General features: G+C 42.6%; 1 protein-coding gene and 1 long non-coding RNA gene across 4 annotated transcripts; one reads left to right on the forward strand and one right to left on the reverse strand.

Moving 5' to 3' along the window:
• Nucleotides 1–3,775: 3,775 nt before the first annotated feature.
• Nucleotides 3,776–91,964, reverse strand: CTDSPL (CTD small phosphatase like). Of its 3 annotated transcripts, XM_068404634.1 has the most exons (9): nucleotides 91,431–91,964; nucleotides 40,453–40,607; nucleotides 33,268–33,300; nucleotides 29,867–29,920; nucleotides 26,276–26,377; nucleotides 20,952–21,008; nucleotides 13,608–13,700; nucleotides 11,791–11,976; nucleotides 3,776–10,194 (listed from the first exon to the last, which is right to left on the reverse strand). In XM_068404634.1, the coding sequence occupies exons 1-9, from the start codon at nucleotides 91,504–91,506 to the stop codon at nucleotides 10,069–10,071; spliced, it is 882 nt and encodes a 293-aa protein (XP_068260735.1). In that variant the 5' UTR covers nucleotides 91,507–91,964; the 3' UTR covers nucleotides 3,776–10,068. The 3 variants fall into 3 exon arrangements, with proteins under 3 accessions (XP_068260735.1, XP_068260736.1, XP_068260737.1); XM_068404635.1 differs by lacking the exon at nucleotides 29,867–29,920; XM_068404636.1 differs by lacking the exons at nucleotides 29,867–29,920; nucleotides 33,268–33,300.
• A 510-nt stretch (nucleotides 91,965–92,474) lies between these two features.
• LOC137666014 (uncharacterized) lies at nucleotides 92,475–103,634 on the forward strand. Its single transcript, XR_011048581.1, has 4 exons — nucleotides 92,475–92,558; nucleotides 93,010–93,115; nucleotides 93,653–93,769; nucleotides 103,561–103,634. It is a non-coding gene; the product is annotated as an uncharacterized lncRNA (long non-coding RNA).
• Nucleotides 103,635–144,179: the final 40,545 nt, after the last annotated feature.

A 144,179-nucleotide genomic window follows, 5' to 3' on the forward strand; every position in this document is an offset into this window, starting at 1 on the left:
GTAATTGGAATCAAATGAGATGTGGCAGCAGCCTTTATGGAAGATATAGGAAAACATATTATTTTTTTGATTTTTTTTTTTACCCCTCAGATGATGGGAATTCAGATAATTTCCTTCCTTTCCATCAGAGTGAAGGTGAGAAGCACCCGTGCCCCAACAGCATCCGAGCAACTGAAACGAGTCAAGGAGAAACAGGATCTTGGAGAGATCAGAGCCACATTTAACATCGAGTCATTAACTGGAGCCTGACCTTTTCCCTGGCGTACAGTATTCACTGTAAAGGTTGGGAGATGCCTCTCAAGGAATTTTCCTCCTTTTCATTTAAATTCTCCGTATGGGCTGGGTTGTGTTAATCGAGTTGGACCTTCATGCTGCATCTCATGGGGAATATGTATTTGCAGATAATCTGATTTTTGGAGAGCAGAGAACATCTTTGTTTCGCTAACAGACAAGCAAGCATTACTTGCAGTGATGTCCCTGTACCTCCAGCACCCCCAGGGCCCCATGCTGCTGGAGACTACCCATGATGGGCAAAGCTGTCACCTCAAAAAGCCAGGAATTTGGCCCATGCATGGATCCCATCCTGGGATTTAACTTTTCAAGGCAGCCTACCCAGTTGGATGAATCCTCACGGGCTGCTGGAGCTGCAGAGCCCTCGTCCTTCACTGGGACAGGTGGCCACCCCATTCCCAGGGTGGCCACCCCATTCCCAGGGACAGCCAGCCAGGAGGTGGAAGAAGACATGTGGGAATCATAGAACAGCCTAGGCTGAAAGGGACCTTGAAAGAACATCTGTTCCAACCTTTCTTGAGAAGAGGAGCCTAGATGAGGTTATCCAGCACCCTGTCCAGTCGCATCTTGAAAACCTCCTGCGATGGGGACTCCACCATGTCCCTGGGGAGGTTGTTCCCATGACTGACTGTTCTCACTGTAAAAGATTTCTCTTATGCCAAGATAAAACCTCTCCTGGTGCAACTTGTACCTGTTGCCCCTTGTGTTCTCCATGAGTCCTTGTGAAGAGAGAGCCTCCATACTCTTTGTAGCCACCCTTTAAGTACTGGAATGAGGACCACCCTGAACCTTCTCTTCTCCAGGCAGAAGTCTCCTGACTCCTTCAGTCTTTCCTCCTAGGGCAGTTTCTTCCAGGTGGGAAGGAGCACGCAACTGAAAATGCAATGAGAGCAGAAAGCCAGGAAGATGGGCTGCAAGGCTTACGGGCTGCAGAACCACCTTCCTGCAGCAAACAAGAGTGTTGGGCACGTGAAATCAGGCGATGCACTAATGGTGAGATGCAGCCCTGCAAGCGTGGTCCATTCTCTAGCAGTTGCTGCATTTCTGGCCCGGCTTCAAACCCTCCCCTGGCCCGGCTGTTGTTCCCCCTCGCCCTGGCTCAGGTCCCTGCCGCGCTGTGGGCATCGTGCAGGGCTCAGCACACTCGCGCAAGCGGGGAAGCAGAAGAGGCACAGGGAGCGATGCCTTGTTACACACCTGCCAGCTTGGCACCAGGTTTCTTTCCTTTTTTTTTTCCCCTCCCCTCCTGGAGGCTTAACATTTGTCCACAGTTCTCGTGATGTACTTCAGCCAAATTCCAAATAATTTAAAATGATGTTGCTTAAAAAAAAAAAAGAAAAAGTTTAGCAGCAAAAAGGAGGAAAAAAGGTTTACCACACTAGGGAAGGTATAAGGACATCATTTTGAACTCAACTACTTGAGAAATAACTGATTTCTCTTTTCATTTTTCATGTGTTGATCATAGGTCTCTGCACTTTCATGAAAGAAAAAAATAATCAGTAAGTAAAATTATCATGAATACTTACCTGCCCTGTCTTCACTTGTGGAGACACCAGTTCCTTCTGCAAAAGAAACTCAGCATTCATTGGGCAAATGAAGAAATTGCCTCTGAAATACTAAGAGAGATTTGTAACTGAAGGAAGACATGATCCGTGGACCTGTGGAGTTCAACCCTGGCAGGAGGTTCAGACACCAAAGCTGTCGTGATGCTTTTAATTGAGATAATGTCTTTTAAATTTCCTTTACGGCGCCTTTAAAAGCCAACGCTGCACAGCTGCACCATCTCGTGGTGCGACCAAGCCCTGCATGGCCCAAGCCTTTGAAACCCTCTTCATTTTCCTAAGGCTTTGACCTCGGATGTATAAAAGCCAAGCGCACCCACTGCCAGACCGCCGCACTTCAGAGCCACAAAGTCACCCTGGAGCTCCCCCAGCTCCCGTCCCGTCTGCCTGCTCATCCTCCTCTCCGGATGCAACAGGCCAACCATTTCCCAACCGCAACCATCATCAGCCCAAACATTCGTTCAGATCCATCCAGTTACGATTTCAAGATCTATTCAGCAGATTAAAGATCAGGCCAGTGAACTATTATTCATCTGAACCTGTCTTAACTGAATTACTAAGATGTGTAACAGAGGATTCAGATGAGATCAAAGCTCCACTCACTACAGAAAATATCAAAGGGAAGATAAGGGGTAACAGAGCTTCATAGTCCCATGATGCAGAGCCAAGGACAGGACCTGTACGTCCTCAGTCTTGGCCCTACTCTTACACAGCACGTGGCCGCACTGAGCAAGAAATGGGCTCAAGGTCCTGACAAAAACCTTCCTCTGTTCTTCTCATAAATGCATTTGCTCATGAAGGAACAAAATGGCCCCCGACACCAGAAATTATGCCTGAAAATTTCAGGTGCATAAAAACGCACATAAATTTTACGTGTATCTATGGTTCGCAACCTCTCACGGTATGGCATGTAGTAACCAGGTCATTAGGTAGAGATTAGAAAAAAATGCTAAAAACATTCATAAAATGATTGTCCTGTTAAAAACACACATGAAAATACGGCAGACTTTCATATTTCTGTAGGTTAATCTGCTAGCATGTGCTTAATTTACACCACACTTCTTCAGCATGATACTTACCTGCTACTGTCTGAAGACCCGACTGAGATGTGTGCCAGATAAAAAGCAGCTTCACATGGTCACCTTGAACCAGTTCAACTCAAGGAAAAGGCAGCTCCCCCAGTTCCCTCCAGTTTGCTTAGGGTATAAATGCTGTTTGATCATAGACTGGTCATCATGGTTAACCCAAGATAAGTGTCAGGTCATCTGCTCAAAATCACCACTAATGGACACATTCACAACAGGCATTGCCAAGTGCTACAGGGACAGATGCCACCGTAGCCTGAGAGAAAATGCAGTGACGTGCCTCTTGATCCAGTCTAGGCCCCCGTTTATCTGTGTGAACCCAGGGCACCCAGGTGAGGAACCCACTGGCTGCTTCCTGGGGTGCCCCAGAACACAACATGAGGGATGCTGGACACAGGAACCAAAAGAGTTGTATGGGAAACCCCACCCGTCTGCATCACCTGTGTTCTCCCAGCACCTCATCCCCCTCCCAGAATCCAGGATCTTGCTTCTCTCTCATCTCCAGCTTATGCGCAGGCTTCGGCAGCTTAGGAAGCAGCAAGATTGCTTTACTCAAATTGCAGCAGGTTAACAAAAAAGAATAGGAACTGAACCTACCTGCCAAATATGCTGCTAGAGGAAGAAGCCCTTGATGCTTCGTAGTCAAGGCTTTGATCTTTAATAAAGCCCAGCAAGTCCAAAGAGTTGGGACAGGAATGGAATGAGGAGAACTTTCCAGCCTGATTCTATGAAGTCTTTGCTTTCCCCCCCAGTATTTGCCCCACAGAGAATGGCACGTAGAGGGTGAGGGGGATTTCTGGGGACGGACCTCAACTACATTCACTATCAGACATGAAGAGGATGGAAAAAATAACACAGTTTATTGTCAAATTGAATCAAAGCATGAAAAAAAAAATCACAAAGTTACACTGTAAAGAAATTTTGTTTTTATCACAAAAGCTCATTAAAATCTAACAAAACAACCCATTGTCAAGCCAGGAACTCCTCCAACAACCCTCAGACTCTTCGAATGCAACATTTACTGAAGTGCTGGGAATTCATAGGTGGTGTATGAACAAAGTGATCAACCCTCGCAGAGGGGGCGACACGTTTCTGCGTTAGTGGTGACTCCTCTCTTTGCCTTCAAGTAGCAACAGCCTTGTCCTAGCTGGAGTCCAGCCCCAGGCGGTGGCTACGCCTGATGGGAGCCAGTTGAGTTTCGTTTCTTTGTCCAGTGTTTTCCTGCAATTTACATCCTGATCAAAGGTGTCTGCATCACGAAATTAAAAGGCAAAATTAAACGATGCCAGTCGCACAGAGAAGAGCAGTGGGAGGTACGATCGCAGCACAGGGTCCACCGAGGTCTGGTGGGTACAGCTAAGCTGACACAGCCATCACCTCAAAAACTCAGTGTGCCGCCGATTTAAGCGATGACCACATCTAACCTTTTCAAACTGCTGTTTGGGAAGGTGTGTAACTGCAGATGCAGACCTACTTTACTGAGTCAAACCAAGCTCTTTTAAGTCCAAGATGTTAGTGCATGTCCTGCGCTTCAGAAATGGTGATTAACATGGCAGCAGGCAATTAGGGGACAACCTGCTCCTGTGCTCCTCAGCACAGCTCCCTCCCAAACACCACTCGAGAAGGCTTTAAACAAAACACGCCTGGAAGCTTTTCAAGTTTGAGTTTGCCAACCTGTCAAAACCAATATATTACCCAAAAGATCATTTATTTTTCCAGGAGCTCCAGCAGAACCAACAGAGGAGTCCAGGAGAACTTTGCCTGGTCTCCTGCCAGCATAGCTGGGTTGGTAGGAAGTCTCGATGGCCAAGGTCGTTTGCCAGGAAAACTGCTGGAGACTGCAGGATCCCCGGGAGCTGCAGCCCACCTGGAAGAGCCCTGCCCCATCTTGCAGGGAATTTCAGAGCGGTTGGCTTTCCTTCTGAGTCAGAACACAATAAAAAGGGGAAAAAAAAAAGAAAAATATTGCAAGGCAGATGCATAGAGGTACGTTTGTAGACTACGGTGTATTCGATTTTGCAAACACTTACTTTCATTCAGCTAGGATAGAGCAACAGTGTCTTTCTCACCACCATAAATGAGCTGTTTTATGAATTTTGAAATGCTTGTTTTACTGAGTGAAAGGCAGGCATCTTCAGCTTAAGTAGCAGCTAAGGAGACTGGTAAAACTGAAAAAAAAAAAACCTAAAAAAAAAAAAAATCAAAAAACCCAACCCACCAGTACAAAGTAAAGGCAGTCTAGGTCATCCCAACCAATCACAGGAATAACTAAAACATATTTCCAATCATAGGAATAACTAAAACATATTTTTAATTGCAACTAATGTGTTATCTTGAGCCAGCTGCTTATCCTAACAGGCCTGAGGTTTTCTGCTCATAAAGTATTAATGATATGTGCCTTTTCCTAGAAAGGAAGGCTCTGCCTAAGTCCTACCGTGTCAGATAAAAAGTCCCAAAATAGACTTTCCAATGAAATAAAGTGTTTTATTCAGATATGCATTTGGATACGGCAGTGATGTTAAGAACAGCTATTCAAGTAGCTGAAGTAAGCCCTTCAAAAGAACTCACGCAGCTTTGAGACTTGAACAAATTATTGTATGATCTCATCCAAGAGATCTAAATAGCTGGAACATCTGCCAGAGCCACCACCAATTTATTTAGCAGAGTTCATCAGTAGTTCATCAGCTCTTGTTTGCACAAGCAGGTGCCAGGGCAGTCAATAAGGAGTCCTACACATGACTTAAACACAGGAGAGGGGGAGGAGAGGGGAAGAGAGAGGGGTGATTTTACTATCTAACACGGATGTGCATGAGCAGGAATAAAGTCTCTGTCAAATTAGGGCTATCACTGAAGGAGAAGTGCAGAAATGCTTTTTCCCAGAGAAGTATTACATGCACAAGTAACTATATTGTTAAAATTTTTTATTTGTGACAGTAAAGAAACCATTCAATACCTGATTGACAACACTTCTCTCTCCTGAAAACACTCATATGGTTATCTGTAGTGTTTCTCAAGTATCGCTGGATTGTTCATTGCATTAAAGTGTAAACAGCTCCATTATCAGAAAAAAAAAAAAAGAAAAAAGAAAGAAACATTTCCATTGCTTACTCCTCTGTTAAGAAGTTCCCAATAGATCTTTAACAAGAAAGAAAAAAAAAAAGTCAGCTGGATTTTTACAATATAATGTGAAACAGAAGACTGACAGCTGGTTTTGCATAGTTAGCCCAGAGATTTTTAAGCAATTGCCCCACGCGAGTCTCACCTGCCCTCCTCGCCCCACAAAGGCATAACATCACAGCACCTTGGAAATCAGAGGCACAAACTTGTTTTTGTTTTACAAATAGGGCTGTGCGGTACTGTGTTTTATTAGTTTAAAAAGAATCTGTAAAACATAGGATTATGTGTTTGGAAATTATAGAGCTACACATTTTTTTGTTTGTTTTTTTTTGTTTTTTTTTACACTGAAATTTCAAAAGCTGCAACATCAGTACACACCAGTGTCATTTAGATACTTTATTGTCCCCAACCAGTCTAATCAAAATCATGCTGTGATAAAGTGATTGCGTACACCGACAACCAAATCTCTTCAGGTGTCGAGTTTCTTCCATGTATAACTTTGCTGTTTAAAAAAAGATTAAAGGGCAAAACAAATAGACAAGTTATTCTTTCCGAAGCTACCTAAATGAACACAGCAATATTGTACATTTGCTACGACCTTCCACTCAAGCCCTGCCACGCTTCCTGGTGGTTAACAAAGATTCTGCGCACAGCCCTAGTTTACAAATGGCAATTTAATCGTAACACTTCAGTTGAATTTCAAGAATCTAAGGCATTCTGCCTTACAGCTTTATTTAAAAATACCTATACAGGCAAAAAACCTTTTTTAACCCGACATAAAAAGGACAACGGAACTTCAGGCCAGTCAGCATCTCTTTAGCTGAACAGAATGACCAACTGGAAAAGACTTTGTAATACTTCTATAATACCCAGAAATAGAATTGAAAACCAGGGTTTATAACAGCCCTGGTGACCTGCACTTCAAAATATGCAAGTGATTTAGGAAACAAATATTTTTTCCTATTTTAATTTTTAAAATCTTGTATTTAAAATACAATCAAATACCCGTATTGCAATTTTTACAAACATTCCACTCATTATCTGACTTTACGGACAGAACTGTATTGCTTCGTTAAAACCTAGAAACTCTAAAGATATCGTGTATGTATATTCACGCAAACTTAACACTTGAAATTTCAAGTATGATGATAGTGTCAAAACAAACAACTACGACAGTTTGATCCCTTTGGCCAAATCTGAATACCCAGGGAAGTCCAAACCTGACTGCAGAGCACTCCAAGTTTTATTTCAATGGGAATGAGTTAAAATATTTCATCAGAAGTTATAGAAAACTCTTAAGATCCCAGCAGAGATCAGAAGTGTTGTTAAGTTTTTGGCCTTCGTGCCATTTTAATGCTGTACTAAGTTAAAAGAAGTTGATTTTTCTTGAAATTTGCGGATTTCAAGAGCCAAAATAAACAATAGAGAACAAGTATGGTCGTACAGAACATCATCAGAACCGTTCTTCCAGAGGCTGGTGCAGAAGTTCCGTCGTCCATTATATGTGGATTTTAAAACAATACAAGACACTTTAATTATCAACATTCATTCACAGACTTAAGGCAACTGGTTCATGAAATCGCTGCTTTCATAAATGCAAACTGATGACATGGTTCCTCTCACGTACAACAGGTCACAACCATTAAATGGTCTCGGTGGGTTATTTATTGTCTAATTGGAAGATTGTTTGGTCTAACTCTAGCGAGAAAAGTCTTTGAATTTTTTCAGCCATTCCTATCATACCTGCACAACTAACTACAACCTGAATACTTCCCTGCAAACTGTATCTGAAGCCTCAAAGCTACAAACACAGTTGAAAATACTGCTCAGAGAACAACTTTTTGGCAGCTTACAGTTTCATTACTCTGAAGTCAAATACAAAATTAAACAATCTTAAACTGAAAATAAACGTTAATGGACTAACCAGAATCCATACGTCTTTTTTTTTTTCTCCATTTGTTTTAAACAACATAGGCATGTTTTTTTTTTTTTTCTTAATTTGACAGTTTTCTCTTTTGTTGTGGCACAGCATTATACAGTACTAAGGTAATGCCAACTGGTAAGAAAACAAAACGGTGATGCCTTACAGACTCATGAGCGTCACGGGGTTGCCTCCACCATCCCTCGCTGCCAGCCGCAGGGAGCAGCTGGTAAGTCAGCTTTCAGTTTTATACTGCACCGACGACGATCTACTCACTGCCTGTGTCGGCTGGCCTGCCATTCTACGAATGAAATTTGTTAAGCTGCTTCACCAATGGTTTAGACGAGGATGACAATCCAAGTCCATCGCAAAAATTATTTTCCAAGTCGTCAACACTTTGAGAAAAATAGAAAAGGTGAAGGGGATCTGCTCTCCAGAATTCAGCACAAAGCTAATTAGAAGCACCAACTACTCCATTTAGTTTTCTCTGATGACAGCCACACACAGCTGTAATTTTTACGTTTGTAGATTTCTGGTGTGGAAAATAATTAAAAGGTGACAACGGAAAGGAAAAAAACGTGTGCCTTGTTCTTAAAATATATTAAATTTATTCTTGTAAAAGGGTACCAATGACACTACAGAAGATGCTAAGCAGGTTCTCAAGATTCAGAGTTGAGACTTACTCAACCCCAAAGCCAGAGGACCACTTTTAGTCTAGGCTAGTAACTTCTGCCCTTCTAGCACGACTTGATAAAGCTCCCAGTCTGCACCTTACACCTTGGGGAAGAAGAAATACAAATCAGAGATTTGTGGGAAAAATACTTTTTGCATTTTTATATACCAAAGAAAGGAGAGGGCTTCATCCCAATTGAATAAAAAAAAAAAAAATGTTTTGCAGGTCACCTTTAACTGAGTTCTCAGGATTAATACCTAGGGGTGGGTTATGACGCCTGCATTTTATTTATTGCCCAAGTCTGCAGCTTACAGAAAATGTTTCGTCGCACAGGCACAGTGGCAAAAACAGTATAACAGCCGATGGTCAACTCCATTTGGTGAGTATACAGTAGCAGCAATTAAAAGAAAAAAGTACTCCAAACAGCTCAATACAGATCCAGCTTACCCAGATGGGTTTTTTTAAGAAAAGAATCTTAAACTAATAAATAGATCTCCTCCCCATTCTCCCCAGATAATGGTTTTCCAAAAAAAAAGAGAGGCATGGCAGTTGTGCGTAAGCAGAGACAATAGAACTTCATCTGTCTAGAATAAAAGGTGCTTTAGATCTATTAGCCACCTTATTTTCTCAATTCCACCACTCCCTAATACTCAAACAACTGCAGATATGTTCAAAACTGTGCCCAAAATCATATCGTATCAGTGAAACAACCATGTAATTAACCCAAATCACCCCTCCCACAAACGCTTAAACCTTCTGTGCATGACAAAATGTAATAGAACTTAATGTCATTGTGGAGACAGGAACCCAGCATCTTTGTTTCAACTTTTTCCTTTGTTATATATTACAGTGCTCTATAAAATTTTTCCTTTTTCCTTTTAAAGCATTTAGACAATACAAGACTAAAAGATGTCTGGAAATACGTCTTATACAAAAATGAATTTTTATCTTAAAATAACATTCAAAAAGGCACTTCATTCTGTAAGAAAAAATTCAGAGTCAGGTCAACTGCTCTAAGCAGGGGGGTAAAATTGTCTGCATAGTGGGAGGGGAAGAAAGGGAGAGAAATTCAACTGCTGAAATACAAGCTTCTTTTTTGGCATGTTTTAAGAAAAGCTGATCCAGTAAAAGATGTCCACTTATGAAATTCATTAAAAGAGTCCCATTTAAAATAGCTTCTTTTTTTTTTTTTTTTTTTTTCCTTTAAAAAAGTAGTCTGAACACATGACCTTAGGAGTCAGGCTTCTGAAGGCTTAATAGCATCACTCATGATTGTCCTTCGTGTCCAATGTAACAGGAAGATCAAGAGTAGCACTTCTGACACGGGTGACCTCCCAAAGCTTACTTTTGAAAGAGCTGATAAAGATGGAGACAGCCTCTAGCAACTGCACTCTAGTAGAAGTCAGTCAAAGTTAAGGGCTACCTGTTGCAGAGTTTATGAAGCATACTGTAAACTTCTTCCTCTTTGCTTAGTCCTTCAAAGAAAGGAATAAGATCTAGCAGCTCTGTGTCCGTCATGTCATCAAACCAGGACTGCACAGGCACCTGAAACAGAGCAAACAAATATTAAGATGACTGTATGATGTGAAGAACATGTGAGTTTTGCCTATGTAGAAGTCCTGTAATACTCACTGCCATCACAGTAAGGCAAACTGCTAGTCATCAGCATTCAAGCAGAGTACCACGTTCAACTCCACATTTTCTAGTATGCAACATCAACCCCAAATCCAACTATAGAACAGCTGACATGCAGCTGACCTTCTCCTACATGTCCAGGTAACCTACAAGACCCAACACTGGGCAGCTCAATTTGTTCTGCCTCCTTGATATTCAGAACAGACTGGAAGGAAGACACAGGTTATGAAGCTGTACTGACACTTTATTTACAGGCAATGCTTTCCCCCCCCCCCTAAGTATTATCAGTGTGAGTCACTAAACATAGGCATGCAGCAACAGCCCCTTCTGGCATGAGGTTGCAGAAGAAATATGTAAACAGTGAGCACAGAACAGTTCTCTGATTAAAATATAAGACCTTGAGAGCAGGTTCAGAAAATAACACGTATAACAACACTTCTTAAATATGTGGGCTGAATTTAGGGAAGGAGTTCTGTGTATCTTCACTATGGAAGTATACTGAGATCTTTTAAAGACTATCTTGGCTCTTGTTACAAGCTCTGGTTTCTGCAGAGACTCGAATATCAGTTAGCTAGCAGCACTTTTCTATACATGATTAAACCACTCTGACAAAGTCCTTAATTTCATCTCCCAAATTTCTACAGCTCATTATTTTCTTGGCACTGAATTCCGAGATACCAAATGATGATCTGGATCAGGTTTTTAATTTTAACCATGAACATAAATTAGAGCTACAGCTTCTGGTTATTATAAATAGCAACTTTAAACCATGTGTGGCACCAGTGAGAAAACTGTTTTCACCCAATCATTTACGGCATCCCAGTGTTATGATCTGAATTTAAAAGTTGACTGCTGCAAGATAAATAGCTCACGTAAAAAAAAAAAATGCTATTCCAGAGAGGCAGGTCCACGCAAAACAGTGTCTCTGATAAAAGTTTCCTATGTTAATTTTAACAGTTGACAAAAAAGGCAGGCTAAAAACATCAGAGAAAGCTTTGCACAGCCTGGTTGTTTAAAAGCAGTAGATCTAAGGGGAGTTCCAGCTTCCTATCCTGGTAGCTACAAAACAGATGTGAGCATTAATTATCTTGTCTAATAGAATATTTTCATTCACACAGTGAAAAAAGACAGAGTACCAAAAGTAGTTCAAGTAAACCATCCTTTCTGCAATCACCACTCCAAACAAAAAACATGCTGGAGTGCAGCTTCACTTTTTAGAGCTAGGTTAGTTATTCAGGTTCTGCACCACTTGGTGATTCTCAAAACTGATGGACTTCACCAAAAAGCTAAAACTGAAAGCAGACGAACAGTCATGAGTATGACACACTGTCAAGATCAGTTTGCCCTAGTCCTTCACCATTTGGCAGTAAATACCAGAACTTACCTGCAGTCTCAGAAAATACAGAAACTAACACAAGTTAGTGTTCTGAAAGGCTATTTTCTGACTCAGAAAGTCTCAGAAAGATAAAGTTATGCTTGAGTACTTCCAATACTAAGAATACTTACTGCATTTTCAGGATGGAAGATGTAAGATGCAGGAGAATTATCTACTATAATAACTTTACTCAGCTCACGCCCCAGTCGACTCAGATCCTTCACATAATTTCCTCGGTGGAAAACACAGGATTCTCTAAAGAGCCTTGCCCTGAACACACCCCAGCGATCCAGTAAGTCGGCTACTGGGTCTGCATACTTAAAAACAGAAGTCAGAAACATGAAGTTAGGAATGTGCAGATAAGGTTAATTCACAGAACTAGACAAAGAAGGGACACAATTCCAGATAAAATGCCTTTTCTTCATTTGCTTCCCTGCTCCTTGTTAATTAACTTACATTCCTGCAAACCTGAAGTGATTAATAGAGAGAGAATGCAAAAGTAGGACGGTTGTCTTTCTACGGAAAGCTAACCTGCACTCTAATGTTTTCTGTGATTTATCAACTAGGTTTTACTCTTAGGGCCAACTTATAGTTACCCTAGAAGTTACCTAAAAGTCTATGGATCCAGAGATCTCACCTAACACTACCACAAAAGCAACCAACACTAACAGAAAACCTATATGAAGCCATTTCCACAGCTGATTCCTTTCCATGTGCCTCTGAAGATAAACTGCAATGAAGGCATCTGAGCTCGATGTAGCTTTTTCTAATGATGCCCATGGAGCCACTGGGTCAGTAAGAATCTTAACATCACCAAATTGCACAATTGGGCCACAAAAGATCAGATAAAGATGTTATTAGGAAAAATATCCAAGCATAATACTGGTAAATTCTCATATAAGATGATAGTTTATGTGAGGCACAGCTTAGAATCCAACAATTGATATAAACTGTCCAAGGAAAAGTATCCAAATAGACCAGAACATGAAATAACCATGTACTTGAAAATGGCAGTTCTAACTTGTTTTTTAAGGACAGGAGTTACCATTTTCCTATATTTCAAACTGAGAAACAAAACTGATGTTGAAATCAATCATCTCTTGACTATGAAAACTGCTAGACATCTAACTGCAGTATGAAATTGTTCCATTATTTAGGATGGTCACAATGTGACTGAACAGAGCATGATAAATAGAGTGCAGGGCAGAACCCTCTAGTAAGGCAGAGCCCTCTAGTAAGGCAAATGGGGTCCTGTCCCCTTCCACCATCTCTACACTAGGCTGGAGTAAAAGCTTACTATGCTAGAGTGTTATTTAGAAATAATCAACATAATTTTACAAACAAGACACCACAAATACAACACACTGAAAGAAGTGAAGAATTTAAGATGTCTTACTACTGTAACGTCTACGACAAAATTACCTACGAGGTACTACTGCTACTGGAGACCAGAGGGCACAAAATATTCCTGTTGATGTTTCAAGCTTTACACAGTGCGTGACTTTCTAACTCCAGATTGCAATTGCACCTTGACAGAACAAAAACGTGTTCCCAATTTTCATATGCAATTTCTGAATCACTGGTTGATCATGTAGATAGCGTTAAATACAGTGTATTTTATTTCATGCCCAGCTTTAATATACTGTTTCACTCGCACGCTACTTGTTCTAATTTCTCATAACCATGGTAACTTGTAAGCCTTTCATATTGGCATTATGAGCAATGCATGGAGGCTACATTATGAGACAAGCCCATATGTGATGGGGTTACCATGGAAACACTTACCCACACACTAGCAGACAAAGTACACACTGTCAGACAAAGAAGCAGAAAAGAAGGGGAAAAATTAAGATAGTACCAACTGTGGAAATAATTATCCATAGAAAACCCAACCAAAAGTCCACTGACCAGCATCGTAAGGGCTAATGAGATGAAGAGAGGAACAAACCTTGGCTAGACTGGCTGTGAAGAGCACACATTCAAAGAGCTCTCCCATCCTCTGAAGAAACTCATCCACATGTGGTCGCTTCAATACATAAACCTGGAATGACAATGACTACTTAGGTCAAATGGTGTTAAAGGCAAAAGGAAAAACAAAACAAAAGAAAACACTCCTGTAATCCTCACACTTGAAGGAACAAAAGTTAGCATGGAAGCAGATCAAATGAAATGCTGAAAGAAAAAAAAAGTATATAAGATAGAAGTAGACATCCAATAATGAGAAATCTGAATGCACGGGCTGCCAAGACCCATGCTGATTATGCAATTGCAAGTACTGTGCATCATCTGGAGTGATGCTTCTTGAAAAATCTCATTAAAGGCAAAGAGAGACAGTAGGGCTTCTCAAGAAGCGAGGATTCAGCTCTCTCAACCGAAACGATTTTGGTGCTGGTGTCTTCAGTCCTGAAGGGCTTTACAGAAGGAATAAATCTCATGAAACCTCTATGACGACAGGAATTGCACAACAGGGAACTGTTTTCTTCCTGTGGCTAATTCTTTCATTTTTTTAAATTCCAAGTGCTAAGTACCGTATCTCACTACAGAGAGTTATCAGTCATCCGGCTCTGCAGAGAGCTTTCCCCAAAAAATCTTCACAGCACCATGCAGAATGTCGAGCAAACGCTGCTTTCAAAATTCGGTGGCAAGATCTACAGCATCTTCTACTGTGCCCTTGCCATAAAGACAGTAAATACTCAGGACCTCTCTCCTCTTGCAGCTTGGTTTCAGTGATGCCATCTTGCCTTTCTGCACTGACAACCACACAGGCACAGCCTGGCTGCCTACTGTCAACAGCCTGATTAATAAATATTAGAGCCTTCTCGCCTCTCTTTTCAGACTAAGCGAGACAATTTGCCTTCACAGAAAATACCAAGATAAGATAACTGCTGCGCAGAAAGCTTACAAGCAGTTTATTTATATTTATCCATCTTGTTTGCACTTAGATTAGAAGTTTGAGAGAAAACGCTGGCAGCATTTTATCTTCTTCATTTGGCAAATAATCCTTAATACTGGCAGTTTCAAGTGAGGTCTGACATATAGCTGAACTCACGAAGAATTGCAAGACTGATACAACTTCAAGAATTTCTTTCTTTGATACGTAGAACTAGATTAATTGTATGTATTTTACTAGATTCATATTAATAAAGAGGTAAAAAACAGAAGGCACGCAGAGAAAAAGCCTGAAGGAGACAAATATGGAAATGCCAGCTTGAAATGTAACAATTAAAGCCCTTAGCAAAAGAAGAAAAAAAATTTGCATAATAGGGACTTGAAATTGAAAACCTGAATCTGAAAGCAAAGTTTTATTAAAAACATAAAGGATGGAGCTGTACCTTAATGATTAAAGCAGAAATATTAATTACTTTTCCACTTCTTTATGTAGAATATAGCTCATAGCATAAAGATTTGATCTGCTTTAAGTTATTTCTATGAAGTTTAACTAAATTACTTCTGGGCCCTCAAATTCAAACAATACATTCAAACTTTGATACAGATAACGATTTATAACCCAGATTTGTTTATTTTTTTTTTTTAAACAACCACAGCAGCACCTAACCAATCCAATAAACGTGACATTTTATGAATTAAAGACGGTTAACAGATGTACTTCAACACCATTTTCTTTCCAGATAATTACAACAAAGCTTCCTGTATTACACTAGCCATAAATCAAGTCATTTCCTCTCCTATAACAATGCAATTAATTTTTCACTTAAATTTCACTACACAAAGTTGTTCTGTAGTATTTCCTTTCCATATTATATCTTCAAATTTTTAAGGACACAGACAGAAAGACAGTTGCAATCCCTCTGCGTTTGGGCATCCAGAAAGAGACTATATGACTTGCCAGTTATAAGAGGAAAGACAGCAGGATGCGAGTTACTCCTTAACTCTAGAGTTCATAAGGAAGTTCTTAATTCTTTAGCCTTAAATTATATTCCTACACTCATTTTCGAAGGCAGAAAAGGGACACTTCAGAGTCTTAAAGTCATTCTTGGATAGTAAGTGCTGGAATTTAGCATTAATTTTTAAACTATTTTTTAAAACCTAGTGTTTTCAGCCACAGCAAAAGAAGTCTCCTCTTCGCTCTCCATCCCTATCTACGCCTGTGTCAGTCAAGTATTTCCACTTGGAATGTAATTACGAACTCCAAGCCAAGGGTATGAACTTTGCTGCTTGCAACATAACCCACCTCCTCCATGAAGAGAGCATACAGTAAACCAACCCAGTAGCTACAGCCCGAGAGCTCCTTAACCACAGGCTTGCGGACAGCAGTGGGCTTATAAAAGCAAGTATTTGCAATATGTGCTCTTTTGGCAATTTGTAGGTCTCCTAATACTGCAACTAGTCAGTGTGAGCTGTAAGTACACAGTATTTTAAGTTGTATTGTCTCGTTTCTGCAGTTTAGATCTCCTGATCCACCACGGAGCACCCTCAACCTCCTCTACTTGAGTTTCTCTTGCTGTTTTGCCTTAAATCTTACCTATTGGGCTCTGGCCAACAGATTCACTCCTCATATTAAATGTCTTTATTAATAATAAATGTGATCTCCTAGGATGAGGTCTCACAAAATTTTTCCCTTAATTCTCTCCCTCTCTAAAAAGCCCCAACTCCTTCACTTCACCCCTTTTTTTATTTTTTAAACACCACTGTTTGTGTTTTGTTTTGTTTTTTTTTGTTTGTTTGTTTGTTTGTTTTTCCAGAACAACATATCTTAATACACTGTATGGTTATTCCCCTTCAAGTATTTTTTGAGAAGTCCTACTTAGATCCTGGAAGCAACTGCAAGTCTACTGGTATCCTGGGCTACAAAATCTCTTTGGTTTACTTCACATAAAAAGCTTTCTTCAGCTGACAGTGCAGCTCTTTTCTCCTCTTCCTCCTCATTTGGAATTTTTTCCCCTTTACTTTGTTAGCGGCTGGACTTGCATCTCAATGCTGCATGGTTATTTGTGGCTTGGCTTTTTCCTCTGTTGCCTGATGTCTTCAGTTTAAGTCTCCAGACTAACTGGCTCCTGGCACTTTTCTGAGATTTATATACTGCCTTCAGGGCATTAAAAAAAAAAAACAACCAACCCCTCCAGTTTTTCTGTATTGTATGCTCCATAATTTCTTCCTTATCACAGTAAGAATTTAGAGGAATAGAGTCTTTTTTTTTTTTAATTTAAAATGAACCCTACTCTTAAAATGTTAAGGCACAAATCAGGCACTAGGCATGTTTTCACAAGATTCTGTACTTACAGCTGCTAATGGCAGAACACAAGTAATTATCTTTAATTGTTTTCAAGCATTTGGTATTTCCACATACATTTTCTATACCTCAAAGCAGTCTTAACCTAAAAAGACTCAGTATTTCTGAACCAAAAGAGAAACCCAGCTCAATTTTAATCAATTAAATAGGACACACAGAATTGCCTTTCAAAACCAGCTTTACAACAATAAAATCTTCAAGTAACGACAAAGAAATCTGCCCATGACAACTCAAGCTCCTGTAATCTCCCGTTTTGTGGGCTGGGTGCATCTTCTTAACAGCGAGCAGAAAATAACATGCATCCTTGAGCCTCATCTTTCTGGTTCACACAGTTGTGGTTGCCTCCCAGTGCAAGTAACCAAGAATAGGCCAGCTAGAATGGATACAGCCTATCCTGGATTACTTGAACCAGGCCACAGCCTTCTGTAGGAAAATTAAGGGATTTTGTCCTTTATAGAAAGAAAGTTTATTATTTGAGCAACGTTTTCCCCCACCAATAAAAAACATTTTGTACATTACATTCAAAGTATACCTGCCATACATTGCTTTAGCTTTCAACAACTAAAAATAAGCAATTGTTAAATGAATATAAAAAACACTTAAAAACTAGTTTTACTCACTTAATAAACAAATTACATTCAACACTGAAGTTCCAAACCAAACTCTTCCTGGCTACCCTCTTTACTCTTTGACACCAACAGTAAGGCGCAAAGGCACTGCAAGTCAATTTGGATAAAAGACAAAGGACCACCATACCCTAAAAATCTTCACTCATTGGGGATTAAAGCTGTATTTAATGCATGGTTTCTAATCTGGGGATTGTGATTGCTCTGCACTTGTTAAATGGGAAGCATGCTCCAAAAGAGAGGACGTGTTCTTGCAGAAGTTACATCAAGGGTACCAAACAGGTTGAACATCTTCTCTCCAGCCACTAGAGGAAGTTTTTTGAGGATGAAAGTAAAGAACACTCTCAGCTGCGACACATTTCACTGGACTTCCCACAGCTTCTCCCTTATAATTTGGTAGAGCAAGGGACCAGTTCTAATTTCCTTTTATTCAGGGAACCAGAGAGAAATGAGAGAACTGGCCAGAAGAGTGTCAGCTTGCATTAGAACTGCCCTTTTGTATCCGTGCCATCATTTCCAACACAAAGCGAGGGATTCGTCGCCTTAACTGTAGCTGCCCTGTAGACGGGCACAGTCTCTGCAGGCATCTAAAGACCCGTAACAGAAGGAAAGAGAGGTACCTCCACACACAAGTCATTTCCTTGTAAAATAAAATGACAAATCCTTTCTAAAGCCAAGGTAAAATAGGCTATAGAAATAAAGGTGTGAGAGGGACAAGGGGTGTTCAGAAAAGCTGTTTTTTAATCTAGGGAAGCTGATTTACCCAAGCACCCTTTAAGACAATGATTTGAATTGTCCTCACTATAGAAGAACAAGAGTCTCTCTGACCTTTGGATTATAAATGATATAAAGGAAAATAAACTCCCCAAACTAAACACAGTCTTTTTTGAATACCTCTGTTGCCCAACAAAAACTTATAACATTTACAATGAACAAAACTTGTTAGATAAGTCTCAAAACTCTTTCAAGTGTACAGCAATTGAATTTGCCACAACTTGTATTTTTGGTATATGAGATCTGAAGAATCTCGTATAATTTCAAATTTCTTTCTGAATGGGCACGTCTGAAATGCTGTTCTCCATTTGTTTTCCATTGGCTTCTGCCTAAGGCAGAGTTCAAGCCCAACAATACTCTGTCAGACAATCTCCTGCTCGATAAGGAACAAGCTTACTGGTAAAGTATGTAGGGATATGCACTATGGACAGTACGGTTCCACAACGTTTCACACATTCTGTGGTATTTTAAACAGGTGGAATTATTTCCCAATGCCAATGATTAATCTTTTGAGTACATAAACTGCTTAAAAAAAATGGACAAGCATTATACAGATGACAAATTCTGACAGGTAACAAAAATTGTTGATATCTGTTCAGTTTATGCTCTAAGTGAATAAAAAATTACAGGTTTGAAGTGGGAACCAGTTGTCAAAGCTCTACAGCCTGTGTTAATGCACATCAGACTAAGTCAGAATGTCCGTTTTTGCCCTTCAGGTTATCACAGTCAAATAAAAAGGATGGCTGGATAATAGTACATTACTTTGCCTGCAGAAGTATTACAAACACAGGAACCCAAGACTTTGCCTGTTCTGCACACCACATAAATTACCTTTACTTCTAGGATCACAAATTCCTTACAATTAACTTCACTTTAAACATCCATATGCGACTGAGATTTTTACCTGTTTTAGAGATTAAGAACTTGAAATACAAAGAGATTAAGCAACTTTCCTTGAAAATTACGCAGGAAGTCTCCAGCAAAGCACAGTCGGAGACTAACTTCACTTGACCCTCTCTGTCAAGAGCATCCTTCCTCCTGTTCACATTTAGGGTATGGACAAATCCACTCCCTTTGACCAGTTGTGTTTTTTTTCCCCATATGCAGTCATCTTGAGTGCCTAACTGCATTACACTTGGTGAAGAATCTGGAAGTTTCCAGGCTTTTGAAGTGCTTAGCTGTAAAGCCCAAATAGTCTTTTACTGGGTTTTGTTTCAAAATATAAATATATAATCTTGACAAGCTAAGTGATCACAATCCTAAGCCATTCAAAATTGTTAGGCAACCTATTCTATTCCCTTTGGAAAGCATTCTAGAAAGTTTTAGGAGAGAAAATGTTTGTGTAACAGCACCAAACACAACTAAAGGCCACATCAAATGAGGACAGACAATATCACAACATAAATCTCCCAAAACATCACTTATGTGTTTTAAGCATTCAGCTCTGGTGAACGTTACAGGTTTAAATACCCTGGATATCAAATTTTTCTACATAAGACAGGCACAGTGTAGAAATGTCACACAACTATGACTTTAAAACATGTTTCAGTCCACTGACATACTTAGTAATTATTTTAAGAGCGATAATTACACAGATGTTATTTCATAACAGGAAATCAAACAAAACTATGAACTAACTTTATGATCTATCAGTTGTTCCAAGATCATCCATATAAAAGACAACCTTCCAAAAATTAAAGTATTTAAAATCTCCATCTAATTACTTCCAGGGAAGATCTGCAACTCTGTAACTGCGTTATCTTTAACCTACAACAACCAACAAAAGATGTTTCAAACCATTTGCAAGATTCATATATCAGAAAGGCTCAACTCCACATTAACCAGTAAAACCCGTCTCCAGCAAGAACTTTAATGTCTGTCTGAAGAGGAAAATTTACGGCACTGTAATTTATTTCATTTCACGTTTTCAGAAATGACTACTGATTAAAGACACCAAGCTAACATACATGAAGGGGACTGATTTTCAAATTATGTATGTTTTGCATTTACTGAAAACCATTTCACAGTCTTAAGTGAAGTTCTTAAAGAATAAGACATAAAAATTAGTCTCCTTGCAATTTCGTCCAGACCTTTTAAAGATGCTGAAGTATATAATAAGTCCTATCAGGGGAACTTAAATTACTTACAGAAAGGAGACAGGACTTAAACATAGATTGCCAAAAAAAATGAAGAAATGTCTGTTCTTCCTTAATACTTTTATAAAGCTTTGTCTGTATGAACTACCAAGAGACATTAAAGCCAGCTTATGTCCTGTTTGTCTGTGAAGGGAATGAGAAAGGCAGTACTGAAGTAGTTTTTTCTGGCCTAGCAATGTTTGAAAATCCATCCTTAGATCTGTTTTGAAAATGTTTTAAAATTGACAAAGAGTCAAGTATTGAAGTCCTGACAGAGATATTCTGGAGAACTGAAAAAGTTAATATAGAGACTTTCTAGTTAGAAACTACGTACCTGACCACACAGGGATGCCTGTCTGGATGATACATTCCAGAGTATGCAGCTTTTGTATTTTGCAAAAGGACAAGTTATTGAATGTAAAGCAGCAAATGGAGAAAGGTAACATGCTGGGACACTGAGGACAGCTGCACTACTAGACCAACGCTAAAGGAACAGCAGCGCTTACCTGATGTATGGTTCCATCAATTTCAACAGGAACGATGAAATCAGCATTGCTAATTGGCTACAAAGAATGACAAGGAAATAAATCAACATTAAAAATAAGATCGTTAGAGGGAAAATTTCAGAGGCGTAAAAGAAAAGAGTAGTTACTTCCCAGGAACAAGTTAATAAGCATTATTGATTACACCAATCCACTCTGCGTGAGTGCCCTTTACACACACGAGTCAGAAGCCTTACGCAGCTGTATTCACTGGATACTGCGTTTCCCTCTTCCCTCATATTTATAAGCTTGTACAATGTAATATGCTTTACTGCTTGAATAACCCCCCCCACCAGGATAAAAATCTATTTGGATATCTCTTTCATCAAGTCTGTGTGGATGATGACAAAGAAATTCAGCTGTATGCTTCACATATTCTGCTCTGGGTCATCAATTGGTAATTAATTAAAAACAAAGATAGTGGTAAAAGTAATACCTAAAGGTTATATTTGAATCAGGAGCTGCAACAAGACTTAAGTCATATAGTTAAATGATTCTTAAGATGGGACACCTCAAGAACACGAACCAACAATTAATCATGCAAAACTGCATTTTAATTCAGAATAGAAGAGCAGGCACACTCTGTCCAAGCCCTTGAATCCATTCAGCCTGCTGAATACAACTCATTTCTTAAGACCTACTGTGAAAAACTGTTGGGCAAGTAAAATTACTTTGGAAAGCAGAAAAGTGCCCTTGTAGGCAGTTTAAGAGTACATAGTCTGATCTTGGCTAGGCACTACTGGTAGCTGAGGAACACACTGCTTCAATGTTTACTAGTTCAGATGGACATCAAGCTTGGCAGAATCATTCGGTACAGCTCATGTATTACGTCCATGATAAAAAAAATCATGTAAACACGCCTGGCTGAAGTTTGTAACTCACCCAACTATCTGCAGCCTGGAAATGGCTGAGACAAGGAGCTGCCAAATATAGTTTTAACAGGACTGATTAACAGACAATACGCTTCATGGATAACAGCCTAAAATGAAGGCTGGGAGTAGTTTGGCTGGTAACTGGTATGGCATTACTAAGGCTGGAAAACATCTTCACTTGGCTCTAGTAGGCTTGCACAGACTTTCCCACCTGGTTTTCTGGATCAGCCAACAGACTGATCTCAAGAACACCAAGGATGTGCCCCTGAAGAATCTGCAAGACTAGAAACAGTCTGCAAATCCATTCGGGGGGGGGCGAGGGGGTGCCAAGAAAGAAGAGAAACAGCCAAAGTACAGAGACTGAGAAGCAGGTCACAAACTGGTGAGCCTAAACAGGTGCTCTGTGAAAAACGGTAGGAAAGAAGAATCCTGCAGTATTAACCTGACAGAATCACTTTGATCCCATTCCCTGGAAAAATGAGATTCTAATTCCACTGTCAAACGACCTCCCTGCGAGGACAGCAAAATGACCAAAAGAATTTATATGGAGGGCAACACTCTCTCTCAGTAGTAAAGTAGTAAGGAAAACGGTTTGACCCGGCATCTGCAAGTGCTGCATCAGAGGGCAAATGAGGAGCTACACTGAATCTACTCTTCCTGACCAACCGCTATTGGCAACCAAACCTCCAGAGCAGCCTGTGCTGGGAAACTCCATCCTGCTGATGACGACCACTGTGCTAGTATGATCTAAAGAATTCCTCAAATACCCACAGATACAATCTAGATTTTTCTTTAGCTGACATCAAGAAATTTCCAAGATACAGAATCACAGGATGGTTTGGGTTGGAAGGGACCTTAAAGATCATCTAGTTCCAACCCCCCTGCCACAGGCAGGGACACCTTCCACTAGACCAGGTTGCTCCAAGCCCCATCCAATCTGGCCTTAAACACTGCCAGGGAGGGGGCAGCCACAGCTTCTCTGCGCAGCCTGGGCCAGTGTCTCACCACCCTCACAGGAAAGAATTTCTTCCTAATACCTAATCTAAATCTACCCTCTTTCTGTTTAAAACCATATACCCACCCCTTTCTGCCTCTGAAAAAAGATGGAGGGGAAGTTCCCGTCTGCTACCTGCATGAAGCCCCCGAGAGAGGGAAAATACTCTGCAGCATCTCTAATAGCCAGAGAAGAGGTACACAAAAATGTTCTGAGGCTTCACCTTAAAAGAAACCCACATGAACTGTCAATAAGACCCAGCCACCTAAGTTTTCAAGTGGCTGCCAGCTCCATGGATACTTTGAAGAGGCTTGCACACACTTGAAGAATTTATATATGTATGACTCCCTTACACAAGATAAATATTGTCTAGCAGCAGAAAAAGGTCATTGCAAGCTGCAAAGGTTTTGAAGCCCACTGATAAAAATACAGCTGTTACCAAACTTTCTTAACAGGAGCAACACCAACCAGATATCAGAAAAAAAACTCACTCTGTTTAGACAATCTAATTTTTGCTAACAAAAATTTGCTAAACAAAACTCACGCTCAGACTTTGTAACACTAACCAAACTACTCTTAACTACATATTTGCTGACCCCACTTGTACTTTGGGCACTACGTAGCTTTCTTGTTGGCACAAGTGACAAGGAAGAGGGGTGGACCGGGATTCTGCGCTTCATCAGGATGGGAAGACAGGAGAAAAGTCTGCAACAGTTTGCTGGATAAAGGCTTCTGGGGTTGTACACGTGAAGCACGTACATGCCTCGAATGGGAACCGCAGAGGGAGTGTGGAAGAAGACAATGTCTTTCCATTGAAACTCTTTACTTCAGTTAGAATTGTTTCTATTTAATAAAAAGCTTCAGAGTTTTAAATGTTCTAAAAGAGTTTCACAGCCAGTTTTGAATATGACTACATTCCAGACTTGCATGTGGTTTAATTCATTTTATATAAAACCATGTTTACATCTCCTTGATTTAGTAGCTTACGATTTTTGCTTCTATTATTGTTTTATGATGGGAATGATAACCATAATGTCTATCTATTCCTTTTTTACTCTTGCCAAAGCACCCCAAACTTTACTCCTTTAATATGCACTTAACATGAAAGACTAGTACCTCCTTAAAGCTTCACAAGTATGTAGGGGCATAAAAAGACAAGAATTACCCTCCTTCAGATGTTGCTGCTTTCAGGAAAGAGCACTTTAAATACTCTGCCTTTCTGGTTGCGTTAAAAAAAAATTCATCTGCATTTGAAATATGAAACCTATTTCACAACAGAATTATGAATTCTAAAATATCATGTGTTTTAAATAAAGCCTTTTGTACTAAAAATCACAGATTTATGTATGCTTTTACAGCTTTTAAGTGGGGACCTGCCTGGTAGAGCAGACATGTTTTAGCGAAAAAAAAAATACAACTAAAAGAAACTGCAAAAGTAACTTGATTATTCAGGCAGAACAGTGCGCACATAAGTGTTAAAACCCCTGCTCTTCTGGAAATCCACCGTATTTCTGATGACCGCAGTGACCTTACTGCAGCTGAAATATTGCCCTGTATGAAACAAAATCCAAACAGCATCACTGGACAGTGCCAGCCCCTGAACAACTAAAGCCATCTCCTCCACCACTTTGTTCTCCCTTACATACTCCCATCACAGGGCTTCACATTAAGGTAATGCCACTGTGGCTGTAAGACTAATACTGCAGAAACTCCAACATTTACCTAACACCATCTACTTCACACAAAAAAGGACCAGTTTTCTTTTCCTAGCACAAAACATTATTCAGTGTTCAAGACTAAGTAGAATAATCTTTTGATTTTTCTTAAATATCTACTCAACATCGTTTAAACACCCATTAAATATCATTTGAATAAATGGGATGATTAAAATGAGCCCACTAAGAAAGCACTCTGCAATAAAGGCAAACCTCAATCCTACAAGAAATGTCAAACGTTAAACATGTATTTCTTTAAAATGGTTACAAAAAAAAATTAATAACCACCTAAACTGAAACTCATTTTGTTTCAAAAACCAGAAAAAACACAGTACAGAGTTACCCACAGCATTCAGAAAGCAAACTTTTATTTTTACATTTCAGATAACATTAAGCCTAATACTTCACTATTTTTATGTAAATTTAGACTTTTAAATTCAGCTTCCCCTTTATATTTTTGACTCTCATTTAATTAGGAAGGCATGGTCCCTCCCCTCCCAATCCATCTGTGTTTCTAGTCCCCCTGAAAAATTCTCAAGTGCAAGTTCAGTCTGGGTATAGAAGACAAGGATCTGGCACTGAGGTTAAGAGGTTCCTGTATGCCACACCACAAATTGTTATATACCATTAGGCACAATAAAGACAGAGAAGAATCTCAGTTTCAGTCTGAGGCACAGGAATATTTGTTCTAGTATCTCCATATAAGGTCTTCTTTAAGTCAACAAAGACAGGCTGTTGCCAAATTCTAACCACAACATGAATTATGGTTTGCATATTTAAATGCTGGCAACTAAATATTGCAGGATTAAAACGTTGAGTTCACGCTAGCAGTGAAAAAACGGAGTGCAACCAAAGCTAGAAGACTACAAAATTGGTGGTAACTCCACCTTGCTACTAGTAAGGAAACACACTATTGATTCTTACAAATTCTCCAAGATCAAAGTATAAAACTAGCAGATGCTTTATGATGTGTGACATTTGCTAATCAGAAATGCCACCAGTATGCTGAGCCCATTTAGGTTATTTGTATTTCTGAATTCTTCTAGTCTAACTTTAGCCCTCCTTAAACAATAGAAGAATACCACTACTTCCACCACATGCTGAATTCTGAAGGGTTATAAAAGTTGCTTCTACAAGATGACGGACTCATCAGCAACAGCTAAATGCTATCTGCTTTCCTGGTGTGAAAGCTAAAATACTTAAAAATACTTACTGTGATCGGGACAGCAGCCTGACATGGAGAGCAATCTTCTCCAGCAACGGAGCACAGCAAACACTGGTGCCCAAAATCTACTGGTTTAAGGTACATCTACCTAGCATAAAGCTGTGCTGAATTTCCAGTCTCCCAGACTAACTATGGCATCATTTTAACATCAAAAACGAAACTCTATTTTCAAAGCAACAAGTTTTGTACCTGTTAAAATTCAGGTCCATGTTGGAATAGTTACCACTTAGAGCCATAAACTCAATAACCATTCCAGGTCTTGTTGCAGTCGGTGTGACTTTCTCAGAATCCAAAAAATAGCAACGTCTGTGTTACTCCCCTAACAGCTAAATTAGGATGAATAATCATAGGAGTAACAATGAGAACTACCAGGCATCCTGGGAGAGCCTGTAAGACTAGTTAATGTGTTAAGAGGCTTAACAGTTCCTACAACATTCACTGACAGATTCAAGTTGCAAGAGATCACTTTTGAATTTACTTACCTTAAATGAACTGTGCACTAAAGTTTCATCTAAATCAATGACCACACACTTCTTCCCATAGTCTGATGCTGTCAGTTCTGGCAGGAGGTATTTAGCTGGTGGCTAAAAACAAAAACAAAAGAGGAAGACAACAAAAAAAAGTAAAACCTCTATTGAAGGGGCATTCTCCTGCCAACATTACTATTCTAGTAGTTACTGGGAACTGAAATACATGACTCAAAGTTGGATGTTTTTTTCTGGGCTCATCCCAAGTACATGTACGGAAATTAATGGCTCATGCAATACCCATACAGACTTTTTTTTTTTTTAAATGAGAGACTTGTTTCGAATGCTCTCCAAAGCATTGGAAATGAAAATGGTAAAGCACCACCACTAGCTAAAAAACAACAGTAAAAAATGGGACATTTGAGACAATATCTTTTCCAGTGACCCTCTTCCTAATGCCTCAGTTTTGGATGCTGGTGTTACCCTATTCACAGTCTATGCCATCTCCAGCCATATCACACTGATGAATGTTTACAGAAATCGTTATCCCTGTTTGCTATGAAAGATGCTGAAGTGGAGAAATGAATTCTGAAGGAAGACAGCATTACTGATTTGATCTTCCAGGACACGTCTCCACTCTCATTTTTACCACTTGTGAGGGTGCTGACCACGAGCTTTCATGTGAATTACGTTCCCAATCAAGGTATTAAAATTGCAGTAAAGAAAACCCTCCTAAACCGGGCTCTTCTGCAGTACAGCTGCCCGTACTAAGAAATGGTACCAATTACATGAATTGACAATTTTTCTGAAAGCAAAGCAGACAGTTACATAGTCTTCCCATTGCTCATTCCCCACTTTAACATCCCAATTTGCAATACAGTTATGTTACTTTAAATTTTGGTACGGGATACTTCCTGAAGTAACAAAACACTCCTGTTTGGAGCTGAAACACTGCTGCCACTTGCTTAAAGAGTTGTTTTTTGTGGTTTTTGGTTTTTTTTTTTTTTTAATAAAAGAAAAGGACTAGCTTTATAGGAAAGTGTCAATAGGGGGAAGCTCAAGACAGAGAGGAAATTAAATAATTAAGAATTGGATACAAAACTCTAACTTGATTCTTTTGCTATCTTTTTATCTGTTCAGACAACGTTGCCCTGGTAAGGATGCATCTATCATGTTTTTTGTTCTTTTCAACAGCCTTTTGCAGAGGTGCCTGCAGAGGTCTGAGGCCACCTCTTTGGAGACAGTGGGTGACAAACAGATGACAGAATCAGAGTGGTTTGGGTTGAAAGGGACCTTAAAGATAATCTCGTTCCAACCCCCCGGCCATGGGCAGGGACACCTTCCACTAGACAAGGTCACTCAAAGCCCCATCCAACCTGGCCTTGAACACTGCCAGGGAGGGGGCAGCCACAGCTTCTCTGGGCAACCTGGGCCAGTGTCTCACCACCCTCACAGTAAAGAATTTCTTCCTGATATCTAATCTAAAGACGAGTCAGACACTCTCTGAACACCCTACAGCAACAAGTACAGACTCCTCATTAACCACTGATTGATTTCAGATGTCCTCTGAAGTTGATAGATACCAGCCAATGGTGCCTAGTAAGTTCTTGTTTAAATGAAGTAACTAACAAATGAGATTCTGGGCTTAAATAAAAGTGTCTTTAGGTAAAGTATAAGTTATTGGGGGATTTTTAGGAGTGCTCACTGAAACTGATTTAGTTCCTTACAATTAACATCAACAACAGTTTCTTTAGCTACCATAACGGAAGCTGCCTTGCTTACAAGCCACTTGTCTCAATGCATTTTCTCTCAGCACACATCTAACAGTGACCTTCAAGAAAAAACAACTGCTGCTTAATGCCTGTAAAGCGTGTGTTCACCACAGTAACCTAACCAGGCCAAAATTTATAGGACACTCTTTCTAGGTTATTGAGAGTCCCATGTATACATGACTTCCACAACTGCTTGAGCTCTACCCCTGCTTGTTTGCAACTAGGGCCAGATCTAAAGAATTTAGGTTTCTCACTGCTGTTTCAAAATCTAAAAGGTATTTAGGCATCCCACCTCAATTTTTCATAGTAAGAAGGATCCAAACTTGCAGCCCAAATAGACTAAAAGCTTATTGAAAGAAAAAAAATCAAACCCATTTAAAGATAATAATCTTCAGAATCCATGCTCTGATACTGATTTGTCTTTGAAGAAGAGAAAAATACAGGAACATCCCAAGAAACCTTAAGTGTACTTTTTCTTTTTTTAAAGAATAGCTCAGTTCATTTTTGTATTTAGACTGTTAGTATTTAGTTCAAATTTTTGACTAAATTAATCTGCACAAGCAGTTCAAAGCCAGCAATTTCTGCTGCTATATGAATTCTTTTTCAAACTGAAAATATCTATATCTATAGGAAAATATATGGATCTTTCATATAAAAACATGCATATGAAATATATGAGCACTGTCATATCACAGATATCTTTGTTTTTTATCTGGAAACTAGTACACCTGTCATCAGGAAAAGGATGGACATGCACCAAGGACTACAAATGCGAGAACCTGCAACTCTGAGAACCCAAATTCCTTGACTGCACGGTGAGAGACAGCTTGTTCCCATCCTCCTCATCCACCTGCAGCTCTGATTTCTCAAAAGCTGCACCTCAGAGAGGAACAAGCTCACCTGCGGTATCTACACAGAGATGCTGGTTACTGCTAGAGTTTCTCTCCCTTTTCAGTACTGCCTTCAGAGGCAATGTGTAATTATTGACCTAACTTTATCTAACAAGACTACACCTCAAAGTTTTTCCTGGGGAAATTCTCCCACGAGGGCACTCCAACCTTCCTATAAGCTTTGGCTTCTTGAAGTCAATCTGATCCTGTTTTCAAAGACACCTGGTCAACAGTTCACACATTTGAAGATCAGAAGAAATAAATTTTCCATTTCAAAACCTGTATCTCTGTTGTCTTCAACTTTGAAAACACATTTGCCACCTGATAATCTAACAGGGACAAGGAAACTATTCTGAAGCTGAAGGCACTACAAGTTGCGAGACTGCTAAACATCTGGTGTAGGACCCTGGAGCAAGGATGACATTTTTGAGGCTTCAGGAACTTAAAGGATTTGTACATAGGCTATCAGTCCATCTGTTTCACCGTTCAAGCTTTCCGATCTCAAGCAACTTCCAAGTGCCAAGAGCAGCAAAGCTTTTAGGCAGAAACAAGTATTACTCAATATTGTATTTTAATTTCCTCCCTAATGCAGACATAGCCAAGAAGAGCTGTAATTATCAGATTTCCATCATAGTTAATAATGAATAGTTACAGATCTTTTTCTTTTTTTAAACATAGTAGCTTTAAAGGTATCCAAGATGATTAAGAGTATTTAATTGTGGCTAACAGCAACTCATATTTACTATGTAATACCCTCTGAAAGACTGCAGGCTTCCACAGAACTCAGCAGAAAAATAACATGTGGTATCTCAGGACTGTAAGTCCTAGCTTGGTCTTCAATTCCAACAAGACATAAATTGTATACAAGTTAAAGCTTTTAAACTAGTCACTGTTTGGGATTTATGCATTCCAGCCAGGTCTCATGGCTGATCAGCTTAACAGACCTTGTAGTGAAACGACTGCTGCACTGCTTCAGTCCCGTGGAAATAGTATATTCCCTAAGAAAAAAAAAAAAAAAAAGGGGGTGGTGGTGGTGGCAAGAAAACAGGACTTTTGGCTGAAGCATAAACAGCTGGTCAACACAAATCTTTCAGAAATTCACTGTATAAAACAATCATAACCTTTCTTCCCTGTAGGCCCACATTTCCCATAGAGACAAGTATCAGAATTAATAAGCCCTTTGTATACTGGAAATGTTGTCTAGTGTGAGTGCAGCACATTAATTTGCTGTTCATGTTCCCTTCAATTCACACTTTTGGTTGCAACTCTGCATAGCTAACAGCTTCTCCCAGCAGTTACGCATGGAAATACTCTGATAGAAGATAAATTATTCCCACTTAAAACACAGCTGCCGAAAGATGCTAGCTCCTGTTACAAACCTGGTAGTTCACAAAATTTCTTCTAGAAAAAGTTGTAACAAGAAATTGTCTAAATGTAGGTGAGGACAAGTGGAAAAACAATACCCCAGTGCTAAGATTTAACTTCTGGAGGGACTCCAAGGACTACTTTTGGTACCATGCCTTAACACTGGGATTTTAAGTTGAAGAAAAGAAATGGACACTCCAACTCGTTTAAGGTGGTGCATGAGTATGGCTTTGTATTTCCATCTACCTTGTCATTCAAAAGAATGAAAACAAGTGCTGAAGTTGCTATGGGTCTACTTTGATTTCTCTACCATATTCCTTTCCAAACGAAGCTGAGAAAACCCAGGAAAGCACGGGCGTCCTGAGCTACGCTTGCTATATTTTTAAGTCAGGTCTATCACAAAATTCAGATTAGCATTCTGCACAACTGTCAGCTGATATTGTTTTTTCTAGTTTTGTGTGCGTTTATTTCAGCCCTAAAAATAAATAATTTTGCAGTATTACAAAAAAAAAAATCAATTATGCTGCTGTTTAATCTATGCCTTATCTGGAAACAGTTTCAGAATACAAGATACAAACAGGATAAAGTTCATCTTTAAAAAAACAAAGTCACACTGTTTCTATTTTCTGAAGAACCTAACTTGAAGCTGGCATGTTTCCTACTTAGCGGTTATCTCTATCAATAACTGAGTGAAAATTCATATTAATTCAAGTTTTTAAATTAAATGCAATTAATACAGGAAAAATCTGATTAATCAGAAGATACACTTCACTGATTTGCATGTATCTATATAAAGCAATGGAAGTTTTCAAATAGCTGACCTCAGGCTGCCAGATTTTATACCGGTGTGATAAAGCTCCAGAAAACCTCGTATTTTGACTGGAGGCTTCAACTTGAAAGTTTAATGAGCGTGGAGCAGGCAGTGCTCTTTTCAGAGTAATTCCCTAAGCACTTGAAGTGATTACATTTGCAATGAGCCCTATCAAAAAAAAAGTCCAACTTAATTGTGACCAACCTCACTCTGTGTCTGTTTAGAAGATATTTTTTCTCCTGGTATGTACAATACATACAGTTCAAACAGCCTATTTCTCATCCACGACCCTCTGTAGCAGAGCATCAAGAATTTCTGCCTTAATGGATCTTAGAGAGTGAAGAGTTGTCTCAGAGGGAACCCCTGGGCTCCAGCGCTCAGGACAAACAGCCCTCGTGAGACTGGCAAAGGGCACCGCTTTCATTTGAGGTGTTTTTCTAATATCATGTTGCATCTTCGTTCTTACCACTTTCTCCATACACAGCTCACTCCTGTCTTTATTTAGACTATTACGTCCTGATGCTCGCTAGCTCCTGACAGCCAGAAGCACTCGGATAGCAAATGTCACCCAACTGCCTGCGGGCCATTGTTGCATCACACTTGCGTGTCCTGGTGGAAGGAGGCATCAGATGGCACCGGAGAAGAGTGTGTTTAAAGTCACCTGCTCACTGAGAACTCTACATCATGACTGCAAAGGTAAGCTAATTTTCCTGCCTTATTAAAGTGCTGGGAATATAGGTCAGCAAAAATACAGGTGAGCTACAAAAGAAAAAGGAAATAAAGAAACCCCTTCTTGAATTGTTCATTTTCCTAATTAACAGAGCACTGCCTTAACATCGCAAAGACAGTGTTCTTCTACCAAAGTATTTCATTTCATGCTTGTATCTGACGAACGTGTACTCATTTCTCATTTCAAAATTTTGCTCTGTTTCAATTCCTATTTCATTAATACCTACACTCACTCCTAGGAAACATTTTATTCCAGGTCAGAGCATAACCAGAATATGTTTCACGTTCAAATAACTACTAGTAGAGCACCTACAGTCACCAAACAGAATTTGGCATGTATGTAAAAGGAAAAGTAATTTAGAAATCAGTATTTTCATACATACGAAGTTTTCTATCCCCAGACTTGTATATATACAAGTGACATGCATGTACATGTGTGTGTATACGTACATACACACATGCATGAGCCATATTAGAAGTAATTTCATATTAGAAATAATAAAGAGTAATTTCTAACAGTTCTTAAAACCAAGAAAAAGTGATGAACGAGGGAAGTGATCTGCACAGTTATAGCGATCTCCTGACACTAGTGCACTGCAGCACGGACAGGGTTCTCACAGGAGGTCTTGTAATGTTGGGCTACATGAGAAGGAAGGGGAAGGGGAAAAAAATGATGTCCTGGGGAATATTCGGGTCTTTAGGGGCTACCAGGTATCTCAAGAGGACTCTGTCAGTAACTCCACACTCCTACATCGCTATTTACTGGAAAACTCTGCAATAATAAAGTATTATAAACAGCAAAGGAGCTCATAAAAATCTATTTCCAGATTTAAAAGGTCTTCAGAAACATAAAAAACAAGTAGAAAAAGAGCAGCTTTTTGACCAAAAAAGGTTAAACCTAATTAAATTAAAAGCTTCAGTTTGAAGTACTTTTTTTTTTTTTCCCTTCCTTTTGTTTAGTTTTGAAAAATAATTCAGATGCCAAATGGCATTCCAAGTTTAATCCAGGGAAGATAAGCAGAAATATTAAGCCTCATAAAAGAGCAGCTGATACTGAGAGCATCATCTTGAACGAGTGCAGTAATGCAGCTATGGTCAGTGTACTCTTTGTTTTCCTCAAGTGGCTTGTTTCAAACAAATTATGTAGTTTCTAACTCACTTCAACTTTCAGACTACTTCATGCATTTTCAAAATGATAAAAATTCAGAAATTAATTTAACTGAGGTGTAAGATGAAAACCATATAAACCCCAAACTCTTCTTTTAGTCCCTGTACAACACGTGCAGTTCAACTCGCCCCTGAGTATGCAACATTGCAGACAGAACATAAAATCCTTTTGTTACCATGCAACACAAAACAGACCTGTTAGACTGCAACATAAGATGAATCAAAGCAAAAGTTATGAAAATTATTAAAAGAAAAAGGGATAAAAATACATACACTTGGTATAGGCATGACCTGCATCTGGTCACCCTGGGGAAAAAGAAAAAAAATCACTGTAAGGGTAATGGCTTTTAAGGGTAGAACAAAGGTCTGAAGCAGTAAATGTAGCACTCAAACATTTTAAACCAAAAGTTCAAAGTATTCAAGAAACCAGGGTAAAAAAATAAAACCAGAATCTTGCATTTTAGTTGCTGAAATGATCGGTTAGTGTATTGGCATTTATGATTTTTAGGAGACTGGACTGGTAAAACCCATGCTATGATTAATAAGAGATGGTAATAAGAAAGTACCTGTATTTACTGTAACTTTTTCAGCTTTAAGTTCTCCTAACGGGTATATTTTGTCTATTTTCACTACAGCGACAAGAGGCTCAGCCAGACCTTGGTAGCAGGGCAGAAGCCCACTCTTTGAAGTTGACTTCAGTTGAAACAACTCCCTCAGAAAAAACAGCATTTTCACTTAGGCAATGGCAAAACATCTGAGAAGGACACGATGATGATAAACTAGTCCAAGGAATCCCACTTTCTTTACCCCAAAAGAGGTAACTATGTGCTCTTCCCATGGTCTCACTTTTGTATTGCACTTGGCAGAAGGCAAGACAGTCTTGGCCAAATTGACCTTTTTTTCTCATCCTGGGACCCGACATATGAAGACAAAGACACTTCCATTTACAGCTTCCAAATGGAGAAGACTGGTCACAGGGTTGTCAACTCAACACGTAAGACATTTTGGGAAATACAACTGTATTTTCTAATCTTTCTAATCTGTCAAAACCAAGTATTTCTTTTCTGGTGGGCACTGCACATTAAAAAAAAAGAAGCTGACCTTTCTCACACAGATGTTATTTAGAAGATGATTTTATTCTTTAATTACTTAGAAAACACAGGCTTTGACCACCAGCAGACTGACCATCTATTGAAAAAGTTGTTTTGAACATTAGAACATCCTCTTCCAGCTGAAAAAGTCTTGTGCTTACTTGGAGTCTAACATAGTGTTGACATATCTTTGACAAACAAAAGTAATTCAGTTATTTTTAAAGTCCTCTTTTTATTGCTACAACAGAAGAAATTTTTACTGAAGTTTGACCAAAATCCAAAGAAACTGATGGAGCAAGCTAGAGAGCAGAAACTACCATGAACCATCAAGAAGTTTGCTTTAGTAAAAAGTATCTGATTTCTATAAAAACAAACACAAAAACTGGTAAGAATCCAAATTTTCTTCAAGATAATGGCAAAAAGAAAAGAAAAACCCATATAATTCAGCATGTTAATGTCCTGTTAGTGGAACATCATCTGAAGTCCATGGGCCATGTGAGAAAGGAGCGAATTTGAGTAGGTGCCAGTCGGATTAGCTGGCCTGTGATCAAACTGTTATCAAGGATATGGTTACGCAAGCAGAGCACAGATTGCAAACCTGTGTTGTGTTTTGTTTTTAAAGGTCTTTTTTTGCATTCACTGGTAGAGAAAATAAAACACAACTGGAGCTCCTCTTCTGTCAACAGAAGAAAACAGTATGTGAGAGGTAGAGGCATATCCACAGTTACGGTACAAGATTATCTTACCCGTGGACACAAATATAGCTGTGTATCACATCAGGTTTTCCCACAGACTTCAAGAGGCACTCACCACGATGTAACTTGCTTTCTATTTTGGCAATCTCTTGAAGCAAGAGCTGCAACTCGTTGTATTACAGTTAAGCCTGACTTTCACAGGAATACAGAATTTAAGTTGTTAGAGGACTTGCCCTACTGTTTGTTTTTTCTTGCAGAATTTCTTAAATCAAAAACCAAGAAAAACAAGCAAATTTCCTCATAGGGACCCTAAAAGTACCTACACAAAAATCAAAATTGTGATGATGACAACTGGAAAAACAAGCAAAAAGATAAATGCAAGAGTCTGCTGGCAAAGCGTTATTGTTCATGAACAGGCAAACGCTTTTTAAAAACAAGCCTGCTATGGGAAACTTTTAAAAAGTGTCCTGCCTCATTTCCTGATTCCTTGGAACAGGAAGGGAAGCAGGTCAAAACGCTATCGTTTGAAATAGATGACAGATGACTGCATTAGTTGAAGTCCTTCCACAAGCTCCTGATGCTGGTAACAGGACAAAGCTGTTCCTAGAATGCCAAAATTTCCCCATTGTATCACTAAGGTAGCCCAGGAACTGATTTGTCCAGCCATTGGTATCACTTTTTTTTTCATGGCACAATATATACAGATGAAATGATAAATTCTACCTTTTCCCTTAGATACATAATTCTAGTTTGAGAGACAGAACATTTTCAGTACCGTGTCCACTCATTAATGCTGTCTGTCTATCGTCACGTACAGGATCAATGAGCATCAAGTCACAGACTGCACTATTTTGCTTTTTTGAGAACAGTCTGTATTCAAAGATAAGGAGCTGTTTCATTTTAAAGAATAACCCCTTTAGAGAAGCAGCTGATCAAAAGAACAGATTTATCATATTTGTCTCTTTAACACAAAGCTTATACTAGACTGTGATAGGTTCTTTAAGAACAGTAACATAGTTACTATTTGACTCCTTCATTGACTTGGACTATTGAGCTTTGTCTGTTAATACAGAAGACTTTTTGGGGAGGCAAAGAAGGTCAGAATGAGTGGGGAGAGACACAGGAACCAAACATAGCTATGTAGAGGGGGTTTTTGTTTTCTAAATGGACCTGCCACAACTGCATGCTGATGGTGACCAACAGAACACTAGGAACTTCCTTGCTCTGACCAACCAAGGTTAAGCAGGAGGAAGAGCACTATTATTTACATTCATTTCACTTCTATTCCTCCACACCGCAGAGTGAGACTGGTTTCCACGTCTGTTTGGAAAGCACGCTGTTAATAGTCTCCCCATCAGAATCCGTGCTCATGTTGCTTCTCTAGGTCTCTTCCATGAAGAAGATAATACTTTAGACCTCAAGAATATGCTCCCTACAAGCTGTTTTTCTCACTGTGGTGTGCCATATTCACATGGGATAGAGAAGATCCCTCCCCCTGCACTTTCACGAGTGTTATAAATAGGGATCCCTGAAGCAGACAAGATTGTTGGAGACTTGACAACAGGTCGTCAGAACAGCTTTCCAGCATCACCTTGGAGATGACAGCACCTTGCAGCAAGAAGCAGTGGGGAGAAGACCTAACTTTTGTAGTGGTCAGGATGGGTGAGGTGGAAATTCAAGGACTTGACCTTTCTGGCTTCATTCCTGTTACAGGGAAAGCAACGGGGGCAGCTGCTGCCCCCAGAATAAACCTTCTTCTAATTCTGTCTTCTGCACTATTGAGTGTGGAGCAAGACCTTCTCGTCTAATCAAACAAGTATAAAAAAAGCCTTTCCTCATTCATGCTTCATCTTGTTGAACATGAGCCATCTGCGTGACTTGTATCTAACTACAAAACACAAGCAGAGATGACTCCAGTGGAAGTGGGTTGTAGGTGAAATGGCAAAGTGACAATAGATTGTCAGAGCTCCCTCACCCACCACAGCTGAAGGCAAAAGGAAGAGAGAGCCAGTTTGCATCCAGCTTTTCTTACCTTTCTCTATCTAGGTAGCTCCTTGAAGCCTGCAAATAAAATCTGTATCTGCAAAAACTTCAAAACTCAGGTAACAAATTCACCCAGAAAAAAACAAAAAAAAACTTACACCCATGTCCAGAAAATACACAAACTGAGTCAAGTTGCTAACTGAAGAACAGAAATTGAGATCTGAATATATTCAGACGAAAACAAAAAACACTTCCCTGTCCCAACACTCTGGCCTCTAAAAAAAAAAAACCAACTGGCTGGAAGGTCTTGGTGAGCTGCCCGCTGCTGAGGAGGCAGGAAAATATTAGCAAGGATTTCATGAGGCTGAACATCGTGTGCTCCCAATGACACATCTGGCTCGGCATCCAAGCTGCAGACAGGCTAAGATACCCACTGCAGTATATACTACATCTTAGAATACATCTTTGTGCTGCACTAAAAAGCTGGCGTGTTTTATGAAAAACAAATATACAATGGTTTCAGTAAATACAAGTTATTATTGAAAAGTGTTGTATTGAAACTTTAGAGACAGAATGGACCATTCATTACCAGTATTAGAGTCACACTTGGATAAGCAGCTGCTCTGTGAGTAGGTGGTTTAAAAATTAACTCAATACTTTGAGGAAATTTTTGGGCTTTTTCCCCCCCTAACAGAATAGAAGTCAGAGCTGAAAAACCCTGTTTATCCAAAACCACACTCAGTTTGGTGTTTCTTCCGATCCTATGAAGAAGTGACATGACACCTGACTTTCCAAGCATAATCAAGTCACATCATGTGGTAAAATACTAAAAGAAGCACTGGTTCATTTGAAGCACTGATTTCATTTTCTCTAATACAGCAAAATAATAACAATTAAATCACACAATGCAATTACTCTGCATAAAATTTCAGAACTGTGTTTTCAATTACTTTATAAAATACTTTTCCTGCTCTCCCTCCTTTACAGCAGGCTAGCACTTAAAGAATTGAGACTCCTAATTAGAAGGAATTTAGCTTGTCACATCAACTTCAAGAATACGCCAGAAGCAACACAGAACAAACACTGAATTCCTGTGAAACCAGCAGACGCTTTCTCCATTCCCTTCCTTCCTCTCAGGTCTTTATCACCTGTTTTCATGTAACACCTCTACTGAACAGTAAAGACAGAAGGAAAATACATCCAAGCCATTTCATACTAGATTCTAATGGTAACTCTTTAACATTATTGTGCATTTTTTTTTTTTTCCAATTTTTGAAGGAAAGGGTCACAACACATGAACTGACTGGGCCATGGTCAGAGGTCACCTGGGATGGGATAAATAATTAATACAATATACAAGAGTGACAGCAGATATAAGTAAGTGACCATGTGAACAGCAGCTCAACAGAATTTAAACTAACCTTAACCTGGAAGGCAGATTAATGCAATAAGAGCTTTAATTAAACAGCAGAGGAGTTTAAGCAGTGTGCTGCCAGGCTTGCTTTTCTTTCCTAAAACAGGTAATTTTGTCATTCCTGGACATTTAATTTCACCAATTTAGAAACTGAGGCCCACTGCTGCATGTACTTTCCCTCAGCTTACTTATCACTTGTGAATCTACACAAGATGCTCAGTGTGACTCGGTCAAATCCAACCAGCACAGCTCTAAAACACAGCTCTCCTGGTAAAAAGCACTATCCTGACAGTGTAACAATGTTCAAATATATCCAAGTCTTCAACACTATTTTTATTTCTTTAAAAGAATCTCCTACTTACACTAACCACGTTAGCACTCAAAACCAGCATATAAAGCATATACAAAGCTTACCAGTCTCCAATATTGCATTTAAAATAGAAATGTCCCAGACTTATTTGCACTCACTTAAGAACTACCCAAAAGCTTAGCTATACTTGATTTTTTCTACGAAGATCTGTACACAGCCGAGTGCCTTTCATTCTATTTGAAGAAAATGCACTCTCTAATTTTTACTCTACAAAGCTGTACTCTGGTAATTCTATGAATTCTGTGATTTGTGTCTTGGGCTCATGTAGAAGCATCGCACAACTTCAAGACTGCTCACTAAGGTAGCACAGAGTGAGGATGGAAACTTGTGTGAACATATATGCAAACGCTTGCTCAAGGCAGAAGATATATTTAGAAAGTAATTAAGTGTTTTACAAAACGCAATCTGAAAACTACTGACTCCCCACCATTTTAACTTGTGATTTCTATAGAAAAAACAAACTACTTTTTTTTTTTTCCCCCTAATGATTTTATCTCAGCTGTAATTTTGCTAGTAGCCTCACTTCTGCCTCCTTTCCACTCCCTACCATAGTGGAAAGCTAAATTTTACTAGTTTCCCCATTCCTTTTGCTTCTCAGCTGAACATGCACATACATGCTACACACTACTCAGCTTTCCCTTCAGCACATCCAGGCTAGATTCCCCTCATTTCAGTCAAAATACGTCTTGGCTAGCAAAAGAAGTCTAAAAATACACATAGAATTCCTCCTCTTGGCAGAGGGTTTTTCAGGGCACTTTACCTCTGCATGAGCAGTTTCAGCATGAACTGTTGCAGCTCAGCCTTTACCCTACCATGGTCTTGGTCTCAGTCACGTCACTTTATTCTCCTTTCCTCTCTCCTTTCCTCTCTCCCACCAAACAGCTGCTCTGCTCCTTCTCCTGAGCTTGTCAGAATTCAACATAACCAGCAAAATTCAAAATAAAGTAAAATGGAGAGGACAAGGTAGGTAAGAAATCAGTTGTATCAAATACGAAAAATTAGTGTGAAGAGCAGAAGGGTGAAAAGACAGAGACATTTCCACTTCTGCTATTATTCCCCATCATGGATACATCTATACTTGCAACCCTTTAAAGTCCTGGAAAAATGGGATGGGAATGGTGTTTCAATTAAGGGTATAGCACTACTGGAGTTTTGAGAAAAGATGATATTCCTGTGTTTACTATATTGAACTGAAATTCTTTAGTAATACAATACAAATCCTCTCAGTGTTTTCAGATTTAAAAAGAACATATAAAATTATTTGTGTTGTGATTTTATGAATATGGCAAAGCAATATAATTACTAGAACTCAATGAAAGTAACATGCTGCTCTTACATATAAACTTTTAGCACTTCAAAGCGTTGTATCAATTAATTTGACTTATTAGGTAAACAAAACTTAACAACCTGGAAAAATGGCCAAAAGCTGATACCTCTGGACTCTGTGTACATTAGATATAGATGACTTGGTTAGAAAAAAGGTCCAAACAATTATGGTTCTCCCCTTTTTAACTGTTTTTATGTCACTGGAAACCCTTTCAACTGACATTCAAAGCAGTCCCACTATGCTCCTGTGGACACGTTTTAACCTTCCTATAGTTGGGAAAGAGACAACTCAGCATCTGGAGTATGATGAGAAGTCCACATTTTTTTAGCTTCTTACTCAGGTTTTCAGTGTTGTTTGCTTATAAAATATACAGTGCCAATACCCTTCACAGAAAAGCTACTTTTAAACTGCAGCTGAACAGATACTGTTAGCAATTCACCACCAAAATCGTAATTTTTTCTGTAACTCATAACATGATCCCCATGATGGAAACCTATTAAGACAACCCTTCAGAAGCACAGAGTTAAACCTTGGTTACAAAGGACCCATATGACAGCAAAATAAGATAAAAGCCTGACCTTCTGAAGTCCTCCATTCTCCTCCACCAAAGGAGGAAGAGCACTGGTGCTATTGGTAGATGGTGGTTCGACATTGTAGTCACGAAAGCAGCAGAATAAGGTGCTAAAGATACTTCGACTCCTCTGCTTCTTCAAGCTGATATTACATTGGGACACTAGGAAAAAAAAAACATCAGAGAAATAAATTCATGCAACACAGGCCTAGTTTTCCAAACACACAAAGACTGAATAGATGCGTGGTTATTACCCCCGAAGTCCTTCTCAAATCTTATGATAACCTCACAGAGATTTTTCCATCACATCGAGACCCCCTTCCTTCTGTTTCGGCGCATTTTTTGCTTGTCAGACTCATGCAATGACGTTAGCCCATTACTAACCAACCCGGATCTCTGCACAATCAAAGCTCTTGCCATACTACGACACTTCTGAGAGATTTCCTAGAAATAGTAGATACTGTAAATTACATGAAATAACTTGCTGCTAAAAAAAGTCTTGACTGATCTAAACCAGAAGAGACGCAAGAAATGCCTACTGATGCCTGGGTATATTTTCTAGACAAATACACAATCATGTGCTGAACATTTAAACTCCTGCAAGGGTCAGAAAAAAATCCTGAGGCGTTTCTGAGTCTCCTCTGCTACTGTTTGACAGCCTTGTGGGAGGACAGAAGACAACGCAGAGGCAGTGCTGTGAGCTGCGACACTGGCTGCAGGACAGGTCTGGAGAGGGTGTTACTAAACAAACAGGAGTCCTGGCCTTTCTTTTCAACTTGCTTATTGGTCTACTGGGATAAAAAAAACCTAAACTGGTAAAAAATTACATACAGTTCAATAAAAGTACGTGTAGCGTTTCTAAAGACTAAAAACTGTAGATAAAAGCAACAGTTTGGAGAAGAGAAATGCACAGAAGACATCTAGTGACTTCCTCAAGAGTCAAACTCCTGAAACTTAGATCTTGAACATACATTAAAATAAGAAGAAAAAAAAGAAAAAGGAAAAAAAAAAAGAGTTGGAAAAAAGTTTTAGAATGTTTTAATTCATATTTGATTTGATCATTGAATATTTTAATGATCTGCTGTTAGCTAGAAGTATTTGTTTCCTACGCCAGACTGCAACACCCAACAGATTCAGGCCTCTTTCAGGGCAGGGACAGGCAGGTGAACCCCTTTCATCTTGTGCCTTTCACGCAGCCCTTTTTCTTTGATGTTTATCTACACCGCTGCAACGTAAGGTACTGAACGCTATCGATACTCAACTTATTAACACCACACAGTAACACAATGAGAGACAACCACGTCACGTGCATCTTGCACATAACTGCTTTACCACAACTATTACCGTGAATACTGTGCAAAACCAACCACGCACCCCGTGCCAGGGACAGGCACTCCCCTCTGCTGAGCTGCCCTACCTTAGCCAGGACCAACCGACCCTCTCCATTAAGCAGAGGAATATTTTAGACTATAGAGATTAATCGTTTCCTTTTCAGAGTCAACAAATGATTTCATTTAAAATACACGCAAACAAGCCTGAACAAGTTATTTTTTTTTATTCTTTTCTCACAGCTATGCAGCAGCGCATCTTAAAGTGGCAAATGTTAAAAGGTGGATTACAGCGAGAAGAAAGGATGCTATGAAAGTTGTAGCACCAAGCAGACTAATAGTGATCTATGCACTACATAGTTTATCTACATTCAGCATCAGAAGGAACAAAACTCTCCCCCCATCCCCAAGTTAGAGCATGAAATATTTAGTAAGTCCCATTACACACATCAATATATAATTCCCCATCTGTCCTCCTCTCTCAAATTATTGTCATCTTCCTCCTGATATATACTCCTCCTCCGGCCTCTTCTCCCAGGCAAGTAGCGATAGGACAAGAGGACATAGCCTCAAGCTTTGCCAGGGGAGGTTCAGGTTGGACATAAGGACAAATTTCTTCTCAGCAAGGGTCATTAGACATTGGAACGGGCTGCCCAGGGAGGTGGTGGAGTCACCATCTCTGGAGGTGTTTAAGAAAAGACTGGCATGGCAACTAGACCTGCCATGGTCTAGTTGCCATGGTGGTGTCAGGGCAACGGTTGGACTCAGTGATCCCAGAGGTCTCTTCCAACCTGATTGATTCTGTGATTCGGTGATATTACAAATATACCAAGTGCAATCAAGGCAACTGGCAATAGAAATACAATAATACAATTATTAATATATAAAGAAAATTTCAGTGGGAGAAGAGTTTTGTATGAAACAGAACAAATCTCGCCTGGAAGAATTAAGGGATTAATCAGAATTAATCGCGCTCTGGTCAGGTGTGCAGGTACACGCGTGTGCTTTGGCAAGAGAGCCTCACAGTGAGATTTTGAGTGAACTTCCAAGTACTCTCTGAAAATACATGCAAAATCTGATTTTGTAGAGTCAGAACAAGCCAGACATCAGTATTTTCTCCTCTCAAAGCACATGCAAGGTGACTAACAGGTCCAACAGCAATATTCTGTTCTCCGTATAGTTTATATTTCCATATTTGCTAAAATATTTTTCTGTCTTAAGGGTGTGAGCAATGCTCAGGTTCAGTTAATTGCTAAGAGGAAAGTGTACCAGTATCAAAAACTAAATGGGTTTTGTAAGCTTTCACCATTGAAAAAGCACTCAGATAACAGAATAAAGTCAGAATTGAGCACAGATTTGTGTGCGTCTGCATGTTTAAGGAAGTGTTTCATTACTTTAAAGACGCTTGTAAACTGAAACCAATCTAATCACTGCTTTTCACTACTCCACTTAAACAGAAAACATATGCAAAACTCTAGCCAGGGGTGGTATATGTTACAGTAAAAGGCTCATTCTCAAAATGTCACATTCTGTTTGCAACAAATTTGCAGAAACATGCATTTGGAAATCCCCAGAGGATGCCTGTGTAGCCAGGAAGGACTTTCTCAAAGCAGCACTCAAGAAAATTTGTATGGCAGGCACAAGCAAGTTCGTTGCAGTATCATCCGGGCAAAGGACAACTCCTTTCTGAGCTCAGACACTGAAACCTGCCGAAATTCGAACGGGAAGCACAATGCTGTGTGTCCTGTTCCCTACAGCTAGTGCCACAGAAACCTTCCTAATAATTTGTATTTTGTTTTCAGCCTCTATTTAAAAATATGACAGCAAATAATCAAATTTGAATGCTTCAAACAGAAATGCTTTTACACAGCATTTATCATAAGCTTTCGTTTTCCTGGACTTTGTAAGGTACGAGAATGTATCATTAAACTTCATTCTGCAAACAATTTTTATGCATAAAATAGTCCTCCCAACAATTTTTATGCATAAAATAGTCCTCCCAACAATTTTTATGCATAAAATAGTCTTCCCAAAGCCAAGACTACATTTTATAATAAAGCCCAGTTCATATTCCAAGCTGGGATTGAGGGAAGTCTTCAACGTAGGATCCACTTCCATAAAGTTAATAAAAAGTGAGTGTGTTAAGCAAGAAAAACTAATTACCATATGTTTGGCATAAGAAACGTTGCAGACTACTGAGCTCAGCCTTTGGGAAGTTATTGAACACAAACAGCATGCAAGGCAAAAATTTACCTAACCCACATCGTGTTCATCCCCAAACCTCGTCACGCTAAAGATCAGACCATGGACACGGTCTAGTTGCCAGGGTGGTGTCAGGGCAACGGTTGGACTCTATGATCCCAGAGGTCTCTTCCAACCTGGTTGATTCTGTGATTCTGTGACAGTTCGGACACGCCAAGAGCCTTATTAACAGATTATGGGACGAAGTCACAAATTTTCAAGAGAAATCCTGCCCAGTAACAACTACAGCATTTAACGGAGAGTGAAAGCAGGGATGCTGCATGGGCTCCGACGGCTACGGCTTTATAAAGATGCGTGTGGCCAAGAGACGCTTGAACCTGAGCATTGCTCACACCCTTAAGGCAGAAAAATATTTTAGCAAATATGGAAATACAAACTATACGGAGAACAGAATATTGCTGTTGGACCTGTTGGACACCTTGCATGTGCTTTGAGAGGAGAAAATGTGTTTGTGGTGTCAGGGCAATGGTTGGACTTGATGATCCCAGAGGTCTCTTCCAACCTGATTGATTCTGTGTGTAATTTAAAAGAATACCTTGCTGCTCTGAGCTGCTGCTTGTAGCAAGCCTTTCAATCACATATAAATTACAGCAGCATTTATAAATTCATAAATTCATAACAGCTTCAGCTGCACAGCAGATCCACAGGAACAGTATAACCACTTAGGAACTATCACTTCTATCTTTTCTACACAGATGACTGAAAGAGGCAGTAAACAGGGTAAACAGGCTAAATAAACACTCAAAAATCACAGACAAAAGCTACTGATTTGTCCAAATCATTTAAGAATTCTTGTTTTCCTTGATCAATTTATGCATTTCAAATGGCCACTCATGTTTGCTTAGTGAAATATTTGTTCTAGGAAAAAATATTCCTTCATATTGTTTTTAATCTTGGCAATTTTGCCATTCATAGTACAGTGGTGTTTCAAACAGGTCTTTCCACTAATTTAGATATTATTTTAAAGATATGTTTTTTTTTTAATAATATGTTATAGAGGCTTTACTGTGACTTAATAAATTATAATTTTGGATGCAGTAAGGAACAGAAGTTCTCAAGTGGCTTTACGTGCCATGCAGTATTAACATACACAGGTATTGTACACATAGAAAAGACTTGCACCATTATCTCATTTTGAGCAACTACGACACTGTTGGGCATCACAGAAACTAGTTTCTCCTTCCTTGGTAACGCTGGACCCAATCCAATAGGCGCTGCTGTTTGCTAGATTCTTCTGAACTGCTGACAGTACATACAGATAGCTAACTCTGAAGATGTAAAGAAGCATTAATATTGAACATTACCATAAATTTAGGCATTTTGGATACCAGCAAATTTTAAAGAGAAAAAAACTGCAGAGGATAAAACCTGGTGTTCCTTAAAAGCCTGTATGTAAGACCAGGCAGTAATGACACTGGAGTGGTAAGCTGAATTATCTAAACTCCACATCTCAGAAGCATCCAGCACATGGAATTTAGAGATAATTTTTCTTTTTTTCCCCCCTCCATCTTTTAGGAGATACAACCTTGATTTCTGGAACAGATTTCCTACAGCACCCACAGAAGTACTCTACTCATTACCCCTATCACCACTGAACGCTGAAGACAACTTTAAGTGACCTTTTCCAATCTTAAACACTGCATACCAAACACTTGAACACTGCGTACCAAAAACCCCAGGCAAAATAACTTCACAACACGAAAGCATGTTATCCATGAAAGCAGAGAAGACTGTAGCCAGCAGATTATCTGCAGAGCTGAAGAAAGGAACAACGCAAGACTGGAGCGATGCTTTCCCTTAACCCCATCCCAGGTGCACTGTAACTGCAGTTTAAGGACTTCCTTACCTAGAGACATCAACTGCGTATGTAACAGTCCTCAACTGGTTCCTCTTTTGTGACACTGTCCCATCACGTTTTGAACCTACCCCAACTTTTAGTGCCAAAAGTATCCTGGGACAAGAAGGTCCACAGCTCAGCCAACAGCTTTGCTCTTTCGTAACTCTGACCCTCTTTGTTTCTTGTTTTTGCACCTTCTCTAATTCACATTTCTGAGCAGGAGGAGGGGGACTAGAACCACACACAATATCCAGGATGAAAGGAGAGAGCACCATGAATCTGTACACCCACACAATGCTTTGTTCCCTTACTTTTCTAATAATTCCTAATATCTTACTTGAGTTTTACAATGAGTGAGCATTGGGCTAATGTGATTTTTCAGCAGATCTTATTATAACACCAAGATCTCTTTATTAGCAGATATTTCAGGCATCACTGCAAATACAAGTCAGGAATTCTTATGTCTCCCCATGCAGAAAATTTCACTTGTATCTACACTTAATTTCATCAGCCATTCAAAATCACGTTGCTTTCCCACAACTCTTCACAGTTATGTTTTAAATCTATGTACAGACACACATATACGCACACATTCATATACATACACAAACAAATACACACCCCTTTCCCTTACGATTTTTGTCACCTTATTTCCTTATTCCCTTATTCCCTTTTCCATATAGCTGAAGACTACACTGAAGAGCAGACTGCCCAGATCCATATGTAACTTCTTCCCCAGGGATCTCATGGAGCTCTGCAAGAGCTTTCAGCGAAGCACTTTGTCAAATTATCCGATTTTGTAAAAGATTATTTGCAGACACGGTCAGAACAGGAGCACAGCTCTTCCTGCCTAGCAGGGAAGTCCCTCTGGTGCAGGTTTCCCCCGATTTGAAAGTGCAGGGTCTCACCTATAATCTCCAGATGCTATTTCTAACGACAAGCCTCACTGCTTGTAACCTGCATGCTACCTGCTGCTTGCGGGCAACTTAATTCTTGAATTGCCTGCAAGTTTCTGGAATCCAAAGATGGTCCACAGGACTGTGCTTATCGAGGTCTTCCAGCAAGTCCTAATAATCCCACAGCATTACTAAACCTGGGGAGGGGTTCAAGGAAAGATAAAGGCAAGTTTTAAAGCAAATTACTGCAATCCCATAAGCTTAAATGGAAGATAGGCAACCATACTGGGTGGTTACACAAAGAGAATGGGAAGAAAAAAACCCAACAAACCCTAAACATCCCAGACGAATGTTATAATAGAAATTAATACAAAAGCATGCTAACAGAAGTAATCTACAACATCTCAAACCTCCTTTCACTCAAACCAGCCTTTGGAGGCAGAAGCGTTGCGCTGTTGTTGACCCACTACAATCCAACAGCAGCACAAGTTACACAGTAAAGAAGCAGCTTTTCCCTCATGCCCTGTATTCTAAAAAAGTTCAGTTCAGGGCTTCTCCCATCAAATTTTCCTGCAGTTGTGTGAAATTACAAAAGTAGATTGTTGCGCAGCCGTAGCACAAGAAATCCCCTATTGCTCCAGGAAGCCACCACGGGATGACCGGAGGGCTCCTAATCCAGCCCATCCCTCTGCAGCTCACGAGTGAGCTAATTACTGCCGAATTTTTCCTAATTAAATGACTGCAACAGCCAGTCCTCACAAATAATATAAACTGGGTAATGAAGAGACTTTCCGTGCGCTTACAGATGAACTTGCTAAATGCAATACAGTGAACATCTGTGTATCGTGAGCTCTCCACTAACAAGTTTGTTTATAATACAAATTGGAAAGATGCAAGTCAGAATAAAGTGGTATTAAACAAAGCCTTTCTTCAAAGGGAAACAGTTTCGAAATTTATACGTGATTAGAGACCCATAATTTCTCAATCTTCCTAAAAGGCTTCATTTGATCTCATTAGAAAAATAAAATTTTATATCCTACATGACTCAAGCTAGAAACAATTAAGTAGCAGAAAACCAGCAACTTTGCTTATACAGCTCCTATTTTTATGATGTATTGACCAGGATAGAAACTATTTTACAATACTTGATGCCAAATCTGCACATGATGTCCAGGTTACTTTGGTTTTAAATGCCATTTGCAGTTTATCATTGAAAGGTTTAATCTTCCACATGAGCTTTGTAGAAAATACAGCAATAACAGCACTGTCACATACCTGAACAACCGCCCGCAACTGGTTTAACCTTCAAACATGCAAAACCCAAGCAAATTGCTCTGTTTATATTCGGCATGATACACCCCAGAATTATCTTCATTTCAACTGAAGCTGGCAACTTCTCTCCCCCCCCCAAACATAATTAAATAAACTTCAGGCTTTGGTTTTTCCGTTTAAATTATTTCTTTGAAGGGAGGGATCCCAGACTAGTTTAGCAAAAGAAGAATCTTTCCAAAACATTTAACTACCTCCCCGCCAAACCCTTTCCCATACACTGCATTAGTAGTCTGCTCTGGATAGAGCTGATCGCATGGCCAGGGGCCAAGAAATAAAAGCTTAAACACGTAAGACAGGTGGGGACATGGGGGGGAAAAATAACCAAGTAACTTATTTTTACTTTTGAGATAATCTCTTCTTTGTCTCACTTTAATATGCTTAAAGTAGGTCACTGCACTTGGATCTGAAAAAAAATGTCAACATCACTTATGAACTTTTAGGAATTTTAAGAAAAATTAAACATTACTATCATTAACCCGTTCCATGATGTTTTGGAAAACAAGCTCAGAAGTTGCACCTGTACGCTAAGATCAAACGGTTACGCAAGAACATCTTATCTCATTCAAAGAGACGTTATCTAGTGGGTATCAGAACACTACAGTTTGTGTTCCACACCTGTGAAAGTCCTATAAAAATATACTTTCACATAGTACCTAGGACAAAAGGAGAAAAATCATTGGAATGAATGTTAATTCCAGACAACTAAAGCGCTACGAAGAAAAAAGACCTCCATGTAACCAAAGCAAGCTTTGGAAACATTTTCAGTGCGGCAGCTTAAAGCAAAAAACTTCTGCCCTACATCAATTATTTATTACAGTCCTCAAGTGTAGGTGAATTAAATACCTGCCGTTGTTGGATGCTCATTTTCTAAGGACCAAAAGTAGTGAAATTCCAAAGACACTTTTTTAATACACGACACAGAACTCAGCACTGCTGTCTCTGTACAAGGCTGTGATGCATCATGAGATATATACAGCTAGTAAATGTTAAAACCAGCAACTGTACACAGAAGCTTCTCAACTGACAAGGAGGGATAAGAAACCATGAAAAGACTCAGAACAGCACATAACCCCGACAGATCCCAAGGCAAAGTCCAAAACCCTAAAGCAGTTGGTACACTTCGGTCTGCACACTGAGGTTTGGTTGGACATACATGATGGTATAACCTTCCTACCATATGCATCAGCTGCTCACACAAGCCATGATTTAAACACCCGTGCTGTCTTGCAGCATTCAAAAAATTAGGAGGGTTGCTACTAGGAAATGCTCTGTTAAAGGACATGTATCTGTCAAAGCCCAACTCCTTGCATTTACTCAGCTCGAAGACTGAAGGCAGATGCACTGCTTCAGGGGCATCCACATGTGATAATGAAGCTGAAAAGTTAAAAACTGTTTTAACAACCTAATTAACCCGCTGAACTATGTTCTGAGTGAAATACCTTCAAGTTCAAATTAAACAGTGCAGACTTTGGCCAGCTCCTTTCCCGCTCCAGCGCTTGACAAGCTAAACGGGGCTACACTGAGACCACTTCCAATTTCGAGAAGCAGCACGTGCAGATCTGTATCTCCAAAGGACTGAAAAGTAGGTCTCCTTGTGATCCAGGAAAAAACTAATTAACACTTAGCACCTTAATTTTTCTGCCTGTATCGCTTGACAACGGAACAGCCAGGAACAGAAGATGGATGAGAACATAAAGGGGAAGTTAGGAGATGTTCACTTCCAGTGGCACCCCAGTAACTCCTCCAGCAAGAGGAGCCAGGGAGCTGTTGCACCTCTGCCTTCTATGTAAACAGTTGGACAGTGTTTAAACAGGAGCTGGATGTGCCCATCCAGCCTTGCCTGAGTTCTCCTCCAAGCTAGAGAAGAGCTGGAGCTGTGGTCGGTACCTGTCCTGCGCTGGCATCCATCCACCTGGTCAGCACGTGGCATCCTGCGAGAGAGCATCAAGCACCAAGGGCCCGTAACAGGGTGCCCTGGTCTTCAAGGCTGACCTGCGCGCGCCCACTTCCTTCTCATGTAGGACTAAACAGCTGCTGAACATGCTAAAGAAGGTGTTAGAAGTATATACAACATTTTTTAATGCACATATGCGTATGTGCATATACACACACGTATGTGCATATACACACAGTTCACAGTCGAACTTTTTCCTAAAAAAAAAGAAAAAAGAGCCACAGCACTTCATACATTCCAGAGAAGCCGATGGATATAAATTCCCAAAACATATCTCTGCTTAAACATAAAAATAAAATTAGTAAATAAAATAACTAGTCACATCCCACAGTCACTCTTCCAACAGCTCATAGTCTGAAACAGTAACAGAGCTGCCTCACGTACAAAGGATGAGAACCACTTGGGGGTGAAAAAAAGAGATAAAAAATTAAAAGAAATAAAACCCCTCATCTCATTTTCACACTACACACAAGGCACGATTGTAGCACTGGAGTTTAATGTTTGTCGGCAGAAATGATCAAACTCAAAGTTTTTTTTCCCTTCTACTAAAACAAAACATTTCACGTCTGAAGTAAAACTCATGCAATGCAAAAGCGATGCTTCAAAACAGCTTAAGGGCAGAATAAAATACAGCAAATAACGCAAAAGTAGCTCCAGTACCAAAAGATTACTACCATTTTTAGCTGGATGGAAACCAAAGCTAACTAAACTATGCAGGCAACATTATGGAGATGTATTAAGCTACAAAATAAACAACTTTTTGCAGTGACATTATGGAGCCATCTCTCTGTGCCTCCAGTGCTTCAGTAGGTTTAATCTCGGCCACAGTAATCTACAAATAGAGTCGAAGCAATAACCATAGAATCTGATACATGTAAAGCAGCACACCATGAAGATTCACTTTAAAAAAATATATATTTTCTGTAAAAAAAAAAAAATGGCAGCATTTCAGAAGCTGCAGCATTTCTGCGCTGTTTGAGCAAGGACCGAGCTGCTCGCTCTGGAGATTTTCCCAGCGCCGAGGTTTGGAGCGGCCGTTGAACAGGAAATACTGCGCAGTCTGTGCATGCATTACATTCCTGTCCCGCCCCGAGCGGGCGGCCAACAAACAAACCTTTCTTCTAGTAAAAGAGGGGGGGGAAGGAAAAAAAAAAGGCAGACTGCACAAAGTTCCCCAGCAGATGCGGCCTATGAATCCACACCGGCCTTTTCTGCTGATAAAAAGAATTCGGTGCATTTGCAACGTTGGGGTAACGTCACAGTTTGGTGAAGCTGGATCAGCAAAGACCTGGAAGTTTAAAGATGTAAAATCTGCGATGCTGAGGTGCTGCAGGGTGCTGTGAGTGAGCAGCAACGGCACATATGCCAAAGGGCTTATTTCAAAAAGGTTTTGCCAAATATTAGTAGCAGCTCACAATCAAGCTGCAACAGTCGATCAGAACGGGGAGAATTTTGTACAGCAAAAAAAAAGACCTATTTGCAAAAAAAAAAGGATTGATTTATTTCCATTTTATTTTATGTGCAGCACTGAAGAACAAGGACTCAGCGCTTAAGTTTCTCTTCAACCATAAAGTAACAAACAGAACCAGTAACGAGAACATATGTTTGTGTATCTCGACTCTTTTGAATTGCTCCCAGGTTGGCCTCTTGAAATCCTGGAAGATATTTAATAATAATTTGTTAAATACTTGGGAGGGAAGGCAAAAAAGAAACAAACAAATGGGAACATGAGCAGCACACGGGGTCAAAACGGCAGCATCTCCGAGTTTGTTGGTCCCGGCTGATACCCTCTGGCATCAGAGGAGGATTAGAGTCAAAACGGCAACGAAGCAAATGTAAACAAGCATGTGTTTATGGAGCAAAAATATGTACAGTACCCGATCTGCTCTGCCTTGGATCCTGCTTAGACGTAACATGGTAGGAAAGGCAGAAAAGAGCAACTCGCCCAACGCCGAGTAGCTGAAGCGCAGGGAAGGCAGATCCAAGGGAGCAACAGGCGTGAAGCCATCGCGCAGCCGAAGCCGTTAAAACTTAATTCAAAGCTGGTACAATGAATAAAAACCAGTCTTTGAACCAACTCTGATTAAATAAAAAAGAGTGAAAAGCTAAAGAAAAGTGCTTTCGCAGAGTGCGTTTTCTTACTACACATGGTATGAACGTACGGACAGACAGACGGGTACTCGCACGTGGCACGGGCCCACGCCTGCAGCCCCAGGCCGCATCTTCCTTAAGAAGTTATGTGTGAAATCAGGATGAAGTTACTGAAGAGCCGTAAAAGCCCCTTTTTCTGTGCTCCACGGGCACCGCGCAGTGTGTAAAACACCCAGCTGCTCACCTGCCACACGGATTTTATCCAATCGATGAATTTTTCAAGTCAAAGCGGGATCCAAACTGAAAGCATATTGCCAGGCACCGTACCTATGATCAGCTCATTGCCTCATCAAGTTTGTTCAGTTTAATAAATAAATGTTTGGGTTCCCCCCTCCCTGTCCCAATGACCAAATTCACAACCCGAGGTGGTGAAATTAAGCTGAGTTTCTTTCTGCCTCCTGCCACAAACAGGTTGACTCAAACACAGGTGACAGTTTTGGCACCCTTTTTTGACTTGAAAAGTATGAGACAAGTGGTTCACCAACCCCAAATGTAGAAGAAATTTTTCTATTCTCTTTCCCCTCAAAAATACCACTACACCTCCAACCCAAGCCTTACCAAAACCTCGCTCATCTGAGGAAGCTTAATTTATTATTCCTAAATATAGCCGTAAGATGTTCCCATAGAGACAGCAACATTCCCAACTGTACATTTTGCAGCAAATACTTCAGTAAGGCATCAAATCTGAAGTATTACTCTATTTTTGCAAGCTTTCCCATCTCTTTCCTAGGAACAGCTCTTCTCTAACAGATTAATCTTGCAAAAACGCTGTTAAAGGGTGCTCCCCTGCAAGGATAAGTTTTGTTTCTCCGTTTCGCCTTATGAATTTTTCATTCACTCCCTGGGGATATTTTGGGACAGGCTACAATTCTCATTCCTGCCAGAGAAATCACTCATCCAAAGTCTGCTCCCCAAAAGATACATCTCTAGTAGTAAAAATCAAACTAGGATGCCTTTTTTTTAGCTCCTTTGATGCCTATTTCCATTTACCACTTATTTCTCCCAACCCATCACTATTTTGTGGATATTGAGTGCAGTTCTCATAAAACTGCTACTCTGCGAGAAAGCAGACATTTAAAACTGTGGTGTTTCTGGTAACATGTTTTAAAGAAGCAAAGCCATTTAAATCACATAATTCCTGGAAAAGACTCTGTCTTAACGGAATAAGGAACACGCATGACTACTTATGAAGTACTTACCTTCTTTCTTTGGAACAAAAATATAAGTTGTGCAACCTCAAAAAGATATTGACTTTAATAGAGACATAGTTCTTTGGATCAATTACTGTTTTCGCTCGTTCCTCCCTGCTCTTCCTCAAATTTCTCTATATTATGAAACCCAGACACAAAGGAAAACAGAGGAACCCCACTCATTTGGAAGAGGAAACTTTCTCTAAATCACTGGATCATCTGTGCTTTGGTCATTAATATAATCTAAAAGTAATAGCTGTTTCTAACAACTAAAAACACTCTTGAAATTAAAGTTACAGCCACCATACAGCTAGTATCACTTCAGGTTATTTGAATCCAGTGCTTCTGGGAGCAAAATTAAAACATCAGATTTTGATTATAAAATTAATTGTTGCATCTTTAGTTGCAGGGGTTTCTCAAGGAGCAGTCTGGAAGACACTTGAGTGTATCTGCTGGGACAGAATCTGACTTAGAGGAATTGCTCCCAAAGTAATTTCTCCTCCAGCTTTAGCTTCCATGGAGTAGATTTTACCCAATCTTAGATTACCCTCCATAAATTCATTTTTTTTAATACTTGTAATATTTATGGACACGTAATACAAGCGCATATTACAGAGAGAAAAATGTTTGCAATTTTATTTGCTGCATTTTTTCTTCAAGCTGTTGTATCCACCCTCTACCAGTTAAGCTAGAAAGAATTTTGATGAATTTAAGTTTTCAGTAAGATTACATATATTCTGTTACTATATTAAATCTAAAGTAATTACAACATCAGCCACTGCGGGTTTTCAATTCAATGGAAGTGTCACTTGCAGAACAGCAGCACTACCAGGTATCTCTGACAAAAGTTTTAAGCTGTAGCTTCATCCTTCTGTAACAGAGCATCTATTGTTACACTCCTAAGTAAAGAGGTAAGTAAAAAAAAAAAACAACCACAAAAGCATATTGCAAATTCTCATTAATAATCTGCTAAAATACCTAGCATTGCCCTGGTGAAGCATGAGCCCTCTCTCTCCTTGGCTTTCACACTCCTCTTCCCTGGGGTGTATTGAAAAAGGCCAATAGGATACATGCTGTCATTTTTCAAAGACAAGCGTAACATATTGTATTAAGTTTAAAACATTTAACTGCCTATCTGAATCCTGATCAACTACAAAAAAAAACCCCTGACTGCTAAGGAAAGAACAGCCAAAACAAATACACATCTGGTATTATTTAAAATGTTTAGGAGTCTGATACAGATTTTTATTTCCTTACTGGCTGGCTACGTATGTTGTACCAAAACACAAAGCTGAACTAAATATCAAAACCATCTTTAGGAAAACGTTCAACTTGCCTCATTCAGCAAGTCCATAATTTTTATATATATATTAAAAAGTTAAATGTAATATTTCACATTAAGAATTAAAAAGCCTGAAATTATAACTATCAACAGTCTATAAGTTAATTCAACCAATGCCAGCAACAACTGTAACAGCAGGAACTGCAGGAACTGCTTAATGTATTAAGTGTATTTTCAACTGAAGTAAGTTAGAAAATACTAATTCCTAGCTCTTCTGACCATGTACTTTGGACTGAAGATTATTTCACCCATTCAGCATTCCCAGACCATTAACAGCAGCACATTCCCACCTGGAAATATGATAATCAGAAAGCTAAAACCTAGATTAAGACTGAAACAAAAGATACAGGAAACTGCAAGCTTTGTAGGATAAAGTTACTACACTTTTGACCAAAAAAAGCAGCAAAACTTGCCCAACTTCCAGCAATTCCTTTCTAGAACAAAGCCACATTTTATTTCCTGCTTAGAAATTCAGCTAATAAAAAATGAAAATAAATTAATTTTTCTTATTCCATTAAGCTTAACAAGAGGGGCTTTTTTAACAAGCATTTCGGTGCCTTGAACAAGTACTTAGATGCCTCTACCAAGCTGACAGTTCAGCTGCAGGTTGGAACAGCTGCAGACACGTTTAATTGTTTCTCCAAATACCCAGAACATCAAGTACTTTTGACCTATTTGAAATATCCTAAACTTTGTAGTAAAAGGAACGCACACAATTTAACACCCATACTTCAACTTCTAACAATCCTGTAAAGCAGAAAGTTGGCCACTTGCTATTTTACATGTAAGTCGTGAGAAAGCATTTAGAACTGACTGCTGTATAATAACTGAAGATGGTAAATAACCAGTGTCTTTCGGACTACAAGTTTGGAGAAGTTAAAAATAAACTGTTTCCTTAATTCTACCAGAAAAAGAAAAAACCCAAAACAGTACAGTAACTTTTTGTTGTTTACTGGAGCAAAAATGATGAAATTTGTGATTACTCGAATACATTCTACAAAACCCACTCCCATAACCCTGAAAGCCATATATTATCTTATCAAAGGTAAAATAAAAGAAGGTGAAAATAGCACCTGTGTCCAGTAACAGAATTAAAACCCTTTCCTAGGGTACTCCTTTGGGATGTGCCTTTGTGCTAATTGCAAGAGATACCCAAGGCACGGTGCAACGGCAATGACTCTCCTTTCGCAGCTCGCCTGGACCCCAGCCTCTCCCAGCCCACACTCTTGCCCAAGCTGTTTATGCAGAGCACTTCCACATCAGCTGCTCTCTGCCCAATTTGGCAAAAAAAAAAAAAAAAAGCTGTTTTCCTTCATCACAGATGCAGTGGCGAGAGAGAGCAGTTTATTTAGTACATAATGACACAACACTACCCCGCTGCTTTGCATCCTTTTCTTTCTCGGGATAAAAAAGCCAGACTTTCACCATTTACATTAAACAGAACTTACTGTAATGTCCTGTTGTTCTTGGTGCTAAAGAAAGGCAGGTCTTGCAGAGCACTTATTCTTCAGCTCCTGAGGAGGTAGGATCACTGCCTTATTATCCTAGAATGGTTTGGGTTGGAAGTGACCTTAAAGACCGTCTAGTTCCAACCACCCTGCCACATGCAGGGGCACCTTCCTCTAGACCAGGTTGCTCCAAGCCCCATCCAACCTGGCCTTGAACACTGCCAGGGAGGGGGCAGCCACAGCTTCTCTGGGCAGCCTGGGCCAGTGTCTCACTACCCTCACAGGAAAGAATTTCTTCCTGATATCTAATCTAATATCTAACCTTCTTTCAGTTTATAACCATTCCCCCTCGTCCTGTCACTCCATGCTCTTGTAAAAAGTCCCTCTCCCGCTTTCCTGTAGCCCCTTCAGATACTGGAAGGCTGCTAGAAGGTCTGCCCAGAGCCTTCTCTTCTCCACGCTGAACAGCCCCAACTCTCTCAGCCTGTCTCCATAGCAGAGGTGCTCCAGCCCTCTGAGCATCCTCGTGGCCTCCTCTAGACTCACTCCAAGAGCTCCATGTCCTGCTCATGTCCTTATGTTGGGGTCCCAGAGCTGGACGGAGTACTGCAGATAGGGTCTCACAAGAGCAGAGTAAAGGGGGAGAATCACTTCTTACAGCAGAGGTCCCAGTTAGGCTCAGGGGAGAGAAGCAGCTGGAGTCTCACGCAGGAGCCCACAACAGATGACCGATCCAGTACATTTACTGCACTGAGCTGGAAAATCCCAAGCATACAGACCCATAAAAGTTAAATCATATTAAGTCTACATCTACACTCAAACACTTAGAAGGCCATCTTTAGGATTTGCCCCTTCTCCTTCCCCCAAAAAGAGTAAGCTCTAACCTTAGGGAGCCCCAGCCAGCACCGGCGCTCGGCATCGCTCCTCGTCGGTTATTTCACGCTCCCGGCGCAGCAATAACCAACTCGGGCTTTGCCACTTTGCAGCTGAGATGCCCGCACCAGCTCTGCAAGCAGGTGTTCACACAAGAAACCCCCCTTGCGATGTGGGTCGTAACTCAGACTGAGACGGAAGAGGGGGACAGCAACGACGACTTCTAACCGAAAACTGCTCGGGTGCCCCTGGGATACCCGGCTGCGCGCAGCACGGCTCGCCCTGAGAAAAGCATTGGCCAAGACGCTCACACCTGCCACAGCTGTGTGTGCTATTCATCCAAGTAGCTTTAAAAACCTCTTTTGGCCCAAATAATAGGTATTATGTCCTGTACTATAGCACGGCACAAGCAACTTTAAAAGCTTCCTTCTGTCTGAGCGCTATCAGTTTGGGCAGAGCCTCTCCCTGCCCAGCCCCAGCATATTTAATGAATTACTAAAATCTAAACAGACTCCTGCATTTGAATGGAATCTCCCGAAGCTATACAGAGCTAAAGCAGAAAAGCGTTGTATGCGATTGCATGCCTGCTGCAAAACAAGATGAATATCTGGCATCTCTCCCGCCCCTACATCACCGAAACGAGGAGGACAAATTGCTGTGTATTGGCGTGCTTCATCACCGCCTTTCTTACATGATCTTATTTTTCTTGGGGACACAGCAAGACACGACAAGAGAAATGCACGACCAAACACGGCTTTCCCAGATCAAAACTTAACAAAGACCAACAGTACAAATCCGGAGCTAACTCTTGTAACAGCATGGAGACATTCTCCTTTCTGCTGAAGGACTCTGCTCCAGTAACACGTGTGCACCAACATGAGTCCCCTCCTACGGTCCCAACACAAGCAAGGAACTCCAGCCCTACAAAATAAACAAAGTAAGGTCCGGTGTGTTTAAGAGACACACTACCAAAAACCTCCTGCCAAGACCCAGAAAGCTAGTGGTGGGAAGTTTCTGGGTGGTAATACGTCTCCACATTGAACAGAACTATTATTATTTTTTTTAATTCTATCATTATAGCTCCAAAGTAACCTCTGTGGATACTCTCCTCAGCCTCCTGGTAGCTCCGTCACCAGCCCAGCTGACCACAGGCTGCATTCACAAAGCCAAGCTGATAAGCACTTGTAGGGCATAATTCATCTGATTTGCCTGCAGTAGAACCCACCCTAAAAATGCCAATTTTTTTTTTCTTCCCTCCACTGAGAGCTGCTGCTGAATAGCTCAGCTGTTTATATTGCAAACATTTACAGTCAGGGGAAAGATCACTATCCCCCACATCACTTCTTTAGTCTTTCCTGTAAGTCAGTGCAGTTGGCCAAGACCAGAAACAATTCATCAAGCTTGCTTATCCTAAAAATGCTGCAAAATAACCCCTTCATGTAACGCTTCTGCTCCTCTACCCATATCAATGCAACTATTTCCCAACCATTCCAAACTATTAATCTGCATATCCAAAATACAAACGGCAAATGTTGTTCATACGAAAAGCAAAATAAAACACAGGACTAGGGGCTTAACATGAGGTTCCTCAACGAGGCTGAAGCAGGAACGCTGGACATCAGATGCAACCTCCTGCACCCACAGTGAGCTGCTGAGCGTACCCCAGCTTTCAGGATTTCTGGGGACTCCAGTGAGTTCCCCATGGTATGTCGCAAGAAAAATGCCATGATACAGCAAGTCTGATGCCAGAACATTTCATGGAAGATTATTTGCCCAAAATATTATGTGTACTAGCTCAAAGACCACAACACAATTCACAAGGGAAAGAGCTTACACAAACAGGGCAAAGCTTCTTGATGGACTTTCACAGCAGTTTTTTCTCCACCCTTCCTCCCTCCTTTCGCCAAGAGGTGAAAGTGGAAAATGTTTTCATACAGAAGATGCCTCGGACACTGTGTTACACAGTACTTAAGCAAGCACATTATCCACAAAACTTGGTTTTTTTTATTTTCCCTCATTTGAGAAGACTCAGTTGTTCAAAGTTCTTATTTATCAGCTAGCGCACATTTACAGGTGAGCCCAAGCGTTGAAGAGGCTGTTTCATCCCATCCTTTAATGAAGGGTGAGAACAATTTCCAAATACCTTCGACAAGCCACACGTTAAAACATGCTTCACCGCCATCCGATAACAATGCGAGGTAATTACAACGCTCGTGTAATGTTTGTGCCTGCTTTCTGGCCACAGGTTTTAAGTTTCCCACCACTACCTTAAGTTTTCTGTTCAATCCCAAAGATCGGTGTATCTTCATGAATGACGTTAAAAAAACCCAAGTTCTACAAATCTGCGACATTCCTCCCGCTCTTCTGTTACGGTACAAACATCTGTACCAGATTGTGCTTTATGTCATTGGAAAAATCATAGCAAACACTAAGGAATGTGGCTGGAAGTGAATATGTAAAAAAAGAGCTAGAAATACGTATTTTCTCTTGCAACCACAAGTTTTGTACGCTCCCATGAAAAGGAAAGACAATACAAAAATCCAAGTAATGCCAGAAGGTACTAACTGCTCCAAGTGACAACTGGGGACATCAAATTGAGGCTTCCTTAAAACTTCGGATCAAGTGACAAAAGACAATACCGTATTGTACTTGTTAATAGGATATATGTACTGCAACACAAAGAGAAAAAAGTCAACCCCACCGATTAAGACAACCACAGCTGAAGTCTAAAGAGAGCTGGATTCACTTATCTGCTCCACTCCAAATTTCTATTTTTTTGGACAAGTGGCTTCATATGGTTTGTGCCATAGTTCTTTGTCTACAGAACAACTTTTTAAACCCAGGGTAAAAAACACCTACAAAATGTTTCCTGCTTCATTTTCATTCTTAGGTAAGGCACACACAGAGCTTTTCACTAGGAGCTTGGGGCTGAATATATATTAAAAATCGAGAGGTGCTCATATAATTTAATAGTACGGTCTAGAGAAGTACTTAGCTTGTAACATCCTCACTTTATTCCCTTATCACAGGTAGCATAAATTCCTGCAGTGGTATCACGCGCTGTTTTGTCCAACGTATTGTAGAAGTGACATTAACCATACGTAGGAAATACTGCTAGATGAGGTCCTTAACATCTAAGCAACAACTTAAGTCATGCCTTCCACAAAAATATAATTGTGGTGTCTGGTGTTTGGTTATTACTAATTACAGATATTTTTCCTATTAATAAACTAATTGTTCCATAAGATTTGAGTAAGGCAATGGAAAAACGTATCTTGAAAGCTCTTGTCCAAACATGCAACTTGGTATTTCTTTTCCTTGAGTCATTTCAGGCAACTAAACCAAGTATGATCTAGGAACGAGAAAGTACATTGAAAAGTACAAATGAAAAAAACCATTAAAGATGACATCACTTGGCTTATACTTCTTGTTTATAGCGATAGGAGAGCAGAAAATATAATTACAAACATAAGTCTGCACCAGGTCTAAAATATTCCATATTGAAAGAATTATTGTATTACATAATGCTAAATAGTTTTAAATGTTTTTCCAAATTACATTTACATGCCAAAGATAGAAAAGCTCACACACATTTTGCCTGCCTTAATAAACCAACAGTATATTCATATATGCATGAATACATTGCATGCATACGCACGCATCTGGAAAAGCTGGCTTGAAAGCGGTACAAGTAACAAAAATATGCAGCCCAGCCCTGTATCCAAACCGGAGAAGTAATAATTCTTAGACGTGGACTTCAAAGCAACTTCAATAAACAGTCACTTTGTCATTCTAAAAAGCATATTCTAACTAGAATTACCCTGACTTTTTTAGGAATCGCATTCCAATAATATTGCACAAATTATTCAATGATTGTATCAGTTTATTTTCAACAAAATTCTGGTTCCTTTTCCCTGAGGAAATTCCAATACTATTTGCATGCACCACTCCAGCATTAGCATGAGTTAGTCTCCTCTACGTTCTTTTCTTTTTTTCCAATACAGATAATGTATTCTTCAAGTTCATTTCCACTGAGGGTAAAAACAGCTTTCAGCTTTGCTTTCCTCATGAATAATACATTAAAAATTTAATATTAGAGAACAAATCTTCCTTTTAAACCTCCAGAAACAGTACTATATTTGCCCTATTACTTTGAAAAGATTCATGTACACATTTAAATAAGGGTAAACCATAAGCTCCTGTTTTCCATAATTAAGCTGTAACAAAATATGTTACCGTTTATCAGACCAATTTGAAAATAATTCTGTTATAGCTTTATAACTGCCGTCAAAAAAGATAATGACTTACCGTATCCACAATAAGGAGTATAACACATTTTGGGTCCATAACTCAGCGTTACAATCTGAAGTGGAACAGATTTTCTCAGCCATTCATGAAAACCGGTTTGTTTACATGAAGGAGACCGAGAATCTTGATTTTGAGTAGGCATCTATAGCATCATTACTAATACACTATGTAAATAAAACCAAATCCCACAAGCAAAACCATTTACAGCAGCAAAAATTATGTAAGAGAGCAGAGGGAGCAAAATAACTGCCTGTTAAGAGGATGAGAACTTCTAGGAAGAGAAGAGTCCTTCTAAGAACGGCAGCCGCATCGATCTCACGCTACTTGTTAAAGCCTTGATTCTGCAGTCTGATGGCTCCGCTACGGCCTCAGGCTTCTTATTCCTTCTTAGGCTTGTATAAAAATAAACAAACTGCGGAATATGAACCCAGATGTTTCAGAAATCAGAAAGCAAGAGTCCAATTATACTGCTGCCATAGAAGGATTTTTCAGTGTTTGCGTCTGGCAAGGCTGCGTTAGAAGGCACTATCGCTGAGCTCAACTCCCTGGAGCCTTCAAGTATCTTTTCCAGGAAGCCACCAGCAAGTTAACGAGACTTAAGGAACTGGACAAGGTGTCCTTTGAGAAAGGAGCATGCGCACTACGATCTGCAGAATAAAGGACAAACACAACAAACACAAACTTTGTCTTCTTTTCTACGCGTTTCTATGTGGGAGGAATATCAAGGGCAAGACAGTCATTTTTATTAAGGTGATTGGAAGAAATTTGTTACGGACTCAACTGTATGGCTGCAACTACAGGTTTAAGTCAACTTTCAGCCCAATTACCCTTTAAAGAGATCTTTTAATTTCTCTTCTTTAAGGTACCATGTTCCACAAGAGCTGGGATGCTCTGCTCATTATCACAGCAAGAGAGTAAGAAAATTAAAGTGTTATCTTTTACCTGATTTACCACAAATGCTTTTTAAAGTACTATTAATTTATTAGCACTCCAAGACTTAATTCTGGGTTGGGTTTTCACACAGCTCTTCACATTCTCTATAAAAAGACATCTCTAAGGTCCAAGACTGGGGAAACAGAGACTCTCCAAGAGTGCCTGGTTTGCAGAGAAATAGCTTGTAAACGTCGTCTGATCACCAGTTCCCAGAGCAGAGATTGTGGAAGCCAGCTGCAAACCCTGTCACAAACACATTTCCAACTGAGCTTTCAAAGGGGAGTGAGGTCCCAGCAAGGTTCTGGAACTGGCATTCCCGAGTCGCTTGGCTTTGCGGTGGTGAAGAGACAGGCTGTGAGCCTCCTCCTACAAACCAGCGGCTCCTCAACCTCAGAGCGGTGAATTCCTTGTGTTATTTTTTCCAAGAACTTCAATTTTCCTACTTCTCAACATTAGCTTTCATCTTAAATAATAAAATTCATATGAGGAGCTCTTTTACCTAAACCCTCTCAGAAATAAAACCCTGTTTAACCTGAACTGTTAAAAACCACGAGGAACTGCTGATCTGACACGCTGCCCTCCTCCAGCTCCTGCGTTCAGCACGGCGAAAGGGCAGCTTTGTCCAGACGGTGACTGCCCCAAATGTCACCCGTGTCCCACAGCAGGACGTCCCCCCAGCAGCAGCTGGCACGCGGCGCAGCAAACCGCACAGCCGATGTTTGTCCATTACCCTTTTTCCTTTTGGCCGGCGTCGCGGGTTCGTGAGCTCCTCTCCCCTTATACAGGAAGCTGGGGCCTCAAGCTTAATCCTGCACATTCAGTTCTCTTCTCTTCCAGCTACCGCTACAAACATATTCTCCCAGCACAAAAAAAAAAAAAACAACACACCCAGCACTGAAAGCTCTCGCCATCAAATCTTTGCTAAACTTCTCCACGGTGAGATTTCTCCCTATTTCTGGGAGAAAAATGAAGGAAAGAAAGATTAACAAATCCCTGCAGCTGAACAAACACACTAAACATCATTCATCAAGACAGAGAGCAGATAACCCAAATCTAAAGGTACAAACCAACCTTGCAATGCCACCACAACCAGATAACCACGAATGTCCCGGTATCTTTATTCACGTTTTAGCACTACGCTTCAGTCACTTCACACGAGCCAGACGCAGCTGCACTCGAGGACTTTCACTGGCTTTTGTGCAGGGTTGGGGAAGTGGCAGCAATGGCAGATTTGTGGGAGATGGGTCGGGAGATGGGGAAGATATGGTTGCAAGTGGAAGAGCTTGGCTACGGCAGCCTGGGAACCCACTGCAGCAGATTGAGGGGCTGAAGGGAGGACAGAGAAGTCTGCAACTCTAATTTATCTTATTTTAGTCTGAAAGCAGTTGAGTTTCTCTTCACTAAGGCATCTATCCCCTCTACTGCTCTGCCTGCTCACTCCATGCCAGACTCTGGACTCTACCATCAGCCCCTTCCATCCTCAGAACAACTTGTTTCCTTCTCAACCTAACAGGGTGAATCTCCTTTTCCTCTCTCGGCCATCTCAGTATGTTCCAGGGGGAAAAAAAAAGAAAACAACCAACCAAGCATCAAATTTCTGTACCTTGAAATGTAGCATTTTGTAACATTATTTGTGTGTGTGTCCCCTCGCTGGCAGCTTCCTCAATTCCTTCTTCCTGAACCTCATGGCCTAAAATAGAGTAAAAAAACTCTTCCTGTCATCCTTTTCAATAACTTTGGCACTTCCTCGATTATTGACTCTACTACTGTAGTATACCTAAAGACATCTGCCATTTCCTTAATTGTATACATGGCACTTCAGAAGGGCAGGACTGCCCAGTTCCCAGACCCACCATTCCTCCAGTTGCTAAGATCAGCAGCCAACTCCACTACAGTTTTTACTGCATTTACTCTAAATAATTTTATAGCGTTTAAGATGTAGACAGCACAGCAGCGAATTACTGTTGACTTAAGCACCGACTGTTCTATCGAGAGCCTCATCAAAAGGAGCTGATGTATCTTCTAACACCTGCAGTCTGCTGAATAACTCCAGCTACTCACCAGAAGTACCGCAGGACGTGCGAAGGGCACCACAACGAGGATGGATTAGAGCACCCTCCCTACCATCAGTCCCCCGAGGTACTCTGCAAAAAGCATTTGATATGGCCAAGAGAAAAGGTACTTCCTCGTAAGGGAGAGAAGAAGGGCTGCTGCTATAAGTGACAGCTGAATTGACTTATTTTAGCTTGTCTGACCTGCTGATTCGAGGTGCTTCCAGTGGCATGAGTGAACCTGATGTTGTTAAACGCTCACCCTTTATTTCACGTTCAACCAGAGATCCCATAGCCACTTATATGCAATGTTCACTAATGTAATAGCAAGAAGAGGTGGGAAGAAAGGAAAATAAGTGACTATACACGGATTTCCAACTACATGCAGAATTAACCACATCAACACACCTTTTCTATATTAAAAAAAAATGTATGCCAATACCAGCACTACTGTGATTTCTGTTGGCAAACTAACTACTGAAATGTTGCAGTCACAGAAACTATCGATAGATAAATAAGTAAATATGAGGATTTGACCCCCCCCAGGATAAAAAAAAAGGTCTCAATTCGTTCAGCCCTTCACTATTGGTCAGCTTTCCTACTCCAATTTCTTTCTCCCTGCTCCTTGGAAAGCTCTCAAATCCAAATCCAGTGCTCAAAGTGTTACACAGCAGTTCAGAAGAAGTCTTTCCAAAACAGGGTACGGCAGGACGACTTCACCGCTCTTACAAATCAGCTGTCACCTTGGAATGCATAAACAGGAATATATTTTTTTTTACTGCTGCGTGTCAAATCTGACTGCTGCAAATATCTCGGGGTTTTCTACGGACTAGCAGCGCAACCAGTTGTCCTTTCTTCTCAGTTTTTGCAGCAGATTATTCCACAAAATCTTGAAACAGTCTGATGAAGCGACGTGAAAAACACAGGCTATACATTTAGCTCATCCAGTCCCTTTCTATTTTTAGTGGACATACCCAGTATGTCTTTTATTTCAATACCTGCGCATTCAGTACATTCTCCACTGCATCATCCAGGTCACTAATGACTGACCAGTGCCAGACCTCTAAAACACCGCTGCGTGGTCCCACCTGCCGCATCCCTTCGATGGCCCTGAGCTACACACACATTACGCAAAGGTTTCTGCACCCGTTTTACAGCAGCTTATATGCAACCACATTTTTCTAGTTTACAGTCTTAAAAGCTTCACTTTAACTCATGATAATCTACTAGGCTTTCCTTGTTACCAAGTTACAGAAATAAGTTCAGTTTCTTTGACATGGTTCATTTTTGAAAAGAAAAATCTCCTGGATGTTATCAGTTTCCTTGGCTTCTTGCAATATTTCTTATGTTTCCTTTCTGAAAACTGAAATTAGAAATTTTGAATAAGGTATTCATAAGTATAATGTTCATTCTTCTGGGTTTTTTAGAAGCTTATTTACTCTTCCCAAGGTGTCAAAGGTAACAACTCACAGCTCTGAAGTTGTATAGCTTCACACCAGCCACTAAGCATCCAGTGATTTCATTTGCCATCTGCTCTCAATTACAGTCTTAGCCAAAGACTGATACAGGCTTCCCTTCCCCCATTTTAATAAAATATTTTAGTGTCAGAAGTTGGTAACTTCCTCTTCCTGCTGAGCAGCAGACCAAATCCTTTGTCTTCCTTTCATTACTACAATACTCGCTGATTCTCTGCCTTCCCCACAGCCACTCCTAGGTGCGTGTTCTGGCAAGCTCGAGGCACAAAACGCAAAAAATTAATTTAAAAAAAATTAAAAACAACAAAAAAAAAGCATCAGAGAAGCAAAAATGTTCGTTTATACTTATCCCTGCTCAAATCATCTCTGTTGGAAACTAGGTCAGACTTTCTGCAGGCTTCCTTCCTTCTTGTGCTGGAGAAACTTCTCAAGTTAGTGAGTTACTATATTTTCTATCCTTCATATGAACTGGGACAGTCTGTGCTTGTCTCCATAATGAAAAATTCTGTTAAACTGCCACCTCATCTTAAGTCCTGTTTTTCTTTCAGGTTTGCATCTGTAAGAACTCTGAGTCATGTCTCCCACTTTTCAGAGCTTACTGAGGTTTGCCATCTTGTAGATCACACATTTTAAAGTTTTTGCTCTTTCCCTCTCTTCTCTCCTTGAATCCCCTGATGAACTCCACCATGTCAAGTCACCCTTTCTAATCCACCTTCCACTTTCGTGCTCTTAGTGTCTCCTTACCTATGATTCAGTCATGCCTTTAACGACCTCTCTCAGCTGCCCTTCTGACATCAAAGCCTGTTTGAACATAGAAGGGCGTGCTGGACAACGTGCCCTGCTGTACTCCTTCCCCAAGTGCCTAGCTGCAAAAACCACTTCACCACTATCTTCTGTGGTTTGAATCACTCCAGAACTCACACAACATAAGGCACACACTAACTGCAAGATGCTATCAAGTACTTGAGTGAAAGCACAGTAAAGATATAAAGACATCCAAGAAAAACTATCTACCAAAATGTGACTGTACTGATACCATCAGTCGTGTTCACTTTTACAACCTAGCATGCTAAGAAGAGACATGTTTTCATGAAACTTGGCCACTACAGAAGCTTTCTGGTGCTACCATTTTACAGTAAGTTTTATTACTTCTAACATTAGGTCTCAGCCTTTCTTTCCTGCTAACTCCATAAATGAAGTTTAAATATTTAATTACTATGTCATAAAGGTCCATCACCAATCACAAGGCCGTTGGGTGCTTCACCACTTAACAAAGAGCGCTCCCGAAGGTGACACTGTACTGCCACACAGCTATTGAGCAAGGACAGCACCGAAGGTACATTATCACGATGTACATAGTGGAGTGCAGCAGTCTTCAAACGACAAATGCAAACATTATTTGTGTGCTCTGTATCATCTTCACTGCTCCTGTTCATACGAGGTATGTCTTAGTCAACCCTATAATGCGCGCATGTAGTGTGAACGCGGACCATAGACTGTCTCTTCCTGCATCTTCCAGCATCTCCAAAGTTCTTACATGGCTTAAAGAGGTGTCAACTGTCATGGGTGCAGGAATGTGCCCAAACCGAAATCCCCTCCTGTGACAGCCCGTGCATCTTCCTGCCCTTTGCAGATCCCCTCCTTTCACGACTACAGCTTCTACCAAGTCTGCCACAATAGGCTCGTCGCACTGATCCTTTTTCACAGATGCACAACTCAGATCTTTCTTTAAAAAATAATGGCTATAACAAATCTTCACGTCTAGATGAAATACAGAAGTCATTTTGAGAGAGGTGCACATTACTTCTTAAGGGATAAATCTTACTTTCTTACCAACACAATTTTAGGTTGTATTTTCAGAGTTTAAGAAGTGTCAGAGAGGCAGTAACACACAAAAGTGATCTGTAATTCTGCTCAAATCCCCATATCAGCACCTCTCAACAACGCACATTTTCCCTTCTGACCAAACGAGGACCTGACTGCAGCCTTTTCTGCCTGAGTGGCAAAGCTGCCCAGCTCCCTTTGAGAAAACTGTCACCAAGACCAATGTTTCCACTCCGTGACTAACCACACTGAAATAAAACTATTTTTGTCTGATGGGTTTTTTTTTTAGTGCTTTGTTTGTTTGTTTGTTTTAAGCCTTCTTCTAAATTAATTCTGAACTCAGTGCCTGGGAGAGAGGATTAAAAAAAAAAAGCTTTGTGTAATTTTGTACTGTTTCCAAATTCATCTTTGAAGACAGTGTGGAGTACTGGGGAAAAAAAAAAAAAAAAAAAAGAAAAAAAAAGGTCCACAGGCTCTGCAGTCAGTGAAACACCTATGCATTTCCCTAAAGTTTCCCTTATAGGCCAAATATAAACTGACCACCAACACTTTAAGCAGTATTTAAATTGGATATCAGGAAAAATTTCTTCACCGACAGGGTTATCAAACACCGGAACAGGCTGCCCAGGGGAGTGGTGGAGTCACCATCCCTGGAGGTATTTAAAAGATGTGTAGATGTGGTGCTGAGGGACATGGTTTAGTGGTGGGCTTGGCAGTGCTGGGTGAACAGTTGGACTCGATGATCTTAAAGGTCCTTTCCAACCAAAATGATTCTGTGATTCTATGATTCTACTAATCATCCCCACAAGAACAGATAAAAATTACACCTCTGTCATCCCCGGTTGATTTTTTTTAAACACACTACTTCTGATCAGCATTGTATACATCCAAATGTTTAGTGTAATAGGAAGCTTAAACATGAAAAAATATGAAGAACTGCAGAATTCAAGGATTCCCAATAAAAAGAGGAAACAGAATGGATGTTCAAGACCAACGATGCTGACAGCTCAGATGGACACCGATAGGTTCCCAGCACAATTCAAGCAATAACCATTGTCTCCATGCAACAGAGCTAACAGAGGAGGTCCCCAAACTTACAACAATCTCTTGTAACAACAAATGTTTCTACCACCACGCTCAATCTAGACTATCGTTTGACCCAAAGGCATGCTTAAATCTGTTCAGCCGTGCTGCGTATATATGCATGCCAAGCAGATGAAGAGAATTGCACTCGTAGTGATGAATGAAATGACTACAGGCACATTCGTAATGTTTCATGTCAACGGTGACATGTTCATCTATCAGGTTTCCAACATGTACAACCACCTTTCCATCATGAGATGTCTTATTATAGACTCCAAGAAAAGCAACCGCAACAATTAACAATCTGTTTGGCACATTTGTCTCTACAGGTAGTTCATGAAGTCAAACACAGAGTGGGAAGAAAAGGACGAATCAGAAGGAAAACCGCAGTGTTATTTATGAACACGATAAGAGGTCAGACTTCATATACTTCCAGGAGTGACCTGATGATCCTTTTTTTTTAAGGAGTAGGGCTGTAGCCTTGTTTTAATTAACAGTAGATGCACATGAAGAACACAGTTTTTTATGGAGAGCAATGTAAGAAATAAACATTAACCACACTCCAAACATACCATTTGTTTTAGGAAATGAGAAGTCAATCAAGTATCAGCGGCAGACCAGGATGTACAACGACTGGGACTGCACCCCAAGTCTCCTCAAGAGACCCCACATGTTTCAAGAACTTTTGAAGCAACTTTTCTGAAATACTTCAGAGTACAGGATTTCCAAATGCCTTTACGTTAAACTTTGTGTGGAACAATGCTAGTAGGTAACCTAGCGTCCTACATTTTTTGGGTACTAGTCAAGATAGTAATTGAAGAGCATATGCCATTGATAAAGACCAGAAGAGAAACAACCACGATCTATTCCACATGAAATCACAGTTTGAAGGCAAAGGCCTATGAAACATAAAGGCAAAAAAAAAAAAAACACAAACCCAAGACAAACCCCGAAAAACCCACAACCTTTCTTCCGCCTTACACAACCCCTGTTCAAACTTGTGTCCAGAAACGGGGCCAAATGCACACAAGGGAACGGAGAAGATGAGGCTGCAGCAGCTTGTCACATCGCACTGGAAATTTTTTTTTCATTTTTTTTTAGAAATCTATTTTCCATTTAAGTTAAGCGCTTAACTCCATGGATAAAACACACATTGATTAGCTGCTATTTTTGCTTCCACGGGGCTATCACTGACAAAAAACTGAACTCAGCCCCACAACAAACCCTGAAATGAGTAGCAGAGCCAGCATACAAAATGATTTTCAGCAACACGTCAAAAATATGCTCTCAAAGATTAACTTCTTGCCTCCAAAAGCAAAGACGCTCTTTTAACTGTTAATCTACCAAACTGCAGTTATTGAAGAGACCTGTAGTTATCCATACCGGAGACATACAGCACAATATATTATAAAAGTATACCAAATACTGCTGGTAAATCAGAGAAGACTTGTCCCCAAATTATGCAAAAACTAGCTACAGGGATTATTTTGGTACTAACACTCAGTGTTTTGCAACATTTGGAAAAGATGGAAAAATAATCCGCCTCCATAAACATGAGTTTTACTGTAAATGTTTCAGTTTTGGCCTTGCTATCCCGTAACAGAGAACGCCAAGTAATTGGCTAATCCACTTTCAGATATTTTTATTTTTTTTTTACCTTCTGTTGAACAAACTGTAAAACTATGCCCTATCTTCCCCTGCCATCTCACTGCATGAGAATAAAGACTGTATCTTATTACGCAGCTTAATGATATGTTAATCTTAAACATAAGATTAACTTAAGCAAAACACTTAAGTGAAACACTAATACTGTCACCAAGACAAACAGGCAAACAATCAGAAAATGTGCAACTGAGTGTAACAGAGCTGTATGCCCAAATAATGTGAGAAATCGAGGCAGTAATTAACACAAATTGTTTTATTTGACAGAACGAACAGAATACAAGCAACCTGCTATCATGACGCAGTTTAAAGAAAGGAAAGAGTTGGCTTCTTAGGGACTAGCTGGTATTATGGCAATAAAACACAGGGCACTGCAAAAGGTAAAGATGAGGTTAAAGAAAGGATATGTCAGAATTTTACTGGGAGATACAAACAGAATTTTATATATTTTTCTTCTTTGAAAACAGGATTCAGAGGAATTTTTTAAATGAGGTACAGATTTTCTACAGGAATAGCTACCCTGTAATTTCTTTGAATCTTCTGCACTGAAAATTAATGTTCATCGTATTCTGATGAAATGCTAAGATAATAATAATAATTAAAAAAAAAAAGTATATGCATTCTTCCTGAGGCTGTGTGAACAGCAGGTTGCATGAAGCATTAAACTATTTCACCTCTGCAGGTTCTGTCCTAAGATAAGAAGTTAGGGCAAAAAGTAGTACCTAAAATACTGCTGTCCTACATGTCCTGGGAAAGTTAAACTCAAACAGCAGAGAAATACTATCTTATCCACAACAGTTAAAAAAAAAAAAAAAGACAAAGAACCCCCAGCACTAATACCACCAAAAAAATCCCTACTTAGTCTTAACAGTTGTTTTTTGTAACCTCAGAAGAGCATTTTGCAAGGGGTGAGTTGTTCCTTGTTGCAATCTTTAACCCCTGCTCTTCCTGCGCCTTTGTGCCGGTACAACTGCCAAAGGTTCACTTTTACAGGTGAGGAAAATCAGGGAAGCACAGAACTGAAACGAGAGGACTTACATCAGGTGCAAATACTACAGTCTGTTGGAATAAAGATGGGCATTTTGACAGATACAAACTCCAGCCTGACATTCACGTCTCTCTGGTGACCTGCAGAACTTCCTGGCGATGCAAGATGTAACTGGCACAGAAAATAAGAAGAGGCAGAATGAAAGAAAGGTTGAAATAGCACCTCAAACCACCAAGGTCTTCTGTGTTGCTGTTCTCTCCAAACCCAGCCTTCTCCTTCTCTACGTGAAGTCCACACATATATCACCTTACGCTACAATCCCGTATTCTATTTTAAATATCATTATACATTTGGGAAAAAAATAACTAACACAGAAAAAAAATGTAAAAAGTTGTCAGATGGCAATTTATTCACAATTAACCCATTATTTAAGCTTCTTGTTCAGGAACACTGAGCTGTTTAAGGATCATCATGCCATTTCTGGAGGGAGACAATAACCACCTGGTACAATTAAAGTCCTCAGTCTAATTTTCAGTGGAGCAGTGACACTAAGGCCCAAAGCTTCCTCACATTCATACTATATAAGAGCCACAATCATAACTACTATTCATACACTTTGTGTTTTACAGAAAATGTGTCAAACTGCCATATTACGAACTGCCAAGTTTCAATGCAGAGAAAGTTGAATTTTAGGCAAAGGATCTCATCCAAATTTTAAATCCAGACAAACTGAAGTTGATTTCAAGACTGAGTATGCATATACACGGCATAACAACAGCAACCTACTCCGGGGTGAGACCACTACCTAGGCAGGACCACGTCTGTCAAGGAGTGAAAAACACATACAATTTAATAATAACATCTCATTATTTCCATTTCCATCTTTAATAATGGAGCTGACAGCACTATCACCTTCGCATAAATACATACCCAGAAAAAATAGTTTGTCTACAACCACAGCTAAGCATCTCTGTAGGATGGCCTCAAACAAAGTGGATAAAAAAGGCATGAAGGTTTGGTTTGTTTGGGTTTTTTTTTTCCCTTTTCCCTTCTTCATTTTTGAGGAGTTTTTTTTTGTTTGTGAAGAAAGCACATGCTGTTGCTCTATTTGAAATAGGAACCAATGCAACATTTTTATTAACAGTATCTCTTGACCTTACCCATTTCTAGTTTTCCAGAGAGCCTCCGCTTCCTAACTGCTTTGGTTTTTACTGTGATGAACAGATACGAGAACTCTAACACTGTAAAAACGTGCTTCCTATTTACTTACTCCTATCCTGTGGCCATCACTCCAACACACAACAGCCCCTACCCTAACATGTTCAAGAGGTAAAACCACAATTACACAATCTGCTAAAACTGGTAGAACTCTTTGCCACTGACCATACATTCCCATCTTCTCTCTTGTGAGAAAATTAGTCCAATTAAAAGGGGGTTGGGGAGGGCAGGGGGGTGTATTAACTACAGCTCAGACATACAACACTGTACAGCACGTGGGCACAGAAGCACTAGTGTCTGTCAGCCTGATTCTGCCTTTGTCTTCACCATTATCCAAGTATTTTTCTGGATATGTCACTGGGCAATCAAAAAAAGTTCAAGTTGTAACTTGGGTACAGCGTCTCAAGAACCAGCATGCCAAATCCTTAACAAGAGTGAACTGGAAAAGAGAAGTATCTCTTTCAAATATACTCAGCTTTCATTTTCCTAAGTGACTTCACGATTTTGAGATTTTTTTGACGTACAGCATGACTTTGTTGGAAGTGGGATTTTCTTTATTCTAGAAAACTTTAAAAGCTGTGCACGCACAGTAGGATAAGCACTTTCAACAGGTGATTAAGCTAAACCAAAAAATGGCTTAGATGAGTATATGAGAGCGTGACAAAATTGTATTATTCCTTGAAGCGAGGAACCTATAGCTACAGTATCTTCCTACCCTCAGGAAGAAATATGACCAAGGCAAGCGGGAGAACAGAATGAAGCACTGGTTTTAAACTGAAAAATCACTACAAACATAATGGAAGAAAAAGCTCTTTGCAGATTAATTATATTGAAGTGAACAGAGAACTGCTTGAGGAAGAGAGAAACATCAGACAATATTCCTTTGTACAATTTAGATTAACATTTTAAGCAGATACAGCTACCTAAGGGGAGGTTACAGAGAAGATGGACACTCTTGGAGGTACGCAGGAATAGTACAAGAGGCAATGGATCCAAGTTGCAACAGGATAAATTCCTCCTAAATATTAGGAATTACAGTGGTCAAACACTAGAAGAGGGCCCCGGACAGGCTGTGAAAGCTCCGTCCTCGGAGAGACTCAAAACTTGGCTGGACAATGCCCAGAGCATCCTCAGCACTGCTCTGAGCAGGGACCTGCAGATGTCCCTTCCCACCTGAATTACTGTACGGTGCTACGAGCCCAGACACCACCTATCACAGTAACACACCCTGTTACCTAAAGGTGAATAACAGGTATTTACGTATAGTTTGTGTTCCTGTACACAGAATCAATCAGGTTGGAAGAGACCTCTGGGATCATCGAGTCCAACCATTGCCCTGACACCACCATGGAAACTAGACCATGGCACTAAGTGCCATGGCCAGTCTTAAACACATCCAGAGATGGTGACTCCACCACCTCCCTGGGCAGCCCCTTCCAATGTCTAATAACCCTTTCTGAGAAGAAATTCTTCCTAATGTCCAACCTGAACCTCCCCTGGCGAAGCTTGAGGCTGTGTCCTCTTGTCCTATTGCTAGTTGCCTGGGAGAAGAGGCCGACTCCCACTACACTACAACCTCCCTTCAGGTAGTTGTAGACTGCAATAAGGTCACCTCTGAGCCTCCTCACATATGTAACAACTAACTCTCAGTTGAAAAATTATATACAAGTATTTACAATGGCTGAAATACCAATAATGGGTTAAAAAAAATACTACTATAAAAAAAAATCCTTTCCTAACATTAGTCTGCCAGCCATGCATGAACAATAAGCTTTTTCTTTTAAATTCTTTCATGTAGCAGAAAATTAAAGCTTAGTATTTTTATCTTGAAAAATGATATTGCCAAATAAGAAAACCTAAAAAGGGCTTGTGTGACATCTGAAAGGTGTTTTTTTTTTTTAAACTGACAGTTACATCACACTGAATTCTTCAAAAGCCTTCATCCATCTTTCCTCCAGTTTCATGTTAGCTACCTCATTCTCCTTTTTCTCAGTTTTCTGTTTACCCCAGAAATATTAGCCTACCTTCTTTTTCCACATCCTTACTATTTAGGCATCCTCATTCCCTTAAATTACTTCCTGGGACATTGATAATAGAGGTAGAGCAAGCAATACCATAGCGTGCCAGTAGAAATAAAATATCACCTTGCTAATCGTTGGTCACAGAAAAGGGTGAAAAGCGTTAACATCTCACTAATGGGTAAACGCCTTGTAAATATTTACTAAATTGCAAACTTTCATCATTAATCTTACTGTGCCAAGCTCCAGCAGCGAGCTAAATTTTATCCTTAGTATCACAGACCAGCATAGAGCATACAGCTGAGCTTACAGATTGATTTAATCCGGTCCTAAAGTAGAGTTTCAGAACAGAAGTTTAAAGTCAGCTGTAAATTCAACCGCCCCCAACCCAAAATGCACAGCAAGCACCTGCGTTAAAATGTCTCCCCTTGAACTAGAGCTTAAGCTCACACAAACAAAGTCCTGTGCAGGTGCCAAGCCCTGCATACCTGCGGGATGAGACAAGATTCCAGATATTACAGCTCTCACTTCACAAAAGGAAGAAGATGGGTACTAGGAAGAGGGAAGCCCTGCATGCAGAGGACTGTTCAGATCCCCCATCCCAGGCATGGCCACGTGGCTCTGCGAAGGCTTCTCTGTCGCTCTCGTCTGGCCCTCCACTGATGAGAGCAACCTGAAGCCAGTCCAAAACCACTGAAAGTGTAAGTCAAAAGAAATCTATAAAAAAATATAAACAGTTCTAAAGAGCTATAAACATTTCATTTTGCTATGAGTGCAGTAAATTTATGCTTCCTGAATATGAATGTTAAAAGAGAAGTATATGAAGTCTTTTAATGGGATGCAGACTTTGGACTTTTTTTTTTTTTCCTCAGCAGTACCCTGGATTATCAACAAGTATGAGATGAATCCAGCCAGAATCCCACTCAAAATACTCATGGATGTGTGATCTCTCCCCTTCCTTCCACAACAGCATCCCCTTTCCTTCTACAGCCAGCGTTAGCGATCATCCCAGATGAAGCCCCTTCCCTCTCCATAGCTGAGTATTGATTTCCCTTCCATGCTGCAGACTTCAGAAGAGCAGGGAACCAGAAGTTTCTTGCAAAGACTCTTCACAAACAACTATGCAAAAGATCACAATCTTGCAAGTATACTTAATTCAGAAACAGACAATTAAACCACATTTTGTGGAAATGCTGAAGGGTAAAGCATATAAAAGTGTTGGTGGTACTCACTGAGGAAGGCAGCTGACAAAATCCATCAGAGAAGGAATTAGAAGAGGTGATATTTCATCAAATTCAGTTGCAGCTTTTTGCAATTGGAGATTTGTTAACATCCTATAGAAACTGTGAAAACTGTCAGAAAGGCCCCTGGAATAATGCAGCCTTTCCATAACCCTCTATATTGTTCTCCTGGTTGCGTAACAGACAGAAGGAGAAGTTTCTCTACAGTGGCAAAACAACAAGCCCCTGCTGATGCTGAGATCAGGTTTGCCTCTATGGAGTAAAGCTATATGACTTCGGTGGGACATGCAACTTCCACAAATGGCAATTTAAATACGCTCCCTGAAGTTTATTGGTGGGCAAACTACGCAATTCTTGTCTGCAACAGGGAAAGTTTTTAAATCTCTTCCATTTTTTACTAAATTACTGATTAAATTCAGCTGGATATTTCGGCTTTGGAAGCTGCAGCACAGACTTCCAGCACGCCGAAGCACCGCGTTACCTAACGCTGCTCAGAACAGAGGGTTTCAAAAATCTAAAAGCCCGTTTTAACAACCACCCCCAACGCTGCTAAACTTAGAGAAGCAGAACACCACCACCAACCGCTGAAATTTTTTTGCCGAGTTTTCCCTCCTCTTCTCAAGAGAAGGCTGAAGACAAACGGTTGGACTCTGCAACGCTGTATCCATGGTTACATCCCAGCACAGCCGAACGCCATTGCGGCACGTACAGCGCGCAGAGCTGATGGCAAAGTTGTAAAATCAGGATTTTGAACTCCATTCCACCCATCTCTGCACACAGCCAAGCACAGAGGTCAGAAAAACGGTGCACGCTTCCTTTACTGTTAATGGAGTCTCCAGGACTGATGTCATCCTAACGCAGCCAACCACAACAGTGCAACCAACTGCACCCTACAAGCGCCTGCGTTTCCTCCATCAATTACTAAAACAAACCCACCTTATTTACATGCACAGGCGACAAAGCCACATGTTAATTTTTATTGAGCACCAAAGATTTTTTTATCCAAAAAAAAACCCAAAACGGAAAAATATTCAAACACGTTGAATAAAATGGAAGACGCCTTGACGTCCATCAACCAAAGCAAGGAAAATTCTCCCATTCCTGAACACCTGCTAAGGCACAGCAACGTTGCCATTTTTCAGACATGAAAGCATTCCCAGCATTGCTAGCAACAGCTTGAGTATTTGACTGAAAAAGTTCCACCAGATATTTAAGATTTGCATTATTTAGGATTCCTCCAAGCAAGGCAAATGACTCTACTTAAAATACCAGTGATGGCAGAAAGCCTTGTTTCTGCGAGAATACTGCCAATCTAACAGCATCAAAGACGAGCAGAACACCATCTCTTTCAGTCACACATCCTCATCTGAGGGACAACACAACATCTGGCTCAGCTCTTCCTCAACACAGACTAAAACGCTGAAATCAATACGCAGATGGTGTTTGTGAATAAACACAGCAAAAATGGGTTGCAATCCATTGGAGAATGGATTGAGAGCAGCCCTGAGGAGAAGGACTTGGGGGTGATGGTTGATGAGAAGCTCAACATGAGCTGGCAATATGCACTTGCAGCCCAGAAGGCCAACCTGGGCATCAAAAGCAGCGCAGCCAGCAGGTTGAGGGAGGTGATTCTGCCCCTCTGCTCCGCTCTCGTGAGACCCCCCCTGCAGTGCTGCATCCAGCTCTGGGGCCCCCAACAGAAGAAAGACATGGAGCTGTTGGAGCGAGTCCAGAGGAGGCCAAGAAGATGATCAGAGGGCTGGAGCACCTCTGCTATGGAGACAGGCTGAGAGAGTTGGGGCTCTTCCGCCTGGAGAAGAAAAGGCTCTGGGGAGACCTTCTAGCACCTTCCAGTATCTGAAGGGGGCCTACAGGAAAGCGGGAGAGGGGCTTTTTACAAGAGCATGGAGTGATAGGACAAGGGGGAACGGTTTTAAACTGAAAGAGGGGAGATTTAGATTAGATATTAGGAAGAACTGTGAAGGTGGTGAGACACTGGCCCAGGCTGCCCAGAGAAGCTGTGGCTGGCCCCTCCCTGGCAGTGTTCAAGGCCAGGCTGGATGGGGCTTTGAGCAACCTGGTCTAGTGGAAGGTGTCCCCGTCCGTGGCAGGGCAGTTGGAACTAGATGATCTTTAAGGTCCCTTCCAACCCAAACCATTCTATGATTCTATGATAAAAAAAAACAACCCAGCCATCAGGGAGGGGAGTGAGCAACGGGCAGCGAGTGCAGAGGCCCTAGGACATCTCCTGGCACCTCCTGGCTCCACGCAAGGTAAGAATAATTATATGTGGTCCTCCTAGTAATCAAGAAAAGTGGCATATTTGGCCACTTCAACCAAAAGGCGGGTCACGGTTTAGATGCACATTGGTATTATTTCCTGGGACTGTTCCAAGGGCTGCATTTAACCTCTGGGAAGTGATATGAATAGACGTGATGTTTTGCAGAGGGAAGGGTGTTAGTGGTCGGTTTTACCCAAACATTGCCAAAGAATCTTCAGGTTAAGCATCAGAGTCCTCCGTTCAGTTGACATGTTTTATTTTTTTCTAGAAGAATTAAGAAGTGACTTCTCTAGTAAATACTTGATGCTCCTTTTCACTAGAACACAGATCAATAATTTAACACGTTCGTATTCAACTCTCTTGCTCAATACATTTTTACTACTATTTCACATGCAAGACAACTGTTTACAGAGAAGTTAACCCATGCAGACTTCGCAAAGAAAACACGAGAATTTACAGGTGTTTTGCCACTTTAAACTTGAGATTTATTTAAAAAAGTGTTTCTGAATACTGGGTCCAAACAGTAACCTTATCAGGTATAGAAGAATATTCAGTATTTATTTTGCTACAGCACAAGACCATCAAACCTCAAGAAATGTTTGTTTGCTCTGTAGGATGAAATAGAAAGAAAAACCAAAACTGCTTTCAAAGACATCTGCCTACTGGACTTGGTAGTCATCTCCACAACTGCAACATTTTATCAGCTATTTAACTGAAAATACAGGATACAGAATCCCAGATGATCACAGTTGCTGTACACATACGGTTTTAATTAAAGCAAGAAAGACTGTTTACTCCCGTAAAATACTTCCTAACAGCCACCTAGCTGACTGTCACCTAATCAGCTATTGAAAAGGTGAAAACTGTGAACCTGTTTTCCAGTCAGAATTATTACCCATTCAAAACTGTGCCATTATTATCCAAACCAGAAATCTTTACTGACCTTATTAGAAGAGAAGATAAAGCCAGTTGTTACTTGAAGGCTATCATACAAAGACCACCTTGTTGGAGCGAGTCCAGAGGAGGCCACAAAGATGATCAGAGGGCTGGAGCACCTCTGCTATGAAGACAGGCTGAGAGAGTTGGGGTTGTTCAGCCTGGAGAAGAGAAGGCTCCAGGGAGACCTTCTAGCAACCTTCCAGTACCTGAAGGGGCTACAGGAAAGCAGGAGAGGGGCTTTTTACAAGGGCAAGTAGTGACAGGATGAGGGGGAACGACTTTAAACTGTAAGAGGGGAGATTTAGATTAGATATTAGGAAGAAATTCTTTCCTGTGAAGGTGGTGAGACACTGGAACAGGTTGCCCAGAGAAGCTGTGGCTGCCCCCTCCCTGGCAGTGTTCAAGGCCAGGTTGGATGGAGCTTTGGGCAACCTGGTCTAGTGGAAGGTGTCCCTGCCTGTGGTAGGGGGGTTGGAACTAGATGATCTATAGGTCCCTTCCAACCCAAACCATTCTATGATTTTATGACCTACAGTAGGACTTCAGAAATTATCTTCACAATAAAAAATTGCAGGTTTTTTTAAAAGAGCAGCATGTATTGGGCTGACAGTTACTGAAAATAGTTTAAAAACAACACCATAAATTTTTGGTTTTGTTTTCCCACCTTGACTCCAACTGGTAATTTGAAGTGGCCAATGGAAACATTTTACTTCAACCTTGCACCATCAGCAAAGAAAAAACACCAAGCATTCTGCTAAGTAGTAGGTGCGTTACTGCTTCCTGAAAAAAAAATGATTTTTTATCTATGGAATTCTAAAATTATTTAAAGTGAATTCCAACATCCCTCCATCCACAGCACTAAGGATAAACAAAGCCTAAGCTAAACAGATATTACCCTTACCCGTGTTGAATTTAGGACTATCACAGCACAATGCGCAATGAGTCAGCCCAGCCATATTTTTACTCTTACCCTTCTTTACTTCCCACTGAAGACACTTCCAAAACAAAACCAGTGTTACTTTTGTGTTTTAGTACAAACACTACTCAAACAAATGCATATCCTTGTACATGAACATCCCACTTGTTCAAAGGGTTGGAGTGTGTTTTGTACAGACTGGGTGCCAGGTTACCTTGCTAAAAAATCGCACTGCTATGCCCTTCTGGTCGTCATCATCAGGTTGCCTTCTGAGATTTTCATGAGTTTCCTTTTCACAGCTTTTATACCTGCTAATATTACTGGGATTTTTTTTGTGCGTTTGCTTGGTTTTGGTTTGTTTGGGGTTGTTTGGTTTGTTTTTGGAGTGGGGTGTGTGTCATTTTTTCGTTTTCTTTGTTTTAGTAGCACAGGCAAATTATTTTTTATGTTGCAAAGCTCCAATAAATAGTTTTAAATACACAATTTAGGAAGACTGCAAGTGTTATTTGAACAGAGTTTAGTAAAAGAAGTACTTTTGGGTCACGTGGGGAGAATCAGAACCATCTGGTGCAACAGGAATTCACAACCACTGTGGAAATTGTATTTGAACAGAACCACAGCACAAGGTCGACATTAAGATTTGCACTTCAGGGCTTAATCTAGCATATTACACAGTGCAAAATGAAATAGCATAGTTTCATTCTTTCTATTACGGACATTTCCTGAAAGCACACTTGGAACAGAAATTACAAAGCGAAACATCCTCCTGATCTCATCTTTCCTTGAGATGTGGTATTGTAGCTACTGTGTGCCACTCTGCACTTAATGGAAACGGTACCTGACTGATGGATGCAGGAGCATCTGGTCCTTAGGAATCTACTGAAGTTGCTTCTTGCATCTGAGGCAGGTTTTGTCTGAAAGCTCATTTTTCTCCTTTAAATACTATTACAGTTTTATAACATGAGACAGTAATAGTATTTAGTTACTATGTTTAAGATAAACAACTGTTTGATTTAAAGGTATTGAAAAGAATCCATCCTTACCAAAGCAACTGAGGTAGTGACATTTTTAAAAACACTCTGCTCTCAGAGCTCACTTGTCTGCCAGAATGATGCTAAACAGGTAATTTATAATAAAGTGCAGCAGTAACAGTACAAGTAAATACAGGAATGAGACCTGAACAGATTCCTATTTCAAAACTGTCAAGTTTGATTGCCAGTTTTGTTCAAATTTTTATCCTTTTTCCTGTCATGACATGTTTACAAAAGAAAAATTGGCAGCAACTGTTGGTCACCAACAAGTCTGAAAGACTTATAGGAAAAAAAAACCCAACCCTAAACTATCATAATATTAACAGTGAATGCTCTTTGTAGTAATACTAGTTAGTGTGTCTAAGTTGTTAACATCCTTTCCAATGCAGACAGCAAAAACTTGCTGGAGTGTTTGAAATTTCTTATGGGGCAGGAAAAAAAAAAAAGCATTTCAACCTCAGGGCACAGATTGAATTAACCTGTCAGTTTTATCATGACAATCTGGAGCCAGAAGCATCCAAGTATTCAATCCATGATAAAATTAAGGACATTTCTTGGGGTTTTTTTAGGTTTCACTTTCATTAGCCATTAAACTTCACCATATGTGCTTCCTTGCCATCTTTAATCTCAACACAAGAGGGAATCTTCCAGAAAGACATGAGATTTTGAAATGTGAGGAAAACGGAGTCCCACAACTATGTATTCACGACAAACCCGATTAAACAAATCCACTTAAAATCTCATTCCTTTGTGGATAAGCACGGACCTCCACACAGATGCAAATTGTTTTACAGTTATGTTGTAAACCCTCTCCTTCTGGGACTTTTCAATTTATGTCAATGTGTAATTAGCAAATGAATTGCACTGTAGATTGCATTCAGTATTCTTTTCCTTTTCTGTTTTTTAATTTCCCAGCTAACATAACCTCCCCTCCCCACTTCCAAAACTCTCAAATCATTTTCAACTTACTCATTCTCAACAAAACCAGCTTCATATCATAAAAAGGCAGGAGAATTGGCAGCTGGCTGACAACGGAGGGCATCACCTTCCAGCACACATAACCCATCACAGGTAAACAGGTGGTGAGAGTTCATGACCAGTGTAAGTACAGATACTTGACACGTTCAGTTGGTCACTACGTAAAGGTATTTTCCCCTTCTTTCCCCTACTCACCGATGACACACAATTCATATGCTGAGATATGATCAGTACCTTCATAATATTATTTTTCAGTACCTTCATAACGTTACTTTTATTATAATAAATGCAAATTTCTGCCAGTTAATCCTGTTTAGGAATTCCCAGATAAACTGTTCTGGCAACCATAGCTTCTCAAGGATTACACAGGTCGCCCATACAATGCATGAGCAAATGCTGCCTTTTACCCAAATGGGATATTCTGCCTTTAATTCTGAAGCCATGCTGTACCGTGGAAGGACCCTGCCATACTCACTCTACTTTACTGGTTATTTTTCATGCATCTCCTCCCTTTCAATACAGCACAACATTCATTCAAGGTTTTTAACCAATTGTTATGCAGAATAAATAAATGTCTTGGCTTTAAGAAGCAAAGCTGCTATACAGCAGCAGTGATCCTGCATCAGACACAACATGGAAGACCTTCATCCTTCTAGATTTTACTAGGGAAGTAAGAAACATAGAGAAGGTCTCTCCTTATAAGATAGCTCCTATGCCATTTTGGCCAACTTGCCAGGGGCCAGTCTGTTCATGCAGTATGGTCCAGGGTTCCTCATCACTGCACCATCTCACTCCTCAAACATCTACTACAGCTTCTCATATCAGAATTATCCCCGGACACAGCCACCCACCAGAGCCAAACACCTCCAAGCCCCTTAAACTTCAGCGTCATCAGAGCACAAAGAGGCAGCTGTTGCAACCTAGAAACTTACTATGAGAAGAGAAAAAGGCAGGAAAGCAAAATACAGCAAGGGAGAGAACAAAAAAAAAAAACACAAATCAAAGCTTCACTCCAAAAATCCCTGTAAAATACAGGCTTAAACTGTTTCCCTGAAACGCTTTGCTTTACACTGCATTCATCAAACCGTTAATGTGCATCTTTAACCAATTTTAGTTTACAAGAAGTCCCATAAGCCTAATTTTTTAAATTTGTAAGGTTTTTGTGAAGGTTTATTGAGATCCTTTATAATCTTAAAAGTTCCTTTCTCTCTAGGTGGTAAATATTAGACCTTTCAATGTGCTTGGCTGAAGCAAGTAAAAATTATTAAATACCTTCTAGGACTGCGTCACTATTGCCCACTCCTTTCCAGAGCACTTCTATCTGAACTATCACCAGGAAAAATGGCCAACTTCACAATTCAAGCAAACCTGAGACCGTAAACCAACTTCAAAACCTGCTCCCACCACTTTGAACTTTATCAAAGCTTTCTGATAATTAGATCCCCGGTAACCACATATGCGTGCATTCATGGATAACCAATGCAAGTTTGTAAATATTCAGGTACGTGTACACAAAACAGCTTTTGTGGACAAAAATAAAGCAGCGCTGCACGCAAATTGTTAAATGCATGCTCGAACAACTTTGCACAAAATCCATACCTTCAAAAAAATTCTTTTTCTAATATTACTACAGAGAAATAAGCGTGGATTCTTCTGCACGTGTCGACTGCACCCGTTGTGACAGAATTTCTTTCTGAGAGCTTTGAAGATGGAAACTGGTCCATCTACCCCAAAATGTTTGGTGAGGCTTGGAGTTCATCCCCAAGCGCTGGAGAGGCATCTCTCCCTCTGACTCCCAGAGGCCAGGAGAGGAGTGCCACAGACCAAGGAGATGACCAAGCTTTGCAAATCATCAAATAAACAAGAAAGTTTAAAATTTTACTGCTGATTACAGCAGACGAGGAAACGGCGAGATCAGTTTTACTGCTAACTCTGCTGGGAATCCTCGAGGACATGTCAGGAGGCAAGAGAGCTGAGGGGGTGGGGGAGAGGATGGTGGTGAATAAAAATCAATATATCACTTTGTACCAAGAAAATAAGGAGGCCTTGCAACAGCAGCAGCAAACAACTGACAGAACTGGCTGACCAGTTACCCACGAGATATGACTTGACTTTAAACAAAACCATCAATCTACAAAGTGTAACTTCAGGTTGATGTTCATGAAATATTTGTTTCCTACAAAACTGTCCTGAATTTTTATAAACATTTTTAAAAGTTACACACACAGTAGTTTTCAACAGATCAGGCATCCTTCCTTTGGGGTTGCTCTTCTGTACAAAATACATTCTGCAGCATCTTATTTGCCCCCGTCTGTCAGGCTTTAAATATACTAATAATCATTCAGAAGAGAGTAATAGTTCTTCCTTGCAAAAAAGAAATAAGGAAAAAAAATCTCATTTCAAAACCCCTGACATCCTCAGTATCCAAGTCTACCATAAATTTATTCAGATTTAACTCACAATAAATCTTCTAGATAATAGAATTCTAGTTTCTAGTACAGCCAATCACTTCTGATAATGGGGTTTTCTTTTTCTACAAATCATACTTTATTATCTTGCACAAACAAAACAAGACGTGGCACTTTTATGCAAGTGATCATTTTGATAACCCCCTGAATAAAGCCTACAAACTTTATGTAGGCCCAACACCACACACAGAGCTTTCCCTGCTCATTTGGCTAAAGCTGATATTTTTACCACTAATATCCACATTACACAGTAGTAACTGGTACTGAAAAGACTGGACTGTATAGGGCTCACTTTGATTTTTTTCATCTTATAGTAAACATTCTAAAAATATAAAAAGGCCTGGAACATATTTTTCACTCCGATCTATTTGGATGCTACTTATGCTTTCCACATTTGTCACACTTATGTCCGTTTTACGCCTTAACCTCTCCAAGTAAAAATAAAGCAAGCTCCCATCAAACTCTGGCAAAAGTAGAATTTATGGAAGATCAGCATTTCCAACGTGAAACTTAAAAACGCCCCTGGCTACATTACAGCACAAAAGGCATTTTTCCCCTGTGCCTGCCCACTGCTCCTTAAAAAAACGTCTGGAAGTTCAGCAAAGCATTTAAACCCACTGATACCATGTCATCCCGTGTGAGCCTCCTGGCCAGGAAGAGGAGCACTGAAAATACAGCTTATAGAATCACAGAATCAATCAGGTTGGAAGAGACCTCTGGGACCATCGAGTCCAACCATTGCCCTGACACCATCATGTCAACTAGACCATGGCACTAAGTGCCATGTCCAATATATATCAATATCATCCAATAGAACAGAGACATGAAGACTGCTGAGATGCTGCTGAGCATTTTTGTGAGATTTTTCAGACAGGTCTCCACCGCGGAGGGGAATCAAACGGTATACAATCCTTACTAGGAACCCAGATGTGGTCTTTAAACATCTAAACAGGCTCGCTCATTAGCTCTATCAGCCGTTACGAATGCATATTTCAGCTTGGAACATTCCTGCCGCTTTCTGGATATACTTATGAACTGGGAGAAGGGAACCCACACAACCACCCAACTTGGTGGACGGAGACTCACCAACTTCATCGTGAGAGTATGAGTGGTACAAGGATGGATGGGATCAGAGCAGGTTGGGAGCCTGTAGCAGACACTAAACCTATTCCCCCTCCCACTATCAGTTCCCGTATGGGCTCAGCAGCCCTCAAGAGCCAGGACTTCATACCCTCTGCTCTGTTCCTCAAATAGGCTGGACACTTGGCCAGCTCTCTTCTCCATCCTGGTCCTACCCACATCCACACGCCTAGCTTCTCTCCCAGCAAGATATATGCCCCGGGCAGGGAGGAGAAGGAGGGATGAGCCACATCTTCCCCCACTGATCCACAGAGCGGGTAAAAACCTCAGGAAGAATGTAGAGTTAGACCTATCTTTGCCTTTCCTATTTAAAAAAAAAATGTTAAATCTTAAAACACTTCAAATATAACTCAGAGTAATCCATCTGAAATTCTCCGTTGGGTAGAGTTGAGTAATGGACAAATTCACTCCCCAAGTTAACATTTCCATATCCAGGATTGCCTGAAACTGGATTTTTAATGGAAAATGTAATACTGAGCACCAACCACAGCGGTCACTGCCAGCAACTCTTCCAACTCAAAATTTAGCACAGAACAAAGGCGCGCTTGCTGACAGAGTGAATATTTAAGATTCAACATACGTACAAATTGCAGCCTAGAAGTAATTTGCAAGCATTTTCGTGTTTGAATGATGACTTTTACAAGATAGTAAAACTCATAAATTAAGTGTTCCATGACAGAAAAATAAGCTTCCCACAGTTAAACCTATCTACCAGGCAAACGGCAACGTCTTTCACCAACACTGACCAAGTGAGCGAGTTTCATTTCTCTTAGCTTTCGCTTTCTCAGCATTTTAGCTTCGTATCACTTTAAAGAAACAAACATGGACCCATTATCCAGAGGCTTATTTGTAACGTTCAGATTAAATTCTGAAAGGCGAAGCATCGATCGCACCGCGTTTTACTGGGTATGTCAGAAAATGCTATTTGCATTTCTGAATACTGAACTGACAAAATGTAGGTCAGCTTTGGTTTTTTTAAAGGCACGTTAAACTTCTGAACACTTTAGTTAAATCACTGCATTGAAACAAATACGAATTTGAGGTGACACGCACTATGAAGAAATGCTAATGCTGCAGCTTACAGACATGGGCTGAATATTAGATCTTCATGCAAATTATCATCCACCTTACTGCCAGTGCACTTCAGCTCGTTAACTGCTACCCTAAATCAAATCTGGGGTTACCACAGGTTACTACAGTCACCCTGGAACATAAAACCTACTGTATGGTTACTCTGGTTTCATATAACAACTATGTCATTAGTTAATGATTTAAAATTTTACCCTCTGCGAGCAATTCACATTCCAATGTAGTGCTGGAGTGGTTTCCACATCCATCCCCCCCCCCCCCTTTTTTTAATGCTACTTTAAAGTTAAAATTCTGAAGTTAATATTATAAAAATTTGTTGAGGCAATGTCTCAGGAACATTAACATATGTCCAAATGTTTGAGTACTCCGAATTCTGGTGATGCAATGGCAAAAAAAAAGAATATTCAAAATATTTTCCATATATTTTCAAAATGCTTTTTATTGAAGACACAATTAAAGACACTTACTTTAGCTTTTAACTTGAGATCTTAAGAACTTGTTATTTTAAATGATAATGAATACTGGCCTCATTGCTGTTTTTTCCAATTTTATTTGAAAGAAAGGAAGGCAAAAAAGTTCACCTGTTTGTGAAAACATCCTCAGGGAATTACACTGTTCATTAAAAAAAATTATAATGGTTTAGGTTCCACTGTGAACCTTTTTCAAATAATTTACTGCAGAAGAAAATACCCTTCTGTAGGGACACCAAAACATTCAGCTACTCTAAGTAACTGAAAATAGATGCTCAGCTGACAAACACATTTTATAGAAGTCAGGAAAGATGTATTTGAAGAGAGAAAACAGAACAGCACAGCCTGAAGGATTTGGTACCTGAAGGAGGACTGGACTGTTCCTACGCTACTACTTAACTTGGCACATGGAAACAGCCAAGAATTTGCATCATTTATGAGGATCAAATTAAAGCATGTAGGTAAAAAAGGGAAATTCACTTCCTTGGACTGAACGCCTGTTACCCATCCAGGATCCCACTCCCTATGCTACACTCAGTGCAAAGGCTTGTCAGGATTGCACTGCTTCCTATAGACTTAACTGTATAGATTTTACATTAGAAGTCAGTGTTCAACTGATCAATAAGACGAAATACTTTCATTATAAAATCAACAGTTGATTTTATCCACAGAACTCATTATACCAAGATTCAGATTTTCAGTTTTTCTTGGTATTTTTTCTTTATATTTTTTCTTAGTTGCTCGCATTTATCGCTGATATAACAAACTCCTTTTCACATACTTAAGTCTCCACTTTAATTTCAGGACACAAGTCTTGTTAACGCTTCCAATTTCCAGAAGTGCCAAATGACCACAACACAAAGTATTTCTGCGAAGAACTATGATTTCCATTACTTAAAAACCCAACAGGGCATTAAATTCTCCGTGAATTTAGTGCTCAAAATATTTTTAATCACCTACGTACCACTTCCTATCGGGAGAACATAAGTTTCTACTCCCCAGAACTAAATTAATGACGTAGATAGGGACCAAAAATCCTCCAAGAACACGAACACCACAGGCATTTCAGAAAAAAAATTACAATAATAATAAAATACGACTGTAGCAACTTTCCATGCTCAGCTTTCATTTTGACAGACAACTAAATACAGTGCACCACCATGTGGCAACATATCAGGTTCATGTACCAAGATCTGTTTTTTTCCACCTTTGAAAGTTTTTACTATTTGTTAAAAATGAATGTTAACAATTCCTCCTTAATATTAATAAGCACCTCTTTAACAAGTTGTCACAGCTTCACTTATCTCAAAAGCTATTTTTTAATATATCTGGATTAGCAAGAAAATATTTGGATATTTTTATTTGTAGAGCACAATATTTACCTAAAAACATAACTGCCCCACGACCAGAGAACAGCTCTGTTTCTTGCCAGTCGTGCTTCCTTGCACATGAGAAATTGGGCATAAGCACATAATGCACATCAAGCTCCTTTTAAAACATAAATACATTAAAAAAAAATAAATCAAGCTAAATGCTGGACTCACATCTGATTAAAAGCTTCAAAGAATCTCGGGAAAAATCAAACACTTGAATGCTTACACACGCATTATTTAGCAGTTGCTCAGCTACTGTAAAACTGCTTCTCTCCAGCTTAACAACAAGAAAAAAAATTAATTTTTTCCATAAGAAACACCAACAGAAGGTCCCAAAAACCGTAAGAAAACCCTGACTCCCAAAGCCACTACATGCCACTCAGTACCCTGGAACATATTTCTGCAGCCAAACGCTAAGCTCGGAGGAAAAAGCAGGTTTTCATTAAACCAGACAGCCTTTGCTCACACAGTACAGCGCTGTTGTAACTCACTGTATTACAAAATTCCAGAAGATCGGCTCAGGTGGTTCTTGTACTCGTTAAATAAAGAGTTAATTCGTTATGCCTGAACATATTTGTTAGCCATTTTGTACCAATCCATTCGGTTCAATCTGAATTAGCAGTGAAGACTCACTGTAAACACCAGCCTCCCACTAAGAACCTATCTGTGTTCACCATCTCAGCTTCGGGCTCTCCCATAGCTCACCGGACCTAAAGGCTTCGCTAAAACTGTTAAGAAATCTAACAGAAAATTGGGTGACGCGATCTGCAACCGTGCAAGGAAGGTACGTAGCGCAACGGGTTTTCACAACCTCTGTACCTCGAGCAGTGGGAAAACCTGTAGTGGAAGAGGTAGGAGCGAGCAGCACTCTCCTTCCAGAGCCCGGGACGGACTAACCTGCCATTCTCTTTCTGCAAAAGTTGCTCTGGTATGATTTGAGAGTCTCACCACAGAGCACACAGTCAATCCAAAGTATGCACTTTAAGCACATTTAAAACAAAAATACAGAAAAAAAAAAACAAAACAACACATTAATCCACCTCCTGTATTAAGATCAGCCTTAAGTTTCCACTTGTCTCAAACTCCAACTACCCTCCTTCCACCCTCCCCCAGCACACCCTTGCTAACACACAGCCTGAAAAACCCCTGCTATGTAATTAAGACCATCCTGATTTTCTGCTGAAGACAAACCAATAGCAAGAACACAATGCATATTATGCAAGTTACTGCATAGTTATGCAAGTTATATGCATATTTTCCCTACGCAGTGTAGCTCACTGTGCCGAGGACTTTGAAGACACTTGTTTGATGTGGATGCTTACTCTTATTTTGAGCTGTCAAATTTTCCTCTACTTGTCTCAACTGGCTTTTTTATACTAAAATTCCAACCAGTTGCTAACAATATTACTGAAGCTCTTCCAGTACGTACAATAATATAGGCCATTAAGACCGTAACAACATCTGAGCACAGCATCACATAAGTTTACTCCACAGCAGGTCTCAGGAGACATCGTAGGCAGAGCACCGGCACCTTACTGTAGATACCCCACACTCAACATTGCCAAAACAGAGGAAAACAGCAGAAATCTCTTGAGACAAACAAGGCCTCGCGGTGGAAGTATCACTTCACAAGCGATGCGAATTAAAGAGAGTTACGTGAGCACTCCTGTGCTGAACAAAAAAAATAAGTTTTTGTTTCAACACCCCCCAACTTGATGGCTTTTTTTTTTTAAATCTACCTCCATACGACTGCAGTCAGCACTGGTGAGATGAGAAGACGGAGACTTCATGTACAGCTTTTCACTTGAAAGTAACGGGGAGCAACTTCGCCAACGATACAGGACCCCTCACTATTTACAAGATGAGCCACACAAAAATGGAAGCCTTCTGGATACTGAAGGCATCGATTTTAGGCAGAGATATATATCAATCTATCATTTCAAGAAGACCACTCGGCAGTCTACTATGATACCTACTAGGCAACATCACCACACACTTTATTTCTGATTTCTGTCCTTTCTCCCCTTTTCACCAGCACTGCCTGTAACAAAGCATAAACTCAGCATTCAAATAACTTCCAAAATCCACGAGCAATCACACACAACTCCCCAGAACTCGAACCCTGCCGCTCACCCGTACCTTTCTCATCGCCAGCTGCAAGGACACAACCATTTACAGCCCAAGACCCCTCCGAGCTTCCAAAAGGAAACGAGGTTAAGGTCAATCACCAACGTCTAGACTTGTGAGGAGCAGCAGCTCCTTTGGCCAGGCTTGATTCATCTTATTTTGGAGTAAAACGCAACCCAAGTGCGATGGCTTACGCAAGCAACAACTATTTATCTTCAGACTAAATAGAGCCCGCTTTTAAAAGCAGCCCATGTTTCTTTCTGAGGCACACAAGTATCCTCCAACAACAAACCTGAAAGCTACACAGATTCTTCAATACGAGGCAGGGAGAAATACAGGGAGTTGAGAGAAATAAGGAATCCCTTTTTCTCCCACAAAATGGGGAGAAAAAAAAATAAAATCTTTACAGCTGAGATTTCAAAGCCTTCCAACACACCCCACACAGGTATCCCTTCCCTAAAACAAGGCACTAACTGCCAAGTGACAACCTTACAAAGTTACCTCGCCCACCCTCAAGGAACTAAGACTATTTTAAGTAAGTAACTGCTGATTAAACTATTTAAACACTGTAACAAGTTCTCAGCTGTATCCAGCAAGCAGGTTCAGAGACCTTGATGCAAATATCTTCATCCCACAAAAAAAAACCCACCCCACCAAGCCCTCCTCTATTCCCAGCAGCCTAGAGGATCATACTACGTGCGTTTTTAAGCAGCGATTTCCAAGAAAAAAAAAAAAGGAGAAAGAGAGAAGGCAGCTCACCTTTATCCTGAGTGCAGGACAGGATCTCCTCCTCTTTGGGGTTAGTCACCTGGGTGATAACGGACGGGTTGTCCATGGAAACAGAGTGAGATTTCACCTGGCTGTTTCCCTCCCAGAGGCAGGCTTGTGAGCGGTGAGGCGGGGGGGATTTGTTTGTTTGTTTAAAAATCAATACGCAGATTTGTATTTAAAAAAAAATAACAAGAAAAAAAAAACAACTCCTCCAGGAGTGAAGCCAAGCGGGGGGGGAGGGGGAAGGGGGGAGAAGGAGGCAGCACCGCGCACGGGGGCCCCTCCGGTCGCGCTGCCACCGCCGCCTCCTCCAGGCGCCAATTCTCCACGGAGGGAGGGGGGGGGGGGGGGGGGGGCGGAGGCGAATCAACCCCCCCCTTAAAAAAAAACAACCCAAATCCTAATTAATCCACTTCACCCTTCCGGGAAGCCCTCCGCAGCGCTCCCCCCGAGCCCCCGCCGCGGCCGCCGCCTCCCGAGGCGGGGGAAGTGCCCCCGGCCCTCCGCGCCGCGCCTCCCCCCGCGGCCAGCCCCCGCCTCACGCCACCGCCCCCCGCATCCACCTGAGCCGCCCCGCGGGGCCTCCCCCGAGCGCGTCCCCCGGCACAGCCCCCCGCTCCCTACATACCCCCCCACCCCGCCGCCGCCACCGCCCTCCTCCGCGCTTATCTCATCCCCGCGCCCCCCCTCCCCAGCCCCGGCCCCCCTCACACCTCCGCCCCGGCCCTCCCTCCCCCCCACCCCCCTTCCCGCGGGCAGCGCTGCGGGATCGGCGGAGCGACGCCGGGCCGCCCCCTCCGCCTCCTCCTCCTCCTCCTCCTCCTCCCCCCTTTCCCGGGTCACGGGCCGCCGCCGTGCGCGGGCGAGGAGGGGTGCGCGGTGCGAGGGGAAGGAAGGGAGGGGAAAGGGGCCGAGCCGAGCCGCGCTGCGCGCCCCGGCCGCGCTCCTCGCGCTGCGCCACAGCCCGCCGCCGCCGCCGCCACCGTCGCTCGCCGCCGCGCTCGCAGCCTGTCAGCCCGCCCGGCGCGGCGCGCGCCCCGCCCCGCTCCGCCCCCGCGCCGCGGGACGTTCCAACATGGAGGCGGGGAGCGGGCAGCGCCCGGGCCCCGCTGCGCGGTAAACAAGGGGGCGGGGCTACGGCGGGTGAGGGGGCGGGGCGAGGCGCCTGCGTACCGGCGCGCTGGCGGCGGGGGGCGGGGCGAGGGGGGGGCTATTGCCGTTGCGTACAAAAGGCTGCTCTCCCCGCCGCGAGGAGGGGGTGGGGCCACGGGGCGGGGCCGGCGCCGGCGCTCACGTGAGGGGCTCCGGAGCTGTGAGGCCTCGGGGAGGCGGGAAAGGGGCTGTGCGGCGCTTCCCTCCTGAGGGCTGTCCCTATCAGGGCTGGGCTGAGCGGGGCTGGTTCCCTTCGGGAGCGGGTATAAACTGTCTGAGAAGGAGCTGTGGGGAGGGAAATATTTTTACAGGTGTCCCTGAGGTGCTTTTCAGAGGCCAGCATGTAACTAGAAGGTGCCAAGGCTGGTCTTGGCAGCTTCTCTCAGAGAAAATACTCTCTTTTTTTTTTTCTTAGAGCATCTTAAAAGGCATGTCTGACTCTCCAAGAATTCCCCACACCTGGAGGGTGCATCAGGAGGTGGGCTGTGGTGTGCATGTCCTGCTCCTCTGACCCTCCTCAGGTACCTGCTGTTAGGCAGGCTCTCAGGCACGATGGTGGTGAAGGCAGGTGGGGGAGCCCACCCAGGATAATGGCTCTTCTATGGAGCTGTCAGAGTGTAAAATAAAAAGAGAAAACCTTTAAGAAAGCATAGTGGTGTATTTAATATAACTGAAGTATTACAACCTCTTTTTCTCTCCTGGAAAAAAAATCCTAATATATATACAAGCCTATATTGCAACCTTCCTACAAAAAGGACAAATATCATCTTAAATTCCATTAACTAATTGGGGAAAATCCTTCTGTAACTGGCATAGACCCAGGCGACATGAATTTTTGTAATATTGGTTACAACTGTCTTTTTTTTAACCCTAAAAGAGAAAGCCACAGACTGTGCATCTTTTTTTTATATATATATATATTAAAAAAAAATATATGCAGCTATGAACAGTTTTACTTGACATTAGCAAAAACAGCGGCATTTCAACTGCCAAGCTAGGTTGCAGAAATGACCGTTGTGTTTAATTCCAGCAACAACAAGCTGCTGTTCTCATTGCAGTGCTTTCCCGTAAAGGGAGACTAAGGGCCCAGCCTCAAGGAATTCCTAATCTGCGGTAGTGCCACATCTAGTTTCTGTGAAAATTACTTAAAGCTCTGAGGCCTGGTTTCACTCTCAGTAAGTATATTCCTATAGTTGACACATTTTAACATTTTGCTGTGAGTCTTCAAGTCGCTGCATTTGTTCAATGTAGAAAAAGTCGTTCAAAAATCTAGCTGTGTGTTCTCTCACATAACTAACACTCCCTGCACAGCAATACATGCAGAGATACCAGTATTGCAGGTTTCTGGGACTTGTATTTTAGGTTTGCCCGTCCTGCTCTTACGACAAACACTTGCACAGGGAATGAGTGCAATGCCACTGCTTGCGTTGCATCCAATTGTGCGAGTTTCAACCTGCTGTTTAGCTTTGGCTTCTCAAGACAAGAGTCTTGCAGTTGCAAACAGTCCCTTACAGGTTAGATCGGGCACAGATGAATAGGAGTTAGTACATGTTGGCTGATGGAATTAGTCCTGCTACCTGCAAAGGTTGAGAGCTCCTGCTCCTAAGCTATTATGAAGCTTTATCACAGCACTAGTTATGTTGTAATCCAGCAAGTGCTTGATCTTTTACCCGCCCAGGCACTGGAGGCATTTTTAATTATCTGAGGGTTAATTTGCATAGAAGCTTTTGCTGAAACAATAAATTCATACCTCTGTTATTATTTGGTATGAGTTTCTGTATCAATATTTATATTTGGATAAAACCAAAGTAGCTTCCTACTAGCATTAAGACAAAGGATTTGCTTCAGAGCAAGTTCGAGAGTCATCCAGCACTAAAACCATCTTCCACTTCTTTGCAGGGAAAGCGCAGTTACGATGTGTGATAGGAGACATGTGCTCTAATGACTCTTTTCTATGCAGGGATAAGGAGATATAAATGTCTTGTCTGATGAAAAGCATGTTTTGCAAGGCTTGACAAATATGATATTCACCTAGAGCCAATGTGTTTTGTATGTTTTGAATGTTGGTAAGATTGTTTTTTGCAACTTATGTTGTAAAGCTCCACTCGAACAGCTAGCTATTTATGCATCGTATTAAGGAATTTGGTGCTTACTTCAGTTTAGAGGGGAAACTGCTATTTATGGTGATATATAAAGTGAAAGTAGAGTGAAAGAACGTGCCAGGAAGGGATATCTCTCCCTGTGCTTGTCCCTTTGCTACTGTCATGCAGCCTCCCTCACCCCTCTAGTCTAAGGTGGAGAGGAGAAAAGCTGGATACTGACAGCATACTAGAAGCTGGAGAAAGTCCATGGGCAGGGCAGTGGGAAGCAGAATGGAAGTTTAGGAAGCTCAGCTGTACTTGTACTGGCAGCACTGCTGTAAATTGGAAACAGGTCCATTCTAAGCAGTGTTGTTCTTTCTTTCCTACCCCCCCTTACTCCCATTCCTCTACTGGTTACGAGACAGGTGTAACAGAATCAAGAGCAATCCTTTCTGCTTTTACTTTAGAGACACTGAAGTGTGTACAGTATCTTTTATCTATGTTTCTTTATATGCTACACGAACTAAATCCTAAATAATCCTGTGGAACAAGTGAATGGTTTCATCTCTATGTCACAAATAGGAGGTGGAGGCACAGAGAAAACAATACTTTGCAGGAAATTGCAGTACAAGCTAGTGGGAGATCCAGATTTTCATCATGAGTCCTGACATTTGTCCTTGCCACTAAAATGTGTCCCCCTTTCAATGCCATAGGATGTTTTATAATAGGGGGAAAGGAATGTTTTTTAGCAGAACTGTTCTACATTAAAAGGAAGCATTTATTTTCATTGATATCAGCTCCGTGAAGGCTTGACCCTGGGCCTGCAACAGGAGTTTTATCCTTGACTTTAATGGAAGAACAATCAAGGTCTCATGATATTACATCCTAAAGAAAGGAAAATACTGCAGTTTGTAACAATAAGATAAATGTTTCATAGTTATTGTAAGCCGCTATATTCTTGCAATAAATGGTTTATTAGATTGATTAAATGTCTTCACTTCAGCTATTAATCAGTTTTGGCAGCTGTTTATTGCATTGTATATTTCAAAGTAATGGAGATTATCCGTTAATTATCTCATTGCAGTTCATTCTTTGTTTCCTAAATAGTGCCATTACGATGGTAAATTGCAACAGTAAAACAGTGTCAACACAAAGTTATGGAACTCCCATTTTATGATGCATTCATAAAATTAATGCAATCTACTTAAAACAGAGCTGTGATTTCAGCGCAGTGACGTATTTGATATGGCATAAGAGATTTTGATGAGAAAACAGCAGAGCATTAAGTGTGCTGGGATTCTGCTCTCACCAAAGTAAAACATAGCATATTCCCTGTTGGAATATATGTACATATCAGAACTTATTAAACTAGTACTTATTTGATCCCTTTTGGTTTCACCAAATGCTGCGAATTCCAAAGATCTTGTGCCTTTGAATACAATGTATGTGTTTCTTTTTGTCTGTGCAAAAAGAAATGAGAAAACTCCAAGCAACACTGTCATTTAGAGGTTACTATTGTCATTCCACGGAAGGATAAAAGAGTACCAAATCAATCAGAAGAAAATGGCTGCTTTTAGTATTATCTTCAGATCTGGCAGCAATTCATAAAGTAGCAGTTGCATAACAATTTCCATTCTAAGTCCCTTTTTCAGTCAACTGTAACTTTAACATTATGAGTTGTCTGTTTCAGGCTGAGTGTTTGGGAGGAATCGGTATTACTGTCAAGCGGAGAAAGATTCGTGAAACCTGCTTTCAGAACCTGTAACATAAATTGCCTCCCTCCTTGCTCCGCAAGAAAAGTTTTTTTGGGAAAAAAATACCACTGCAAATTTGGGGTTCTCAGGTTTTTTTATTCTCCTTGACTTTTCACTGTGCATATGATAGCAGAAATTGTGGATCCTTAGCCTGGGATTAAATTAGTGCCAAAGATAACGTGAATGGATTTTTTTGCTAGCCTTAACAATTTATGTTCAACCCCAAATTCCTATAGACTCCTAATCCAGAAACTTTGATTAAGGAACCCAGCTAAAATGAGGCCTGATTATGCCAGATACTAGACACCCACATGAGAAAAGATACCTGAAAAGCGTTCAACCCAACGTGAAGTGAACATATAATTAAAATGCCTGGCTGTAATTTTGGTGCTGGGTGGAATTCAACTGGTGACCAACAGGTGGAAGGCTCTGTAGAGCTCATCACCTGCTGACCTACAAGTGACATATCCAGTCCTCCCTAATTGCAAGAGACACACCTTTGCAAGAGAGCCTGCTTTTTTTTTTTAAGCAAGCAACCATATAATGTTCCAGTCTTTGCAAAGATTGGCAAAGTCTCCCATCCACTGGGTGTGCTAGTTGCATCTTCTGCTTCATATGGTCAAGTTTAAAGAGTCTCCTGCTGCCCTAAGGTGCTCGTCAACCTCTTAGAGACAGAGGTGAGCTGTCACCAGAATTCAGCTGGCAGAGACGTTTGTAAGAAAGCTCCCACTCAGTCAAAACCGGCTGAGTCAACGCAACTGTTTAAATTCTTTAGCCTAAATAATCTGACCTAAACCAGATTAAGGCTCACTTTGAGTCTTTCAAACTACAGAAGGAATACCACAGGGCCAGAAACAAACATTTAGGAGGCAACAGCAACTTCAAGTAGCATAATTGCTTGTCTGTCTGCAGCCTTAGACCATATCCATGCTATAACTTTTTGTTGTTGGTCAGAGATGAGAGGTGGGAATTCAGTGTCAAGGGACCGCAGTGGAGACATGACAACAGTAGCAGGACTTCGCTTTTGATTGTACTTCTGTTTCACTTGAGCACAGCAGCGGAATAGGATAAAACTTGGCTTTGCCCTTATCTGGTTACCAATTGTGAGCGCTCTGTTCTCCAGTATCCTGCTGTAACGTTCCTACCGATATGGCTGTAGAAGCTTGGTTTCCATTTCAGTTTTTACTGGTTGTCAGATAGTTTATCTATCTGTGAAATAGATATAATAACAGCTAATCTCGTGTTATGGTTCCATGGCTGTTTGTAACCCCTATTAATAGCAACCGTGGAAAGCCTGCGAGTAGGTTTTATAGAGCACTGGGGTAACCAGTTACGGCACATTCCCCTGAGGCTACATAGCATCAAGTGTAGCAGCTTGGCCTTTCCAGACTAGTTCATGATCATCTTAACTCTGGCATTCCCTATCTTTAGGGGATTTGACTTTGAACTCTTGGTATTCTTTCTGAGACACAATTGGTAGGCAATGGGTTTCGCTCCATGATTTATACTGGCGAATGTCTCAACTGATTCCCAAGAAGAACCTCCATAACTAAGCTCTATCTTATGCACCAGCTCAAGTGAATATCCTCACAGCACTTAAAAATGATCTGCTGGACTTTCACTGGAGGGAAATAGGATAGGTACACGATGTTTTGATAATTCTTAGAGGTTCATACTTTTAAATGCTTCTAAATGTTCTGAATTCTCATTTCGATTGCTGCTACCCATTCTTAAAAGTGTGTATTTTATCCCCCAAATGTGGGAAGTGTTAATGTAATACCTGATTCAGTGAGGCATTGAAAAACACAACCATTGTCACATATAAAACTTGCCTCCTTTAAATAGGACAACAAATACCGTTCTTATTGATAGCTACATGATAGGATTGCTAAGTTAATAAGAGCAATGGTAGGTGCATGTCATGTTAGTGATGCGGTTATGCTTTCCCACTAAGCACAGTAAACATGGGAAGGTGTTTGTCTACCGATTCCGGGGGAACCAGCTGATGAGCTGTGAGAAAGTCCTGGCTTTGTGGATGATGAAACGGGTAAGAAAGGCATGACAAAGGCCTGAAACAGCCCTCAGCAAGGACCTCAGGTCATCTTGGCACACTGAAGTTGTAATTTATTCTAGGAGTCACTACTGAAACCATCAGTGTGAGCTGTGAAATAAAGCAATAGTATGAATAAAGGCAGTAGAATTTGGCCTAATTGAGAAGAAGAAAAGGAGGAGTGAGGAACACGAAAGGTCTTGTAAGTGCAACGTCCTGTCATCTGAGTCAACTGATAGTCGTGCTAAGTAGCCATCTTAATTTTTTTTAAAAGGACTTCTCAGAAGAAAAACCTGCTGACTGTTGGAAAGATAAAGTCAAAATGATTAAGAATTGCAATGAGAAATTCTAGTCAGTACCTAATTTTCTCCCATTCATTTCAAATTGCATAAATGGTAACTTAGCTTTGGCCTCGTGCCTAGAAGAGCACCTGAGAACACATCATTGCATCATCATTGAGAGTCTATTGGCCTTCTTTTTTAATTACGGGCTGGCTTTGGAAAGTGAAGTGGCTTGATTGGTTAAGGCTGATACTAGACCTAACTAGCAGTGAATGACTACCACAAAAAATGCTAGCATGAAAACCACAAACTCTCTTTGAAGTCTTTGGAGCTATGCTTACTTGCCACTCTGACCATTTGTTGATTGAAATTTTGTTCACACGGCTACTAGTGGAATATGAAAATGTCAAGAATGTGAAAGAGCATTTTCTGTGTGGTGTGGTGGTCCGTGTGGCTGGAAGTAGAGAAATCAGAGTCAGGGTGGGTAGGCTAGTGTGAGGAAAAGAAGAGAGAGCATCTGCAGATGTAATGAAAGGGAGCCTTAGGCATGTCTGAATTCTCTACACAAGCTATGAGTTGGAAGGGTAGATGGAGGAAGTGGTAAGGCAGAGGAAAGGCAAATGAACCACAGAAAGGGTAGGAATTAGGAAGTCCTTAAAGAAAAGCTCCTAACAGCTCTCAGCATTTCAGTCCTAGTGGCTTTCCCCTGGAGAATTCCCTATCAGGGCATTTCAAATGTGGGGTGATCTTCAGCAGCTGGTTTCTGGAGAGCTGCAAAGAAACTTGGCGGCATTTGTTGGGGAAAGGAGCTTTAGATATTGGAAAAGCAGAGGTAATTTAAAGGAGTCTTGTGGCTGTGCTTGGGAATAGCATTGTTCTCTTCTCCAGTTGTTCCTTCTGCTGCCTGTGTAATGAAAAGGAGCCTAGTGGACACCAGGAACTCCACATAACTTTTCTTTCCTGAATATGGAGGTGCTGCTGCTTGACTGGTTCCTGGCGACTCCCAAAGCAGGAGACACTGGCCATCCCCAAATAGACTGGAGTAATATCCTACACTTATCACTGTACAATTTGTATTCCAGTAAAAGGCCATGAAACTGGTTCTCTGATAAATACCTACAAGAGAAGAGTCTAAGCATCAGGAAGATGCAATTATGTAGGACATACATCCTTCTCTGGAGACATTCAAAACCCGCCTGGACGCGTTCCTGTGTGATATGGTCTAGGCAATCCTGCCCCGGCAGGGGGATTGGACTAGATGATCTTTCGAGGTCCCTTCCAATCCCTAACATTCTGTGATTCTGTGTGATTCTGTGACAACCAGGATGAAGTTGAAGTTAATAAAAATACTTGATGGTGCGATCAAGATAGCTCAATAATCTTGTAAAAATTAGTCTCATACTACTGGATTCTGTACAAAAAGTAGTAGGAAGTGACCTAATCTGCTACCTCTCCAGTCTGAGATTGAAGCTATCCTTTAAAATCTTGAAAATCAACCTAGTAAAGAGACAGGAAGGAATATAGCATGGTAAGTTGTGTACTACTCCTGGAAGACAGGCAAAGTCCATAATTCCTGGTCCTATCACCCACCCATCAGAAACAGAAGCACCGAGTGGCCCCTGGGATGCAGGAGCTCAGCCCTGTGAGCAGACACAAAGGACTCACTGAGCGTGTACTATTGCCTCATGCAACCGCAGTGCAATCGCTTGTTAAAAGGGTGCCAAGTGTAAAAATGTAACCGATGCTGTGTCAGTGGGTCAGTGGGCAGCCTCTGCTTGTTTATTTTTGGAGCCACCATCCCAGCAGGGTACCGCTGAACTGAGATTCTCACAGAAGCCATTCCCAACTTGAAGCCTGTCCCAAGCCACCAACTTAATGAGTGCCATTGCTGTCATTTACAGCTAGCAAAGACGTGGCTGTAAATGAAAGCAAATAGATTGTAGCGCTATTAGCTGAAGGCATGTAGGCTGGCCTGCCACAGCAACAGACTTCACACAGTTGCAAAGTGTTGAGTGCTCTGGAGACTGATATGCTGTGTTAATTCAATTACTTAGTTCTTCAGCTTGGTTGAAAGATCTACCTGTGAAGCACAAATATCTCAAGCCAAACATGCTTTTTCTTGTCTGTCATGGGTAAAGTGTTCTGCACGTGACTGTTTATCAAATGGTCAGCTGCAACACGTGCATCTTGATGTTTCTCCAAGCTTCACTTGACAGCTATTGTACATTTCACTTTCCCTTGGGTCAGTAAATGAAACATTTTCCTTGCATACTTGCATTACGTTCAGTTGGGGAGATATATATTACTGAGTGCAAGCCAAACTGGTGTTTAGAGACTATGATAAAACTGGAAAACGGTATCACAATATGTTGGTCCAAGCATCGTTTGCAATGCTTTGCTCCTGGCTAGTCATCCTGCAGCTCTGTGTAGCAGAAGCGGACTCTGTTCCATTTGCATGCAGAGAAGACTTTGAACTGCCTGGCGTTTTGTGTGAAATTTCCCCTTGGCTGAAGGCCCTGTGCAAGATCCATGCACCATTTAAGTTCTTTATGCATTAGCTTTTACCAGAATAGTTAAATAATTAAGACAGTCTGTTGGCCAATGTATTGAGAAATGAATTACTTGGCTTCCATTGGCTGCTATTTATGTGACCATGTGGGTTATTATTTGCAAGTGTTCATGCAGCTTCAACTACAAGTGGAAGTGCCTGGGTTGTGGAGTGATAGTACTTTTTGGGAGAGCTGGGTTTTGACCTCGTGGGGAATCCCCCAGCTCTCTCCTCAAGGAGGAATTTGTGGCTGAGGGCTTGGGTTGTATTTGCAGGCTGCCTGGGCCTGAGACAAAACCAACAAGCAGCTCTAGGACACCTGCTTGACCTGTACTGCTTTGATTTAGGGAAATTAAACTCTACCCTGTAGAGAAAGAGCTGAAATCCTGCTGCTTTTGGTAATGTTATTTCAATGTACTTGTTCAGTGAGTTGGCCTGGTAGTTTACAATTCAGAAACCCCAGAGCACTGGTGAATGGTGAGGGAAGTACACTATTCATTATCTGCTGTCAGGCATTCATCATTCCAGTGTAAGCTTCAATCCTCTCATCAGGATGCAGAACATTACTTATGACCAGTCACAGGCCATGAATAATGGCTTAACGAAATGAACAGTTCTCTAACAATTCAGACTCAGGTTTGTTAATCAAAACTATTCAGAGCCAAGTTCTGGCATCCCTTCACACACACTGAATAACACCTATCCCCAGTGCAGTCTCTTTGGTTTTAATTGCATTTATGGTTTAACAAACGATATTTTTTTTTAATCTGGCTGATGTCGCCTGCCTAGCTCACAGGAAAAGCTGGAATTTGCTTCCACCGAGATGAGTAGTTCTTGTCTTGTTCTGCATTAGCACTTGTTGTACAAAACCACTTTGGCAGTGATGATGGGTCGGCATGTCTTTTCCTTAGCTCCATCAAATGGGGTATCCACACTGGTCAGCAGCTAAGCGCTGTCTAAAGCTAAGCAATGATTTAAACATATCTTTTATTCTTTATGTGGGAAAAGTAAGTCAAGTGACACATTCTTTATGGGACCTTATGCACAGCAATAAAATAGCATGACTATATTCATCCATGTGTAGGATTATGCACTGTTCTAGTCAACCTACCAGCTGAGGTTTCACACCACCAGCAGTTCTCTCCTGTGTATTGCCAAACACACTTCAGGCTCCTGGAAAGTGGAATATATTGGTGTATTTGCAACCCAGTCCCCAAGTATTGCTCTACAAATGTTCAAAGCAGCTGGTAGCTCTAGCTCTCTTCTCCGGTCGTAGGAGGCTTCTTACGTTTTTTGCTTTTCTAAACTGTGCCAAAGAAGCTGGTACTGCATTTCCAGAAGCAGGGATTGATTAAGTTGGAACATTTCATTTATGGAGAACTTTCTGGGTCGTAGTGGTAGTAAGGTAAAGCCCTGGAAATCCTCAGCTGATCTTTTATCTTCAATACTATCTTTGCATTGTAAAGCACAGCCTTGGCTGTCATTACACACACAGAGTAAGACCTCCAAGAGTGGTTCCCCAGCACTATTTTGGGGTATGGGACTACTAGCAGATGTGGAGGTGATAGGATATGTCCAGGATCCTGAATGCATTCCTACTCCCTCTAGTATTCTCAGATGGAGACTCCCAATGGAGACTGTCAGGGATGTAGTTACCAACTTCCACTGTGGTCAGACTCCTCTATGTGATGGAACAGAACTCTGCATTTTATTTTACATATTCATTTGTAAACCCATGTTCCATGCACAATCTTCCATAACCAGTTCTTCTTCCTTGGGATCACATTTTGGGAAACAGTCACAGCAGTTTCACCTCTGGAACGTATTTCCCCATATGATAAAATGTCAGTCCATTTCTATGGGTAAAGCAATGCTCAAAATGAGGACGGAAAAAACCCTCTGGATTTATGTCAGAGGATCTTTCTATCAGCAACGGCTGGTGCAGGGGAGGCACAGCTTGCTCTGGGATTTTTTTCCAGCAGATTACGGTCTGAGGCACTAGCTGCAATGAGTGGGAAGGGAGGAGCAGGGAAAAGAGGGAGAAAAAAGAAAAGGCCCTCATCTAAAGAGAAGCCAGGAGCGCTTATCTCTCCCTCTTCTGCTTTGCATTCATTGCCACCAGCTCTTTATCATGTCTTTCTGCCCTCGGGGCTATAAATGTGGGCATCTGTGGGGGAATAACCTGATATATGGTTTTGTGTCCTCTTGGAAGTTTTCAGCAAATTTTTATTTCGGTCATTTCTTTTCTTCAGGCATTGTATGTTCTTTGTTAGAGAAAAGAGAAGAAAAACGCAACCCAAACAACATTTCAGCTTCTCCAGCAAAGTTTCTATTTTGATTTATTGAAAACTTGTCCAACCAGTTATTTATATTTTATCTGTGAAAGACTCAAAAAATTTCATCTGAAACAGATATTTCCATGGAAACGTCCATCTTTGATGAGATGTCATTCCTCAGATGTTTCAGCTGAAGAATTTTGTCAGTTCTGGCAGAAAAAAAGAGACGGGGGGCAGAACAAACAAAGACCAAGCTCCCAGGAAAACATGCAATGCTTCAAGTTAATGGGCTAAAATGTCAGCTGGTAAACTGCCATAAAGCCAGAGAAGTCAACCAGTCAACCTGAGTCAATGGAGCTATGCTAATTTACACAGAGGATCTAGCCTTAGATTTTAATAGAACCAGCCTAGCAAGCTGTTTCTCCACTTACCCATCCTCCTCCCTTTTTAATAAGCTCTCAGTCATACTTGGCCTGTCCTTTAATAATTCACCCTTCTCTCTTCACGATCCTTCTTCCTTCTCTGGAGATAATGGGATGGGATTTTTTGCTTGCAGCCTTCACAGAAATATCATAGACAGGTTAAACTCCACACAGCTGGCTACTGGCTTCTAACATATCCCTTGTGCCTCTTTCTGGACTCTAATATCCATCTTCTGTTTGGTCTTTACTTAGCTGGTTCCAACTGACTTCAATGGTATTTGCTATATATTATGTTATAGCGTATTGTGTGGTAATCTGTAGATCCTTGAATATTGAAGTATTAAGCTCACAGAGCAATCAATTACTTTAATGGGAGTTGTGTGTGTCTGGCTGCAGTTCTGGAAAGCAGATCAATGAGATAGCTCTAGGACACAATCCAGCCTCTGGACCAAGAGACTGCTCTACCGCAGGAGTTAAAAACTGGGTTAAAAACTGGCTGGATGGCCGAGCCCAGAGAGTGGTGGTGAATGGGCCAAAGTCCAACTGGTGGCTGGTCACTAGTGGTGTTCCCTAGGGCTCAGTTTTGGGGCCGGTACTGTTCAATATCTTTATAGATGATCTAGACGTAGGGATTGAGTGCACCCTCAGTAAATTTGCAGATGACACCAAGCTCGGTGGGAGTGCCGATCTGCTGGAGGGTAGGAAGGCCCTACAGAGGGATCTGGACAGGTTAGACAGATGGGCTGAGACCAAGGGCATGAGGTTCAACAAGAACAAGTGCCGGGTCTTACACTTCGGCCACAACAACCCCCGCGGCCTGGCGGAAAGAGACCTGGGGATGCTGATCGACAGCCGGCTAAACATGAGACAGTAGTGTACCCAGGTGGCCAAGAAGCCCAATGGCATCCTGGCCTCTATTAAGAATAGTGTAGCCAGCCGGTCTAAGGAAGTGATTGTCCCTCTGTACTCGGCACTGGTGAGGCCGCACCTTGAATACTGTGTCCAGTTCTGGGCCCCACACTTCAAGAAAGGTGTTGAGGTGTTGGAGCGAGTCCAGAGGAGGGCGACCAAGCTGGTGAAGGGTCTGGAGGGTCTGACCTATGAGGAATGGCTGAGGGAGCTGGGGTTGTTTAGCCTGGAGAAGAGGAGGCTCAGAGGTGACCTTGTTGCAGTCTACAACTACCTGAAGGGAGGTTGTAGCAGAGTGGGAGTCGGCCTCTTCTCCCAGGCAACTAGTGATAGGACAAGAGGACATAGCCTCAAGCTTCACCAGGGGAGGTTCATGTTGGACATTAGGAAGCATTTCTTTTCAGAAAGGGTCATTAGACATTGGAAGGGGCTGCCGAGGGAGGTGGTGGAGTCACCATCTCTGGATGTGTTTAAGAAAAGACTGGCCATGGCACTTAGTGGTCTCTTTAGAGGTCTCTTAGACTTAGAGGTCTCTTCCAACCTGATTGATTCTGTGATTCTGTGAGTTACTATTTCTTTCTTATTAGGAAGCATTTCTTTTCAGAAAGGGTCATTAGACATTGGAAGGGGCTGCCGAGGGAGGTGGTGGAGTCACCATCTCTGGATGTGTTTAAGAAAAGACTGGCCATGGCACTTAGTGGTCTCTTTAGAGGTCTCTTTAGACTTAGAGGTCTCTTCCAACCTGATTGATTCTGTGATTCTGTGAGTTACTATTTCTTTCTTGCTAAGGGCCAAATCTGTATTTAAAACACAATTGGCAAGGTGCACATTATTGTGTGCTTTTTTTGTTGTTATGTGTAACTACAGTATGAATGACCATGTGTAACTGCTCAGTCCTATGTAACCTGTAACTGTATGAAATAAATACTTGGATGATATCCAGTTCCAGAGCTGCAAGTTTCTTACTGCGTTCCCTTGAAGCCAAGATCCAAAGTACCGAATTTTGTCAGACCCACCAGACTACTTTTCTTAATCGAGTTCTAGTTTCTTGGTGACCACGTTCTTCCCTCTCAGCTACTTTTGTTAAACAGAATAAGGAAGTGTTGATGCAGAAAAACTCTCTTGCAGACCTTAAAAGACTCATTCATCTTTTTTTTTTTTTTGGAAGATCGTCGTTGAAAAAGGAACGACACCCGATTGTCTCTGTTAGAAGTAAATAGTTCTGAGTCCCCAGAGAATGTAAGCCCCTATTTTCAGTGATGTATTTCAAATGCTTTGGTTTGTTGTACCTAATCTTGTCCACGTTGAGGAGTGAAGACACCATGCAAAGTCTGAGATGCCTTCTCTGTTGATTTTTCAGAACCATATTGCGTGGAGCACACCCTTGGCACACCTTTTTCCAGAGTAGCTGAGATGCTGTTTGATTGCCCCGGGTACAGAGCTGCTAACTGCATCTTCCAGAGAAATAAAAAGTAACATGTGTGAATGGTTCCCTCACTAAAACCCTGTGGACTTTGTATTGATTCAATCAACCTTTTGGAACAACAGAAGTATGATTGATGTCGTTTGAATTTCAGCTCAACATCTTGATTGGCATTCTTATTTAATGACTTTTCCTTATTTGTTAAATTTAATTGATGGTTATTGCATTTATTTCTGAAGGACAGTGCTTTAATTAAAAAAAAAACCCCTGCTCTATGGAAATTATTATTCACTATCTTTATGGCACAAAAGGGTATGTGGTGAACATAGAGAATAATTAGTAGCTGTAGGAGAAGAACTTATGAGAAGATGATTATGAATATGTAATAGAGGAAACAGACTACAAGGAAATTAAACCAAGAAATTTATGAGTGAATAATGGACCTCTGAGTAAATATGAGCATTCTCTCAACAGCCGCTTGGTGTGTTGTTCACCACTCAGTGTTTCAGAACATTAACCACCCTTTTAACTAACCAGTTCTTTGCTATTGGCAACGATCCATTCTCTGGAGTCGCCTTCCTATTTTACGGAGTGATTGCTTTCTGTATGCATAATGCTATAAATGCATGTGATGCCAAAGCTTTGGAGTAGGTGGGAGAAAGGTCATAATCTGTTACATACGTGTAGGTCTACCCTTAGCCAAAGGAAATAGTTGTAGGGACTAACTAGATCTGCTTCCAGAATTATGCTGTTATAAATGAGAGCAAAATTTTATCGTTACTACCAAATGAATACAGATCTCTTTCCACCATGAGAGCATCAGACCAAAGATGAGATTTTCAGAATTGATGGTGAAGTTTCTGAAGTCAGTTTTTAAAGTTTCCATTTTCACTGAGATTTGGTGACTAATTAGGAATTGTGACTTTAAAGACTGTAGGCTAGAGCTGTTGCCTTGTTCCCAAGAAAGTCCCAATATCTTCCAAATGAGTGACCAGATAGATATGAACCAGATATGTTAGCCAGAAAAGCAAAGCTGGTCGCAGTTGTATTTGAGAGGTAGTTCCCAAGAAACATAGAGCATCCATGAGTAAGGGCTAGGCCTTTAACCTGAATTGTATAATTGATTAAGTGGGGTCAAAGCTCCCTGAAGGAAGACTAGGTTCATATTTTGAGGATTCAGAAATCATAATGATAAAAAATAAGATGGTGAAGTTTGTTCATTGGGAAGCTTTTGTATTACGTGGAGAATGAGGTATAACGGCTGTATATTGCGGATAAAGATTATGTTTTCATTCTAGAGAGACAAGTTATTCGTGCTGATTATGGACCAAACACATTGCTAAATTATTGCCAGTTTTACAGCAATGAAACTGATAACAAAGATATGATATCAGTGGGGCTTTGTCTTTTCTCCTCCTTCCCATTAAATGCTGGTTAGCGCACAAAACTTTTTTTATGCCATAGAATAGAGAGCAAGTAGTTATCTAGAAAATGTAATGATCAACTACAATACGTGACTGATTGAATCAGGTGAGTAGTGTGAAAGATGAGGTTCGCTTACTGGCCTTGGCCTCTTTGTTTGGCAAAGAGAGATAAGAAGACAAAGCTCAGTTATATCAGAAGTTAACAAATGACTAAGTAGATGAGAATCTCAAATCAGCTCTTTATTTCATTGTGATCCAAGTAATTAATGGAGTGTGCTTGGAGGTGGTAGAAGGCCAAACATAATACCTTAGTTATCTTCCCCTTCATCTCTGCTGGAACATAGAGCGGTGCTGTTGGGAGGTACTGTCTGCATCAGTGAAGACCAGGTAGAGCCTTTGGGTTTGAAGGGAGCTGGGCATTTAGTTCTTTAGCCTCCTTGGAAAGTCCTAATTTGCATAGCTGGAGTCTACATGAGTCCATATTTACAGTCCCAAGTCCCACCTTTGGCTATCTTGCTGAAAGTCAACAAGTTTGGGCAGCTAAGGTTATGAGCCATAGGAATGAAATCATAAGCTTATCCCGCAGGAATGAAATCATAAACTTATCCCAAAGGAAATACGTGGATGTTCTCTACGTCAGCACAGCTTTTATCAGCAGTGAACATTTTTATTTCTTTCTGGGAAAAGGAGAACAACCAGTAAGCTAAAAGCAAGTACTCTGGAAAAAATTGATCCAGTCTTTTTTTTGGTGATGATGGGAAGGTTTTAAAGGATGTGTCTAAAATAGTGAAACAAACAGTGTCGACCCCCTAGAATTTGCCTTCTATTTTTTTTCTGGTTATTAGAATGATCCCTGGTACAGTTTTTGGCCCAGGCCACCTAGCACTGTCCCAAATAGTCTCCAGTCACTGTTTGGAAGTTCACCTTTCCCCATAGGCAGTTTGGATGAGGTCACGCTTTTCTGGAGGCTGAAGGACTTTGATAGTATGGACACAGCCAGACTGTGGTAGTTGGTCTCTGGACAATAAAATGCTCCCTGGCACAATTTAGTCCACTAGAAGAGATGTAGCTGAAACTTGTTAGGCTGTATTCAGACATTCAGGGGAGATCCTTCCTCAGTTACCTCTTCAGCTAAGAATAGCTGAGATAAGTTGTAAGAGGAAGAGGGAATATATGAGATCTTTTACACAAATCATCCACATTAAAAATGACAAGACTGTTTGGAAGATCTGACACCAATTGAATTGCAGTTTAGTACTTTCTGGAGCATTCTGCTTTTTTTGGAGATTTTCAGTGTGTGTGGAAAATAGAGGGCATGATGGAGAGTTTGGATACAAGAACTGAGGGTATATTTTGAGCCTCTGTGGCTGTGCCCTGTTTCAAAACAAACAAACAGCAGCAAAGACGTAAAGGCCAAGTTCAAACTGGGAGCTAAGACTAAGATGTGAAAGGAGGGAGCAACAGTGCAGACTCCAAGCAAGCATCCTTATATGCCTCTTGTTACAGGTAAACACTTACATTTTGGTCTGAATAGGTGAACATGGGCTCACATGCTTTCTGGAGATGAGGACAGGGACGTGCAGAACTAGAAATCTGATGCTGAATGAGTTTGATTGTGATGTTCCTGAGAAGGGACTTCTGGGGAGGTGGATTTAGCTGTATGGGCAGGGAAGCAGTTAGAAACTAGATGGTTACAGAAATCAAAAGATGCAAAGAGATTATCCATAAGAAGAGATCTGAAGACATAAATGTTAGCCTTGTTTAATCAGGCTAATAAACATTAATAAACGTTAACGTTGTTAATGTTTTATGAGTGTTTAGATACCGTCTTAAATGTTCTGCATTCTAAAGCAATGTTAAACATAGTGGGCTCATTTTGTTTTCACTGGCACAAATGAGAAATAAACCTCTCCACTCACTTGAGCTTCTGCATGCGAGATCAAAATCAGAGCCAGAGGCATTTGGAGTCTGAAAGAAATGTTTTTGGTTTTGATGTCTATTTTTGCTGCCTCTATTTAGAGTGAACATAGCCAGGGCTGGAAGTGAATACAGTGTCTCTGAAGAGGTGAATTATTCCCAGCCAATCTGTAGTGGCAGAAGTATGGTACTTTATGGGCTTGAAATAGACCATCCTCATTAACCACATGTTGGGCCAAACTCCATTAATTTCTACAGCCCCTCAGGGCTGAATTTAGCCCATTATAACAAAGTGATAATATCATTGGAAGCTATTTTTGTGCCCTGTGCTGTAACTTGGATACTACAATACAGTGTAAACTAGGTAAAGCCAATATATTTTAGGCTTTTTGGCATTAAATAGTTTCTCAGTATTTGTCCATGGTTTTCTCAAGAGTTCTCAACAGAATAATGAGCGGACATTAAAGGTGGTTGAAATTAAGGCAGAACTAATGCAGGGAGTGCATTGTGGGTACTTGTAGTGTCTTCGGAGCCATGTCCTTCTAAAGATGTTCGAAGTGAGCTGTGTGATGTGGTAGTATGTTGGCCAGTGATCGGTGGGACTTTGCCAGCAGTACTGATTGTAGGAGTGCCAGTGGTATGGAGTAAAGGAAAACTAGGCAAGACTCTAAGCAAGTTTTCCACTAAAGTCTCTAGTGTGGCCCACCTAGGGCTGTTGAGTTGCATGTTGACTCTCCTTCTTGTTTAGTTTATGTGAAGACCTCTCAGGCTTTGCTGATGTTGAGGCAGATGTGTGATTTAGACTTTCAGTTGAGGAAAGAGTGGAGGTGGCAAGGTTGCTCAGGCTGGCATCACCAGTCCATGCTGGGACTACAACAGATGGCCAGACCCCTTCCCACAAGGGACAGTGCGAAGCTAAGAAGCAGTTGACATATCTGGTCTTCGTGCTACTTGTTAAGCCCTGCCCTCAGTTTGGTTTTCTACTGGTCACTTGTCTTGTGGCTTTTGGCCATCTCAGGATTCTGGTACATGTCTTATCAGCTCAAGAGTATCAGTCACTGCTGGGGTTTAGCAGCACAAATAGGACTCATCAAGTTCATATGAAAACTTCTCCCAAACGTACACAGCATCTCCAAGTCACAGTCCCCTTCTCCAGCTGAGGTGAAGAGGGTGAAGATGGATGCCCTGCTGACACGTGACAGTTTCCCATGATGTTACGTGATGCTGCTCTCCTGTGTAGTTATTCCCGTGGCAACGACAACAATAATTTGACACATCATCCTGCCTGACGCATGCCTGAGCTGCGCCGTACTGGCATTTACGGCTTTACACCTGCTGAATAATTGTACTCTCACTAGCTTCAAGATCGAGCGTGTGAGCTTCAGCCATTCTGAGAACAGCTTCACTGGAGCAAAAAATCCAGTTAAAGAGAGAAACATAGCAGGCAGTGAGCTGCTGAGTCATTGCACAGCCCTCCTCGGATAGGCTTACACCAACACAGAGGATCAAAGGTGAGGTGACCTTGTGCATCGGAGGTGAGGCAAAGTCCTCTGCACGGGCTGGAATGTGCATTAGCTCTGGAATGCAAACACTACCTCTATTAGCAGCTGTAGGCACGGATCTAAGATCATCTGCGTCTAAGGGGAAAAAGCTCCTCACATGTCTAAAACCCAGAGAAGTCAGTGGAAAGACTCCCATCAATTGTGAATCAGGCGCTCAGAGAGAGTATTCTCAGATCTATTCTTTGATGAGAATTGTGATTAGTCTCGGTGATGTTTGGTTTTGGTCCACTCTGTTTTGAAGCTGGCTGAAGCTTCTGGAAAGCCTAGAAACCTCTCTCTAATTTGCTAAATAGGAAACTTGCATCCATCCTGTAATTTCACAATTCTCATTATAATCTCCAAAAAAGCATTAAAATGGGTCGTGTTTTAAAGATTACTATTTCTCGTCCCGTCTCCAGCCCACTCTTTTTATTTCAGTGGTCTAAATATCAAGATTGTTTTTTCTGGGTATGTGTGAATCAGTGGTTCTGCATTGCTGATTTCTATACCACCTCCTGGTCTAGGTAATTAAATGAAGCACCCTTTTGACTACTTTTAGAGGAATTGGCTGGCCAGGCCTGTTTCACTGGCTTGTCATATGGATCCAAAGCATTAAAGAGCCCAGTGCTGTTTGCCAGTTCTCCTCCATTGCTCTGAAAGGTGTAGGACAGAGAACATAATGGTGTTGGTCAAGATGAAAGCATGACTCTTGTTTTCTGTTTAGATCCCTTGCTCTGTGTTGGGCTCACAGGTGCTACTACAAGGTACAGACAGGTAAGATTCATCTCTCTTGAGACATCTGCAACGTGGACATTTACTTCTAAGTAGTTATCTTGCACCCCCTTTACAAGACATTTGCAAGACATGCCCTGTTGGGTTATGGTTTGTCTTCATGGATCCTAATGGGGTCCAGCAAATAAGCTCAGAGGTAGACATATACAGCTGAGGTATCCAGATCTGGTTAGAGAGCCTCAGCTTTACAGTCCAGTTTTCACTGGATCTCAGAGTTTTAAAATCAAACCTCTATTCAGTGTATTTTCACTTCAGTCAGACATCTTTGGAGGTGGATTTGCCCTCTTTCCAAGATAGGATGTGAATTTGGTCCCTAAAATTTCTGCACATATGGCCCTTTGCAGAAATCATGCTTTCATGATTTTCTTGCCCTGGGGCATACTTCTCTTTCAAACCATCCTCTGAGAAGTATTTTGTAACAGGGGGATCTGAATGGGATGCTTGTGCTTCTTTCCATTACTTCTTGGGAGACCATCACTGACCAGAACACCCATGAGTGAAAAAGCAACCAGGGTGGAAAGCCCAGATGGGCTCCCCCCAGACAAAGCCCATCATGATATCCTAGATGAGCCATTCTACTTGTAGGACAGGAGTCCTGCATCTGGATCATGCCTTATAACACACCATGGGATCCTGAGGATGAAAGAAGCTATATAAACATAAAATATCCCTGTTGATTATAAATGACAGCGAAAGGGAAATGCATGATTTAAAGCAGTGCCAGGTCTGGTCTAATACCAGATAAACAGCACCGAGGCTGTTGGTCAAATGGTGCTGTACACTCTACACTGTTCATGTTCAGGCAAACTGAGGGTGAAGGATATTTTTTTCTATCATTGACTCCACAAAGATCTGCATGTTCCTCTATGTCTTTCCTACAGAGATAAAGACGTGGACACTGCTGACATGTTACATTCCTCTTATCTGGGGTGATTGTACAATCCCACTGGTGTAAATCTCCTGGTTCCTAGCGTGATGCAAGCAAACTCCACCGTCGTAAAGAGGGAGGGTAGTTTGGCATGGTGCTGCCCCCCCAAAGCAAGAGGTGTGACTTGTCAGCAGGAAAATTGTGGAAGCGATTATATGGAAGGTGAGAAAAGGTTGGAAGTTAAGGCAGGGACCTTCCAAGAAAGCACCATGCAGTCTCCACAGCAGTTCCTCCTCTCGCCATATGTTTTATGTAAGGTAACAAGAGACTGACTGACACTCGGCTGGGTAACATCCCAAAAGTCTGGGCAGGACTGTCACGCTGCAGGCTGCCGTTACGTGATCCATCTTTGGAAATACAGTCCCATCAGGAATGCTTCCAAATCATGCATTTCCGAGTCCTGCCATCCTGAGGACTCTGGGAATGATTTTAATCTCATGCAACTTCAGGGGAATGAATCACGCATCAAGTGCCACTTTAGATGCTCCATGTTATCAGAGACATCTGCATGAGGCTGGCAGATAGGAGATGGGACCCATGTGAGACCTCTGCCCTTCTTGAGTGGCAACGAGAAGCCAGGTGAGATACACCAGGGCATCTCAAAGGGCATGAGATGCCTGTATTTAGGCACCTGCATTCCTTCCTGCACATTGACACCCTCAGTGTCCCCATCAGAGCTGGTCACCCTGGGCTGTTTTTGCAGTCAGCATAGAGACATACGTGTTTTCAAGGTGTGGTTTAGCCAAACGGTTTTAGACACCTATTTCAGGAGGAGGGGAGTTGTTCCCTAGACATCACGGAGTGTTGTAACTAGATTTCTGTGACTGCAAAGGGAACTCAAATATAGATATTTACGTGCAGTCAGATGAACCTCATCCCAGACCTTGTCTGTCTCACCTTGACATTAGCTTAATACCAAGAAAAGAGCAATCCACAGACCTGATTTTACTTGTAATTACAGCAGTGTTGATGAGATTAGATTCAGAACCACCATTTGGCAGTTGTCCCCCAAAAGTACGCTCTGACAGATATTCATTATGGTAATGTTTTCATGGCTCCTTGTGTAAAAACAAGAGTTTCAGTTAAGAGTTATTTGTTTGGATTCAAGCCAATTGCAAACGGCTTCAATTTTAACAGGGTGTCCCACGACGCTTTCAATTACAATGAGGTGAGTAAGAGATGTTTTGGTTTGCTGGCGATGCTGAAAGATAATTACACACATCTATATTGTTCCTGATCTAATAAAAAAGTTTCACTCAATCCCAGAGAAAACATTTCAGTTCGCTTTTAAGCAGTTTTCACGTTAAGAAGAAAAACAGAGTGAAAGGAAATCTCTGAACAAAGAGACATTTCATAGTCAAATCCGTCTCAAGCAACTTGTGTTTTTTAATTCTAAATGAATTAATTTGGCAAAACTGTCAGAAATTCACAGTGCTGCTGCTTTTTTTCACCAGAAAGAGCATTTAGCCCCCCAAAAATACGCCCACATTGTTGCAGCTGCAGCATTCAAAAAGCCACAGGGCTTTGGATCCTTGCTGGCAGGGTGGGAGGGACCTGGGATGGTCCCTGCAGGTTGGTGACAGCAGGTTAACAAAGGGCTCTTGGAAACCTTTCCTCCACGATACTTCCACAAGGTAAATGTTCCCGGTATTATTTGCAACACGGTCATAAGTCACAGCAAATGCCAGGTACAATAAGACCCAGACAGTAAAACTGAATATAAATAGATGAGGGAATTCCTGGCATTAGTTCTGGAGCAGTTTGGGACTGGAACAAGTGAAAAATACGATTTCTCTAAAAGGGAACTTTCCTGTAAGTAAAAGAAAATTTCCCCCATTTCTCCTCCCTCTTCTCTCCTCTCCTCAGATTCCAGTTTTTCACCAGGGAGAATCCAACTGTTTCAAGTGAGTTCAACCAGAATTTCATTTTGCTGAACTGGCCTGATTTGGGATGCAAACCGACCTCTGAAAGGCTGAAATCTCCCATGGGAGCAGAAATTTTCTGAATTTTGCTCATCTCCGGTTACTCCTCGCACAGAAATGGCCTAAAGCAAACAAACAGCAACTCTTCTAGTGCAGATAGAAGACCCACCTGATAAGTAGGTTAATTTGGATGGGGTTCCCTGGTGACAGCTCCCCTTCCTCTCTTCTGCCTGGGGAAACCTACGCAGTGATCAGCTCTGCAGACAGGGCAGTGCCAAGCTTCCCTTTGAGGCAAAAATAAACTTATACATATATAAACTCAGAGATCCTTTCCTACAGGAGTCATTTACACCCCAGGGCAGGCTGGTGTGGCCTGATGCAGCTCCACTGACCTCAACAGAGCACCCCAGCAAAAGGATCACCTCATTCTCTGTGGAAATATTCAACTATTCAGCAAAGCCAAGGCCCTAGAGGATTTTTTGGTAGGCTCCACAAAGCAGCTGATAGCCCAGATGGGACTTCATAGCTGTAGCTGGATGCTGAGAAGCTGCCAGCTGGTGATGCCTCCCCATTGGTGAGGGATCAGCATGTCACCGGTGGGGACTGGCACACGTGCCAAAGCTGGGAGCCCAGGGGGATGTGAGATGGACGCGTGTCAGTGGCTCTGGATGGAGGCAGCTGGTTCCTTCTCATTGCCTCTGTCTCCATAACACAACTGCAAGGAGACATCAGCCCCCAGAGCTGATGAAAACCTGGGGCAGGGCAGCCTTGGGGCAGCTGATGGGGAGAGCCGTGCCCCCAGGTGCAGAACACTGCTGGTTTTCTCAGCTGGGAAGTTGCTGTCTGTATGTATAGGGCATGGGATGCAGAGTCGAGCGGTTCTGCAGCAAAGACAGATGTGCCCTCTGAACGCTGCAGTCTCGGTCCCGAAGTACTCATGGCTGTCTATGCAGAGCTTCAGCCTTCCTCCAGCTATGGTGTAGTAATAGTCCTTTCCCTCTCATCTGAGGATAGCAAAGTGCCCTGCAAACAATTAAGTCTCACAATCCCCCAGCGAGCTGGGGAAGAATTATCTCCTCATTTTTACCTGTCTGGAAAATGACACAGAAATTAATTGACTTCTTCAAGGTCACTCCAAGAGTCAGTGGGAGATTTGAAAATGGGACCCAGGAGTCCTGACTGCTAGTCCTTCCTAACCACCAGATACCTAACATCAATTGCTAGGGAACCTGCTCTTAGGCTTTACAATTTTGATTAAAGATTCAAAAAGTGTTGGAGCTTTAAAGGAAAAAATAATTCACTACAACTTTACCAAGTGATGCGTGACCGGGCACAGCCCCTCTGGAAATACAAGCAGTATTTAAGAAGAGCTGCTCTGCTGTATGCTCTGCATACGCATGAGGTCTTAGGCTCGACGCCAGCTGACATGGGCAGCAGGTCTGGCTCCTGCCCGCGGGCAGCTCAGGTGGCTGGCAGGGTTTTGTGTGTCCATGTCCAGAAGATGAGGTCCTGAACTGCGGAAGCAGCAAGCTGTGGATTTACACCTTACACTGCACTTCTGTTGCATTATGTGTTCAAAAGCGTATAATTTAGCTGCTAAATACAGGCGACCTGAGCTTTGAGAATAACACGTGGAGTTTAGTGGATGCAACTCCTGCTCTGTGTGAAGAAGCAGAGCAGTAAGTCAGCTCTTTGCCCAAAATCATCCTGTGTGGGGCAGAAAGCACCTTCCACCAGGCTCCTCATCCCCTTCCCTGGGCTCCCGCCCCACAGCCCTGTGCTCCTGCAAACCTCAGTGACCCATTTCTGATGCCACCTCATTTCTTCTCTCACCAGCACATGGGGACATCCTCCCAGTACACCCACTGCTCTCTCCTCGGTGCAGACCAGCCCCACAAATGCCCCATAGCAAGGGCAGAGAGAGGAGCACAACCTGCCCCTTGATTTGCTCTTGCCTGCTCTTACCTCTCTGGGATCACCACTTCCAAACCCTCCATCTCCATCAGCAAGACCTGTTCCAGCCATGTGGCTCCAGCAGCCTGACTCACTGTTACCCTCTAGTGCTGGACCAGGCGGGCGACAGGCATCTCCCCGGAGAAAGCAGGGGCTTCAGGCAGCTCTAGGTTGTCCTCTCCACTCCCAGCCACCCCAAATTCAAGTCCTGGCCCCAGCGATTCATCATGGGGTGCTGCATTTCAGACCCTGGATGGTTTGCTGAGCCGCTTGCTCTGCCTCTTGCACCATGGACAGGCAGATTGGTCACCCAGCTGCTGGTAGCGTGGACAAGCATTTCGGTTCACTTGATTATGCTCCTGCCACAGGTTTTTCCTTCCTTCCTTCCTTCCTTCCTTCCTTCCTTCCTTCCTTCCTTCCTTCCTTCCTTCCTTCCTTCCTTCCTTCCTTCCTTCCTTCCTTCCTTCCTTCCTTCCTTCCTTCCTTTTTAGTTAGGGCTCTCCCTGTCGTCTTGAGTTTTCTTCTCCAGACCTCGTTTGCTGTGGTTTTAGTGGAGGGACTGGGATCTGGTTTGCCCATGGAGAGGTTGACAGTAAAACACCTGCCAGGAATGATTAGGGGAAACTCTTGTTTTTATAGGGAAAGCACCACTGGCGAGAGGGAACAGAGTTTGCTCCCAGTCTGCACCAGTGAGGGCTTGGTCACAGGAAGATGGGGGAAATGCTGAAGCCCTTCTGCTTTCCCCACAGTCTCTGGGAATATTGCCATTGGTTTCCCAGCAGCCACGATTTTCTCTCTCTGCTGGGAAAGGAGGGGTTGAACATCTTGAGAGCAGCTTTTATGGATAAGGCTGAAGACAGTCCGTGGGGCTGGGAGCAGAGTGTTGGGATCTGGCCAGGGTGGAGTGACAAGCTTGAAAGTGGGATGGCTTTCCTGGGGAGGGTGGAGAAAGGGAATCTCTTGCAGCGGTTGAGCCCTAACCCTCCTCCCCCTTCTGCTTCCAGGGGAAGAGGGTTAGCATTTTTCCCTAGTATGATTTGTCAGTGTTGGGCACCCAAATCAGATGCCTCCTCACCCTAGCCTGGCCACAGCCCTGGATGCCAATGGTTCAACACTGGAAACACTAGTAAAGCTACTTTCTTTTTCATGTTTTCCCATGTCTTTTCTTTCTTAATGACTGCCGCCAATTCCTTATTTCACACATGCCAACATGGATTATAACTTGCTCATCTGAAAAGAGTCTAATAGTCACATTGGCTAGGGAGTCGGAGCTGTGTAATCAAGAGCTTGCTTTGGTGCCCTTACACATTTGGACCTGTTTTTCTGATAAGCTTAGCTTGTTTATGGACATGCATGAAATGCAGCTTGTGGTTTTCTGTCCTTGTGCATCTTGTTTGACTATATTTCAACTTCACTGAGTGTTCCCATTGATAGAATAAACATCGGTATTCATATAAATCATTTACACTTTGAGATCCTGTGATAAAGCACGGTAAAAGTGTCTTGCCTACACCGATGAACTGAGCAAAGCAAACATCCTGTACGATAGGTAGGAGCATTTAGAAACTTTATGGCCAGAAACACCATTTGGTCTTTGAGTCTGAGCACTTGTATACACACACGATAAAAATTCACCCACATATTTCTGCGTTGTGTCCAGCAATGCATTCTTGAGTAATGCGTCTGTTCCTGGAAAACATACAGGGCACTGTTCAGCTGCCTAAATGGAGGTATATGGGTTTTTTGAGATGCTGTGGGAATCTGAGGCATCCACACAGGTCTGGTATGAAATGATGCAGGCCTACAGGCTCCCTCCCTCTTGGAGCAGCTGCTGGAAGTTGGGCAAGATACCTCCAAGACCCTCAAGAGGTGTGAGATATCTGTGTGTTGTCAAGAGAGTTGAGCTCCCTGCATGGTATGAAGGGGAGGGTTCAGATCACAGACGGAGGCAGCTAAATTCAAGTGTCTGCAGAATGGTGTCCACATGAGCATTGAGTGTCTGAGTTACAGCCAGTGGAGATCTTGTCCGTGCAGTCAATAGACCCCAGAAAGTGATTCATTTGGTCAGATGAACAACTCTGTTGACTGCATTAGGAGGGACTCATTTTTCTAAGCATTGGCACCTTTTTCTATGGGACATGCTCCAGATTATCCCAGACAGCTGATACCCAGGATACCTATGGCATCTGCAGTGACAGACATGACAAAGGACTTAGAGACCCAGGTCTGGATGACATCAAATTCCAGAGAGGTGCAGGTCTCCATAGGTCTTTTATCATATCTGCCAGCAGATATGTGTGCAGATACTTAACATATCCAAAGAGTGCCAGACATGTCTGTCTGGAAACTGAGCTGAGCACCAAAATCGGAGTTCTTGTCTCCTAACTAGACCTTCGTAATATAGATAGTTATATCTAATGTGGCTACTCTCGGCTCCCTTTACCATAGGTGGTAGGAAATGTGCACTCAAAGGGCGTGATTAATCTGTCCAATTTTACATATCTTCTCTAGGAAGACAAGAATAACCCTTTGGTTCTCCTGACCACATAGACTAGCTCTCTACAGGGTCTAAAAGGTGCATAGGAAGATAGAAGTCAGCGTTGGCTTTTCCCTGTAGATACAGTCATTTAATCAGAAGAATTGCATCTTCAGGAGATAGGCAGTCCACCAATTCCTTTGATAGATTTTCCCTGTGACTGGTAATTGTCTCATGCGAGTTTGCCTGGCTTCAGTTTATGTCCTGCTTGTCTTCAGTAGATTGAAGGATCCTTTAGCACTGCACTGAGTCATATATTCTGATCATCCCATTGATAAAATAAAGAGCTGGAGCTGCTCAAGGCCTTGCAAGATTGCTTAAAATTCTTAAGAACTGAGATAACACATGGTTGAACATATTGTTTCTGTCAATGAGGACAAATGGAGCAAATTATTAAGTAATTCTGTGTTACGAGATAACTGACTTAGTAATATCATCACAGCCATCTACGACAAATCAAAGCAAAGCTATGGTCAAGCCACATATGAATGGGTGAGTTTAACTGTCTATCAAAGTATGCATGTCCAAAAAGAGTCAGAAAGACCAGAAAACTGAAGAGGAAATATCCAATAGATGTAGTCACAGGAACATTGTTAGTATTTGCTGAGAAAATGGAAAGAAGGAGAGCGACTATACATTTGATTTTCATGTCCTGAGTTATCTGGAAAATGGATTGGCGCTGTGAACCCAGAAACAGCTTTCAGTTCTTTTCCACCGTTTCTAGAGGAAAAAAAAGGACTTTCTCAATGAACAGGATGGCACAGCAGAGATCTTGATCCTACAATAATTTCTTCTGGTGGAAGCAACTCTGAATTTTGACAACTGCTTCAGCACAACCCAGAACAGGTGCCTTTCTTGAAGTGTTCTGACTACTTTCTTCAGAATATCTTCTTTTATCCCAGATTTTGGAACAGGATGTTGGGTCTTCTCTGTCTCCCCCATCGAAACTGCACAACAGCTTAGAAGAGGCAATGGGAAAAGTTCAGAGGAGGGAAGGCTGAATGTAATTGTACGGCTAGTAGGTGTCTCATCTCCTTCAGAATGGGTCCCGACACCATGACTAACTTCACTGGTCATGATCTTGGCCTCATATCCCATGGCAGAGATGCTAAGAAGATAGGCATATAGGATACCTGAAGTCAGTAGGATTTGAGGCTGAGTGAGAGAGAAGTCCCTTGATGCTGGGTATTATACATCAAGCAAGAGAAAAATTTGAATGACAACCCAGAGAAGAGTGCTAAGGCAGCCCCTACTCACTGTCACCTAGTGCCTCTGATCCCAGGTGGAGCTTCTGTGCGTGGCTACCATTTCTTCTGTCGCTCTCGCTGCAGGTAGTGTAAAAGAGGAGGTGGATGCCATTCCAGATGATGTGAACAAGATGAGCAGGTCTGTGTTATGACCTCGTGTTACGACTGCGTGCACAGGAAAGGCACGTGGACACTGTGCCTCGGTTTCTCCATCTGCACAGTGGAGATTGTAGGACAAATCTACTGAGTATCTCCTGAGCTGTGTGACTCTAGCTGGTCTAACTCAGACCCTCTGATGGTGTAAATCAGTTCCTATGGTTCATACTGACAGGGATTCTGTCCTGGAGCTTGCAAAGCAGCCAGACATTCACATGCAACATGTGAATTCCACCCCTGGGGCAAAACCCACTGGCACATCTGGGAGCAGGAGAGGGATTTCCTTGCTAGAAACATCACAGTGTTACCCTGGGGAGTGGAAAAGACAAGAAGGCCACATGCCATCCTCTTTCCAGGCAGAGCTCAGTTGAATTTTAAACAGCCTCACTCACACCTCCCCCCATGACAGCAAATGTCACTTGTAAAGTACGTAATTTGTGCCTGCAGGCTTGTGTCACCCAGGTCACATGCAGACATGTACTCCCTGCTGTTTCCTTCTCTGCTTTGAAAGGATGCGGTTTCGGCATTGCCTGGCATCCCAATGAGGCTCCCGCAGATCTGGGGCCTTGCCGTAGCATGCGTGGGCTGGTGGGCCTTGGGGAGGTAGGAATGCCCCCGCTGCCACGATGGCCACCTCTGTGCATGGCTCCCTGCGTGCGGCTTAGGGCACTGCTGGCACCGGGTGTCTGCATTATCCGAACCGCCAGCTGTCAGAGGCTGCGAGCCTGCAGGGTCTGCTGGAGGAGAGATTTCTTGCTTCTTCTTGGGCAGATATCCCTGCTTTTGGCCTTGGGCTCTCGTTCTTCCCGGCTGATAGACCGCTTCTCGCTCTCTCGACATTGCTGCGTTTGCAACACAGATGGTGCTCGCAGCACCCCGCTTCCCCAGCCCAACCTTGCAGCAGACTCTTTTCCTCTAACTAGAAAGCTGATGCTGCTGGTCACTCTGCATCCTACAAACCCAACCTGTGCTGGAAGGGAGCTGCAAGACTCTGGGGAAGCCCTTAGCACATCCCTGTTGTGACCTATTATGGGAGACCCTTTGCAGGTCTTTAAGGCTGTGTTGGCCACACTATGATGTTGTCAGGGTGGTGGCTGCGATGCTCACTGTGCTGCACAGTCCTGTGCATGCCCTGATTCATCTCAGCTTTAGGCAAGTGCTTCTTCTGTTGGAATTATTTATGTTTAAATACCAAAAAAGAGCCCTGATTGTACTAGACTTGAACTGTTTTGTCTTTTCTCATCGTGAAACCTTGGCAGGGTTAAATGACTTTGCAGCACCATCCAACCAAATGACTGCTAAACAAGTGCTTCATCGTTTTGGGAAGTGAAACTTGAGATTCTCCAGCGTGCCAGCCCAGCAGACGCCTTCTGAAGCTTGTTTGTAAACTAAGCGGATGCATGGCTCTCCTGGAGGTCAGGGAGACATGTCTGTGAAACTGCTCTGATGAATGAGAGTCATGAACAACCAGTGGCCCTCAGCCCTGGCTGATCCTATGAGGCAATTCGGTTGCTTACTGTATTTCAAAGACAACAGTGGATGAAAGGCACTGTGGTAGTCTCTAGACACTCCTGCCAGGGTTAAGACCCCATTTACCCATCAAAAATAATGAAATTTTACACCTTTTAGAAAGCACTTCAAGATCTGCTTGTGATAAGTGCCTTAGAGAAGCCAAATATTGCTATTATTATTTATTCCAGTGTTAGAAATGTGTCCACACCTAGTAGTAGATGGATGCCACCATAGAGACTTTACAATCCCATCAGGCAAACGATGGCAGAAAGGGAGTATCCATGCCTCCCTAGCTGTACAATGTGCATCTGAGGGAGGTTAAGTGACTCACTCAAGGCTATGCAGCAATATATGGAAGAGGTGGGACTGATTTCAGTGCCACATTGCTTGAGGCTGTGCCTTCAGTAAAGATCAGGTGAGCAGAGCAAAGCAGTCCTTACAGAGAAGGGTCCTGGTCCCTTCTGGTCTGCATGCAGAGCTATGGTCATCCTGGGCAGTGAACCTGTGGAGAGTGAGCTTCCTTCTTTCTTACTCATAACAATATTTTGTCGCTTCTTCAGCCCACGCATAAGCACCGCTATTGAATCCCTGCTGGGACCCAGCACATTCTTGTAAACACCTGGGACAGAGAGAAAGTTTCCGCTAAAATATTTTTTGGGGGTCTGAAAACTGGGTTCTTCTATACCCTTATCTTTTAGGTGAAGTGTACGCTTTGAACTTCTGTTGGAAAAGGAAGAAAACATTTCAGCTTGAAAGCCTCAGACTAGGTGAGGGACATTGGACTTGTGCAGCCAGATAGTGTGTGAATGGAACAAGAATGGGATCTCCATCAGATCTAACGCCTGTCCTTAATTAGACATGCTTTAATCTGCGGTGATTAAGTGAATTAGAGTTCAGTGGGAACAGTGAAGATGCTCAGCGCCTTGGTGAGTCATCTCATAGAATCATAGAATGGTTTGGGTTGGAAGGGACCTTAAAGATCATCTAGTTCCAACCCCCCTGCCATGGGCAGGGACACCTTCCCCTAGACCAGGTTGCTCAAAGCCCCATCCAACCTGGCCTTGAACACTGCCAGGGAGGGGGCAGCCACAGCTTTGCTGGGCAACCTATTCCCGTGTCTCATCACCCTCACAGTAAATAATTTCTTCCTAATATCTACTCTAAATCTACCCTCTTTCAGTTTAAAACCGTTACCCCTTGTCCTATCACTACATGCCCTTGTGAAAAGTCCCTCTCACTATCTCCTTGGTGGCTCCACTGCCAGTGCCAGCCTGAGGACAGGAGGAGTGGATGCTCCTGTGTGCAGTCCTGAGGCAGCACTGAGGTGAGCTGGTGGAGCAGTCTAGAAAAGCTTGTCTTGTTGAGGGTTTGGTCAGAGATCAAGAGAGGACCTTAATTTTCAGACACATCAACCTCATGCTTTCTGTGAAGGGCAATGAAAGTTTCACGTCCCAGGGCTATGCTCTGCCATCCCATCACTGAACTTGGGTTCACCGAACCTTGCAGATTCCCTGATGGGTCTGCTCCTGCTCCCACTGAAGAGCTTTGACATCAGCTCAACTGAGAACAGACCTAGATTTGTAAAGAGAAACCAAGGCAGGTTTTTGGGGGGGAGGAAGTATTTTTCCTAGAGATTTTTTTTCAAGTATTTGCATTTTGTTATTGCATTGCTGAGGCCCTTCTTTAAAAACAGACCTATGAGCTAAGCAGGGATCCTCTTTGCAGTGCTTTTTTCTGTCCCTCTTTTACCCCACTTCATGCCACAGAACTGCTCCTCAGTGGGTGCCATTAATAAATAAATGCTTCCTTTGTCCCTTCTTCTTTCAAGCCAACCCAAGGGAATGAGATGGCACTTTAACAAGTCATTATTAAAGTGATGGTAAATATAAACCCGTGATGGAGAGCTGTGGTGTAGGAACAGATTGCCCAATTTTCTTAGAGAGATGGAGAAGTGTGTGTCATTAATAAAACATCTTGTTATATGGTTTTTAATTATTTTTCTCATCTCAGTTAAGATCGTTACCTCTGCTTACATGAAAAAGCAGATAACTCGATGAAGGTTCTTGTAATAAGCATTGTTGGAGCCATCATCTGCCAGAGTATCTTGGTAATTAATGGTTTGTTTAAATTCCAGTGCATAATTGTCTTTGCATTCTTGACTCAGACTGTTGCTTAGATCCTAATGGGACATTTGTAGAGAAAACAGGAGGACAGTGGGAGTTTAATTCATCACAAATGCTCATCAGCCAGGTGTGCTTCAGTGATGTCACATCCCAATGGTGCCACTTTGAGACTGGCTGTCATTGTACAAGAAAACGGCATCTCTTTGCTGGGCGTCTGGGCCGGTATTTTCTAGCAATTTACAGTGCCGAACGCTGACACATGGATTTATGAATAGGACTGAACAACTTATGAGCTAGGATCGGTGGGATTTTTTTCTGTTGGCTCCTCTGAGCTCCGAGTACCATCTTGTGTGATGGCACAAGTTTTCTGTACAGGAAGGACCAGGAGATCTGATACTGCTACATCTTTTCCGGGCCAACTGGCATCTTACCCTTTCATCTCTCAGTCCAGCTAGACTGGACCCCAAACCACTGCACTCATTGAGCTCTTTCCCCTCTATAGAGTGGCATGAGAAGTCCTTTCTCCCTGTCCTTGCTGCAGCCCTGCAGCTTAGTTGTGCTGCTGTCTCACCTGATTTTATTGTGAGACATGAAATACCTAGTTCTTGTGTTCCCCACCTCCAAACTCAGTGCTGCCTCTGATGCTTAGTGCAAGTTAAGTGCAGACATAAAAAAGTGCTTCTGAGCCTTGTAAATATGGAAGAAATTTTGAAAACATGATCCAGGCGCAACTCTGAAATTCTCAGAAAACATAAAAAAGAAGTATCCTGTTAAAAAAACAAAATAAAAAATTATTGTGACATATATCTCAGTAGATGCAAATCCTGAGGAGATGAAGGGACCAAGGGGTCTGCTCACACTGCTTCAAAGCCGATAGGTCATGGCATTAGGTTCGTCGGGACTGCCACTTTGCAACCAGTAAAGCATTTAGTAAAATTGCAATTTGACAAATTCTAAAGTGCAAAGCTAATTTCGGTCAATGACATCCCTCTAAGGTTGGGAGATGAGTGCACATCCTCACTGAAGAGGTCAACACTGTCAGAGCCGGTCAGTGGAACAAGGAATAAAAACATCGCTGAAAACGCCACCCAATCCATGACTTGAGAATAAACAGTGAGAAATTCCTCTTTGGAGGGTGTCTGTCTGAGCCACCGGAGGCAACGACTAGAGCTGGGATCTCAAACAGTAAATAGAGGTTTTCATACCTCAGTGACTTTACGACCCATAATAGCTTTCATGGTTCTCTGCTCTGATCAGATCTCATGCTTCAGGACAGAAAGTATCCTGGCATCGGGAAGGAATCTGTCCTCCACGCACCACAGATGCCCACTGGTGACCAATGACAAGGTGCATCATGTAAAACTCCCCTCTGAAACATCCACTATCAATGCCTGCTGGTACCATTTTTCAGCCAAAATGTTGAGTAGCTGCTAATTACAAGATGACAAGTGAGCGGCTCATAATGGCATTGTTGATTATTTTTGGGAAGCCCCCTGTTACTGTGGTGACAGCCTAGAAGGAGAGAGCGTGCAATGTTAGGTGCCTTTGGGCACTTTAATTTGTGGCAACTTCCTGTGTTCCCAGCTCCCCTGGGAGCAGCTGGAAGGGCTGCTGCCTTCCAGCCACAGCACTGAGCCAGTGGAGCAGCACAAAATGATTACGAGTAATGATAAGGCAAAGGGAGAGCAGTCCCCTGGGCCTGGCTGAGCGATGGTGACTGTGGGTGAACATCTCACCTGTCAGGATGGAGGTTTGCAAAATATCAGACTTGTCCGAGTTGCTTTAACCAATTTCTTGTGGATGTTCCCAGGTACACTGGGGCTCCAAACATGTTGGGATGGTGGGAAGCCAAAGAGATTCTCTCTTCCTAAGTTCTTGTCTTTTGATAGGTCATCAAGCAAGAATCCCTTTGCAAGTTACCATGGGTGGGAGTCAGCTTGCAGAATAAGGCCTAAATTGAGATGCTTTTGTGTAGATATCTTCATGTGAGGCAGGTGCCTACGCCTCTATACACAGGATGAACTCAGTTGCCTGAACCTGGTGCCTATAACTGCATCATGTGTCTTGGACCTTTAGCTTGGACTAGAGGGTCTGGAGAGCAGTGAAGGACACTTGGTGCAAGGCAAACCTGAGCAGCATGGCTGGAACTGTCCTTGTTTCTGCGAAAATGGTGAGGAACGGCAGCCTCTCTCTCCCTCTCTCTCCCTTCAAGCACCCATGGCTTTTCTCTTGTGTTAACTGTCATCCTCCTCCTGTTTCTGCAAACGCTGTAATTCGAAAATAGAAAAAGGAGAAGAACGAAACAAAACAACTGCTTAAAAAGCCCCGTAAAAAAAGGGGAACCTAAGATATAATTATGCCTCTTGGATGATATTTTCCCCTGATAATACTGGAAAAATACTAGACATGTTCATGTGATGTTCTAGCGTGCGAGTATCTATAGCACGTCTCCCTCCTGCTTGCTCTCTCCCTCCTCTCTCTCTTTGTGACACTCTTGCTCTCTGTTTCAGGAATTGCCAGTGTTTAATGTCGATATACCTAGAGACAGCTCAGATGTGAACCTGCAGCGCTGCCACGCTCTGATTTCAGGATCAGTCCGTCAAACCCACAGCACACACAGTCACAGCATTTGACCCCAGAAAAAATTTACATTTCGAACCATGTTTCCACCATAATTTGGGTCTCCAGCGCATCTCTGTGTACCTTTGAAGGAACAGATGAATGAATTAAAGTGATCGGTGATGTTGGGCCATCCCTGCTCCCACCAAAGCCCCGTTTCCCCGTGAAAGCAGACAAATGCTTGGAGCTCATCGAGCAAGACAGGAGCCGTTCCCCCATGGGCTGGTGGATGCACCAAACCGGGGGCTGAAATGGGGGACAGGGCACCATGGTTTAAGTGAGGTCTAAGCAAATATAAGTACTAGTGGCTTTTGCAGCTCGGCGGCACGTGAGCCAACAAATAATCCCCCCTGGCTACTTTCGCTCCTGCTCTCTTTCCCTGCCCGATCAAGCCCGCTGCTAATTGCACTGTCAAAGCTCTGCAGGAAATTTCCACTGCTGTTGTATGGAGGCTTCTCCTGACACACTCCTGGGGTTAGAGGATCCCGGGCTTAATTTATTCACTGTTTTCAGACTCAGGTCCAAATAAGGACCTGCGCTTTCCCTTTCACCTCTCCCCTGAGGTTTGCAGCAGCTGAAATCCAAACCCTGCAGCAGATCACCGTGTTTCGCACTAATTTAACATGAAGCTTCAGGTACTTAAACATTTTTGCAGTCTTTGAGCACAAAAGTGGCCTTTTTTCCCTTTGCCTCCATCCCCTCTGTTATTCAGACACTGTTCCAAAAAAAATTTGAGGAATGAGCCATGTTGCTTATTTCTTTCTGGCACATTTCACGTTTTTAAGAGCAGTTTTTTCCACCATGTTGCAGGCAAGCTCACTGCTGGGCATGGTTCTTAGCAGGCTCTTGAAAACCCAAGCTGGATTTAACGCTGGTGAGAAAACCTGAAAGCAGATCTGTGTCCCAAAGCCCAGAGTCTGAGTGTCGGATGTTTGCACATCTCAGCACTGAGGACCTGATCGTGGCTCTGATGATGCCCTGTGGAGTGAGACCTCAGCAAAGCAGGCTTGAGTCCTCCACATGGGGTAGATGACCCCATAAACACGTAGCACATGTATAAAGCTTTATTCTGTTAAAAACCGAAGACTCACATTTATCACGGCACTTCTTAGGTAGCATTTTCTTCTAGATAGCTCTTAACTTGTCAGAAAAAGAGATGAAGAAAGAGCAGACCTTTCACCAAATAGGGTATAGTTCAGTGAAAAGTTAGAGCTGAAAAAACTGGAGACGCCAATAACAAGTAGGAAAATTAATATTTTAATCTTTTTTATATTATTTTTTTGACTTGTTGTTTTGAAAAAGCGCTTAAAATCAACCAAAGATTCTTCTTTCCAGCTGCGAAGGTGTCATCCTTAATTCAACCTCCCATGAAAATTCAAGCTGCCTTGTCCTCATCGGGGTTTTAAATTGAATTAGCTAACTGAATTAGGAATGCTTTTTGCTACTCTGTGTTTGGTAGTGACTGATAAGCCCGCAGCCTCAGAGAAGCACGAGTTTGATTCAAGCTTCCGTCTGGACCTGCACGTGGAGCCCGTTAACCATCTGCAGGAGAGCTCTCCTGAGCCAGACCCATATTTCCTGCACAAATGATACTTGTGACAAATACCTGGTGTCATTGATATTCCATTAGTTTCCTTCACTGAAAGATCAGACAGCTTTAAAAAGCCAATAAATTCCCACAGATTGTCTCTGAAAGGGAGAAAAAAGATTCCTTGGCAGGCCACACACCATTAAGCCCAAGAAGTGAGTAGTGTTTTATGGTTAGCAGAGCTGAGGTCACTACTTTTGGATGAGTGCAATTCAGATTCACTGAAGCTACCGAAACCCAGTACTTCTTCAGGTGCTGGGACGAAGACACCTTATTCAGACAGCAGCAGCCTCAGCTCAGAGGAGTGACTTTCTGCACCGCTGCAATTCCAGGCTACGCTGGTCCTGGGAGCATCCCCCGGTGTTTAGAGATAGAAACTAGCATGGATCCCACTTCAAAAAAAGCTTTATGAAGATCCAGGGAAATGTCTTTGAAGCCAGAGCATCTGCTTGCCTTGTAGACTAGAGGCCATATGTATTAAGCCCTTTTTAAAAGGGGTTTTGGAGTGTTGTTAAAGTTAAAAATACCTTAGAGGCGGGTGTCAAGAGGATGAGGCCAGACTCTTCTCAGTGGAGCCCAGTGACAGGACAAGGGGCAATGGGCAAAAACTGAAACATGGGAAGTTCCATCTCAATATGAGAAGAAACTTCTTTACTTTGAGGGTGCCAGAGCACTGGAACAGGCTGCCCAGGGAGGGTGGGGAGTCTCCTTCTCTGGAGATATTCAAAACCCGCCTGGACGTGACCCTGTGCAACGTGCTCTGGGTGACCCTGCTTTGGCAGGGGGTTGGACTAGATGATCTCCAGAGGTCCCTTCCAACCCCAACCACTCTGTGATTCTGCCATTCTGTGATTCTGCAGCTGGCAACATGCCCACCTTGTGGTCACCATGTCTCTGTCACTCAAGAAAACGTCCCAAGCCACGTGCTTTCTTCTTTTGTATGCAGATGAGCAGTATTTGTGGTATGAAGTTGCAGCAGCTTCCTCATTGCCCGGCGTGCTCAGGAAATGTGGATACTGTCAGGTTTTGGGTGCCGTTTCCTGACGTTTGTGTGTCCTTACGTCTGTCTATCTGTTGAAATGATTTCCCCAGAGCTTGCTCTAGCTGTAATCCTTCAGCAAATCCTTTGTTCCCACTCTTCTCCTTATGGCTGAAAAATTATGTTATTCATCCCCAGATAAGTCTTTCAGCCATTCGCACCCAGATTTTGAATATCAAGAAGCCACATTTTTTTTGTTTTGTTTCATTTTGTTTTTAATATTGTTTGATACAGGCAAACCAGAATCTTTTTAGCTAAATACAAGAATAAATGAATATGCAGAATTTTTTTTTCTGAAGGTCTCAAGCACAAACGCTTGCTTTGATGAATGACTCATTCCCTTTGTTATAGTGGCATTGTTGAAGCTCTGGTGTTTTCAGGCTATGAGCAAGGCAAGGTTGGGAGGAGCAGTTATTGTCTTTTGTTAGACTAGATGATACAGTTGGAAAAAATCAGGCAAGATTTCAGGCATGCGATCCTTTCCTTCAGGTTTGGAGCTGCTTTTGCTGCCTTCGAGCTGACTACAAGGATAGACATTGGAATATGGGACTGAGTTTAGCCAAAGTCAGCGCAGTTGTCCTCAGCTTTTGCTTCTGACCTGGAAAAAGAGCCCTGGAGCTCTCTGCCAGTGTCACCCTAAATTCAGCCTCATGTTGAAACTCTTGATCATTTCATCCATTAAATGATAGCAGCCCCTTTGAACATACTTGCCCACATGTCTGTTTAGCATCCAGTTGCTCTTTTACACCTGGTAAATAAAAGCAATTGGAGATAATTAATGGCTTTTTTGCCTTCTTGCTCCTGACATTCAGATGAAAACATTCAGGTAATTCCAGTCCCATCCAACAATAGCACAGGGGGAAAAGGAGGGAGGGAGGAGACACTTGGTGTAATTTAAAACTTCTGTCCAAAATAACTGAGAAAAAAAAAAACCATCCCAAAATTGACAAATCTCTGAATAAACTTATCGTGGCGGCTCCGTTTCAAGGCAGACCCTGGGGCTAGGAAACTTTTCTGTCTGCTCCAGTCCTGACACAGGCAGGAGCTGGGGAAGGCACGAAATGATGAGGGGGAACGCTCGGGGCAGCTCAGGGGCAGGCTGTGCCCGGGCCAGTGGGAAGCCAACTCTGGCTGCGAGGAGGAGGAAAACTTCCAGCCCCCATCGTGATACCCCTGTTAACGCAAGGCCATGGGTGATGCTGCCTCCAGGCAAGGTGTTGCCCCATGATGGATGGGGGGAGATAACCAAGTGGACCCCCAAGTCCCTATGGGTTTATCAGGCGAGATTTCTGCTGTTGGCCAAGGCACATACGGCACGCTCTCCAGCCTGTTTATTTCAGCCTGGATGCATGCGGGAGATCTTTCCTCCTTCTCTCCCACTGCATCTGACTCAGAAAATGCTTGAAAATCCCAGAGTTCTGCTGTCTCCTGCCTCTCCCCCTCTGGGTAACGGGAGGATGAAGGAGAAGCAAACAAAGACATCCTTATGCTCGGGAGAGCTGACGGGTCGTGAAGCAGCAAGCAACTCCTCCTCTCCTGCTGCCCTCCCGGGGATCCGGCCTCCCCATTGTCTGCAGCAGCTCCAGGCATGTTAAAGGCTTCCTTGGCGTGGCTTTCACATGCAAGCAAGGGCTGAGGCTGATGATAGAGAGGCTGTTGATATTAATTATCCGAATTGCGGTATGCGCGTGAGTCCTTTGCTGAGCCTGCAGTCCATTGCGTTCGCTGCTGTGCGTTGATGGGTGAGGAGGTTATAAAGCTGGGGGGAAAGGCACAGCAGGGACCTTGTTACCCTGTTTGTCTGCATTGGTGTGCTCTCTCTCCTGTCTTAAAATTATCGTGCAAGTTTGTTGGAGCCAGAGTTTCCCTTTCTTATGTTTGTGTAGCAGCGAGCACCGCAGGACCCTGCTCTGTGCCCGGGGAGCATCATTTTAACTGAAACAGTGCCATTTTACAGCTGTGAAGCCCAGGGAGAGAGGATGGCAGTGATTTGGTTCCAAAGTCTGTTGGAAAAGCAGCGACCAGACCTTGATAGCTCAAGTCTGGACCTACCACCCTGGCTGCGATGCCCAGCCTTGTGCAATCACCCGTCGAGGGGTAGGAAGGGAAGGGAGCTGGGCTGGTGTGGCAGAGCTGGGCTGTCTGCTAAACACGACCCTACAAACAGCAGCCAAGACTTTCTCCAGCCAGAGCTGGTCACAGCAGTGTACAATTGCAGGAGCGGTGACATCAAATAGTGAGGAAATAAACATTGCACCTCGGCGTGATGAGATTTGATTTAAATAAAGAGAAGGACAACCGAAGCTCTGCACAAGGCAGAGAAAATGTGAGACTCCTTTTATCTGCCTATCAGGGCCCCTATCTGCAAGCAGGGATCAACCCCTTGTTATTTTGTATTTTTTTTTTTAAATGGTGGCTCGCATGCATGCAGAACCACATCAGTGCTCCTGCCGCAGCACTGGGGTGTCATAAGGACACGGGAAAAAAAATCACAGAGTCTGTAGGTAAAGTCACTGTGCGTGTTCAGGTTGGCACCTGGGTGAGATGAGGAGAAGCATTTCCAAGACACCTGTTGGGGAGGTCTCTGAAAGCGTTTTCATGCCCATGACCTTGTCAGTTGAGCTTCCGAACCCTGTGATGGCCAACAAACCTTCATCCCTGTGTGATGTCCTCACCTTCTTTAAATAAACTCAAGCCTCAGGCAAGGGCAATCAGCCAAGCAAATATACACAAATTCCTTCCTTCCCTCCTTCCACCCTCCGCTCTGCTCAATGCACGAGCTCGACGTGGGGCCTTGGAGAGAAAGGTCAGGACCATTTGGTGTCCTCTTACTTTGGCTAGTGAAAGGGCATCTCTGGCTGTGCAGCCTTCTAAAAATAACCCATGCTTGCAGAGTGGTTTAGCTCTCTGTCGTGTACAGGAATAAAAGGATGGGAAAGGTCTCCAGCGAGGGAGATGTCCAAAAGAGGTGCCATGTGGTGCGCTACTTCTCTAGCAAACCCACGCATATGTTTCCTCCTCTGTGTGAGCATCCCTCGTGCTGAGAGAGGGGCTGAGAGGGAAGGAGAGACCTTGGAAAGCCTCTCTTGGACACCTGCATGGGTCTCATGTGGGAGTGCAGACCCCCTGGAGGGGCCGGTGGCCAGGTGAGGGGACGTTGCTGTAAGCCCCTGGCGAGCAGGCTGGCAGCAGGGACCAGAGGATGCTGGCATGATGCTTGTGAGCAGGCAGCGTGCCACCCTGCCAGATGGCTGCGGTGTGGATATGCAGCAGGCAGAGCACTGGTGTGTGGAGAGGGGCTTCGGGTGGCCATGGTTTGGGGGGGACCGTGCCTCCTGCAAGAGGACCACGGGCTGCTCAGAGTGAGAACAGCTCCCGTGCTGTGGAGCTGCTGGGTCAGGAGCACTGGTTGGGGCGGGGGGTGAAGATGTGGGAGATGATAATCCTTTGGGAGCAGGTATACCTGCTAGAGGCAGCCCCTAGGAGAAGGCACTGAGGGAGATTTTGGGGCTTCATTTAACTCCTTCAGGACCCCAAAGGGTCCAGCAGCACAGAGCAGGTTGCAGAAGTAGCCTTAGCATTGACACTTCAGGCTTTGGCTGGGATCTCCCATCATTAGAGCTGGCCAGTATAAACCAGCCCACTTAAGTGTTCACCCTCATCTTTTTTTTTTCCTTTGGCTTACCAAGCAAATCTGTCCTGTGACAGCACTTCTCCTGTGATTTCGAATACTGAATCCAGCTTGATGTTCTACAAAAGGTGTTTCTCACTTGACTTTTCCCAGGCAATCCTGTATCAACCAACTAATTCCTCATCTAAGCATGCCCACGAAGTGTGACAAAGTCAGCAAGAGACAGCAGAAAAATGTGCCAGGAAAACCCAGAGTTACCCTGAATTCCAAAATCAGGGGAGTGTTTCTATCATGCTTATGGAGGGCTTGGAAGGTTTCATCCTGATTGCTGCATGCAGGTCCCCTGGGTACAAGGAGGGGGATTTCAACCTGCAGGAACGTGCAGAAGAGACCTATGAGGAAGGTAAGAGGAATGGAGAGTCATCCCTAGGAGAAGGGACTAAATCCTCCTGGTGTTTTAGATGGATTTCAGTCATTATATGAGCAGTATTATATTTTATGGCTGCCTAAAACAGCTGATTGTGGGACTTGAGAAATCACTGGCCATATATTCTGCACTGTAATCGGGAATTAATCTGGCCGATTGCCTGTAGCTCTGTGATTGCATCTCTCCAAAAAGACAGCAGGGCCTTATAGTATTTTTTGACTGAAGGGGGGCAAATACCGGGAAAAGCCATCAACTTCTGACAAGTCAGAGCAAGTGATAGTGATAAATAAAGTGGAGGTCAATCTGATTTGCTTTAATGGGCCATTTGTGAGAAGGAGGGGGTATGTGTGTGTATGAACCACCTGACATTGTCCAGGCAACCATTGTGTTAACCATCCCCTCCTCTTTCCACTGGTAAAAGTGTAAAACATGCCCAGGGTCCTTCCACAGCCAACAGGGATTTTACATCCCAAATGCAAGTCAGGCAGAATGCAGGAGATGTGGAAGTGGATGTCAGGAGCACGAGGCAGAGCTTGTGCATGTGTGTGTCCCACATGGTGATGGCTCTCTGGATGTGTGTACACCAAAGCCTGGGGAAAGCTTCCTTATGGGAGAGGAAACTAAGAGCTCTCCGCTCAATTACTCCAACAAAAAGCCCTGGGCACATGGTGTGCTGTAGATGAAAGCTATCTGAAAGCACAGCAGCAGAGGCAGCTCTGGTGCTTATGCTAGGGGACAATTCCTGAAAAATAATAACAAATAGAATTCTTGGGGGTAACCTGGGAAGGCTGTTGTTTCCTTAGAAAAAAGATTCACCTATAAACCTTCTTGTCCTCCTGTTTGCTACATGAATCACAGGGAAAGGCACCATGCTGGGCGTTGTGTTTTCAGTGCTAGTCCCAGCTCTGCACTTGTTCCACTTGTGGACTGCCTTTCACTGCCTCCTTTGCTCGTTAGCCTCTACGTGCTCCTGGAAACCCGTTGGCATCGTGCTCTGCAGAGAGGAGAAAGCTGGCCAAGGGAAGCAATACAAAATCTGTATCTGGAGGTTCATTTTGCAGGGAGCTGCAGGGACTTTCACACATGTACAGAAACTTATTAATAATAAACAGAGTCGTCTGGAACATTCATACATCCCGCATAGGGGTTAGTGCTTCAAAGTCAGGGAAATTTAGCAGATGAGTAAAGAGGGTACATGGGGACTTCATAGAATCGTTTTGGTTGGAAAGGACCGTTAAGACCAACAATTCCAACTGTTAACCCAGCACTACCAAGCCCACCACTAAACCATGTCACTCAGCACCACATCTACATGTGTTTTAAATACCTCCAGGGATGGTGACTCCACCACTTCCCTGGGCAGCCTGTTCCAATGCTTGATAACCCTTTCAGTGAAGAAATTTTTCCTGATATCCAATCTAAACATTCCCTGGCACAACTTGAGGATGTTTCCTCTTGTCCTATCATTTGTTACCTGGGAGAAGAGACCGACCCCCACCTTACTACACCCTCCTTTCAGGTAGTTGTAGAGAGCGAGAAGGTCTCCCCTCAGCCTCCTTTTCTCCAGACTAAACACCCCCAGTTCCCTCAGCCGCTCCTCATCACACTTGTGCTCCAGACCCTTCACCAGCTTCATTGCCCTTCTCTGGACTCGCTCCAGCACGTCGATGTCTTTCTTGTCATGAGGGGCCCAAAACTGAACACAGGATTCGAGGCGCGGCCTCACCAGTGCTGAGTACAGGGGGATGATCACTTCCCTAGTCCTGCTGGCCACATTATTGCTGATACAAGTCAGGATGCTGTTGGCCTTCTTGGCCACTGGCTGTGTGGCGTAGGGCTGTACCCAGAGCCGTGAATCCCAGGAGGAGAGGATGGGGAGTTGCCTGCCCCCGATTCAGGAGAGCCAGCCAGCCCAGAAATCAGAGCCAACAAAGGCTGTTATCGCTGGCAACCGTAATGAAATTAAAGAGATGCCCTGCTATCCATCACCAGGTGTGTCAGTTTTCAACACTTAACGGCTGGAAGTTAAAGCCTCTCAGCTGCATTTCCAGTCATTGGCTTTCAATTTCAGGCACAAGGAAGGGAATTACGTTAGGGGTATTGCAGGTGAGATTTCCTCCCTCCTGCCGCCCATTTCCGTGGCAATGCATCAGTAACGAGACTACATGCATAGCATCTTCCTTGCCAAAAGAGAATAATTAATTCAGTTCTTTATCTAGTTACTTGTCCAAAATCACTCTGGGATAATGGGACAGAGGCCAAGCCAGTCCTTTTCTTTAGTATGTGACAGCCACACGTCACACACATCACATCACCACCCCTCCTTTCAGAGATGGGGAGTCCAAGGGGAAAAGCACCTTGCTGAGGTCTCATCATGAGTCTGGGAGTTGTGCTCAGCCTCTCCAGGTGTGGTCCCAGGGCTGTCCAGACTTTCCTTTAGCAGCCCAGGGTGAGGAACAGATACACGGGGCACATTTTAGCTCAATTCAAGCGGTGTTGGATAAACCCTACTGCACCCTTTGCCGTAGGTTCAGCCCTGGAGTGAAGAAATGAGCAGAACCATGCAGTGTGTGAGAGCAACAGCATATGAAGCATGGGAGGACTGAAGAAAAGACCCCCTTCATTTTCACAGCCACATAAATGTGTGTTAGATAGAGATACAGACTCATTTTTGGCATTTGTCAGACAACAGCAGTTTTTCAATGCTGTTTCTGACGGCGTCATATGGGTTTTCCTTTTATAACAATCTCTCTCGTGGAAATCCCCGTTGGTCCCCACTATTCCAGTGAAGGAGACTGTCTAATTCAGCTCATTTTCCCCCAGGAAGATCCAGCTGATTATGCAATAACAATGTGTACCAGCACGTTAATGGCACTTGGCACCTTCCTGGGCTGCACGGGAGGCAGGGGATATTGCTGTCATTATGGAATTAGTCACGCTGGAAACACCGCAGGGTTTGTTTAATCCAAGGAGAAAAGAAAAAAAATTGTTGGGTTGGGGTGGAGAGAGGCAACAACTGCAGCTTTCTGAGCCAGATGGTGAGGAAGCCATGACAGCACCTTGGCACCTTGGCTGGTGAGTGGGTGTCCCAGGGCCTCCCCACACTCTGGGTGCCTGTGGATATTAGTGAGTTTTAACTAGGTACGTGCTGGGGTTTGGGGGTTTTTCACCATGCAAGACCCCAACAGATGTTTGGCTGGATTTTAGCTGGTATAAATGGTCAAGTGCCTGCAGACCCCCATGGGAAGAGAGGTCTGGAGGGAAAGACCCTGCCTCCCCTTTGCTGCAGGTGCTCACTGAGAGGACACATTTCTGGAGAACTGATGGTCATGAGTTGGGAATGCACTCCTCCAGCTGCGGAGGAAAGGACGGGTCCGGACCAATGCTCCCTCCTCTGCTGGTCTCCAGATTTCATTGCAACACTGCACCCAAGGCTGCCACTCTGCAGGTCCCCTTTGCCTCCCCCAGGCCTCTAGTGCCTTTATGGGGTGAGGTACCTCTGTCACACACTTCCTCCAGCATCCTGTCTTCTGGAACTGAAGACCTAGCCTGAGGGAACACCAGCCAAGTGATCTGGGTCTGAGCCCTAGTGTCTCACCATCTCCTGGCTGAAAGAAGAGGTGTGTTGGCTGCAGCTGCTCCATGAGGGGTGTCCAATTCCTTTTGACCATCCTGGAGACACCTCTGCAGGTGAGCTTGCAGCAGCTGAGACCCACACTCACTCCACTGGCTCTTCAGCCCATCAGGGCTTTCAGGCACCTCTGTTTCATGGCTGCAGTTATATGCAGGCCCCCCTGTGTCCCATGCCACCGGCTGTGTGCTCAGTGACAAGGAACTGCTGGGATCATGCCAGCTGGAGATCGTCTGCCTCCAGTCTCCTCCTTCCAAGCCAAGACGTAATGGTTTTGCAGCAAACTCAGTGGCTGCTTGTCCCCTGCCTGTGCCTGCATCAGTGCTGCTTAGATTTCTCGTGCCGTCAAGGGGCTTCGGATCTGCCAGCTGAGCTGGCCCTCACAGGGCCAGAAGAAGATTGATCTGGACTAAGTTAGTGCACAGACAGATCCCCCAAGGTACTACGAGCTTCTCAGCCCAAGGGAAACACTGCAGCCTGGTAATGCCATAGGGAACATGGCCAGAAGACTTGGCCCAAGGAGAAGGGGTGTCTGTTCCTTCTGCAATCAGCCGTCCACACCATAACCCATCTCGTGAGTTTTCCTGCTCTGTGCAAGGTCCTGACAAGGGACATTTTTTACCCTGCCAACCCGGTTGCTTCTGGTACCACAAAAAAATGACTGAAGGAAATCCGGCTGTGTGGTGGAGCATGTCCTCCTCTCCCATCTCCATGGGACATGGAGGAGAACTCCCATCAGCAGTCTTCATCTCTGTCTCACTGCAAGGGGAAAGCAAGACACAGTGGGTATGCATGCTCCCCCACGGGGTGCAGCTAATTAATGTAAGAAACGGCACCAGAGGCTACGAGGCATTGAACTGGAGTGTAATTAGCTACATGGGATTTGCCAAGTGTCTCCATCCAGACAACAGGCAGGAAACCTCAGGGCCATCCTCTGTCAAAGAGCTGCTGTATGAAAGCAGAACCCCTCGAGGGGTGCTCAGTGCTGCTGTCCAAGCCCGTGGGTCCTTTGGCGCCTGGCACAAGGCTGTATCGGGATGTACGCAACAGCCCCGCTCCTGCTCCCCGCCCCAGGGTGCCAACAGCACAGTCATCTCTCTCCTCCTTGCTGCAGCTTATTTAATATTTATGCACCCAAATGCCAGCAAATATCCTAATACTTCATGTGCTCAAGGGTCCAGAGCTCTGCCGAGATATTTTGCTGCCTATGTCTCCTTTCCCCTTGCACCGGGCTCTGTGTAGGTGCTGTTACTGGGTCAGTCTGGTCTCCTGCATGGGGATGGGAACAACCACACCAGCTGGTGTCCCGGTGTCTCCTTGTCACCCCCATTTGCTTCTCCCAGGCACAGAGGGCAGGATGCCTTGGGTGGGCACTGGCACTGGATTTCATCATGTCATCTCCCTTCACAGGCCACGGAGATCTAGTGAATGCGAAGAGGTAGGTGTCCAAAACATGCCAGATGATTCACACCTCCAGAAGTGCCTGTTTTTGTCCACTGAGCACCCAGTGGCTCAATAGTAGGTGTCCGTAGTCAGACCCAGACAGCTTGTCACACCCCACAGGACCCATGGGTTTTAGGCACTGTGAACACGAGGTAGTAAATATCTTATGCTGCTTCTGGTCTCCATGGGCACCTCCTTGTGAAGGGCTGAAATTAAACGTGCCTGGTTTTATCTAGCCTTTACTGGGATAACAAAACCACCCATTTTCATCTCTAAAGGCTTTGGAAGCCTGGGACAAAGGGATTTATCCTCAAGAAGCTGAACTAGAGGCTGTGGGATAACCCACCTCTCTTGGATAAGCCAAGAGGGGACAGAAATAGCCTCAATCCCACCAGAGGCCTGAACCTGCAAAAGCAAATGGGGCTTGTGATTCATGCCGTGGCCGGCTGCCCGCAAGGTTTGCACAGGAGCGTGCGCAACCGCGAGCGGAGCTGTCGGGTTCCTGGCCCTGGCCATCCTGAGCTCCTGCAGGAAGGATGGACGCTCTCTGAAACACGCCAAGACTTGGAAAGGAGCGTCACGTCACGCCTGGCAGGAGGAAACCTCTCCAAACATAATGCGGCTTCTGTTCAAGGCTCCCTTTGCCCGTGTGGATGGTGTAAAATGTGCTTTCCTTATTTTGCTTTTAAAAAAACCCCATGCAATGAAACACAAAGCAAAGGGCACCAGAGGCACACTGGCACAGGGGTGATGGGGAAAGGGAAAAACAAGGCAGCAATCAAAATCTATCACCTGCTGTTACCGTTAGCAGAGTTTGGTCCCGTTAGCTCCGTGCATGCTCTCCTGCTGCCAGCCTGGCCGTCCTTGCCTTTGCTCTACAAAAAAGGAGTCAAGATGAGTCACAGCAGCGATGAGATAAAGGTTCTGCTGACCTGTCGAGCAATACCAGCGGCTTCACGGTCAGGGTCTTGGGCTGTGACCAGCAGCAGGCAGCTCAGGCAGGAGCAGGGACAAGCGTGACAGCCCACATGGCAGCTTTGGCACCGAAATAACCCTCCTTCCCAGGATGTCTCACCTGGAAGGGGCCTCTTCTGCACTGATTTTAGGCATCTTCTTCCCCACCTTCATGTCCAGTGGATGGCAACCAAGCTGGTGAAAGGTGTGGAGGGTCTGACCTATGAGGAACGGCTGAGAGAGCTGGGGGTGTTTAGCCTGGAGAAGAGGAGGCTCAGAGGTGACCTTATTGCAGTCTACAACTACCTGAAGGGAGGTTGTAGTGGAGTGGGAGTCGGCCTCTTCTCCCAGGCAACTAGCGATAGGACAAGAGGACATAGCCTCAAGCTTCGCCAGGGGAGGTTCAGGTTGGACATTAGGAAGAATTTCTTCTCAGAAAGGGTCATTAGACATTGGAAGGGGCTGCCCAGGGAGGTGGTGGAGTCACCATCTCTGGATGTGTTTAAGAAAAGACTGGACATGGCACTTAGTGCCATGGTCTAGTTGCCATGGTGGTGTCAGGGCAACGGTTGGACTCGATGATCCCAGAGGTCTCTTCCAACCTCATTGATTCTGTGATTCTGTGATTCTGTGATGGAAGAGGAACAGACTGGTATGGCCAGAGATCAAGAAAGCCCCAAATAAGAAAAAAAAGAGTAATCTTTGCTCGCTTAATATTTGATGAAAGCCAGTTCTGTCTCAGCCCAGAGGGCTTCTGTTTAGCTGTGGTGCGCAGGGGAAATTTCTTATATGTGTTTGCAGACAGAAGCTAAACCTCTTGGGCACTGTTATCCCATGAGCAATCACTCCTGTCTGTGCTGGGGTAAATGAGAAAAAGTTTGGGGTGAGGGACAGGGTTCTGGGTGCAAGGGAAACCACAGGGAGGGTTTGGAATGGCAACTGTGTTCGCGTGTGTTGTTGAGATTTGCCCAGAGGCTGGGACATAAATACTCATCTCCTTTGCAAACAGGGTGGGAAATTCTTTAATTGTTTATACTATATCTTAAAAAAAAAAAAAGAAAAAAAATTCCTTGGGCAGGAAAGCTTCATCTTTCCCCATTCCCTGTGCTTGCAGTAAATAAAAGCTGCTCCCTGCTGCTTCTCTCACCCCTCTGATCTCTGGTGTTTCTCAGCCACGGTCTTACACTAGAGGTTTGAGCTGTGCTCTGCAGCTACAAGTAAAGAAGATGGGACGAGGCTTTCCACAGGGCAGATGCGATGCAGGAAGACAGTATGTGTGGTTGGGGTAGGATTGCAGCGGCTGGACTCACTCCCCTCCATCTGGACCCACTTTATTGAGGCCCCCGGGGGGGCTCTCATCACCCTCTGCTTTTTCTCTGTTTGGGATAGAGACACTGGCTCATCCCGCTTCAGGGCGAGATCTTACCTGGGCTCCCTGAGGTGACTGTCACCCCAGACGTGGGTAGGACCATGCCTTGATATTTTGGTAATTAACGGCTATTTCCTGAGAGAGAGAGAGCAGCAGACCTGGGGGGGTAACATGGCTCCTCTGGGCCCCAAAACTTTGGCCAAGCTCTCCTTGGCAAATCGACTCTCCTGAAAGTTAGCTGGGAAGGTGCTCCGACTCTTCTGAAAATCCCACCCACATGGCATCATATAGGGTGCTGCTACCCATGGGGCTGATATGCTGCTGCATTGCTCCAATCTCCCTCCTTTGGGACCTCCGTGGCGATGCAATGCCCTTACTCAAGCAGTGTCATTAAAGCTGATGATAGACTCGCACACCAAATTTGGCAGGGAGGGAGAAGATTAAGATGTTTCCACTCATGGCTATCAGTAGCTTCTACTCATGGTTACTCCATGTCTGAGGGACTTTGTTGCTGTTTTGGTTGGATTCACCATGTGGTGGTGACCCGAGGGTAGGTCCCACCTCTGCTGTAAAGGCTGGATTTAGAGACAACCATAAGATGCTGATGGGACTTAGGGACCATCATGCTGGATCCAGCACTGGGTGGCCATTCACAAAGAGAAACTCTGGGGTGTCTGTGGCAGGTCCCTTAGCTCCCTCCCACCTGCAAGGCATCTATGCATAAAGCATAAATAACCATGCTGGCCAGTTTCTTCTAACAGCACGGGGCAAAATAGCACTGCGGCTGCACTGCCAGCTGAAGTGCTCAGCTGCAAACCTCATTTCTCCTGACATACTGCTCTGGACACGATGTGAGATCCCACTAATGCTGTTTCCCTAGAACTAAAGGTCACTTACTCATATCCAACGCCATCGGAATCGCATTTCTGAGGTCGGTGTCACTGGGTGAGTGGTCCAAAAAATGAAGCCGGTGTTTCAGCTTTCCAAAGGGAGAACCTATCATGTGGATTAAAGACAGTTAATGAAAAGAGCCAGTTTCTCACTTTGAAGACCAAAATACTGTGTTTATCTACCTTCACATGCAGCTTCAAATGTGTCTTCCCCAAAATGGGTCATCGGCACCTTCCAGATTTAACCTCACTGTACATTTATGAGGAAAGAAGGTAAAAATTAGACAGCTTTTCTGGTCTTTTGATCAAGGTGGGTTATCCTTCCAGAAGAGGTTGTTGTACCTCAAACAAACCATGAGCACCAGATGGAAGTTCCTGTGTGGTGGCAACTTGTAAGTTAGACTGAGTGAGTGCAAAACCACCTTCAGCCTTGGCAAGGTCCGTGGGTGTCTCCGCTCTGCTCCTCAGCACTGGGAAGTGTGGAGCAGGGGTTGGTCAACAGCTACTTCTTAATCTTGCTGGGGATGATGCTGTAGCACGCTGCACTGGCCTAACACAAGGGCTTAAGTTTAAATGATAATATGCAGGACAGTCCTGAAAGGGCTTTTTTATATTGGCTTTTAAGGGCTTTTGTCTCTGTCTTAAACGCACATCAGCCATGTCTGGACCATTAACCTAAACAAGACCAGGGCTAGGGTACAGGCTTCTGTGATCATCCACAGTATGATCCATGGCATGTGTGTTGTCCCAGACCAATTAATTCTCCCGCAGATGGTATCCAGCATCATTCCCAACACACAGCAGGAACCACAGCCCTTTTTGGGATAGCAGGAAGGGGAGGATGTGAACTGTGCGGGGCAGAAAGCCAGCCCTGACCCCCTTTATGTTCGAGTACAGAGGTAGGATGCAGACTCACCTCTACGTGGGAAAACAACGCCCTCCCCAAAGTGAGCCAAGGGCACCATTCCCCTGCAGACCTGCCTGGGCTTTGAGGGTAGATGGATGTTTTGGGAACTATGAGCCAAAGCAAAAATAAGCTAGAAAAACAGCCCGGGAGCCAAGCCCAGCAGCGTTCTTCAATGCCTCATTAGCCTCCCGAATGCCTTGTCTGACCTACCCAGAAACATGCAGAAAATATCCCCTCTGGAATAAGAGCTGTCCATGAAACTCCTGGCAGGGACGTGGCCACTGAGGCTGGTGTTGTGTTGGGACCTGTCTCCACAACCCATGTCCTAAGTTGCTGGTGCTGAGCTTCACTCACATGCCTCATGAGTGAGTTTGGTTTTTTTTTTGGCAGTTGTAAAAACCCAAACAAGAACTGGATTAAGCTGATTAGGTTCTGGTTGTGTTGATGCAATGAGGCGGGAGTGATGGGCAGAGCGTGGCCATCTCTCTGCTGGGGCACTGTGGGCAAGGGGTGCACCCCATCATCCCCTCTCATGGCTGAGGACTGGTCACTCAGGCTGGGGGAGACCCTCCACCTCATGTGCTGCTTATGGTCACCACCTGGCCCCCTGTAAGAGAGAATTTTTGAAGAGGACAAGGGGGAAAATGTCCCCTTGTTTGTTTGTTCCTTCCATCTGTGTTTGGAGAGAAAGGATTTATAGAAGTCAATTCAACTCCCTGTCTTGCCTCAGCTGATATATTTCTCCCCATCCTCACAGAGTCACAGAGTCACAGAATGGTTTGGGTTGGAAGGGACCTTAAAGATCATCTAGTTCCAACCCCTCTGCCACAGGCAGGGACACCTTCCACTAGACCAGGTTGCTCAAAGCCCCATCCAACCTGGCCTTGAACATCTATGCCCAGCTCCACCAGGAGAAATCCTGCAATCAACTGGGACCACCCCAGCAGAGAAAGGGACAATTTCAGCACCATCAAGGAAGAGTTCAGACAAGTGCTTGGGCCTGATGCTAAACCCCAGGCTGCAGAGGGGGAGGAACAGGAAAGTGGTGCTCGGAGCATGCAATGCCACATTAATGGCCGCCTCTCCTTCAGCTCTCCCCATTGGGAGTCATCAGCTTAAGTCCACCTCCACCTTACCGAGAGGGAGGTGGGGGTCCAGGCACAGCCGGTGGGAGAGGCAGGGATGGGAAGCAGGTCCTCTGTGGGGTGCCCCAGGGGGATGTGCAGCCCCAGCACGCTTGCAGCGCTTGCCAGCTCCGCACAGCTGCTCCCCTCATCTGCGTGCATCCAGAG

This window comes from Nyctibius grandis, chromosome 7, assembly GCF_013368605.1.
Source record: "Nyctibius grandis isolate bNycGra1 chromosome 7, bNycGra1.pri, whole genome shotgun sequence".
Taxonomy (NCBI): Eukaryota; Metazoa; Chordata; class Aves; order Nyctibiiformes; family Nyctibiidae; genus Nyctibius; species Nyctibius grandis.

What these genes read in the sequence shown, in the direction of transcription:
- CTDSPL (XM_068404634.1), bottom strand. Translation starts at nt 91,506, where the DNA reads ATGGACAACCCGTCCGTTATCACCCAGGTGACTAACCCCAAAGAGGAG. An exon ending in TTGATGGAACCATACATCAG is followed by an intron (nt 13,701 to 20,951) that starts GTAAGCGCTGCT and finishes TTGTCATTCCAG; the next exon opens with GTTTATGTATTGAAGCGACC. An exon ending in TCACAGCCAGTCTAGCCAAG is followed by an intron (nt 11,977 to 13,607) that starts GTTTGTTCCTCT and finishes TCTGTTTTTAAG; the next exon opens with TATGCAGACCCAGTAGCCGA.